The following is a 105,742-nucleotide window of genomic DNA, read 5'->3' on the forward strand; positions in this document are numbered from 1 at the left end:
TATATATATATATATATATATATATATATATATATATATATATATATATATATATATATATATATATATATAATTAATGGTGTTCCACCATTGGGTGCACTTAAATATGCAATCCATTTAACATTAAACACAGTTGACCATGTCCTTTCTGATGGATATCCATGTCAATGTGGCTGCTCTCCCCATCCTCTCAAGGTTTTTACCCTCATACTTGCGTGGGTGCGTGCGTGTTCTACTTTCTGTTTCAGTTTAACCTCACTGAGACACATTCCTTTAAAAAACATACTATAGCAATGAAAATTCTGATTGAGTTCTTTTTCGGTGCAGTGCCAGTACTTATTCAGCTGTATAGGGCAGAATGTCATTCCTATTCATTATAGAAAGCAAGGAATGAGGAGTTTAGAAAGGACAAAGAAAAACATACCTCTGTGGAATAATTGTTGTGGTTGATGGTCATCGTATTTGGGCAGTGGGGGCCGAACGGTTTGCGGAGCGGTCTTGATATCGGAAGGTCGCTAGTTCGTATCCCCGGACCGGCACGTTAAAATTACCACCGTTGAAGTGCCCTTGGACAAGGCATTGAACCCCTACCATGAAATGTTCTATGAGCAGGGCCTGGCTGTAAACAAGTTATTGAGCTTAGTCCAGTTACCCTGGGTAAACATATAGTACCTTTCCTTTCCTTATCATGGATCTCAATATGCTTACGTACTGTGAATCAGTGATTCATCACTGAGTCAAGCAGATAATGAAATATATTATTCCTTTTGAAGGTAACTTGTTTTCTATGCTCCCTCACAGCTTTACTATTTTATGATGACTGTGAAGTGACTCACGTCTCACAGCATGGATGTAATACAGTAAAAGGTTGTGTTTGCTATGAACAGAATTCCCTACCTGCATACAGCCAGAACACTGCTACTATTCATGTTATCACATTTTGTGTGGTTTATGACGTGGAAATAGGGATCGGAAAGAACTGGTAAATTAGTCCTGTCAGTGGCCTTGGCTCTCTCCGATGAAGAGCAATAAGGAAGGCTAATGAGAACTCGCTGGGGAAAGGTCAGCTGATGACCTGGCTGTGAAGCAATTAAAGACCAAATAAGACCAGAGCCATAAAGGGGGGAAATGGTGGCAAAGAACAGTGCTATTAAGTACTGAAAATAGCCACTCTACAAGTTCTTGTAGATTGTCTATAATATAGACAATCTACAAGCACTTGTAGATTGGCTATTTTCGTCTGTCTGTCTGTCTGTCTGTCTTATTTTTTATTAATAAATAAATTAATTAATAAACTAATAATTTCGAGAGTAATAGCTAAACTGACAATGTGTAGGCCTATACTATCTAAACTTCTTCACAACAAATGATGCTCCATTTCTTGTAGAAATCATGAATCATGGCTTGACCATCATCATTCTACTATTCTCCTTTTCCATTCAGTTCCTCCACCTCCTCACTTCACCTTGATAATGTGACATTGTACTTGTGTTATGAATTTTCTTACCACCCCCACACTCCCCACCCCTATAACCTTCACTTCTCTCCATCTAACATCAGCACTCTTACAAACTTTTCTTCTGATTTATCTTGGTTTCTTAGCAACTCGCGCCTATTAGTTCAAGCTTCAATTTCCACTGCAACTTCCACCATCCAGCCATGTATTCGTCTTGCATACTTGCATATACAGTCATACATGACATTATGTCCACTCCACACAGTTTCACACCATTGACTATTAATTTCTATGAATCAGGACTCTTTGAAACTGGTTATTGTTCTCAACAGACCTCAAGGATGCTTCTTGAGGCTACATTAGTGACATTAATACTATATTTATTTGCATCTGTGACGTTGTACTATGGTTCAAATGTTTGTTATTGTTTTGTCTGTAGCACTTTAAACTAAGGTCCTATTAATAAACACTTATTAACTAAGACATTAATAAGACATGAATTAACTGTTAATAAGATAAGACACTACTTATTAACCTTATTATTTGTTTATATACACTTTTTTTTCAATTCAATGTATTGTGTTTTATATGCTGTGATCAGGGCAGGAAGCACAGCTGCTGGCGTGTAGGAGCGAATTTTCTAGTTTTACATATTTATTTTACTCTGACTATCTCTTTGTCTTGACTTGTCACATGGGAGGACAGAAATGAATTCAGGAGCCATCCTTGTGGTTGGTGTCCATGACCCCAAGGTGCACACTACAGTACACAGTAAGCCGCTTTCGCTTTGCTCTCCCATCTTCCCCTTGTTTGCTTAATATGTGCTCTATACTCTCCAAATCTGAGAATCTCTTGATACAGACAGTGCTTGATTTTATTCGTTTTTGGTTAATTAGTCTGCAAGAAGAATTTGTTGCATGAAACATGGCATGAAATTATTTAATCCAAACGACTGAATAACAATGGTATGCAGAACATTTTGGTTTATCAACTTCATATATTAAACCAATTTTAATTTAAAGCTTGAATACTATACCCGAATACTTATGACAGACATCCAATCATCAAAACATTATCATAATCTCTATAATTCTCTAATTTGCTTTAATGATATTCAGCATCTTTCTCAATAATTTCTGCACAGTAATGTAGCAGAATTGTCTCTGCCAGGCCGAAGCCGTGGCCGAGACTATGTTTTTTCCCCCGTCCGTCCATGTGTAATTGTATGTGTCCGCGTGTGTCTGTGAGCAGCTAATCACCGGCAGGACGATCACTCCAATGGTGCCGGAGATTAGCTGCCCACAGACACATGAAACTGTGCACCATGGTGTGCACACATGTGTCACATACTCCTTGGAGGCCAAGTAAAAACCTCTGCCCCAATTATCCCCTCTATGGTCATGTGAAGAATCTCCACCCAATTATTTTTCAAACTAACATTTTAGTTTTTTGTGTTTGTTTCTCTGTCTGTTTTGTCTGTGCATTTGTGTGTGTTTGTGAAAAGCGAATGTTATCTATACCGTTGGATTCATCATAGCCTGCCCCAGCCTGTGTGACTTCTGGTCTAGAGCGGGGCGGGTGCTGGCGAAAACAGCCGGTCGATCCTATTGGTTCACCAATCAGAGCGCCCGCCCCGGCCGGCCCTCCCCGGTACAAAACAGTGGAGAACACTGACATCACCAAATCTAGAGCGACGCCCCTCTGCAGTCTGAAGTTACTGGTTAGCGAAATACAAGTTGGCTCCCACTTCCTATATACTATGCCAGATTTTCCTATGGGTTTCCCCAGGCTTTTAACGAATATAAAACCCTGGGTACCTGGTAGCCTGGGTATCTGGTAGATTCATCATAATGAAACTTTCCCCCAGTCTGCCAAGGAAGACATTCTGGGCTGTATTTTGCGTGTCTTAAGTACCAGGTCTTATTCCCTAACTTGAGTAAACTAAAGACCTGGAGGCGTGCCATTTGGCTATTCTGAGTGGCCAAAGAGCATTGATCACGCCTCCAGGTCTTTAGTTTACTCAAGTTAGGGAATAAGACCTGGTACTTAAGACACGCAAAATACAGCCCTCTGGCTCTTTGTTTAATTGAGCTCATGGTACAGCCAGTTTCACATGAAACATATAGGACATACTATACAAAAACCAATGCACCCTGGATTCCTGGCATGACACAACTCTGCCAGCATTTTTTGTCTACCGAAGTTCCTGCCTCGATGGTGCAGTTTCTTTAAAACATTTCTTTTGCTATACTTCTCCTAAAACCTTTGCCAAAAAGTCACGCAAATTGGGAAGAATTTTCTCTGATCAGTACTTACTATTTTTTACAAACACAGAAAACAGAAAATACAAACACAAGCAACAACAACAACATAATACGTATTCATGGACATTATGTATGAACATAGAAACATAATATAAAACAAGGATAGACAAGATAAACAAATAAAAATAAAAATAAATCAAGTTAAAAGTTTAAATTAGTTTACACGACCAAACACGCAGCATCATCAACCGTATCATATGTATATAATAAACAATCAAAAGGGCATTGCCTGACCATGGATCACATCAAAGGACCTGCAACATGACTGAGGAACACGTCCCACTTCGAATCATATTTATCCAACTGAGTATTCATCTTAAAGGATAACCGCTCCAAAGCAGCCATGCACAATACCAATACGAGTGAACCATACATGTGCTGGAGGTAAATCCTCAGACTTCCATTCCTTAACAATGATTTTCCTGCCCACCATTAATGCTGTATGAATCCAGTCAGCTAGAGGTGCGGGGAGGTGTTTTAATGGATCACCCAGAATAAAGAGAGCCGGTGTATAAGGAATATCCTGGTTTGTGATTTGCATTATATTCTCATGAATAGCACACCATAGTGTCTGTACATTTAGATACATTCTGAATACATAGCTACGTAATTGCTACTGCTTTGCCTACATGAGAAAACAAATCTTTCTTCCAGAAAACATACAAACACGCCTTTTGCACATTAGAAAAACCATACCCGACAACATCCACCTTTTCTAAAACAAAAGAAAGACAGAAACAGGCTTGTTGTAATGGTCTGGATGAATGTGTTGGCAGGAGCAGGAGCAAAGTTCAAGGCTGTTTGTTGTATGTCCTTGAATAGATGAATAGATGTAGAAAACATGCATTTTATGTGTCCTCTTTCCCTTTGTGCTCATATTCTCTATCTTGTTCTCACTGCGATGATGGGACTGCAGTAAACAGTCAAGAATGTCTCACCCGTATTACTGTACCTGTAATTTAATGTTGATTGATTGATTGATTGATTGATTGATTGATTGATTGAAAACATGGGTAGGCCTATACTGTACGTTTTATTGAAGAAATGCGCTGGTCATTAAAACAATTACTCAATAAATATGCGTACAGTACCTGCTTTTTCCACACTGTCATTCTGTGTAGATTAGAACATACATTGTGCACCTCAAGTGTGGTCCTAATAGAGACATTGGACAGAATCCAGTAGTTGGCGATGAAATAATATGTGACAGCTGTTTCTGATTAGCCGCCTAGCAGGGCCTTTTAAGTGTTTCTCTGCATGCACCATGGCTTGGATTCAACTGAAGTACTCTTCTCTTTATAGTGCCTCTCCTGTATTCCAGGCAGAGTTTAAGTTTTGAAATCAATTTTAGTATTGCAAGATGACTTGCTTTTCACTCCCTTTGCTTAACTAAATTAACAAAATAAATTGGATTTAATGTCGCTGATGAATTGTCTCTCTCCTTCTGTGGCCCTTCTCTTATAACCACTTGAGCACGAGGTCTTCCTTGCCCCTTTCAGAGTACTCATTTATAAAGGAGAGAAGAAGCAAGCAAATTAGAATTAAACTCAATAAGGTTTTGTTGTGAAATTTGTTGCTGTTCTGATCTGTCTGTGTCAGTCTATCTCTGTTTCTCTGAAATGCAATTAATATGATCCTCAAGTGTTTTGTTTTTGATCAGGACAAATAAATTGCATATTCCATTTCCTCTTTCATGAGAAACCTGATCGAATTTGACGAGTAGATATAGTACTGTGGTGTTTTAAAATGTACAGTGGTAATCAGATTGTCTGTCTGTCTGTCTGTCTGTCTGTCTGTCTGTGGGGGGGGGGGGGGGGGGGGTTCCACTGTGACGTTTACAAAGGAAAGGAACTTGAAAGTATTGTCCTGAAATGTATTGAACCCTCCCCAAAGTGCACCTTCTCAGTTTGACATAATTTGGGACCCACTCACCCACACAGCGCTTCTTCATCTATTATCTGAACAGTTTGTTTATGATTTATTTGGTGGTCTATAATAAATACCACCCAACCAAATGGGGCATTTTGAGTGCACAGATCTGATCGAGATATTCAATCCAAAGCCAATAGTGTGAAGAAAGTTGGAAAATTAAGGCACCTTTGGTGTAGTGTGAAGGCCTTGTTGTCTTCACAGCTACTGACAGTGTTTGAACAGGGTTTCCATAGTAGCCCCATGCAGCCAAAAAAGAGTGTTTGCCTCTTTGTGTGTCCATACTGTACGTGGGTGTGAGCCTGTGGGCTGAGAATGCCGCAGATGTCTTGCAAACACATACACTGTAAAAGTGGGTCCATTTGGTTCTATTTGTACACCCTACAGTATAATTAAATGAACACTGAGGATTGTATAGGCAACTGTGTACACTCTTTAACTGCAGCCATAGCCTATAGGCCTCAAACAATATTAAAATCCTGCAAAAAAAAACCAAAACATTCACCACACTCTTGTCCATGCATATGATATGTACAGTAGTATACATCTCCCGAATTCTATATTCCATGTTGTTAACCATGGGTCCACCCTTACCTAAATGTGTTTTTGTTGTTGCAAAAAACTAAAAGAGTGAATCGCAGAGACCAGACCCATTAGATGACTATCATCTCTCTATGTACTGTATAGAAGAACACTGGCAGGAAGGAAGGAATCACAGCAGAAACTGCAGGAAACCATATTTATAGCCGAAACAGCTCAGGCACAAACACCAGTAAACCAGCAGTTACACCTGGAGAGCGAGGCAAACACGCCACTGCACACAGCATCCCCCCAAAACACAGTACATCTCTGAAAGCCTGAGGGGCAAAGCAGATAAGGTATCAGGGTGGCAAATCCCTTTTTAATGCATCTTTAATGATGTTTTTATACCTCTTAATGGATTTGTGTGGAAGTGCACGGCACTGCACGCGTGGGAGTGTGGGCTAGACCCTAGACGCAGAATCAGGGAGAACACCGAGCATGTTATCGTAGAGTCAATAGAATCGCTCCAGTGTATTTGGATCCATCTACAATATTTACTGTGATGTGTGTTATTTTTGGTAAAATGAATATAGGCCTTAAATAATGTAGGTATATCTATATTCCAATAGCAAACATTGCTGTTTTTATCTGTAAAAGGAGTCTCTCCAACTCTTAAGTAAACAGAAAATGTCCAGGTCAGGACACCACTTGTATCCAATCAATAAGGAGATTGAATTCATGCAGGAAACAGAATATTTAAATTAGAAGGGATGAAAGTAAAAACTAGCAGACAAAATTGGAACTGGAAGATTGAAGCTGATATTTTTCAACAGCTAAAGTATAACGTAATGCTTAAAACACCAAAAGGGATTACCGTACTGAATGGGTTAAAGAGCTGCATGGTCTAACGCTACACTATAGCAGAGGTTTTCAACCCTTTTCATATCAAGGTCCATTAATTTTTGGGCAATTTGAGCCACGGAGGGACCACCATTTGATGAGATTTTGCCTCTCACACCCACTTTTGTTGTCGCTGGATAAGATTTTGTCCACAATTCCATGCTGAATTGATGTGATACCATGGGAGAGAACAGGCAAACGTTGATCAAAAGAACCAATATTCTATATTCTCTAATTGCATATGCTACATGCCTGCTTGTCATGTAGCCTGTTATATATTTTAATGTATTGTACTACCTTTTAAAGTTTTTGATTCATGGGTTTTTTATTATCGTTTGGACCCAATGTTTTAAACATTTGTGTCAATAAAGCAACTAACTGTATAGACTTGTGTAAATTAAGTAATGCTTTAACAATAATTTAGCTCCTGAGAGCGTAAAAACTATAAGCTCTAATAATAAGGCTCCATTTGGTTACCAACTCTCCATCATTTATCTGGGGACCACCTGGAACCCCCTCAAGGACCACTGGTTGAAAACCACTGCTCTATAGCAATAGTTACCATCAGAATATAGAGCTTTAACTTTTTAACAAAATCATTTAACCTTTAAGCTTATTTTATTCTCTGACATATAGGACAAATAGCTGATCGAAAAGCTCACGGCTAATCACATGTTGACGTATTGTGAGCTTGTATATCAGCTATTCTTGCCACGAGACACCTTCATACGACTAAGTATAAATCAGGCTTCATGAAGGAAGAATGGTGACCTCATGATGAAACATGAAGCTGTTAACCACATTGTAATGCACACATTGGAGTATAGTTATGGAGTGATGCAACAATTTCCATCTGCGTCTTTGTTCCTGTGGAAGTATTTCTCTGAGTGCACCCTCTGCACACTTGTTTTTCTCCGCTGTTTGCAAACAGACACAGTCGTATTCCCTGAAGAAGGCCGAAAAGGCGAAACGTTGGAAACTAATAAATATAATATACAGCATCGTGGCTACGAGTGTGCAGCCTTTTTCTCTCTTTTTTACTCATTCACTGCCTTAGGCCATCACCTCACCAACACTGGTGTGTGCCCTTTCCTGTTTTATCTGCAAACAGACACAGGCCTTGAGACAAAAATGTTATTGGTATTATATTTATATACGTATATAAAAAAAAAAAAGCAGAAACAAAAGTTTGGTATTCAACATATTTCTTTATAAACCAAAAATAACACTGTTATTAGGACATAGGTTTAGGTAACCATTTGGGCACATGATCACTTCAAGGCTGGCGTGGCACTGGTGGTTTTCGGAAAACCACCATTGCTTTTTCGTCTTATAGGCTTCTAATAATTAGAAAAATAAAAGCACAGTATACGTCCATAATTTAACAATTAAACATAACAAAGCATGAGTCAATAATTTAATAATAATAATGGTTGTTTTTGATCAACTTAGTTGATAACCTAAATATAGGCTAAACCAGTGGTTCCCAAACTTTTCAGGTTGAGACCCAAAAGACGGATTAGATGTTCGCCCAGGACCCAAAACTGCACAGATGTGGGGAAATAGCCCAGTCCCCCCTCCCCTCTCTAAAATGTTATTTTCACTATATAAATGTCAGGAAAATCTTTAACTTTTTTGAGAAAAATGTCTACATTTCAACAAAGCATTGATATCAAAAACAAAATATACTTGTAATTTGTACTATTAAATACATATCTTTGAAAGAAAGTACTCCTGTACAAATTTGACAGAGTGACTTTCACTTTGTATAGTAGAGCAATGTTTGACCAAGAGCATCTACACTTACATTATAGTACAGTACTGGGGTTAAGTACTTTATCCACGCGTATATCTTTTCTACGTCCGAGCATAGGCATGGTAACGCCCCGCCTGCCTCTGATTGGCCTACAGACACTGCCGGCCTTACCAGAGTTTGTATACATGTGTAAACTAGAAACTTTTTTGTACTGTATAAAAGGGTCTCTTTTCCCTTCATCTTAATCGTTTTTAGTGTAACAGTATTAGTTTACTATAATTAGACTAATACCATGATCTTTATCTTTTTTAGTATAAATAGTATTAGTTTAATTAAATTAATACACGATAATCAACACTAACACTTTAATTTAGAACAAAGCCAAATCAAATCATAGTACATACGTGTTCAATCAATTATTCAATCAAAGCAAACGGCACAAACAATATTAGTTTGCCAGTTGCCTCTTCTACAAAAATGTAAGTTACACTTACAATACAATTAAGTTACTGTCGTGTGTTGTCATTCTCTTGTATTATTTCCCACCACGGAGTACCTTCCATCTCGGAGGACACGCAAGACGGGCAGTGTCGGTAGGCCAATCAGAGGCAGGCGGGGCGTTACCATGTCTATGCTCGGACGTAGAATAGATATACGCTTTATGCACCACTGCTTTATCCACATCAATGAACAAACTCCCTCCATCTCCTCCTTCCCTAGAAGTATTCAGGTTTTCACTCTGTCAATATGTCATCCAATGCTAAATGTATTACATGTTCTTTTAATTTATTTTAATCATGCCCCGTTTCCGTCCATCCGACGTGTTCACACGTCATAGGGAATCCAATCGTGGTTTTGATCTGATGGATATACTAGCGCTTCATTTCTGATCCTCATCCGCCTCTCGTTCAAAATATGAATGCTTTTTGGATCATTTATCGTATAAATGAAATCGAGAGCAAGGTAAGCTAGCAAATTATTTCTTCCGGATTGTTTCCAGAGGGGGGGGGGGGGTTCAGAGTAAAAGCGGCCATGTCTTTCCGGCACCCCAGAGCTTCTATTTTGAAGGAATCCCGGTGCTGATTGTGTTTTAGAGTGGTTTAAATAATAGGCTCTGCTGTTGGGTGGTTTGTGATCATAATGTCTGTGTCATGCTTGCACAGAGTTCTGAAGCTTCACAGGAGCAGAAACACATACAATGCAATAACAACGCAATAAATGTTTTTCATACCGTATGTCTGAATGACACACAATCACTTCTTGATTTTCCTATAAATTAAGCCACGAAAGCTGCCTGTGTACACATAGACTCTACTAAATTTGTACTCTACTACAACATGATAGGTAGCTCACTACATAAGCTACCGTTTACACTTTACAGTATATAAAATATGTAATATGAAAAAGTGAGGCAACCAGTTAAAAAATAAAGTCCTGGACAGTTCATCTAGTCCACCAGTGACGACAGACTGCAGTAGTTGCCTTGAATGCTCACGCAATATACATTCCTTTAAAGAGCAATTGATTGTCACATTATGAAGTAAAAGGGTAGGGACATCTTCAAGAACAGCACAAATGTGTACAAACATCAATGTAATCTTTAGGCATTAGAAATATGGTGGCACATAATGCATGATACAGACTATAGCAACTCCATTCAAGCTTTGTTTGAATAAATCTACCACAGTTCACCAGTAAGATAGCAAACACAATATTCAATATTAATGTCGCTTAGTCTATTGATCAAAATGAAATAATATTCAGGGAAAGGTAGGATGGTTGACTCAATGATGAGTTCTATTATGCTGTGTTCACTTAACACAAACTTGTAACACAAACTGACACCAAGAGACATAGCTCTGGTCAATAGCCCTAATGCCCTTGCTGCCATTGGATTAAGGCTATGGGACTCTCATCTTCCTGCACTCGCATAAAATGCAGACCAGCCTCTCGACTGTAGCGGAAATAAAAAATATCGTTTAAAATGCACTTTTTGCCCAGAAAAGGGGTTTCTCTTGCCAATATTGGTAGAGGGCGCAGTGCAGCAACTAAAAGTATTTTTCTTCCGGTGAAAAAAAAAAAGTTTTCTGGCCGAAAAGTGCATTTTATACGTGTGTTGGGGGGCTCAGTGTGCGTCCACTGCAGAAAGAAGGCTTTGTAAAGACACATATACCGTCTTTGTATTGATGAGTAGCGACAACGTTCTTTTTAGTTTCGCTACAGTCGAGAGGCTGGTCTGCATTTCATGCGAGTGCAGGAAGACGAGAGTAGTATAGCTCTAATGCACATTAGAGCTATGGACCAGAGCTAAGACATATAGTATTATCTATTTTTTTTACACTAGAGGTAACTTATGTCCAATGAGTTTCTCTTTTGCCCTGGCTCCTCTGGAAGGGTTCTGACACTCCCATTTTTCGTTCCATTAACAAGTGAGGGCTGGACCAGTGGGGGCCCATCGCCTGGATCTTTCCCATTGGTCTCCCCAGTTGCGGCCTTAATTTCTGGAGTAGACATATCCGCAGTTCCAGGAGGTGGTCCCGTGTCCGAGAACAGGGTTGTGGAGTTCTCGGGCTGCACGCTGCCATTGCCATTCTGGCTAATTCTGTAAATCTCTGTTGTCATTTCCGTCATCTCATCATCTTGCTCATCCCGAATTACCCTTCGCAGGCTCTCCCTCGGCATCAGCACCCTCCTCCGCTCCTCCTGCAGCTCTGTGGGCTCTTGGTTCTCCACCTTTCGAGACGAGCGGCAGAGGGCTTTACGGAAACCCCTCTTGAAGTTGTCTGACACAAAGCCATAGATGACTGGGTTGGCGCAGCTGTTGGCATACCCAAGAACAATGACAAGGAGGTAAATGCCCTGGTACTCTAGGCGCGGATTCACCAGTAGGTTGATGATATTGACGATGTAGAAGGGCATCCAGCAGAAGACAAAAACAGCCACGACGATCACCACCATGCGTGTGACTTTCCGCTCGGACTTCCTGCGCTTACTGGAGGTGGCGTGGACCTTCTTCCCCGAACTGCGGATCTTCAAGACAATGAGCAGGTAGCAAAGGCAAATGATGAGCAGCGGGCAAATGAATCCCACCGCAGAGGTGTAGATGATGAAGGTGACACTCCAGACGGTGGCCGGCTCCGGCCAGGTGATGTTGCACTCGCCGCATTGGACGATGTCGGCGAAGATCACCACGGGCAGGATGACCAAGAACGAGAGCAACCACACCATGCCATTCACCACCTTGGCCACCCGAGGGCGCCGCCACTTGGAAGAGCTCATGGGATGGACCACAGCCAAGTAGCGGTCGATGCTCATCACGGTGAGGCAGAAGATGCTGGTGAATTGGTTGATGGAGTCGACGGTCATGACCAGGCGGCACATGAACAAGCCGAAGGGCCAAGACTGCAGGGTGTTCTGCACGGCCAGGAAGGGCAGGCCCAGCATGAACAACTCGTCCGCTATGGCCAGGTTCAGGATGTAGATATTGGTCACGGACTCCATCTTGGTGTAGTGCAGCACGATGTGGATGACCAAGGTGTTGCCCGTGAGGCCGATGATGCAGACGATGATGTATATGACCGTGATCAGCACACCGGGACCCGGGGAGGGCTTGCAGGGTACGTTGGTGCAGTTGGTGCAGTTGTATAGGGAGTCATTGAAGAAGCTGTCGTTGATGTTTAGGAGGAGCAGAGACGGCTCGGAGGAAGGGCTCGGAAATAACCCCTCGCTCGGAAATAACCCCTCGTTCATCTCCTGGATGGAGTTGAATGCGTCAGCCATGGCTGCTTTCTCTCTTCTCTGTCTCTTGTTGTTATTATAATTTTCTTTTTATCTGTCTGTCTCACTCTCAGCTCGCTCCCATCCGTCCTGTGAGAACACAGAAATTGTTTGAAATAATAAGCCACAGATTAATTTTGCCATAACAACATTCGGTCAGTCTTTTGGCCCATTGAAACCTCAGACACATTAAACAGTGTGTGTTCCCGTAGACAGGAACTACAGAGGCTAATAATTGACATTTCATTAGCAACCAGGCACTCTCTCTAACCGGACTGTGAACACGTACGGCACACAGTGTGTGTGTGTGTGTGTGTGTGTGTGTGTGTGCGTGCGTGCGTGCGTGCGTGCGTGTGCACGTGTTTGTTTATACATAAAAGTGCATCTGCTTTTCACACCATTGTGTGCACACACGTTTATGCATGAGTGTGTGTGTGCGTGCGTGCGTGTGTGCGTGTAAGCTTGAAGAAGCTCAAATGCTTTAGACACGAGTCTCCATATGTGGCTATGGAGTCTCATGCTTGGTAAACATCCATTGGCACTGACGTCCCTTCGGGCCACGTTCTGGAACAAAGTAACAGCTGGCAACCTCCACTTCCCAATCACAGCTGCTTTCATTTGAAAATGAAAAAACGAAACAAAGGAATGACCCGTTATTCAGGCTATACGTTCATGTAAACTTCAAAGGCCTGAGGCATTTCTAATTGTAACAATTAGACCATTCTCCTGACTTTATTACGGCAAGATCAAGTTAATCAACTTTTTGGATTCTTTGGGGTCATTCAGTCATTTGTTGGGTCTCTGGTTAGATTCCCAGTCAATGCATGTCACTCCCAGACCGGCTCTCTCTCCCTGTATCCTGTTTCTCTACACAGTGGCTATCATTTAATAAGGCTTACTTTACATTACAGGAAAGGATGGAGTCATTTCCCAGAACATTACTTGAGATTAATTATAATCTCCGATGCAGAGAAATATCCATCAGTCTATTTCCTCTCCTCAAATAGGTCTCTCATTCATCATGTCGGGAATGTTGCTATCAGGTAGATCAGCTGTGAGAACAGCACAGCTGTAGTGCCGTAAGCTTACCGATAGCTATTTGATTACCGGTAATCAAACCACTTAATTGTTGAATGGCTATATTGTCATCTCAATGGAAACAGCTGCACAGTCAGAGAAAACGTTGAAGTTGCTGAAGCTAATTATAAAGAAACCCATCTAAAGGAACACCTAACTCTGAAACTGCATGTGAAAGGAAACTGAGATTACTACAGGAGTTCCAAGAGCAATTTTTGCATGTGTGCATTTTAGCACCCCCCCCCCCAATATCGTCACATATTACAACATTTCACATAAGCCTACACGTGACAACTCCAACCACCAAAGAAACCAAGGAGAGAGAATACTCTGATAGAAGTCCCATAAATCAAACAGAACTAAATAACGTGCACAAATAGCAGGACGGCTATGCATCGATTTTTCTTGTGAAAAGACAATAAGAAAGCTGTCTCACTTGAGCCGAGCTTATATTATAAGGACTGTGAAATGTAGCAGAACATTCCACAATGAAATTGTGAAAGTGATAATGTGGCTGTTTAGCACAATCTATGTTGCTCAGAATTGCAATGTTTCCCCAAAGGGCAATGACTCAACCTTGTGCCTTGTCAATTTATCCCGAACACTCTGAGGACCTTTTGTTATTATCATAATATTTGTCCCTCATTGATGTTCCTCTCCACACTAGACCAGAACCTCAAGCGAGGTGATATTGAAGAGGCTTTATATGTATAGTGGTTAATTGGAGTAGTCAGCTGTGGGGTGGGGGTAGGGAACTGTGATGGACATTGTGCATTTGTTTGTTTAACTGTATGTGTAATGTGTTTTTTTGTTTTTGTTCTGTATTTATGGACATTTCCGGATGTTTCTCCGAAGACTTTTTTTTGCATTTGTGCTGCCATGGTGTGGGGGGGAAAATATATTTGAATAATTGCTTTGAAATTACTATGTTGTAAAGAAAAATCAATAAACATGTGTTTTAAAAAAAAAGAAAACACCAGAGCCTTTCCAACTAATCTCCCAGGGCGGAAATATATTTAGTTTGCAAATTGGGGTTCTGAAGATAGACTGTTAAAACATAGGCAATTGTAGGGGAGGGAAAGGGGGGCAATTGGCCCCCTGGTGGTCAGACGATTTTAATAATATATATTTTTTATATTTTTGGGTTTATATTCTATAACTCAACCATTGAGTTCTCACAGATGTACACACGTTATTGTAGGCTATTATTACACAGACTGTAATCCTTGTTATGTCCCCCCACCTTCCCAAAATGTGTTTGGTACCCGGTCTACCCCCCCAAAAAAACAAGGAGGAGACGCCTGGACTAGCCGACACCTCTTGACGCGACTGTCTGGCCATACCCTCGGAGAACTCAGTGCAGTTGCTACTGCCCGACCATTGGTCGGTCTCAGCTCCATGCTTCAATTCTCAGCCAATCACATACTCACTTTATAATAGAGAAACCTATGTACTGTAAATGAGGGAAGTTGCATTGCTCATCCCTTGCTTGCCATTTGCTGCTGCCTATAGTCTCGCGTTGCCAGACTGTTGCCTTTCGCAATTTCCAAATGCTTCCGTCATACAGCAATAGAAAAGCTATCATGATCGAGTAAAATATAAAGCGGAAGTGGAGCCTCCTCCCCACTTCCGTTTCGTCTTTACAGTAGCGCAAATGTATCCTAATATAAATAGAAAAGATCTAAGCATATATAGCTGTTGCTTAGCATAAAAGGAAATAAGATATTTTAAAATGTATTATTCTCGTGAACGGAAATAGCAGCTTCCTTACTCGGATTTCGGGAGGCGTAGTTCCAGACTCTATATAGCATTCGGAGATTGTGGAATAGTTGTCTGGCTACGCAAGATTAGTTGCTGCCTAACCTCCCAACCTTGAGGCTTTCCACCTCGGAGGACAGCCTGGTCTGTGTTCCAAAATCACAGTGTGAACCGGTCTGGAGCGGATGGTAATTTACATCATGTTGTAGTCACTGATTTGTAGTCATCAGGCAGGAAACCACAACCGGAATAATTAAGAACTACCCAAAATAGTTCCCCGTGACCATCATTTTAGGGCCTACCCAATAAAATGGAATTTCCCCGTGGGACAATGAAGGTATACAGACGCTAAATGTATGTACCTATTGGTAGGGAGATGTGCTTTCCCAGAGTACCTAAAAACAAGATCTAATTCATGGCCAAACAAAAATAAATGTATTGCTCATTTTATATTCAATAAAAATATTGTATCAAAGAACAAAGGCGAGCCAAGTGCTGTGATGACTCCAGTCCAGGTGGTGATGAGGTGCTCACGAAGTTAAAACGGGTTTAAAAAGAAGAGAGGTCCCATTGAGACAGGCTTCACACTCTGAGCAAGGATACATTTAAAAAGCCTTTATTGAGGCATTGAGTGGCATTTTTTTTTAAACATGTAATAGCCTTGTACAAGCGCAATAAAGGCTATTTAAATGTATCCTTGCTCAGAGTGTGCTTGAAGCCTGTGTCAAAGGGACCTGTCTTATTTAAAAATATATTTTTATCATTCATGAGTTGTCCTATAACTGAACTAATGGCAGTGTACACTACCTTATGTCAACAGTAACCAAAAATGGTTTGGATGCTGTTCACGTTTTGCTTTGATGCTCTTTGACGGGTTGGGGCTCTACAGTCTACACTAGGTTTTAAGGGTAGCCTACTAGTCTCTCAAGACAACATCAAGGCATCCTTCCCAAACCGCCAATTGATGAATGTTTAATTTCTGCTTGTATATTATGCATTTTACTCGACTCATATAAGGAATATTTGAATATCTGAATATTTGTTTTTCTCGTTTTTCTCTATTCTTCTTCCCTTTTCTGAAAACTACAAAATTATTTCGGAGAATTCTTTACGAAAAAGAATTTCACCCACTTCTTTACGCCTGTAAACCTGTGTTGTGACAATAAAGCCTGAGTTGAGTTTGTTTCCCCAAATAAATGCATGCATCGTATTGTGTCAACAATGCGATATATCACAACGTGTACTATGTAAGGGATAATATTCATTGAATATCATTAGGCTACAAGAACATACTAGCGTCATGTCCAGGGGGTGTACTTGTACATCAAGCTGCCTCACGCTACAGAAACAGGAGATAGGCTCCTGCCCTATGGGCCTCATGGCTCGGCAAGGCTACTTACAACAACAATAACCGTATGAATCACGTTGGGCCATTTCATTTTACTGAAACAATCCCACCTACACAAACCATTAAAACTAAGAAGAATGGAGGTGATAATGGTTATTTTGCTCTCTTTCTGACTCTCTCTGTATCTTGCATGCATGCACGCACAAAGTAACATGGCTTTGGATGATACCCATGGTAACAATGTACATGGTAATGTGTGCTGAATGCTTTGTTTTAATTATTATTAAAACAAAAAAAATCATAAATAAATCCACAATCAAAGAGAAATGAATGAATGAGAAAAGAAAAACGCTTTTAAGAAATTTGTGAAAATAGCACATCTACAAGCTCACAATGCGTCACATCGTGACACCGTGTAGATCGGCTATTTCCACTAGTTTGGGTCCCGTGGAGACATCAACGTTATTTTTTGGGTCTCGAGCTGAAAGGTTTGGGAACCTCTGTACTAGAGTGTTTGTGGGCATGTCCTCAGAATGGACCAGAACCATGTTCCTAAAGTAGCCCTCAGATCATGGACCACAGAGCTGAAAACAGCTAGACCTAACTGGGCCATGCAGGAACAGAATGCTGCACAGGATAGGGTGAGTAGATGGTCCAAGCAGATATAGTCACTGCAGCCTTACATTTCACAGGGATCAAAGAGGATTATGGTAAGGTAAGGTAAGGTGTAACACATACATAAATCTGAGAATGTAGCCTACAGTACATACTGTAACCAAATGGACCTGTAAGGGTGTGTAACCCAGGGAGTGTATACATGTATCATTTGTACACTCTCTCAGAGTTAAATTAAGACTGATGAGGATTTTACTGTGTAGGGTAGCTGAAGGTGAAAGCATGCTTATCTGAAACTTGAGGGCGTGACTACATTGTGCTGCTGTCCGGCACAAAGACATAATCACTACTGAGATTAGCCTAGTGGCACAATTCTCCGCTGTTACTGCAAGTTACATTACTGAATTACCACTACCGTACATGTGAACAAATATAAAGCAGATATGTGACACGACAACATAATAATGTAGCCGTCTCTCTGTATACACACATGCACGTGCATGCGCACACCACGTACGCACACCACGTTCGCACGCACGCACACACAGTCTGGTATATGCTATAGACAGCTAGAGCAATGAAATGCCAATTATTAGCCTCTGCTATTTTGTTTTGAAATGTCAGTTTATTTGCAGGCTTTTAAACAAAAGTGTGCGCACGTGCGTGCGCGTGTGTGTGTGTGTGTGTGTGCGCATATTCAGAATAATTGCTATAGAGTGTTCATCTCTCTAGCTTTTTGGAGGAATTTTTGGAAATGGAAAACTTTCAAATTGAAGCTAATAAATGGGTAGGCTACTCTCTCTCTTTATTGGATGAAATGTATTTTCGATTTATTGAAGTGCTGGAGAGACTGGAAGACCCTTGTTTACAGAACAAACCTTCTATGGCAATGATTTCATCAGAATACAGAGCAGAAGAACCTTAAGTCATATATAATGATGATAAGAGTTTTCGGAAGCCGTTTCCATTCTGTTGCTGATAAAAGTGTGAAATCACCTTCTGTGGCTATCAAGATGTTATCTAAGCACAAACGCACACATAACAAGTAGGCGATACGTGTAATGAAAGTTCTCCGATAGGTTGCCAATGCACTCATGCACTCGTTGTTCTTCCATCATAGGAAGGGAGGGAGAACAGCAGGAATCTCATTTTAAATTACAGTCAATCGTCTTTTGCAGCAATTTTTTTATTTTACCCTTGAAGCAAAAAGACTTCAATAATTTGATCCCTGGGCTCTCGCATGAGGGACCACATTTTGACTCCTCAGCCAAGAGGCAATATCCCTGCATGGCCAGGCAGGTGACAACTAAGTACCTCATTAATGTTTTCTCCTTCTTTTTCTCTCTAGTCCACTCACTCAGTCACACAGTAGAGCTTTTAACAATCAATATTATTTCTCGACCAAAAGTTCTCGATTGGATTTAAAGATTTAGTTTGACCTCCAGTTTCATGTGAGCTGATAGTGTCTCACCAACCTCCAACTAGCGTTTATTCTTCACACATTTGCAATGACAATATACTCGCATATATATTGGTGCCATGTCATTTTCTTTTTTAACTTCATTATAGGCTACTGTACTTTTTTACAAGACATCCCAGACTATTACTTTCACATAAAGCCTTAATCTGCTGTTTATGTTGTTGCAAATGGTGTTTCAGAGTGACAAAAATGTGTGAACAAACAAAACACTTTGGACAATTGGATTTATCTCAATAGAGCCCAAGGTGAGGAGATTTTCTGCAACAAGACTGTGGTTAAAGGCAGCTTATTGCTGGAGCATGGGAATTGCAAGATAGCTGTCAAATGCACTGTGCTGTGCAGCTGAGCATCCATCACAAAGGTCAGGAGAGCTTGACAGCCTCACAATGTTCACCTTAAGCAGTAAAGGCTATTATAGGCCATTTTAGCGAGACCTGATACAAAGAAATCCTACCGGTCATTTTCACAGCTTTGGGTGCTGGCATACATTTCTTACTAATCAAAAAGGGCCAGAATCTGGTGCTGTTGCCATTGCAACAAGAGGTCAATGGTTAATGGCATATTTCAGCCATATGTAGAGTCTTTCAATGCTAGTTACAGAAATTAGTCAATAGTATAAGCCAAGGTCAGAGTAATGGCTAATGACATTGCTCAAGTCAAATGTAGTTGTTTCTTTGTTTGAATAACATATCTGCTTGAATTTTACTTCATGAGAGTAAACATTAATTTGGTTGCCCAGGATTTAATATAGGGGAACTTCCCATAAATAATTTGGGGAAATCTTGTTAAATTGTGAAACCTACATCTAAAAATATAGGCCTACAATAATCTTTCAGTACAGGTTGACCCATTAATAAAAGCTTGCTTTATGGAAAATAGTCTATTCTGAGAAGTAGATGAAAAACAGACTACTGGTAAATGAGTAATTCTCTGTTTATTTCTGCAAGTTGAGATGTAATCTCATATTTATACTGTACATAAACATGAATGTGCTTGGTGTTATAAGCTATTCCTTCTCAGAATCCTGGGGATTTGCGGTAAGGGTCCATTTGTAAACTTTCAGAGTTCAATTGACTTTAAATCAAATTCAGTCAGCAATGCAATATCACTGTTTTTACAGTCTTTTCTTTTCAAGTCTGCAATTCACATTTTGACAAGCAGTACTACTTGGAGGAAGGATACATTTTGTCTATATGGTTTTACCTGTATCACCAAAGAGCACCCATCTAAGAGCCACTAACAGATCCCTGCAGCGCTTCCATTCCTCTATTTCTTCACTGTTTTTACATTTGACAATGAACATGTGAGAGCTCACATGTTAAACCAGCACATTGCAAGAAGCACTGGTTTAAACTGGTTTAAAAGTTAGGATTTTCAGACATATTGTAAGTATAGTATTGTGCGTGGGCACTAGGGAACAACACAGATTCTCTTGTTGCACGGTGGTGCCATTATTCAAGCCTGCCAGCACTGCAGTCCTGCAATAAATTACCAGTAGATGACCTTACCTAGCCTGTTGATAAATGAATATTTAATGGCATAATGCTATTATTGTATTTTAACTTCCTCTCAGTCTCTGAACCCACTGTGTGGGTCTGTGGGCTGTGTGGAGCAGACGGCTCAGTGAGTCAGAATGTACAGCCCCAGAGACAGATGGACATCATCATTTTGAGAGTCTATACTTTCCAATATTGATATCCCTTGCTTATTTGGGAGACATTGTTTTATCATCCTTTCTGTATGAGTGAGAGTCACACAACAACACACTCATTATTTAGGCCTGAGCAAAGATTCGAGTTAAAAACGTTCGCTCTGAATTCTGAAAGAATATATTCAAACATTTGCGCCACATTTTCATGATTTTTCAAAAATAGCAGACCTACAAGCTCGTAGCGCGCCACTCTGTGACGCGCTATGAGCTTGTAGATAGCTATTTTTCAATAGCTAAATTATAACATAATGTTTAAAACACCAAAAGGGGTTCCCGCCCAAAATGGGTTAAAACTGGAAGTTTGCACTGCTCATCCTGCTTGCTGCTGCATGCTGATACTGCTGCGCTGCTGTCTGCTTAAACTTTTGTTGCTCACCCTCCTTCTGGGAGTGAAGAGCAGAGTGGCCCCAGGGCCGTAGCTGACCATTTGGTTACCCTACTCGTAGGATATTTGTGTTGCCCCCCCTCCCGACGAGAGCACTGCTATTCCCCATGCAGATGGGCTATTTTCACTGTTTGTGAGGACGCACACACAGCCGCTCCTCATTACGCGTTGGAGCCGCAGAGAAAATTGTTATTTTGAGGGTCGGCTTGGCACATTTTGTTGCCCCCCCTCGGCGTGTTGCCCTACTCACAGCGCGTACTGCGCGTATGGGTAGCGACGGCACTGAGTGGCCCCTTCACAGAGCATCTGCTAAGACTGCCATTACTTGCTACTAGCTGCATGGGTGGGTGAAGGGGAATGCTCACCAGGAAAAGCTTCTGGCCAAAGGTACCGGTAAAATCCTCAGTGTTAGTTTATCCATCTGTAACTCGCTCATAGCGCGGCACCGAGTGCCACGCTACGAGCTTGTAGCGTGGCACTCGGTCAAAAAATGTGGCGCAAATCTTTGAATATATATTCTTTCAGAGCGAACCTTTTTAGCTCAAATCTTTGCTTCTGGGGGGGGGGGGGGTTCCTGGAACAACATATTTTCAGATGAGGGTCCACGGCCAAATACAGGTAATTCTGGGGTCCTTGACATGAAAAAGTTTGAGCACCACTGACATAGAAACATAGGTCTTTCGGAAAACTGTAATGATTTACAAGACATTTGTAGAATCAGCTCTCAGGTCTAAATGGGTTAAGCTCTGGTCCAGAGCGATGGCGAGTTTACTGAGTTCTCACTAATCGGTCACTAATGAGGACCGAGCAATAAGATGCAGCAATGAACTCTCTAGCATGAGCATCCTTTCTGTCTACACACAGCACAGGGATTAACTGCTACTCTGCCATTCTGCTCTTTGAAAAAACAAATCCACATTTAATAAATAAATAAATAATAATAGGCTGACCGATGAACTTTCCACATCGAGACGTCACGTGTGTGTGTGTGTGTGTGTGTGTGTGTGTGTGTGTGTGCACCCCCCCTATAGGGTAGATTTAGTGATGACTTATATGAGTGTAAATGTTTTCATTATTGTCCTCATCTGAAGGAGATGTATTTTTCCAGGTAAATCGAAGACAGATATAGCCTAGCAATTAAAGTTGATCCTCATCTTTAGCCATTAAATATAAATGACATTTCATTTTGGACAGAAAGAAGATGATCAGGTATTGACTGACAGAAATTAACCCAAATTAACCCAAATGTGCACGCACGTACGTACGCATGCACGCACACACACGCACACAATTCAGCGTCGCATGGAGGAAACTAAACGGGTCATGAATGATCACACAGGTCTCTCATTAGTGTTTTCTTTAGTCACAAGTTGTCTAATTATAGCCTACTGCCGTGCGCCTACTGAATTACTGCGGTGTTAAAATAAAATGTAACGTAGTATATAAATATGCCTGCCTGGCATCATCTTATGACCACGTTATTTTACGTTCGCTCAATGCATTGCATGCACGTGTTGGGAAGCATCTCGCATCATTATCTGTCTCATCTCATCTGTAGCAAGCTATAGTGATCCGAGCCGAGATCTTTAATGCTGCGAATGCCGCTGCGCGATATACCACGAAATAAACTGGTATAAAAAGGTAGAAAACTGACCTGCTTCAATAGGCTCATTTCAACAGCCGGTAGGAAATCGAATGTCAGGCTATTGAAAGATATTGCTGTATGGAAATAAATTAAATCCTGTTACAATGTGAAAAACAGATTTTCCTTTTTTAACTTACCCAGGTTACTTTCTCAGAGTCGAAGTCTAGTCCAGGAATGCCTATTTATGAAACTCAGGGTTTAAAAAAATAAATAAACTGAGATAGGTTACTTTTAATAACTAATAAATTATCTCTCATAGCAAAACAATCTGTCTGTCCACTTCAATGCGTTATCTGACTTTTTCCACCTGACTCTGTCCTCTGAGTGGTGTACCGACATTACATTACTGATCCACACTCTTCCCAGTAACTAGGTAACCGCTCACTGCTTGCCGACGCCCCAGAGTCAAGTAGGAGGTGTTAAAATAAACCCGCGCGTGTGTGTGTGTGTGTGTGTGCGTGTGTGCGTGCGTGCGTACACGTGTGTTTACGCGTGCGCGCAAGTTGTTATCCGGATTGTATATAGGCCTACTGATTAAAAAAAAGCCTGCCTATACTGAGTTAGGTAAACAGATTAGCAAATTATTTATGAAGTAAATACATTATTTTTTCCTATAACTCGTTAGTTTAGTTTCTCGATTTCTGTTCTGGTAGTTTATGAGAGTATGTACATTTAATAGCCACAAGTAGGCCTATAGCCTCAGAAAGCACATAGGGCGGGGGCCTAAGTGCTTCCCAACTTTTAACAGCCCATCGTTTACAAATTTTAAAGCAATGAATAGCAGAAATAGCCGATCTACAAGCGCATAACTCACGCTTGTCCCGGTCGGGTGATCGGAAATCGGGGGCCGATCACGTCATTTTCAAATGATCGGAATCGGATCGGGAGCCAAATAACGTGATCGGGACATCCCTAGTAGGCCTATCTTATTATCGGTATATCCATCATGATATTAGACTGGATATTGTAGGCTACTATTATGATATGGCATAAACGTGTTCTATAAAATATATATATCGGTATCGGCAGATGCTCAAATGATCGGAATCGGATTGGGAGCAAAAAAGACGTGATCCAACCCATGTTTGGTCTGTTGTGAAGCAGAACAAACAAGCCGATCGAGGAGATCGCAGGTGTATTTATACTGTGGTGATTGCAACAAGGATTGGCTGTGGAGGCAGGTGTAGTGGATAAGGGTCATTGTGAATGGGGACTAGTGTGGCTAATGAGTGAAGGCAAGTGTGGTAGAGTAGCAATAGAGAGTATGCACAGGCATGATTTTCCCATCAGGACACGCCCCCCTAATCTAGACTGAGTGGCAAAACATTGAGCAGCATGAGTGTCGAGTTTGGAAGCACTCGTTGGAAATCACTCAACCGTCCTGCGTACCACCTAAATGTCACATAATGCAGGAGGCAGCAAAAATGTAATGTGTTATTGAAAATAAGCACTTATGTACAAACTCTGACACTTAGAAAAATAATCAAATGCAGGGCATTACTTGACAGAAAGTAACTCATAACGTTTCTATGGGGGATTTTTATGAAACTTTGCAGCTAGAAAGAGGATAATTCAAGCTTTTCATACAGCTGCAATGTTTGTGAATTTAACATTGTTTAATGCAATCAGACAGGACTTTTCTGTTTAGGTGAATGGGCTATCAAGGTCAGAAAGTAGTTTTTTGCCACTCAGTGGGCGTTCCGCATAACTTCCAGGTACGATGATGTTACGCACATACCCTCTATTGAGAATGGGAGTGGCTGTGGTCTCCACTCCTGATTCCTGAACCTACATTGAACACAACTACATGTAAAGTGTTAGCTGAATTCTGAATTTTAAATAAAACTGAGCAAGTGAAACCTGTCTCTGTCATCATTATGCTATTGCCACTGGTGTTCAAGATACTAGCTAGCAGCTTGAGGAATTAATGCGGTACCAGCGTGTGAGCAATAACCATTCTGCCTGGGAAATGTTCTTTGTCATCATGCGATGAACTAGAAATCAGGATGCTGTTGCAAAGCCATTGATGATTCATACAGAGGATATTTGTGCTACTGTTGCGTGACACTCTAGTGTCTAGTGTGAAGAAAAAAAATCAGTGTCTAGTGTGAAAAAAAAAATCACACCTGTGTGAACTGAGCGGTGTACTAACTGTACTGTACTCCTCGTACTGTACTGTATACTGTACTGTACAAGCCATCCTCCCTGGCCTCTGTGTGTGTGTGTGTGTGTGTGTGTGTGTGTGTGTGTGTGTGTGTGTGCAATCCAGTGGTATTGCTAAGGTTGAAACACCTTCCGTCCTCGGACGGACAGACAGACACAGCCAGTCAGGGACACACATAGCTACGTAATGGAGTGGAGGCACCGCTCAAAAACACAAGTTGAAATGTATACAAGGTTTCTGCCCAGCAGCAAAGATATGTGCTCCTAGTTGCATGATTTCAACCATCCTCACAGATATATAAGCACTCCAAGCTGCTCAACCTGCCTCCCCATCTTCAATTCTTCTCATTTTTCTTGAACCATCTGCTGCATTTAACTGCCAGGTTCTCCTGGACACCTTTTCAAACCGGTACAGAGGAAATACACTAAAGTGGTTCTCTTCTTACCTGATTCTTTAGACCGGAGTCCCCCAGAGTTGAGTTCCTGGTCCTCTCCTCTTATAACTCTACACCCGATCCCTCGCCTTGGTAATCTCTGTTTACTCATTTTCCTAAAATAGGAAACAAATACACCTGCTGGCTAAACTTTAAGAAAACAACCGATCTTCAGAGACTGTTACAGGATATTATCCTTCGATGAGGTCCTGGCTTGGAGCTATCTTCTTGTTGTCTCTCCTAGCCTCAGGTAATACTGAACTGCCTCCACCTGCAGCAATCCTGCTTTTATACAGGTGGGGCAAACCATCCCCTAATCAGCAAGTGGCAATCAATTGATTCAACCACACGGCCAACTAAGCCCTACGAGTAATCTTCCACATTACTATACTTTAGAGGAATATACAGTGCACTAAAAACATATTTCAAAGGCTCAATTCATTCACAGGGCCTAACATAAAGACCAAACATAATACACACAGGAACAATCACCCCCCCTCCTCTACAGTACTTGGCACCCTCCAATCTAGAGAGGAGTGCCAGCACTGCAGAGGAGAGGCAGGTGACCAATGCAACTTCAGTATCAATAAATACAAATAAACATTTTAAACTCTTTCAACCATTGTGTCTATAGGGCATGGGCTGGCCTGGCCTGTGACACTATATGCAGGTAATAAAATCTGCCGGTAACACTAGTTGCCCTAAACATACAGTGGTGTTGTTAGGAATAAACACAGAAGTGGACTAAGAACCAGATTGCTACACAGGTGAGTTGCAACTGCATGGCTGACATCTGTAAATGTCTTTCCCCACCACTGTTTCTGGCAGTTGTAGAATCGTCCTCACTGGTCTTAATGGGTTAACAACACCGGGGATTGTGTCAGATATGGCTGACCTGAACAAACCCTCTGAACTGTGGGTGCTGATGCACTGGAACAGCAGTGTTTGCACTTTAGTTTGATGCCTTTCATGTCCCTGACAGGGTGGGTCGTGATTGAAGTATGCTCACGCCATACTAAGGAGATAGATGGCTGTTTGATCATTTGTTCATGCAACAACAAATGACCCCGGAGGCTAACATCAGTGAGATCTTAAGAGAATTATGTAACACAAACTCAGCCTGCAGCACTTTGACGGTGGTGACAAAATAAATACATCGATAATACATTTGTTTGATGATGCTTATGGCATTCAGCGGAGAGAGAGAGAGAGAGAGCAAAACTGTTTGATGGCCTTGAATGTTCGCCTCTGCTGTCGGTGAATGAAATAGTTCCACATTATGCTTATGCATACCGTAGGCCTATCTGCGTGTGTGAATGGGTGAACGTGAAGTACATTGTAAAGGGATTTGCATGGTCAGAATTCAAGACAAAAAAGTGCAATCCATTAGTCCAACCAATGCTGCAGATTCATTTAAACTCAGTGTCAGTGACATGTGTCAGTGACACATCCTCTCATGAGAGAATTAAAGACAGAAACCTGCAGTGCATGGATGAAAACACCTCCTGCAGGTATGAATATGGAGACTTAATGGATTGAATGATTGTCATGGCAGACAGTTACATCGAGGCCACAAGGCATGAACGCTTTCATTTTCTTCAAGCTATCATTTCTGTCCACTGAAATCAACACATCACACTTAAAGGGCATTTAAGAGTGTGAGTTTATTGTGTAATATTTGCGTGAAATCTGTGAAATACAATTAAACCAGTTTAACCATACATATCTCAGCTGCAGTCCTGAAACAATAGATTTATATGCTAATTTGTATTCTACAATAAAAGAAAATACAGCAAATTACAATATAGCATAAGTTGTTTTCTCTCCAAATAGGCATTTACTGGGCATGCAATCTAACATTATAAAATAAAAGCCTTTTAACGCATACACTCATACACTAACTAATACAAACGTTTGAGGAATGGTGTAATTACAATACATTATTTAATATATACGCTGGTGAACTCTGTAAGTGTAAGGGCTTGTTTGAAAACAATTTAACAGTCTAAGCCCCACATACACTGTAAACCCTGTGTTAATTTATTATGTATAAATTGTAACCAAATTGGACCCGTAATTACTGTGAATATATCCTACAGAATGGAATGTACTGCATTCCTATACACATAATACCTGCTGTTGATGCTGTCTCTTACTTGCACAAGTGAGGTACTCTGCCTTATTTCTGTGATTTAATTAAACCATACCTTATTGTTGTTATTTGAGTTTCCTTGATTGTCTTTTAAAACCGCAATTCGTGATAGCTTGCACAGAAGATAATTGCACCTACTCTTTTACACATGACAATAAACTTTGAAGTTGAAGTTCACTATGGTCTGTTTCTTTGTTTTTTCTTTACACTCAGTGTTAAATTAACACAAATTCTGTGTGATCCCTGATCCCCTTTCCCTGTGTGACAGTAGCCATGGTGGACAATAACATCTCAAAGAAGCAGGCATTTGGGTTTCTTGGGTTTGGTGGGTTGTGGACACAGCACAGCTCTAATTGCCTCGTCAAACACGGTCTTCAGTCCTCTCTGGGTTAAGGCGGAACACTCCAGGTACTTCACTGAGTCTAAACAGAAGACATATATACATTCGTCATAATGTGTAACGTAACAAATGTTACAAAAGTGTATCACAGTAGCCTGAAGATCAGAAGCCCAATAATGTCTCCCTTGATAAGCCTTTGGCTGAGTGGTATAGTTACATATGCATACGCATTACGCGTATGCATTACGCGTATGCATGATGTGGTACCTTGATAGTGCCTGGACTAGTACCGTACTGTACTGTATACTGTACTGTACAAGCCATCCTCCCTGGCCTCTGTGTGTGTGTGTGTGTGTGTGTGTGTGTGTGTGTGTGTGTGTGTGTGTGTGTGTGTGTGTGCGTGCGTGTCGCTGTGCAATAGTGCTATCCAGTGCTATTGCTAAGGTTGAAACACATGTGGTAACACCTATTTTTGTGGTAACACTTTTTTCTATGCCGCAACAGGGCTTTATAATCAGGGGAGCACATAACCGGAGAGATGGTGCGCAAGTAGCCATGGTTCATGTGACGCTTGTACTTCACATGGCTTAACTTCCGCCTGTTTTACGCGATCGCTACATTTACATTGTAAACGTGTACATAAACATTCAGATTCTAAATATAAAGTACTCGCCACATGTGCCACGGGTGTTACAAATTTGCTGGTACAGCGATTAGCATTGCTGCATTGCGCGTTGTTTAATAAAAAACTTTTTTATCCGAGTCGTTTTTTTGCCATTGGCTTTCAACTACGCGCCCCTATCGTTCGGGAGGAGTGTGGCACTCGGTGTGTTCGATATAGGCATGCTGACCGCACTGCCAATGCAGACTAATGCGAGTGTGTAACTGTGAATTTCCCAAACGAACCCTGTTTGAGAAAAGTAGCCGGGGCGATTTTATTAAACAACGCGGGATGCAGCAATGCTAGTCGCAATAAACTCAATAAAAGCAGTTACCACTGAGAATTAAATGTAGTTCACCCAAAAAATTACTTATTTTCTATATCTACCCAGCCTTGGTCCCAGGCTTACTTATCTGCGAAAAGAAAAGACATCTACCCCATGAAGCCTTGAATTAAGTCATTTTTGTTTTTGTCACATTCCTGAGCGAATAATTTGACGACCTTCTGACGTCTTCAGTAGGTCTCTTATTTTAAATTATTTAAAAAATAGAATCTTCATGAATTCAAGGCTTCATGGGGTCTGTAATTGATAGAAAATAGTCATTTTTGGTTGAACTACTCCTTTAAAGACAAAAGCCAGTGCATGGATAAAAACAACTCTATTAATGTGCAGAATGAATTGATTGAATGATTGTCAGGCCACATAGCATGAAGGCTTTCATTTTCATTGTTAAAGCTACTAATTCTTTCCACTGAAATCAACACATCACACTTAAAAGGTATGTAAGAGTGTGCGTTTATTGTCTAATATTTGCACGAAATCTGTGAAATACAAACAAGTTTTAAACCTACATATCAGTCACCTCACCACAACTGCAGACCTGAAACAATAGATTCATATTCTAATTTGTATTCTGCAATTAAAAAATACAACAAATTAAAATATACCATACAAATTGCTCTCTCTCCAAGTAGGCAGTAAGTGGGCATGTAATCTTATTATATAATAGAATCGTTTTTAACTCATACACTAACTAATACAAAGGTTTGAGTAATGGTGTAATTACAATAATTAGTTCAGTTAGACACACTCAGTATTATCTATTGTACTACTATACGATTGATACATACATACACACACACACATACTGTACATACTGTTGATGTCTCTTATTTGCATACTGTTGATATTTGCAGAAGTATTTAAGTAAACCATACCTTATTATTGTATTATTTTGAGCTTTCTTGATTTTCTTTTACACATAAAACATAAACTTGAAGATAATAAAGTTGTCATAATGGTCCATTTGGTTACATTTCTCAGAGTTAAATTAACACTGATTTTAAAGGACCTATAACATAAAATTCAACATTTTCAAAAAATGTGGTGTTTTTTGGGCTCCCCTGTGTATTTTCTATCCCCACAAATACGCAATTTTCATCATATAGGGGCTTTTATGGAAATTGCTCTCAGGAACAGCTCAACTGATTTGGTCATATGCGTGATGTCATCAGTATCACCCTACTTTGTATAATTACTCCCCCTCTTCAGTCAAATTTGCAGTTCCACTTTGTTTACACAATGTCCGCCATTGTTGATTTTCCATGCTGGCATGAAATGGAAACAAGCCTGGGTTTACTTAGCATCAGTATTATAATGACTCAAATATTAAATAAGTTGCATATCAGCGCCCCCACCACCTCAGGACATTGTGGTACTGCAGCTAAAACTGCTTCAGAAGGTAAAAAGAAATGCCATGGACTGGTTATATCAGAGTGGTGATTTAGGCTCAAACCATTAGAAATAAGTTTGAGGGACAATATGATATTACATCTGTTTAAAATACTACGTTATAGTTGCTTTAAAGTACTGCAAAGCGCAACTGAACATAAGGCAAGTTTTCCGGGTTATTCCTGAGCCCCTTTCCCTGTGTGACAGTACAGTAGCTATAGAGCCATGGTGGACATCTCAAAGAAGTAGGCAGATGCCCCCACCAATCTTCCGCCTTGGTGGGGGTGGACACAGCACGGCTCTAATTGCCTCATCAAACACTGTCTTCAGTCCTCTCTGGGTTAAGGCGGAGCACTCCAGGTACTTCACAGAGTCTAAAAAGAGCAGTTGTGGCGGAAAAGTGCTCAAACGTTTTATTTAAGCAAATGTATATCAATACTGTAATATAGAAATCTGTTACAAGTAAATGTCCGGAATTCAACGTTTGCGTGAGTAAAAGTACAAAAGTATTGGCATTAAAATGTACATAAAGTACCAAAAGTAGATCGGCTATTTTCAAATGGTCTAAAATGTACACACAAAGGGCTTAAGTGGTTAATGTACAAAGTAACTAAGAACTACATTTTTCAAATAAATGTAGTGGAGTAAAAGTACAATATTCGCATAGAAGTAAAAGTATTGGAAACACTCAAAGAAAGTACAAATACTTCAAAATTACAATACTTAAATAAATGCACTTAGTTACTTTCCACCACTGCTAAACAGATATACAGTCCAGTCGTCATAATGTGTAATGTCATATGTCAATGTTGCAATTAAGTGTAGCACAGTGGCCCTGCCAGAAGACCAGAAGCATAATAATGTCTCCCTTGATCATATCTCGCTTTTGGCTGAGTGGTAGTTACATAAGCATACACACGCATGCCGCACGCACGCACGCACACACACACACATGCACGCACGCGCGCGCGCACGAGGGGAAATATGAAAACAAGAGCCTGCAGCAAAATTATCTTTTCATGGCCATGAGGTACGTATATAATACAGCAGGGTACTTATTGTGCAGGTGCAATAGGCTATTTAGAAAGCCAGTAAGCCATGTACTAGTACTGTGTAGTCAGGCATCTCTCCCGCCCCAAAAAATTTAACTTTGAACATTCAGTGGATTTTCTGTGGTCTCTATAGGCTCAGAAAAGTGCTGTGATGCACAGGAGATGATTGACAGGCAAAATCCCTCTACAGCAGAGGTGCCCACACTTTTTTGACTTGCGAGTTACTTTGAAAATTACGAGCTCAACAAGATCTACCCACCAAAAAACAGTATTATCCCATTGCTGATTATTTTTTAATGTACCTAGTGACGCACTTGAGGAATAGAGGGGAGAATGGGAGGAAATGTTAACTGGTAGGGTTTTATAAAATATATATAACTATATAATGCTACCGACATCTGCGCACAACACACTTGAAAACAAAGACTTGCATTGTGGGTTTGAGCTGACGCCTGACAGGCACTTTTTGATGTCAATCAATCAAGTCACCTTAATTCAAGTGGCAGGTGGAAAGAAATGCATTTTTATATTTAAATGATATATATTTTTAGAGGCATGTCATGTGATCTACCTGCACAGCCTTTGTGATCTACTGGTAGATCACATCTACCTTTTGGGCACCCCTGCTCTACAGTGACACTCGCAGGCAATTTGGTATTTTTTCATTGCACCTGAAAAGGCCTCTGAACACTGTGAAACTGAACACATGCCAGCCATGGCTCACTAGAGTGGATCATTCAGTTAAAACCTTTTAATGGGCGCCCGCTGGTCTAGTGGTCCAGGCGCATGCCACATATAGGCTTCGGCCTGACAGCGCGTCACATGTTCGAGTCCCGTTCATGATGACCTTTTGCTGCATGTCTCTCTCCCTCTTATTAACTGTCTATCTTCTCTTGAAACTATCAATACAGGCAGAAAAGAACCATGATAAAAACTTTTAATGTTTGAGACCCTTAAACCTTTCAATGGCCAATGACCTTCCCCGGATCACCACCACAATGGAATGTTTCAGCCCAATTCGACCTCGGGTGTATTGTGCATAAAAGACCTTCGCCAGACAGACAGACTGACTGACAACTCGATCGATAGTAAATTAGACAGAAATGAAAACAGCACAAGGTATTCCACTTAATATCTCTTCTTCCAGTATAACCCTGACAATACTGTCTCCTTCCTCCAAGTGTTGAAGGACTAGCCATCTGCAACCTTTTTCTCACTGCAGCACTGGCAATTATGAGACGAGTAGCATTCATTTAATTTCTGCATTGGTCGCTGTGGGGTTTCTCGGTGTGCTGTTCAGGGTAATCAGGTCAATTACAAATTAGAGTTCAGTACAGTACAGTACAGTATCAAGCTCTTCACTTACCCACTGTTTGCAGCAGAACGTGGAAATTTCCGTGCTTCATTACTTAGCGACGCGAGTCGTGATATTGTTCCCGTAATGTTTGCGTCATGTACATCACAAGGAAACTATTATTAACCACAATATCATCTTATAATGACTTGATGTTGATAACGACTTCGACCGCGTCTTCTTTGTGTGTTTTCGATAGGGGACCAGTTCCGTTACATTTCCGCTCAGGTCTGAGATTGACTATGGCTGATGACATAAATAGCAGATCTGCAAGCTCTGCAAGATCTGTGAGCTTGCAGATCGGCTATTTTGGTCTGACTATGAAGTAATTTCGATATTTAGGACTTAGACCGTTTGGTATATTTATAACTTTCACTCCACTAATACAGGCAAATATTGTACTTTTCACTCCACAGTGCATTATGAATTAACCACTTTAAGCACACATTTTACGTGGTCACAAATTATTAATTGATTAATCTCCTAAAAGCTAAAATGAGAATTATTAGCAGCATATTTGATCATTCTCATTTTTCTCATTATGCCCTCTACTAACCTAGGCCTGCACACCGGGTAGGCTACAATATCGGCTATGAATCGTCAAAGGACAAACCCCTCAGGTATGTACAAAAAGAGTCTGGCCCGGAATTCAGCCAATCCACCCGCTTCGAATGTTATCAACCGACAACCGATAATCACTAGGATGTTCTTATCTGGACCATGCAATGCAGGCAATATGGACATTTCCACTGGGGACCGCATGTAATTCCGACGGAGCATTAGTCCGACATGCGGACATGCGCTGCTCCCGTGCTTGTGGTTATGGTTAGGTTAGGGTTTGAGGTTGTCGTTTGTCGGACCAATGACTAGTCTGAACTACGTACTGCACCCATTTCCACTTACTGACTACCGCTATTGGCCAACGACAAATCCTACAGCCAATCATGGCGCAGCATGACACGCTTTCCAACTAATCACAGCGCAAGATGACAATTGTATTGACAACTTCTGGTTGAGGCTGTGGGCATTTTCATGTTTGTCATGGAATATAACCTAGTCAGTCTTGTGTGTTTCGAGAATTAATTACCATATAGGCGGGCACATGAATGTTAACAATAGGGCTCCCCCGATAGCCACTGCAAATTGATAAGATACAGTATGCTGCAATATTGGACAACATAATGAAAGTTGTAAGTACTTTTCCACATGAGGGATGACATCACATGTCATGACATGTGATGTGTGTGGCAATGGCAATAACAAAAACAGAATGACAGAAATTACATTTCTTCCGTTGACATACAGGTCACTGGTTCCCAAAACACTGGGACCCATTTGTGGGTCGCGGACACATTGCTATGGGTGCCCTAATCTTTTGTTTCCTAAATTTGTTTTTTAATTATTATTATTTCAAAACATTTTCAAAAAACGTTCCCAAAAAAGCATGAATTAAACCAAAATGTAATGATTTTTTCCAGTAACTTCAATCAAGAAATAAAAGAAAAATCTAAGAAATTCCATAAATTAAAAGAAAATAAGTAGTGAAAATAGCGTGTGCCTGCGTGCGTGAGTGCGTGCGTGAGTGAGTGCTTAATGTTGAATGCAGAGGAAAGCTGCTCTTACCTATTTCTTTGGCCAATGCCAGGCCCTGAGGGTAGGTGATGGGAGCCAACTTCTTCTCCTTCAGCTTCTCTATCGTCTCCTTCTCATCCCTCAGATCCAGCTTGGTGCCCACTAGGATGATGGGGGTGGAGGGGCAGTGGTGCCGTACCTCCGGGTACCACTAGAGGGGGGTAATGGAAAATACACAGACACAGTTATGCACACATGCATGCATGTAAAGTACAGTATACATGCACACACGCAAACGCGCACGCACACACGCACGCACGCACGCACGCATGCACGCACGCACGCACGCATGCACACAAACACAGGTCAGGGGTGGCAATCAATTTATTGTGTGCCCTGAATCAAGTCGGGAAATGGAAATTCAATATTCAGAACAGGACACTCATCTACTCTAAAATGAAATTAAAGTGAATTAGCTGTTGTTGTTTTTTATGAATTGCAGCTTCACTAATGTTGCCATAACTTGACAATGAAAAAATGGAGAAACTTTAACATTTGTAGATTTGTGTAACGTTTTCATGCTTTCATTTTATTTCCATTTGGATATTTTGTTGTGTTTTAAGTAAGTCATTTCCTTGGTGTTCCAAACCAACACATGGCCATGTTTTCCATCATTGATAATTATTTTAGATTTGAATCGATCATATTAAATATGAATGACTCAAATCTAAAATGTTAGTGACTTAAAGGAGAATTCCATACTAGAAGGCTTTCCTACCTTTATTTGTAGTTGTTACGTCCTCACCAAAGAGGTCCAGGTGTTATTTTGTGCAAAAGCGCATTATTGGCTATTTCCCCTACCATAAGCCCTCAATGAATTGCATTGAATTGAATGGGGCTATGGGGTGTTGTGCTAATTCACTTATTTCCATCGCTCAAAAATCTATTTTTTTATATATCTTCTCCTCATAATGTAAATAGTATCCCAAGCGACACACTTTACTACTTATTTCGATGGAAATAAGTGAATTAGCACAAAAACCCAACCCCCATTGAGGGCTTATATTAGGGGAAATAGCCAATAATGCACTTTTGCACAAAATAACATCTGGACCTCTTTGGTGGGGACGTAACAACTACAAATAAAGGTAAGAAAGCCTTCTAGTATGGAATTCTCCTTTAAACTGATACAAATGAAAGGTTTAAAGACATGACATAGTACTGTACTGTAACATACCGTAATCCAATCCACAGAGATAACCCATGCAGAAAATATAAAGACATTGTTCAAAATGTACAAATGACACAATATATTTTTTGGGGGAAAGTAGTTTGAGATACCAAAATATATTGTGATTTAGCTTTTTTCTTCTTTACTTTTTACTAGTGATGCACCGATGTATCGGCCACATAATCGGTATCGGCCGATATTGCTGTTATCGGTCAATATCGGTAAAGAAAAGTGACATTAACCGATGACAGTAGCAGATGTTTATCTGTTGTTGATAACCATACATTTTGCATTGGCTATGTTGGATTGTTGGTTTGCTGTAGTCTAGCAGGCTCTAGATTCTGAAATAACCAATAACCACAGGCTGCCCTGTGACACCATACACAGCTTATGTGACATGGATAGGGTACTGAAATGTTATCTACAGTACAGACATATTCATCATAGACTTTCCACTTTTCCACTTTATCTACCCTGAGATCGTGTCAAGAAACTTCAAATTGTCTTTTCTTTTCATGCATCAGAATCAGCCAGCTTTTTGAAAGACATGAGGACATTTTTGAAGGGGATGAAGTAATCTGTGACAAATCTCCAACAATTTAGAGAGAAGAGTAGGCCATCAGTACTGTCTGAGATAGTAATCATGATGGTTAGCTTCCGCAATTTCCCCCACACCTTCTGCTGCAGGATCTTTGAATAGAACTGCAATTTTCAAGATTTCTTTTCTGGTGTATTCAACACGCGCCATAATAGATGGATAGATACTTTATTTGTCCTTTCGGAAATTTGTTTTGTGCACAGCAGTCATCAGGATATACATAAAACATGCAAACAAACAGATCACACAGTACATAGACAATAAAGAAACAGTGCCAACAGAAGGCCACCAGTCATAGTTCCAAGAGGCATCACATCACACTTTATGAACAGAACTGAGATGGGGCCTATACTTATGGGAACAAACGATCTTGAGGCCCTAGCCTGCAGGGAAGGTACCATATACCGTCGCCCTGATGGTAAAAGATGGTATTGGCTGTGTAACGGGTGTGTGTTGTCCCTAGTAATAGCTTTCCCCTTCCTGAGTACCCGGGTCTCATACATTGAGGTCATACTCTCAAATCGTACCCCAGCTATTTTGCTGGACAATGGTACCTCCCAGTCCCGGCAGAGTAGTTCAGGAGGAACGGATTGTGTGGCCCTGGTTTTTCCCTAATGGGACTGATCGAGGGTAGCTACTGGGACGTAAGTCGGGACTTCATCACCCCGGCTGGGTCACCTGAGTGAGGGGTATGATGTTGGGAGACCCGAAACCCTGATGACCGTGGGATACATCACTGAGGATACGTCCCAGGTGCATCCATGTATGTGTGTATTTTGTTTTAACACGGCTACGTTTTCAGGTTAATCACTAATCAAAAGCTTTTTCATTCCGTGACGCGGTGGTATAATGCTTTTTTCTTTCTAATAGGTCATGATTTGAGATTTTATGAAAAGAAAATTCAAGTGAAACAAAATAGGAAATTATGTGGATCTTGGGAGATTCTTAGCGTGCCTAAAAAAATAGCACGTCTACAAGCTCATAATGCGTGCCATTGTAACACATATAGATGACAAATAGATGGTTCTCAAGAAATGCGAGGAACAGTGGAACACACGTACGCAGATTCTGTGCATTCATTATATACCTGCATCCGAGCAACCAACGGCCACCATGCAGCTGTCAGGAACAATGTAACATTAACCAGTATCAAATTTATTATGACTTTGGTAAGTCTATTGACTTTGAAACGCATTGATTTTCATCATTCACCTAAAATGTATAACCAAATCTACTTTTCTGTGTGTGTGTGTGTGTGTGTGTGTGTGTGTGTGTGTGTGTGTGTGTGTGTGCGTGTGTGTGTGTGTGTGTGTGTGTGTGTGTGTGTGTGTGTGTGTGTGTGTGGCACATACAACTGAGTGTGCACGTATAGGTTTCAGTTTTGCGCCGTATGTCAGGGACAATATTTGAACGCCGTAATCCTAGGATTGTCAAGGTTTGAACCAACGCAGCAGCGTTGACTCACCTTGGCTCTGTGTGTGTGTGGGTGGTTCGTTGACAGGTTGACTCACCTTGGCTCTGACGTTCTCAAAGGAGGCGGGGCTGACCAGAGAGAAGCAGATGAGGAACACATCCTGTGCATGGAACAAAACGGAACAGTGAGGAACCGAGCACGGCGGCGATCGTTCCATGAGAGAGTGAATGAAAAATGAGATCACCAATTCTCTCCGTTGATTTATTTTTGAGGGGTGCTAGCCCCCTCCTATATACAGGTGTTGTGGCCATTTTGTTGGTTCCAAAATTTCTACCATAGCCAACAAACCCACTGATGCACTCAGGGATTAAGGATGTACGCAGACATAAGAAACAGATTGTCCACAGGTTCAATGTCTTTTTGCTTTGCATTTACTTTCCAAAGTGCAGTGAATGATACATTACAAACAGGCACATCTTCTCTTCCTTGTAATGGCATGATCTCTGTTCTGTCTGTCAGCTAAAAAACATTTGTCCACCAGGTGCATGCCGCTCCCCAATCACCCAGGCCTACTTATACCCTCTGTCAAGCAATTAGGCCTGGGGAGGCGTGCCCCTGTTGTCCAAACAATAATTAAATTATAACCCATCAAACTAAAGCCCAATAATGCCAAATAGCTACAACAATTGTGATAATAATAAGTAGACATACATAAACAGTGAGGATGGCTTCTACAACAGGTTTAATGTTTTTCTTTAGCTCAATGTTTGTTTTGTAAACGCCATTGACGATGAAGGGAAAATTCACGTCATAATGTGTCTCATTACGTCATAATTGTCTCTTTATTGTTAATGGCGTTTAATGTTTGTGTTGGCACCGTTTGTTTTACATCACCATTACATCACCTAATCAACATGAGTTAGACTTTAATATATTAGCGCCCCTCACTTCACACGGGTGTGATTTTTATAGGTGTAGCATGGGTATATATGTGTTGCTTGGTCTTACCGTCTGAGGATAGGACAGTGGTCTGAGCCTGTCATAGTCCTCTTGTCCTGCTGTATCCCACAGTCCCAGGTTGACCGGCTTACTGTCCACCATTACATTGGCTGAGTAGTTATCAAACCTGCCAGGAAAGTAAACCAAAAGACAGATACAGTATGAGTCACAAAGTCACAGCAAGCACACAAAATAATTACATTTTGTGTGCTTTACATTGTGTGTGGCCAGAGCCTCCCTCGCCGGAAAGGTTTTCTCACTTTTACTGCTTTCTCAAGTATAGGCTATACAAATGTATACAGTGCAAAGTTTTCACATTCAAATCATGCCGGGCACAATCAAAGTGAGCCTCAATAGGTCAGGATGCAGGCTAAATAGACATGGAGCAGGCCAGGTAAATTAGTCAAAATGGGACTGTTCATACATTTTGGGCAAAAACACGACACATAACAGATTTTGTTGGCATACTGTAACCTAACGCTACTTGCTGCGCCGGTCACCATGTTGTTTGTTTCACTTAGTAGTAATCTTATTTGGACATTATTGATGTTGTGTGCACCTGGACCAGCCCCTGCCCCGCTATAGAACGCTTCCTGCACAAGCTGTCAGCGGCTCCAGCCCCATCTATCCGCCTTTCACTTCAACGTTCCCCAGGCTTTCTGAGAATGCAAGCCTGCAATCCAAAGTTACCCAGCTGTTCCCAATGGACATGCACTCCTAACATTGCCAGAATCTCTGTCTTTCTGTCTGTCTGTCTGTTTTGTATTGGTGAGGCCCCAAGGAAGTTCAGTGATGTGTGTGATGGGATTGCATGGAAGGGTGTGTGTTCGGAAAGGAGGGGGGCACACCAATACTCCGATTTAGACTCACCCGTGGCTACAGACACATACTGTACGTGGCCGGTTAAAACTCAGCCATGGCTCCGACATACGTGGACAGTTAAGACACATACGTGGCCGGTTAAAACTCAGCCATGGCTCCGACATACGTGACGTCGCATAGAGGACAGCTTGACAGCTTCTTGCTGTGGTGAAATCGCCTCCGGTGTCCTCTGCGAGACATGTTTAAGCTGAAGCAGCTAGCATGGAAGCTATAACGTTGGTCATATGGATTATGACCCTCCGATATTGCACACAACCATGCCGTTATCCACGCGTCCATCCGATAGCTTTTAAATGTAAATGTCCCATCCACTGAGCAAAAGCGATATAAGCGGCTTCTTCATTCATTCGATTCATTTGGGTTCGGGCTTTCTGACGGAGCTGTAGCCTGTAGTGTACTGCTGCTGCTAGCCTCGCTCTATGGAGCAGAGTGTAGAGTAGGCATGCCGCAGCCAATTCAGGACATTGAGGGGTTGGAAATCATCCCGGTCGCGTGGTTCATGTAACGCGTGTGTCATTGTGAAGGACTGGCCCCATGAAGTGAACGGAGTTGGAGTAAGTCGGCAAAGTGATGACGATTTTGACGTAGGCTGGTGATCTTGCGCAATAACAGTGTGTTTGACTAAAGTAATATTTGTACAGTAAATATGACAGTTGCGTGGATGCAATGTAGTGCAGCTGGATTCTGGGAGCGTGCAGGTTTTATTTTGCATGGAGAGATGTGTGCTAACAGTGTGGTTTGGTAGGAGAAGGAGCACGGATAAAGGCGGATAAACGGCCATGTGCTTGTGTGCCCCCTGTCTATTAGGGTAGAAGGATACCTGTATCCTAGCAACAGCCATCATGCAGCTGTAAGAAACAATGTAACATTAATACCTAAACACGAGATTTCTCGAGTTTGGTATAGATTGTGAATCAGAACCAGTATCAAATTTATTATGACTTTGGAAAATGTATTGGCTTTGAAACTGATTTTAATTAGATTTTTGAAGACAGTGAACCTAAAATGTATAACCATCTGATTCTGCACCTCAAAGAAATTATAACGCAAATTGACCATCCACTTTTCTGTGTGTGTGTGTGTGTGTGTGTGTGTGTGTGTGTGTGTGTGTGTGTGTGTGTGTGTGTGTGTGTGTGTGTGTGTGTGTGTGTGTGTGTGTGTGTGCGTGCGTGCGTGTGTGTGTGTGTGTGTGCGTGCGTGCGTGCATGAAGCAGTGGTACAACACTTACACTGTAGGGATGTACTCTCCAGGGAAGGCGTTGGTTGTGTAGCTGATCAGCAGACATGTCTTCCCCACAGCACTGTTAACAACACAGATTGAGCAATCAGCTGCATGTGTGCCAACACACACACACATTGCAAGAGCACAGGGAGTTTCAATTCACATGTAGGACACTTCTATGGACCAACAAACATCACAATATTTTTGGCCAAATACCTAATAAAAACTTTGAACAAGTATAAAATAAGGCTTAAGTGACCAGGAAATGACAAGATACAGTATATGCCATGTGATATTCAAAATCCCAGATCTGGTCTCTCATACATTATTGATTGATACACTGCCATTCCCTAGGCACAAAGCATGTTGTACATGCGTCAAATGGCCTCCTCTAGCATATATACAACGGTTAATGTGGTGCATTGGCTAGGCCAGTTGATATATAGACTCTATAATTGCATTCATGGACATGAAATGGTTCTTTGTCATTGTCACTTAGTTGAAAAGCACTCCAATCCCTCATGGTCATTGGCAAGTGTCGCAATAAGTGTTCATATTATCACATATTTTCATATATTCACTGTCACCATACAGCTATGTGCACTCCTAAGCTGCCGCAACTGTCAAGAAAGAGAATGTGTATTGTTTAGAAATAGAAGACAAGTATATAAAAAGCATATACTGTGTTAGCAAGGATCATTCATTTGTTCCACAATTATATATACAAAAAAAAAACATCTTTGAGGGTGTTGAATAGAATTGCAGCTGAGAGTGAAATTCCACAGGAAAAATAGCCCTGCAAGTACAGGCATGAGAGAAGGAATGTTAGGGTTGAGGAGTCCTGTTCTCGCGAAGGGATTGTTGTGAGCAGTTAGAAAGTGCCACCCAAGGCTAGACGCATTATAACAGACATATGAAAAAAGAAAAAGAAAATAAAAAATGAGGGGAGAAAATCTGCACAGTAAAATCCTTAGTATTCTTCCGAGAGTGTACAAATAGATAAATTAACCATGAGGATTGAGGAAGATGGGGTGTTGATGTCTGAGTTATGATATGCACCATACTAACTGTATATCTATTCTTGCCACTCTGACTCATATACACATGCTGTTGACTTTGTTAGTCTAGTTATACAGTACAGTCCTACACTGTAAAATCCCCTGTTTATTCATTTTCCCTCTCATTAAATGAACACTCTGGATTTTGCAGCGTACGCTGCTTCTCAGTCTCGACCTGCTTCTCTGTCCTGGTTCTGTCCGTTTGTCTTTGTCTTGGTGTGTGTGTGTCTATGTCATGATCTCTCTTGGTGTGTGTGTCTATGTCATGATCTCTCATGTACATCTGGGTACGTGCCCTGAAATCCCAGTGAACTCAACTTTGATGTAGAATTCTGGCGATGACAGTACTAGAGACAGATTACAGGTGAAGTCAAAAGGAAAGCCCCTATAAGTTCAGTAGGGAGTGGGTGTGCTAGCATTGCACCCATCAAAATGTTAAGGAATAAAGTGACAAACGGTATCACAACAGTCACCGTGAAACTGTGGCACAACTAGGCGCCACTGTCATTATCGTTCTGCCTTTGCCATAAATCAGGAATTACCACACACACACACACACACACACACACACACACACACACACAGAGAGCAGTGATTTCTATTTAGCTCTGTTTGATAAATGCAAGAAGACGTGTCTGGCAGAAGCAGACATGGCTGGCAGTACAACATTAATAATGCTTATGCGAATTCATACCACATTTACAGTACCATACATATTCATCGTGGGTGCTGTGTGGACATGCATGGTCAATCTCTCTCTCTCTCTCTCTGTCTCTTTTCGACATCTGTGACTGTCTCCCAGCCTGCCCACAGTCAGCAGTACAGTACAGGCTGCAGTACAGCAGACTGTGTGTGTGTGCTTGAGTTGCACACAGAATGTCAAACCACGCACCTCCTCCACCCATCCAGCATGCCGTATATTGCAGGCCTATTTCTGACAGTAAAACTTCTCTGAAACTACAAAATGTGCCACACAACACAAGAGAGACTGGGGAGAGAAGGTGGTTCTGTGCAGACATACGCAAAAGTGGTGAGGGAAAGCTATATATCTATACTATAGTCAACTCAAGTGTCAACGGCAATGACAGCTGCCTCGCCTCCTCTGTACTGTGTTGGAACATCTTACTACTAGAGCAGTGGTTTTCAAACAGTGGGCCGGTTACCACCAGTTGTCCTTGAGAGGGTTCCAGGTGGTCCCCAGCTATAAGATGAAGAGTTGGTAACCAAATGGACCCTTATAGATCTTTAACTCTTGAGAGTGTATAAAATGAAACCAAATCAAATGGTGGTCTGTGGATCAAATGCCGAATAAATAATGGACCTTGATATATTAAAAAAACACTACTATAGAGCACTCTATTTAGTTTGAAAAGCATGTTGTTATTATTTGAAGGCACAGGCCTAGCTATGCGGAAGCCAGAGCCAGGGGGTGTGATGAAATTAAGCCACTTACACAATTTAGACAACTCAAGTAGCTAGCTATCAGTCAAAGTATTCAAATAATATCCTGCACAAATATAAATATTAAAATAGGTAGAAACTTAAGAGATCTTCAAACCATATAGTCTTGATGAATCGTGATAACTTCAATTTGATCAAGTCAACTAATTTGTGTGACACTGATAGACTTTGAGCTCCAGTGAACTTCACAGACCAAAGAGGAACTGAAGAGTAGAAAAATAAGCCCAAAAGAGGAACTTATCATCTGTTTCAAAAGCGGAAGGGTGAAACAGAGGAGAACAGCTAAACCACCTACAGTTCCTCAAAGCTAAAGCAAAGATAATAAATAAATGGTTATTAATCAGCATATAAATTGTCAATTCGTCAATATCAAAAGCGACTCTCCTCTCTATTGAAACGCGATTTAATAAAAAAATTAAAACATTAAAAAAACTCCTTATCGGTTATCGGCATCCATCCGCTAGACTAGGCATTTTGTCACCGCAATCTCACCAAACTGTTTCCATTTTTGTCTTCCCTTCATTTTATATGAAAGCTGCATGGCTTTAGAAACTGCATAGAATGCATAGCAGGCCTATACAGGCCTGGCTTAAACGCATCATTGACTTCAAAAATGTTCCTACATTTAAAAAAAATCATTATTAGGCTACAGAATGTCAGTCAGTCAAAGGGATAGATAGCCTCTATCAATTGAAGTTATAAAGGCAATGAGAGCAAAAATGCAGACTGCATTAAAGTATTAAAGATTTGATTAATTGTACAGAACTTACCCATCTCCCACCACCACACATTTGATGGCTTGCATTGTCCAAACTTTTCAAAACGAAAAAACTATTATTAAAGTATTAAAGAGTATTTTAAAGAGAGAACTTTTCATAAACTCAGTTAACGACGCTGTGTCAAATCTCTCTCTCTCTCTCTCTCTCTCTCTCTCAAATGTCCGTCGTGCTCTGGAGCGTCTATCCGCCGTGCTGTATGTAGTGTAGTCGCAAGTTCTCGCCCGCTCAACTCCTGCTGTCTTGACAGACAGTAGGAAGTAGTTAATGTGGGTGACACAGGCCTACTATAGCCTACAGCTAGCTACTGCATTGAGCATTCCTTCAGTCTACAAACTGTAGTGAATTAAAATAATATATGTTTCATTATGCTATAGGCTAATTTCTCAAAATGTTTATTTTATTCTTCTTTCTTTCTTTCTTTTTTTATTATAGAATATTATAGCTCAGTCAGTAGCCTACAGGTCCTATGCCGTATTATAGCATGTAATGTTATTGGTAGCCTCAGCCTGTGTTTTACCCACAGTACACTAGATGGGGCCATATGTTTAGATTTAGAAATGAAAGAAGATCCACTGAGGATCAGATTATATCAATGGCCAAATGTAGAGAAGTCTTACTTCTAAGTGTTACTGTTCTTATTTGCATATTGGGTTATTCTCATTTCCCCTTTCTCTCTCACTCTCACACACACACACACACACACACACACACACACACACACACACACACACACACACACACATAAAGACAGAAAGAGAGACACCACATTTCAACATTTTGTACTGTACTGTATACTGTACTGTACTGTACAATAGCCTTGTCAGCAAGAATGGTGTCTCTAGGTGACTGCATGTGTAACAGGCACATGGATAACATGGAATCGTAAACAGTAACCAGCATCTTGAACCCACTGTGACGTACCAAGTAGTGGACATCGGAGTGTGGAAGGATACAGTTGTGGTGGCATGTAGCAGCACCTGCCCCCCCTTTTCTCTCTGACACATCATTATCTTGTATTCTTATTCTGTAACATCAGTCATTCTCTGACTGACACCAACAACAACAACATGAATGTACAGAGAAAAGACAGCTTCCTCTGGGGAAAAGGTAGGCTCTTCTTAATCTCAAAGTTATAATCTACTCTAGTGGTTTTCAACCAGTGGGTCGGGGACCACCAGTGGTCCTTGAGGAGGGTCTTAGTTGTCCCCTAAGTGATGGAGAGTTGGTAGCCAAATGGACGCTTATCGACCTTTAAGTCTTGAGAGTGTAAAATGAAACCAAATGGACCCTTGCAGGTCGATTTGGTTTCATTTTACACTCTCAAGACTTAAAGGTCGATTATTTTTAAACTTCTGCATAACTTAATTTACAAGAAGTCTACACAGGAATTGTTATTTTGATCAATGTTTGCCTGTTATCTCTCCTATATGGTACCAGTCCCACATCTATAAACCATGGAATTGTGGACAAAATTGTATCCAACGATATCAAACAATTCTTTCGTTTGGGTTTGAGACTGAGGCTAAATCTCATCAAATGGTGGTGAAAACCACTGATCTACTCTACCATATGTTGTTTTCCATTCTAGCCTGACACAGACACTAAACTTTCTTTTCAAGGGGTGCAGTCGTACGGTTTGCTGGTGTAGCCTACTGTATGAGAGGAACTAGTATATATCTGAGACAAACTTGAGATGAATTGAGGACCACAATGAAATAAACGGGGGATAAAAGGCATAGGCTTTCTTGGGTTTTAAATCCTCTTAGCAGACCAGACCTTAATTGAACTGTACTTTCTAATTCCCCCCCCCCTGAAAACTGTTAAAGTATACAGTCAATCAAGTATTGTTATTCACAGTGTAATTTAGTCACTATAGAGCTATAGCTTCTGTAAAAAAGGAAAAGTCCTATATACAAACCGAATTTATATCAATTATTAGATGTTACTCAGCAAATATGTTCACAGTTTTGTGTCAAAGTATAAGCCAGGTAGTGTAGTGGTGTTTTATTTGATTACAATTTTCATTAGCTATTTGGCCATTTTGCTGTCCTGCAGAAATGCATCTGGATTCTGGACAAACCCAATCCACTTGAAAACAGTTGTACCTTAATTTTCATTGAAAATTTGACACAGTGCAGTACCTTAATTTTCATTGACAATTTGACACAGTGCAGTAACAGTAATTTGTAACTCCGATAGTGTGAAAATATAACCATAATGGACTGCATGTCCATTTGGTTACATGTGTTTACAGTACACACCACGTTAACGCTGGGGATTTTACTTTGTATGGCCTTGCCAGAGGCTGACCAAGTCCATTCTCCATTCTGAAGAAAGAGGCATTCTGAAGAAACAGGAGATATTTTTAACTGATAGTTAAACAGCCATGCAGTACGTGTGACCAGTGATACAGTACGTAGGTGTGGAGGTTGTTGTCATGACAGTTTACTGTACCGTCAACTAAGCATAATTATCTCCCACACTGAAGGCTGTAAGGAATATTGAAATCAGTGACTGGGAGTCAATATGAATGCTGTTCAAATTATTCTTATCTCAGTAACACTCATATGTCATCCCACAGGTCCCACAAGACTCGTTCCCGTGGGAAGGAAGCAGGTTGAACCAATCAACTTACATAAGAGTGATCTGTTGGATGACATTAAGGTACTGTGGTGATATAGCCTATAACCTATATAATAGTGTATATAGCCTATAATGTACAGCCTATACAGTGTGTCATAACTAACAGCTAGCTAGCATAAGATATGGCCTTCATGATAGTCCATGTCGACGTCACTTCACACTTTGTCAATTCGCTCTCTTAGAAGCTGAGGTTGGTGATTGATAACGGCAATCATGATGAAATTGAACACGCTGAAATGGAGGAGCAGAAGTGAGTTACAGCACAGCTCGCATATTCATTGCCCATTTTCAGTCAATGGGGCCTCTTCCTCTTCTGTACTGGCTCTTTCACACACACTGAAACCCCCCTCGAAACAGAAGTGATGCTTAACCACTTGAACCTGCATGTAGAGTCCCTATTCTGGGGCAATTTGGCAAAAAATAGCAGATCTATAAGCTCAGAACAGCTTGTACTACATGTAGAGGTGGAAAAGGAGGTGGCCTACTCCTGTCAATGAAGTATATATCGCTTAAGTAATGACTTAAATGATGTATTCCCAGTATTTCATCAATACCCATTAGTCCAATCTAGTTTATATGGTTCACTGGCGTGTTTCCTGTGTCTTTTGTCATATCACAAAGTGGTTAAGCCACCATGTATTACTCATGTGACACCAACATGTCATAATCTCATGGTGCGTGTCTTACATACATACTGTAGGCCTACGTATACTGACCCACTTTCTACAATGCTAAAACCTAACCAATAATAGGACAGGTTTTATGATGAGTTAATCTGTCTTATACTTGTCCAACAGGAAACTTGCACTGAAGAACAAGAGATTCTTGAGTGGGAAAAAGAAATTCAACATGGACCCCAAAAAGGTGAGCTTATAGGCTTGACTAAGTGTAGCCTATATCCTATGGGCAGAGCTTTTGTATGTACAGTATGTGTGTGTCTGGGATTTTTGGGATTTGTAGTATGTGGTACGCGTACGCTCCCAATCTCCATGTACAGTCTGAAGAAAGAGAAAGGCATAGCAAAATACAAAAAAGGCTATACTAGGACAACAAAAACACTATATGTCTGTCTGTCTGTCAGTCACAGGAGGGAGTAGAAAAGCTACACATACACACAACCCACCAAAACACAAAACAAGTGAACTCAGGAGTCCTCTACAGTGAAAAGGTGGCTACTACACCAATGCAAGGTGTTGCAAGGTGTTGCATTGGTGCTTTGCTTGCCATAGTGTATTTCAGAAAAAATATATAATTAAAAACGCTCCATTAAGTATTGAAAAGCATTGGCAGAATCCGCTGTATGGCAGAATTAAAGTTCACTGATAAGCATGTTTTTAAAGGTCTCTAGAGTGGGGGCAGCTTTGACCCGGTCTCAGAAAGTCTAGAGAAAGGGCTATCAGGTATATTGCCATTAAACCTATAGGCTGCAATCGATGTTTTTGTGTTAAAATGTTGACATACTGTATGATGTGAATAGGGAAATAATTCAACGCCTACTGGCATACTGTAGGTTTGCAGTTTGCACTGTGCAATTTCATGAAATGCACAGCACAGTACCGACAACAGCAAACACGTGAATTTCTGCCTTATCACTCATACAGAGTAGAAATAAGTAGTAAGTAGCAGTTCTTCTCAATTTGCAATAGGCAACCACACACGGCTAGAAAAGATTATTTGACTCATGAACGGATGTTGGTGCAGAGGAAGAGCGAGGTGTGCGGAGAAGATGCGCAGCAGGGAGAAAGCCACATCCTGTTCCTTGAAGTAGAGCATGCACAGAATGCCACTAAGCGTTAGTGACGACCACGACTTATATCTTCTAAATCTACCCTGTTAAGCAAAAAGAAAATCACCCTACGATTGTACGAATGACCTCTGCATTAAAGCCATACTGTGTATGAGAAGTGTCAACATATCAAATGGTTTATCTGATCTCAGGTGACTGTCTGAAGTCCATGTTAGAATTAGAAATGGTGCTGAAGAAATCCTTTAGATTAACCTTCTTCGTTCTTCTGTTTTGTTTTGTATCAATGAATTAGTTCTCTGGCAATTCTGTTCCCTCTCATGGCTGAGAGCCTTCTAGGGAAATGTAATGTAAGTCAAATTAGTTTATGAACAGTGCAGTGGGATTGTAATTGAAAATTCGATAACTAATTAACCTAAATGCTCCAAATCTTGGTGTACAACCACATGTACATAAACATTTCTAACGTGTATTAAAAATGCCATTCATATTCATCCCTTTGACTTTCCATGTGCTATGTGCTCCAGGGAATTAATTATCTGGTTGAAAATGTCCTACTGGAATGGAAAGCAGAGGCAGTGGCAGAGTTTCTGTACAAAGAGGAGGGACTCAATAAAACTGCCATTGGGGACTTCCTGGGAGAGAGGTACAGTACACATAACTGTGTTAATTAACCTGATGTGGATATCAGCAAACATGAGGAAAATGTGGCAATTAATGTCCATAATGATTACATTCATCATCCTCTTGGTGACTATGATAATTAAGAGGGTTATTTCAAAGGGTTGCTGATATGATGTCAACTTTTAAATGCATACAGGGAGGAAATGCACCTTGATGTACTGAAAGCCTTCGTAGACCTGCACGAGTTCTCAGGTCTGAATCTGGTGCAGGCATTAAGGTTTGTTTTGAACCCATATTGTGTCATAGCATTTTCTGTAAGCATGCACATAAATGCAGATTTGCTTGATGATGTGTTTCTCCATCTCTGTCATTTTCTTTAGACAGTTTCTGTGGAGCTTTCGTCTCCCAGGAGAAGCCCAGAAGATTGATAGAATGATGGAGGCATTTGCAATGCGCTATTGTTTCTGTAATGTTGGGGTCTTCCAATCAACAGGTAGGAGGAATAGACACCTAATTGAAAAAGGGGAAAGGAATGGGAATGTTCTGGAACGGTCATAGAATAGGAGAAGGGTCGCACACACAAATAACTCATTTTCAACGGATTTATTTTCTACATATCAGATGTTTCGGCTATCCAGCCTTCATCAGTGTGGGGAATCTGTGAATGACAAGTCTCTTTTAAGGAGTGGTAAGCAGTGCAGGTGCAACTGATCATGTTCTGGAAGGGGAAATTACTTTACAGCTTCACCCAGCAGATGGCTGCTCAGATGGCTGAGATGAGCACACAGGCAAAGCTGTTAAGTGTCTTTCTCAATTCGACAAAAAGGGAAAAAGATAATAATGAGCAGAAGTATAGACCCTTTGGGGGACCCTAGCTGGTCAACTAAATCATTTGTGGAACTCTAATGCAAGGAAATTACAAGGGTTCTTCCCGGGGCACAACATGTAGACAGCTTAAATTACAAATGGATAAAGTACCACTGAGGATCTTTGTTCACTTATGTCAATGTGTGTGTGACTGTGTGTGTGTGTGTGTGTGTGTGTGTGTGTGTGTGTGTGTGTGTGTAGACACTTGCTATATCCTGTCTTTTGCCGTCATCATGTTGAACACCAGTCTCCACAACCCCAATGTAAAAGACAAGCCTAAATTGGAGCAGTTTATTTCCATGAACAGAGGCATCAACAATGGTGGTGATCTGCCCAGTGAACTCCTCATGGTAAGGGGTGCCTTTCTTCTCTATCTGCACCCATCCATGAGCTCTTGATACAGTATGCTGAGGGAAAATTTACTCGACTTTATCAATTACTTTTAGACATTTCAAGACACATTTCTACCATGTCACGCTTCCATTTCAACAGGTTTCAAACGTTTTAATACTGAAAGAAGTAGCGACATTTCTTTCAGGTGAACATCCTGAATACTAAGTTATTAATTTAGGCCCATATCCATTTTTGAGAGGCTAGCACCCCTATCAGGAATGCGTACGGGATGTCATGTATGACGATAAGAGCGCCCCTCACTTCACATGAGTGTGATTTTTTTCTATTAAAGTCTGAGACAAAATTATTCCTTCCTTATTGTAGTAGTTATACTGTACATTTGTAAACCGATATAACCAAGTTTAGATGATTTTAACGCACTTAAACAAAGTGTCAAATAATTTTCTACAGAAACTATACGAGAGTATTCGCAGCGAGCCCTTCAAAATCCCTGAGGATGATGGGAATGACCTTACACACACCTTTTTCAACCCAGACAGAGAAGGCTGGCTCCTCAAACTGGGTAAGAGGATCCTTCTGTATTTATTGTTTCACGCACGCACGCACGCGCACACGCACATGCGCACGCACATGCGCGCGCACACACACACACACACACACACACACACACACACACACACACACACACACACACACACACACACACACACACAGAAGTGACAAAAAGAAAGGTTTCAGAAGACTATAATATTTCATGTTTAGAGGGTTGATTTTGATTGTTTGATGGATCATATTCATTCCTTTTGTGCAGGCGGTAGGGTGAAGACTTGGAAGAGGAGGTGGTTTATTTTGACCGACAGCTGCCTGTATTATTTTGAATACACGACAGTAAGTCATTTGGGGAGATATTGATAATTTATGGCACAGAAAACACCACTAATGTCCGTCAAGCAGGCCAAAATGTTTTCTAATATGTCTATGTCCCTAAGGATAAAAACCCAATTGGAATAATTCCACTGGAAAACATATGTGTCCGGGAGACCAATGACACAAGTAAACAGGTACAATATAAGCTAAAACAGTTCCTTCTATACGTATCAGATGTCACTAACACGTTAGTCTGACAGCATGGCCCAGCTTCCTCCATTAAGAGCTTCTGCAACCCTACATTATGAAATCCAAAGTGTTCATTTAACTACAAACGTGGTTAACTTTGTGGAGTAACAAATGGATAAACTAACACAAATTATTTGATTGTGTATGATTCATAGAGCCTTTGCTTTGACCTACATCGCCCCAGCGAAGTACTCAAACAATTGCTTGATAACGATGTAAATTAATAGCAAGCATTATGTTATGTCATGACTCATGTTCATGTGTGTGTGTGTGTGTGTGTGTGTGTGTGTGTGTGTGTGTGTGTGTGTGTGTGTGTGACTGTGTGTGTGTGTGTGTGTGTGTGTGTGTGACTGTGTGTGTGTGTGTGTGTGTATGTTTGTGAATAGCACTGTCTGGAGATATTCAACCCTAAAGGGCAGAAGATCAAGGCGTGTAAGACGGAGAACAAAGGCAGAGTGGTGGAGGGGAAGCACCAGTCCTATATACTCCGAGCAGCCAGCACAGACGAACGTAACGACTGGATCAAGTCCATCAGGTGAGAGCCAGACACTGGGAAGCAGTGTTAATTTAAGTTGTAAGAGTGTAAAAATGGAAGAAAATGGACCTGTAATTGTAACACTTGAGGGATTTATATTTTGGAATAGTTCTATATTCTGATACTATATTCTGAGTGTTTGTTTGGTAAAAGGAGCCTCCATGTCTCTCCAGCTTATTAAACAGAAAATGCATTTTCTTAATCTCTTGGTTCAGAGCAAGCATCACAAGGGACCCTTTTTATGACCTCGTGACCGTCCGCAAGAGAAAGGTCGTCAACAACAGCAATGCCTCATGATATGACTATGAGGCACAAGTCATTCAATGGAAAAACCTGAGCATCCTTCTGTACATCGGTGGGTTTATTGTGTGCTTTGGTAAGACAGTCCAATTAGACTGAAACAAAAAAAGGTTTTAGACTGATGTCCAATTGAGAACTGATACTGAGTGTGGCTGTTTTTGAGAAGTGTGTATTGTGCTGTATATGGTTTACGTTTACGGTAAAGACACACCCCATTTATATTTTGTTGTAGGACAAAGTATAAACTAACCATTAGCCAGAGTGGAAGTTGCACATCTTTTTGCATATTGCTGCATTGGTTGAAGAGGTTATTGTGGCACCTGCAGTACTAAAGTAAGATTAGCTGAAGAACTGTAGACTCTGCCAAAATACTCTGTAAAGAACACTTACAATATTTCTGAAATGAAAAACTGTGTTGTGTTGAATGGATCAGCAGAATATTATGTGGCACTTTAAGTGTTTTGTGAATGGTGACAAAGGACTCGGAGAGGACATGTAGTGTAATATAGTTACTGTATATAGTTTTATATGAACTAATTTAATGGCAAAGATGGGGAATCTTTGGCTTGAGCAATTCTATTTAAATAACAGTTTTCTTTATTAAACATATTTCTTCCTTGTACAGTACTTTTGGTGCATTACATTGTTGTAATGCACATCTATTTAATGTCCGTTTACATCCATTGTAATCCTTTTGGGGGGAAAGGACTTTTATAATTTAATAAGTTAACATGAATAAACTAGTAGTCTTTACGTTTAATCTATTATTTTAGAAATGCATATTGTAAATAGGTTAATTTAATTTTAGGTTTCAATAATGTTATTCACTGATGACACGCTTAAGTCAATAAACTGGTTATTTCCTAGGCTTGTGTGGTTACTTCTCCAGCAGATGGTGGTAGACAACCATCTTTTTAGTTTCAACTAAGTATTTATTGTATGTTGTAAGTAACAGGGAAAGTATATGTAGTATATATCAGGGGTTTTCAACATTTTTGGCTGGGGACCCCCGGAAATGCTTTGGATATGCATACAAACTGAAACCCCAATACAAACTGACTGCAAAAATATCCTTAAAGGGACACTTCACCCTTTTTGCAAAAAAATATATGTTAATGACGTTTAGGAGCTTTAGATCACTTTCCTGGGGGTATTTATGTGTGTAATATGTGGTTTTAGATATTTTAGATTGTAGCAGTGAGCCTGTTGTCTCTGATGTCATGGACACTGGTCTCACTACCTTCCTGGACTACAATTCCCATAATTCTTTGGTGCACTGCTCCTCCTTGTGGATAGGGGGAGAGCTGTCTTACTGAGACAACATGTAGTCCAGGAAGGAAGTGAGCCCAGTGTCCATGACATCAGAGACAACAGGCTCACTGCTACAATCTAAAATATCTAAAACCACATATTACACACATAAAGACCCCCAGGAAAGTGTTCTAAAGCTCCTAAACATCATTAACATATATCTTTTTGCAAAAAGGGTGAAGTGTCCCTTTAATAATAGAGAAAATATATCATAAATGAATACTGAAACTTAAGGAAATATATGCATGTACTGTGCGTACTATGTAAACTCTTCATTTCCATTTTCCAGCCATTCAGTTGCATTAATAATTTGGGGACACCCCCCCGAGGCGTCACGACCCAAGGGTTGAGAACCCCTGGTATATAACAGAATATGTTCGTGTATAAGTGTTTTAAATTAGAGATCACACCTGCAGCGTGTATAAAGAAGCGCCAGCAGCATTATTATCTTTGCTTTCTGCAAAACTGAATTCTCAGGGCGGTGGATTTAAGCATATTGACTCAGTTACTAAACAAACTTTAGATTGTATGAACTTTACAATTTATATACATGCTAGGAGCTAGGGTGTAATTGAACTGAAAACCCCAAGCCATTATTTTGTTTTCATAAGAGAGTGGCTTAGTGGTAAATTCAATACTTTGAACTTTATTTACTTAGCAACTAAATGAATTGCACATGTGCCATTTTCCTGTTTTATTACCAAGACAACATTGTCGACTGCAGGGCTTCACATTGTTCCATCGCAACATACATTACTCTTGTCTCTTTTCAAAGTCAACTGGATGTAAACATCCATGTGCAAAATACATGTCAGTGTTCTTGGTTATACAAAGTATGCCCTTTTCTCTACAGTCTAGAGACCATGACAATAACATACTGTAATAAGGATGCATACTATTATGCATCAACATTGCAAATGACTGATTTCTCAACACAGGGGACATTATCAACACACTTGCAAGTTGCAACACACTTTAATGAACACTCAGTCTATTATTAAGGGTCCTTGGTAAGGGGATACTCTTCTGGCGATAGCACAACCATAGCAACTTGAATAACGTACTCCAGACTACATGATACAAGCCAACTTTCACTGGGTATTCTATGTGGTATCTGTGTCCAAAGATGTCAAACAGCACAACGTTAAACCACTCTATAAAAAAAACATATATACCTAAACGTATAGCTGCAGTGTCTTTCAGTTTACTGTGAGAGATATAAAATGTATTTGCCTTCAATTAACTGAAGCTTTCTGTGATGGCACTAAATAGCCTCCAAATATACAGTACGTAGTGATTGACTGTTGCTTATCGGCATTGGCTACAACAATGACGGGCGGGGGGGGGATATATCTTCTCTACTGAGGGCACCATATCAGTTCAAGTAAACAACATTGCAGCTTCGTCAGTCTGCACCCCCCAAGCCATAATGTGCTCCAAACCGAGAGGGATATAGGATGAACTACAGCGTAACAAGTGGACCCACATACGGGCCACTCACTGCACTCAATTCCCTCTGAAGGCGCGATGCATAGATGCAGTAGTGAGTAATGTGAGACGGTGACCCAGTCCTTGCAGCAGCGTGTGTCACACATGAGATCGTCAGGCCATCACTTTCAAAACCTGCTTTCAATGCTCTCCTGCTTTCACTCTGGGTAAGCAGAAGCAATGCCGCCCCTTCCTTTCATGTACTGCATCTCAGGACTGAATGCAATTCTTCTTCGAAAGCCGCTTACGTCCTTTTGGTCCTGTTGGCATAAAAAGAAAGTGAGACAGATGATCAAAAACATCAGTAGTGTGGAGATATTAACAGCACGGCACTAAGGCACCGTTTTTCTCATTTTGAACACGTACCGTCCTCGTCCCCTATGTTGAGTGACTGAAGAGACATGCTTCTTTGAGGGAGCTTTGAGGGTTTCTTGTTCAAGAATTTCATTATGGCGGGTTTCTCTATTATCTCAAATGAGTCCTCCTTCTCACTAGGTTCAACACCATTGGTGTTTGAGACTTTGCAGGTAGGGGGGGTTTGCACCTGCGGTGTGACCGTGTCTTCCTCTATTGTGTCTGCGCCTGATCTGCTTTTCAGGAAGAGTCTGAACGAACTGCGTTGTTTTCTTGCACCGAAAGCTGGGACCTTCTTTGGGCCTCCCTTTCCCTCATCATCTTCCTCTACAGGCGCAGCTGAACTGGGCGACTGTAGGCAGACCCGGTCCAGTTTCTCACTACTGCCTACATTGGCGGGGAGCATCTTTTTCTGCAAGCCATTACTTAGGCTCAGTCCACCAATCAATGAGTCTCTTGTAGTGGAGAGGTCCTGTAATGAACCTGCACGAACCATGCTGTTCCCCACTACCAAAGAGTACTTGGGGTTGTGGTACTTATGTGCAGGCACCTTCATGTCCACTTGTCTGGATTCTTGGAGAGATACTTGAAATCGTGAGGTGGTGACTGGCAGTGGCTGGAGAGATACTTGAAATCGTGAGGTGGTGACTGGCAGTGGCTGGAGAGATACTTGAAATCGTGAGGTGGCGACCGGCAGTGGCTGGGCTTGCACTACAGGCTTTTTGACCGGCGCGGAAATCGGTGGCTTAGTGATGTTGAACTCCTTGTAGAGGTCCACTTCCTCCGACACGGCGTACATCTCCCTAAAGTCATTGTCAAAGAAATCCACCACTTGTCCTGACATCACAGTGATCGTGTTCCTGTCCACCCGAGACGAGCTCCACGTAAAGCTAGAGAGGGAAAACACAGGAACTCAGCTTACACAAGATAATAAATACAGTAACTGTCTCAAGCCTGTTTATGTTTTGTCACATGACGGCGTTGCTCACCTGTAGGACCCAAACATGACTTTCTCTCCATCTACCAGCATGTATTTGGAACACAGGGAGCCTGGTAGCTTGCCAAAGGACAGGGCCAGCCCTGAGCCTTTCACTGTCCGCACGCGGAGGTTCTGTAAGGATACACCCACTTAGTTACACAACCGGCCTGGCTTAACATGACACACATGAGCCTGAGGCAATGTCATATATCAACACTCTATATGCACCGTCATGAAAGCCTGCTGATCATGTGAAATGCCAAGTCAAACTGTGGCGTTCCCGCTTAGAACAAAGTCAACTTTAGGGATAAGCAAAGCGTGAGCACAAATCCTGTTCAGCATACTGTACAAGCCGGCCATATCTATTTACCAAGGGGGGTGGGAAGAGAGAGAGAGAGAGAGAGAGAGTTTATATCCAATATTTATTTGGAAATACATTGTTTTATTTTTATTGTCTTGTTCCACTTCTGCTTTGGCAATATAAACGTACGTTTTCTAATGCCAATAAAGCTCCTTTGAATTGAAGAGAGAGAGAGAGAGAGAGAGAGAGAGAGAGAGAGAGAGAGCTTGTTGAGAGATACACATAAAGAGACACACCAGTGACGCTATCCCGGGTGGTTAACCCTTTGTGATGCAGAGCATTGAGTTACAGTCGTTGGAATTGTTCTCAGAATCTACAAATGTTTATTTGTCAGGAATAAGAGTAGCAAAGCCAAGAGCTGTGAAAAGGCCATTCACAGCCTTATCAACTGACACCACAATGGCTTGCTATTCCAGTGTTCCACTTAAAATGGGCCCGATCAGGCTACAAACTTTGGATGCCACAGAGTAGGTAGAGTGTCTCTGCGGAGCTAGAATAATAGGTCACTGGAATGTTTCACACATGGCCCAAATAATACATGGGTAGGTACTTTACTTCTTAGGTATATCTCAAATAATACATGGATAGGTACTTTACTTCTTAGGTATATCTCAGGTGGCAAAATTGTTTATGCAATGAAAAAGAAGACAATATCAATATCAAGTCAATATACACCTGACTCAACACTGTAACACCGGGGCTCCACCAGGCGCGTCAGCGTCGCATCTCCGTCACCGTCAGGGAATGTTCCCTTTTTAATCAATGAAGGGTGGCTCCACTGCCCGCGTTGCGTTGCGTGACTGCATTAAAATTGCCCCGGTTCGTTTTTTGACGCACGCGACGGAGACGCAACTCGCCCGGTGGAGCCCCGCCGTAACTCTGTCATTTATCGGACGCGGGAAGGCTCGCCGGAACCGGGCTGCCCCCAACGGGCGCGTTCCTGGGGGTCTGGATGTTCCGAGGACCCCCACACAGTAACGTCATTTCTCGATGGTTTTGGAAGCGGGCGGCTCGCAGGAAACGGGCCGTTCCCCTGAGCGAGTTCATGGGGGTCTGGATGTTGCGGGGACCCCCCCCCCCCCCCCACGCGGTACAGTTGCACCGCTCACTTCACACAGGTGTAATTGTTTTACATAACATAACATCAAATGTTAACTACTGACCATGACATATGATACCTTTCTATGATATCTTTATCACAGATAATCATCAGTGACATTGTCTACCGTGCTACTTTAATCTTTTCCTTTTCCAGTTTCTCTTTGCATCTATTTACCTCACCGACTCACCATACCGTGTCACACACAGCGAGAAATTGACGAGCCCAAGATGCTCAAATTGTGACGTGTTGTGTGAGCTTGTAGATCGACTATAGTCGGTGCACGACACCATGTGTGTGTGTGTGTGTGTGTCTGTGTGTGTTGTTCGTGTTCTCACCCGTAGATGCATTGCGTTGATCTGAAGCCGACTGCACATATCCAGGAAGTGGGGCACCCCCATGGCCTCTAACACAGCATAGACGGCCACCCCTCGCCTGGAAGACGCGTCCAGCAGGTCCTGGAGGATCTGCATGTCGGTCAGGAGGTCCATGACAATGGCCACCACCTGGAATAAAGCCAGTGGTGGAACGTAAACTTAAGTACATTTACTCAAGTACTGTACTTAAAGTACAATTTTGAGGCCTTTTTACTTTAACTGGAGTATTTCCTATCGTGTAAATAGGTATGCACTATTCTTACAAACCATACATTAACCACATCAGCCCTATATACATTTAAGTATTACTACATTGCAGTATTGATACTTTTACTTAAGTAAAACATTTGAGTACTTTTTCCACCACTGGGAAAAGCACACAGGGCAAGTTCAATATGAATATAAATTGGCTAAGATGCACGAGTTGTGAAGCAGAATTGATATACTCGATGTACAGTATGTGCATTTTCACATACAGCATTTTGGTTGTCACATGTATATGAGTGATATGAATGAATTGGGTAACACTTGCTATGCTATGATAAACTAATAATAATAATCACACTATAAGTCACTATAAGTACTCATTGTACTGTACTTGTTGTCAGAGTATCCAGTGCTGTACCCAGTACCACTACACTACCATAGTACCGATAGACCAAATATGGATACGGATCTCCTCTTATAGCGCAAACCGATTTATCCCACACACGCACGTCGCACACACACGCCAAGTTGGATGGTGCCCGAGTTATGCCCAGGAGATTCATACACACACAGACACAGGTTTTGTGAATTTATAGACAGATTAATATAGGATACATAGTTTAGCAAGAGTTGCTGGCCCTCCCATTTTCATGCGAGTTCTGGGAACTGCACATTATGTAAAAACAAAAAACGAATTATATACACTATATACACTACAGCATCAGTGAATATGAACTATTGTCGGTGAATAGAAACACAAAAAACATGCAGTAATCCTGGTCTTTAAACTGCCTCCCCCTGGCCAGCCTGATGGAGGGGAAAAGGAACTGTTTGGAATAATGTGTTCCCTTCCACGCACTACGTCCAACCGGGGAAACTCCCCCATGTCAGGTGGGAAGCAGCTTGGACTGCATAGAAGGAAGCATGATGTCAGTCCGTTACTCTCCCCGCGTTGGCAGAGTTCGTGTAGCGCCCAGGATTACATTCGATAATTGACACTATAGGTGAAAATATCGTGTTTTTTTAGAAACACAATAAGACAGTGTTACACTTCAGTTGAAGTGGTTTTTCAAGTTTAATTACCCCAGCAGGGTTGCTCACAAAAGCGTGAAATTATTCAAACAAGCATAGGCAATAATCTCCTAATTATTTCACATTGTCTCCACAGTCCACACTGACAGTTATAAGACATGTGGGTTGCACAAAGAATAAGTCCTAAACCAGGTTAAATCACAGTTTATCTGTTAAGCATGTTGCACAACACAGTATTTCAAAGGCAGCCAACCTTCAAGCTCACACTGTGAATCATTGGGAGTATGAGATCTGCTATTTAAAAATAAATCCGTGAACATTTTAGAATTCTATATTTTCATTTTTGCCTACAATGACATTCCCAAAATGTAAGTGGGTACATTATTAAGATGCCCATTGATTATTTCAGAATAGAGACGTAGAGTGCCCAGCAGATTTTGCAGTTTTCTTTAAATCAAAAGCAAAAGAAAAGAAAAAAAGAAACAATTTCACTACAAATTCCCAAAGACGTCCCCAGACGTCTTGGGCACCACAGTGGGTGATTAAAGACGTCTGGAGATGTCCTGGGCACAAAATGTGTTACGTTTGGATAAGATGACAGCATACTTGCGGCGGACAGAACACCAGAGGCAAATTCCTGCCATGAATAGAAATGATAGGCTTAACCCATTTGAGTAGGAAGTATATTTATTTCTTCCAACAATATTGTTTTACCAAGAATTTGTTGCAATGATACAGCCATTAGTAGTGTGGTAGCACCATCTGTTTGTCCTTGATTATCACTTTGTATTGGTCAACCAACTCAAGCAATAAATGCTAGTAGTCTGAGCTTCCTAGCAAATGGATGAAAATCCAACAAACCTTTTCACAACCTTATGCCCAAAACTATCTGGTTTTGCTCATGCTTTTGGATAAAATCTTATAAATCACACTCATGTGAAGTGAGGGGCGCTCTTATCATCATACATCAATCACTTTTGGCGTCCTCACTTTTTTCCCCTCACTTTTTAAGCCCTCAGTCAATCAAATCATCGCTGTGGGGTACACACAGACACACACAGCTGGACATAGGAGGAGCTAGCGCCCCAAAAAAATAAAGTAAAATTTGATAATTATCCTCAATCAAGTGTCCTCATATTGTTACTTACAGCCTATATATAATTCAATATGGCAGCCAAGAATATCAATAAAACATGAATTAATCATATGTAAAAGTATTAACCTAAGGTTTGCTAATCCCGGTTTAAAATCCTGAACAGGATCAAATTGAACTTGGATTAACACATTTTAGATTAGACCCGATTCTGAACTCTGTTAAATTTGTGTTGATGCCCCTGGATGTGTACTGTTCACTGTGACTGTAGCATTGCAATGATCCGTTTCCAAACTTTCCATCTGAGGAAACCTCTACTTGCAAAGTAGGGCAATATCTTGAACAGGTTTTATGATTTAAGTGTGATGACTGTTTTGCAAAGTATCCCATTATCACCAGACAGACAGTGGCTTTTTTGTTCTTGGGTGTATTTCATTACATCACGTCATGTGATCATACCCTATTTGCCTATTGTCACCATTACTGTAGGTTGATTCTTGGACCCGACTCAACACTAGTACCAACTAGGAAGTGTATACAGTTTCATGTTTTCTAACGTAAGTTTGCTAACGTAATAATAATCATACATCTTAAAAGATTATGAATTAAACAATGGGTTCTGAAACTTTGCCAGTAATTAAAATATAATAGTTCTCTTTTCAGACTTTAACCGACCTACCACAGGCTTGAAAACAACAGAGTCGATACAAATAAAATATGTAATGTACAATTTGGTGCCTTCTCTCAGTCTGTGTAAAAGAACGTTTGACTGTATTACACGGCCTATTACGGAAGAGTTCGGCAAGTACGTGTTCGTCATGTATGCCAAGTGCATGCTGTGATTTCAATTTCAAGGTGTTGGAACTATGCAGCGTGCCACGTTTCGCAGCACAATGAAATACATAGCCTAACAGGTTTTCTGTAGTAGATGATTTACGTCACCTTGAGGCTTGAGGGAAACAAACTCACAATGAGATGACATTAAATTGAGATGACATTACCCGGTGAGTACTACTATAAGCAAACGTGTTGGACCCATACCAGAAGTCAAAAGAAAGACAGAATGATGTGCCGTTTATATAAACACAAGCCTGGCAGCAATAACCTTGCTGCTTTCAAAATACCATTTTGTCAGGCCTATAAGCCAACCAGCTCAACAGAGTCAATGAATCTTCATCTGGACTGGTCTCATCTGGATTCGCCAGATCTGCCACAGAAAAGAAAATCCTATGCGCCAAACCAATCACTAAAACAAACTGACACTGACACTTTTGTGCTTAAGATTGTACACCTGCCACAGTCAATCAGGTGACAGATGAAGCAGAAAACAACATTATGGATGGTCTCCAGCAGCAATGCATCGGGGTAGCAAGGCATGGCCAGAGTAATATCACTGCGTAGATATAGTCTGGAACTTCTGTGTGGATTTATTTCCATTTCCAAGGGGCGGTTACAAACAGCAACACAGCAAAAAAAGTCTCACTTTGAATAGTGGGCTCTGATTGGTCACCCACAACGCTGGGGTGAGAGAAATGCAATTCCAACAGAGCCAATTTCCCCATGGATTAATTTTTTTAATTTTTTTCCTGTGGCAGATTCGTCTGGTTTCCGGGCTATAGCAGTGGGGGGGAGGTATTGCAATAATTAGGGCTAAATATGGATTCCATCTGTCTTTACAAGTCCTGATCTGAAATTGCTACTATGAGGATGAAACCGAAAAGCATTGTTTACATCAGGGTCCTCCATTTTCAATTCATCAGAACATTTAAAGACCTACAGATATACACTAAAAACAGGAAATAATCATGTAAAGAAAGAAAAAAGGGAAAAAGTACAGTATGGGAAAAGGTGACTATGACTTTTTTACGGGGGACAGTTTCGAATTGCAGCCGTCCGTAGGTGCTCTTTGAGAGTGGTTTTGAAGGAGTCAAGGGATTCACATTTCTTAAGGGCTGTTGGTAGGGCGTTCCACATTTTAGTGGCATAGGAGCAAAATTAATTTAATCCCTTGTTTGAGGTACTGTAGTACTACATTATTTATATAATACATGGGTACATAATATTAAAGTGTAAAGTGTAGAAAATTAAACAACCTAATAGGTGTGCAAAAAAATCTAATCTAATCTGCTGTTAGTGTATAATTGTATATGTCATGCATGTCTCACAATGCCAGATGAGAACGGCGAACAGAGCCCTGTTGTGCTATCAAACCTGTGACAATCGCTTCTTTGGAAACCAATCATATCACTGCCCCAAAATGTGAAAGACCACCCTAAAGACGTTTGATTGGCTCTGCAAAGCAGTCGTTGTTCTTTAACTCTTCAATTGTTTCCACCCAGTATTAGCAATGAAAGTTGTGAGACTGTCCTGACTGTCATGTGAGCATAGCATTTAGTTACCCCCGCATGTGCGCACGCACGCACACGCACACACTCACAGCCACACATGTGTGTGTGTGTGTGTGTGTGTGTGTGTGTGTGTGTGTGCAGAAGTAAGTGCAGATGAGAGGAAAAGGGGCCCATAGAGGAAGAGGGGCCCGGATGTGCAGTGGTAGAGCAGCTCAAAGGGGAAGACGTTTCAGATTAAATCTGTGTCACAGTTATTAATCATGTCATCACTCGTCATCAATAACAACCTTTCAATGGGAGAGTGGGTCAGCACAATCTCAGGAGATCAACGATAGTAAGAATGCTCAGGAATGAAAATCAAAGTAACTGCTATACTATATCCGGTACCATGTGTAAATATGTAGATAATTTGATCGTTTTTTTTATTGATCTCTCTTCTCTCTTCCCCCTTGCTCCCCTACCCTCTTCTTCTTCTTCTTCTTCACTTTCTCTCATGGAAATAACAAAAAACGATGGAGCTTGCACAATAACACCTGTAAAGTTTAACCTGTGAAGCTGTGATGTGATAATAAAGTTGATTCTGATTCTGCATGTCTTATTATATGTCAGAACTACTGTAAGCAAGTTTTTCTGTTTTTCCATGTCCTTTGTGTAATCATCAAAACACTTCTTTCTTTTCCAATACACATTTCACACAATTCAAAGACCAGTTCCGTGCTGCTGTGGTGGCACCGTGGCAGGGGAAAAATCTTCACAGTAGAACAGGAAGCTGCCGCCTGCCATAGTGGATAGGTTGTTGCCAACAATGCGTAGGCCTACAAGAAACCCAGACAGGACCACAATGTGTTTGCAGGTCAGGGGTGTCCAGAGTGCGGCCACCAAATGCAGCCCTCGGACGAATTGTATACGGCCCTCTCAGCTTCATACCTGAATTGTATTATAAGCCCACCCAAAAGTATGGGACTTTTTTTTCCCTGGGTATTTCCCAGAGTAAAGTCAGTGTTCCTTGTTCCTTGTATTCTTTTTTTAACCTTGCTCGTCTGGTTACATTTGGTAAAGGCTGAGTTACACTTTTTGTTCACAGCACACACCTGACAAAAGACCAATATTGCTGATGATGGCTAAATAGATTAATTTAAATTAGATGCATACAGTCACCTATCCATTCGTGGCTTGTGGGAAGTTGTGCCACATAGGCCTAAGGCCTTTTACAAGCTATAATTATAGTAGGTCCTGTATAAAATATATATGTATGATCATATACAGTTTCATGTATGAGTCACATCTGTATAGGGAAATATTGTGACGCAGTGGTTACATAGCCCCAGGTTTAATGTAGACGCTTTCCCACAAGCATCACATGATAAATGGTGAACCAATCAAGTAGAATAATGCCTGGCCAAGTAGGTCAGTGACTGGTGACTTCTTTGAGCGTTACTACATTTCCTCCTGAGGACCACCATACAGCTGTAGGCTACTACTAGCTAATTGTATCAATCGTGGGAACCCATTCAGTAAAAGAAAAGTTTAGCCTATTAATAAACGTCTTTCCAAGATAACCACACGTACAATTTATGTTCAAATGTGTGACTGTTGACTACAACAAAACAACATGGAATGCAACAGACTACGTGTACCTAGCCATGATTCATGGCAGTCATGTTTCAGGGCTAACGTGTACCAAGCAATTACGTACCTTGTTTGATTCTTGTATGAGTTTCCTCACCACCTCTTTAATATGTGGGCCATTCGCTTTTGGTGGATGGGTGTAAACGGACACCCGAGTCGCTCCTTTGTAGAAAGCATTACTGGCCGACCAGCCGAGGTCCAGCGGGGGGACCTCGGTGTCTGACATTTGGGGCCAGTAAGTCGAGTGAACCCCAGAGTCCGCACTGGACTCCTTGGACTTTTCATTTCCTACAGATTCTGCGACAGAGTCACTACTACAATCCGAGTCATATTCGTGGAACGTTTTCCGAATCGATTTAATTTCTCTCGCGGACAGAAAGTCTTTGACGTTGTCCTCTTTCAGGCGCATCTTGAAAGCGCCATCGCCGTTTTTCAGCAGCTGCTCCAGCGCGGCTCGCTGTTCTTCACTGTAGTAAAACTCTGGCCTGGACTCCGGTATCTTTTCATTAACGTGCTCATCGTCCATACACAGTAGTTGAGACTCGGCCATAGTAGTGGCGAGTTTCCAAAGTATTCCCACTGCGTTTGAGGACACCCTTTACCTGCGTACAGGTAACCTAAAGGTAGGTAGGCACACAGACAGTAACGCACAACAGCAGGTGAGCTGACGTTCAACCTGTTCAAAGTTTGGGGAGGAGCTAAACTCTGTTTGACTTCATAATGGCAAAATATTATTAATTTCTCCAAAGAAAGGCCCGACTCACAATGTTATTGCCATAATAAATAATTCAGATCATTGTTGATTCTTTTTAATTTCCAATCTGATAAAATGTGACAAATTACATAGGCCATATATATATATATATATATATATATATATATATATATATATATATATATATATATATATATAGCCTAGTTAAAATACAAATAGTTAATTCAATCAACAGTTGAATATATATACTTCTATTCTATATGGGACAGGTGCACGTGCCAGTTCTATTAAAAGGGCTGCATGCACCATATCATTGGATATGTGTGGGTGTTGGTGTCTCAGACAATTCAATTCAAAGGGCTTTATTGGCATGAGAAAACATACGTTTACATTGCCAAAGCAGAAATAACAATACAATACAGCAATACAATCAAAACAAAAATTATGTACATTTGAAGGTCAGAATCTTCAATAGAGACAAGAAGGATCTTATATGTTCATTAAAGTGATTATTTCCACTGTGTTGACAGTGTTGTGTTCTATTATAATGATGATAGCAATCATTGCTCTAGACTAGAGTAGACCAGGAGTGGGCAACTTGATGATGGAGATCGGGCCACTATATTTCCACACTCACTCCAGAGGGTCACTAGTCCTATAATTAAATCAATAATATACCAGTATGTGGACCCCGGGCCACCAGTTGTCCATGTATGCTCTAGTCTAGGAGACTATGAGTGTGTGTTTGTAACAAGTGAAATTGGAGGTTAGCAGACAAAATTGTAACTACAAAACTATACATTTTAAGAAAAGAATGGGTTGTCAACCCACCTGAAAATGTACCCCTGACCTGACTCCAAACACTATAGCAATTGTTACTTTCAAAAACAACATTTACACTACCTTGAAGAACCAGAACCACTATGAATTGCAATATCAATCTGAACTTTAGCTTAGGCTATCACACAGTCCTGGCACCTAGAAGTATGAAGTTGTTGTCAAGATATAGCCAAGCATTGGATGAGTCACTGATGGCTGTTCATTGTACTGTGCATATATCCATGGACCCCATAGCTGATGAGTAAGTCAAAGATACACAACCGACTTATGTCGTGTGCGTTCGCCCCTGGGGTGATTTTCACAGTGGCGACGTGTAATTAGCAGGAAACAGCCCACTTTTCCCGCGCAGTCTCCCTTTCCACCATGTTGCATCTGAACGATCCAACACTTCAATGATATCACCAGAACCGAAGCCAAGTTCATCATCTTCTTCTGCTATGAAACTGTATATGGCCTTCGCCTTTATCGAGGTGGCTGCCCTCTGTGGACACATAATGCATGCACACGCATGACACAAACACATGCAGTACAGACACAAGCATACAATAGCTACTATATAAGCTGATATTCATTTCCCAAATCCATTTAATCCAAAATGTGAAAACTCCCCAATCCACTACAGTGAGGTGGAATTGAAGAGGCAGCAGGCCTACCTGAGGATTAGGCATGGTCTCTGATGTTCGACGGGATACAGAGGCCGACGTGCTAACCGGGCTGCTTCTTCCTGTATGGCCGATGGTGTGGGCCCTCTCTTCTAGACCAGCTCTCTTACTCTATATAGGGAGGAAGGAATAGTCTATTAACTATAGACTTGGTTGTTGCAAACATTATAGACTCTATCATTGACGCTGCAAGCACCTAAACCAGAGCAACTCAACAGGCATACTGATTATTAGATCAGATTAAAATAAACTATAGAAAGCTGCAGTGAATGAACCAAGCTGCACCCAGATAGAAACAGATAGCTTGCTAGTGTAAATCATGATGAAATAATGGGGAGTATATATGTACCAGCTGGTTGTGAGGTTGGTCTGAGGCTCTGCGCTGTGTAGCTGTTGTGGCAGAAGGCGTGTTGACATAGTTTCGCTGCTCTGGCAGACTCCCCCTTTTCAACTGAGAAAGATAAAATGTGGAAATTAATGTTTTAGTACACTATGGTGTAACAAGTCAAACACCCCCACAGGAATTCTATTCCCTCTTGATGTCTGTAACCTTTATGAATTGACAAATTAACTGCATGAATGTAAACTTTAGAATGTGAAACAACAAACCGGTTATACGTCAACTTGCTCATTAAATGATAAATCATGCATTTACATCAAAAAGCCCTTATGGTAGTGTAGTCACTGTAGTGTATAGATATGTATATATACCATACACACGATACACACTACAAGTTGCCCAACACATTTCTGCATTGCAAAATATTTGATAATCATTGTCGGGTTTGATTTACAGGATAAATCCTTAATTGTTGAGGGCATTTTACACACCTATAGTTAACTAGACTAAAACATGTTAAAAAGTTACAAGTTTAACCAATCAAGCTTGTTTCACAGAAACTCATCCAACAATCTCAGAATTAAAGAAATATTAAATCAAACCTTGTATTATTCAAACCCATTTTAAAGCTTGGTGATCATTTACCGTATCCTTCTTAAATACATTACTGTAATTACTGTGTAATTATCCATTTAACTGTTTTGAGGAAGCTTCTCCTCCACCATCTCCTAATTAGGTTTTGAGATTAGAAATGACTGTAGCTAATAAGCAATTAGGCCATATTACAGCCTTGTTCATGAAATTTTGACCCCCACCCATGTATTTTAATCGAGGTATACCCATACAAATGAAATACCGTTTGGAGTGTAGAGGGACACAGCATGCTGTCAGGGCCTCCATCAATGAGGTAGATCTCCCTCAGTTTAGAGATGGAGGTGGACTTGTAGAATTCCACCAGTTTGTTCAGGGAGGTAAACCTCTCAGACCATAGGAAGTAGTGGCCTTTGCTGTCCTTCATCACTTTGAAATGCTGCACGTCGCACTCATGTCTGTGGGGGAGACGGCATGTTTGAGACGGCTCATTGTTTAAAACACTGTGTGACTGGAAACTTAAAGTGTCCCATGTCTCCATGTTCCTCCAAAATGTTAGCTGTATCCTCGGTTGGATTGTCCCCTACTGGTCAATCTAAATATCTGCAAGTTTAAAGTTATACTACTACTAACATAAATCAAACAAATGTTATAGATTCTCTCTCTCTCTCTCTCTCACACACACATGTACACACACACACACACACACACACACACACACACGCACACGCACACGCACACGCACACGCACACGCACAGTCGCACACATACTTAACAGAAATGGAGAAATCTCCGGGAGAGCTCTGGCATCCTCGGATCACAAAACATCCCACCTCCTTGTTCATCAGAAGCTCCTCTGCAGCGCCACGACTGGCATTTTCCTGGAACCAGCTAGAGAGAAACATATCACGAGTTCATGACACATCTGCCGTTAAGCTTCATTTAATTCATTTATTTTCCGTTTAATCGCATATTCGAGAAGTGCAGGTTTTTATATTTTAAACGTTTATTAACCACTAGCGTTATACTTCTTCCTTCCTCACACAACCGTGCAAAATATTTGTACAATTAACTGTTGCAGCCCTAGTCATGTGGCAAATCAGTCTATAAATGAGACTTGAGTTTCTCCTTACAGATGCATAAACATCACACACTCTATAGTATTTAACTGTACGTGTGAGAAAACATGCAGCAAGCACACATGAACCATGCAAGGACAGACCACAGGTGTGTGCGTACTGCGTATACGTGCACACACACAGACACATGCACACAGTATATGCACACTCGCACATGCACACGCACACACACACACACACACACACACACACACACGGCTGTCACAATGAATTGCTACATAATTGCCTAATAGCAATTATTGGAGATAATAATCATCTTAATTGTCATAATTGTTTCCAGATTGAAAGATTTTAACTAAAAAAATTAAAGCATAAAGTTATTACATCTGTTGTCAGTTCTTTGTATAATTATTTAACCCATTTTGGGCGGGAACCCCTTTTGGTGTTTTAAACATTGTTATAATTTAGCTATTGAAAAATAGCAGATCTATAAGCTCATAGCGCGCCACCGAGTAGTGCGCTATACGAGCTTGTAGGTCTGCTATTTTTGAAAAATCGTGAAAATATTTATTTAAAAAAACTGGAGGATTTAGAAGCCTAACCAAACAGAAAAGAAACAAACCCAGGAGTTTGCATATCTACGTAGTTCTGTGGTATGAATCCTTCCTGTCCGTGGAGCTCCGCCTTGTACCATTCCTCTTGTGAGCCCATGATCTGATAAGATAAACCACAGCGGTGACACCTTCTACCAAGCCCCATGTCTAAGCATTAAAATAAACATACTTCTACATAGAACGTGTTACCAAAACATCCGTAACATTGGGGAAGGATATATACAGAGGTAATAAACTGATATAAACTGATCCACTGATAAATCAGCATAAAATAAGCAGCATCATATTTTAACTGTTTCAAGTTAAACTGCCACAAGTACAATTTTCGGAAGTGACGTTCAACCATTCTCACCTTAAGAATATCACCCTTCTTGAAGTTGAGCTCATCCTCCGCTGTTGCATTAAAATCATACATTCCTCTGGCCTCCATGGGTACAGAGTTTGGAAAACGAAGAGTAGGAATGAAGGTCCAAGACTGTGCAAGAAGAGAGTAAAATAATTGAATGCGTATAAGAGTTGCAGTCTAGTAGTACAACCCAAACTGTCTAAAGTCTCAAAACATGTGCGGTGCGTTTCAACACATGGAAATAATTTTGTTATTAAAAAACATAACAGACATTCAGAAATGTGTTTATATTTGACTATTATTAATACAATATATAGACATGGATAAAGTCTCCCTTTCCATATGTCTCTGTCTATGTGTAAAGCTTTGTTACTACAGTAGATACTTGCAATACTGTATTCTCCAAACATAACTAAAGCATAATCCTAAAGTATGGACAATGTATTGCATTTGGCTTTGCTTTCTTGGGACATGGTTCTTAGCTGTGCATTATTTCTAATCATGGTAAGAGTTGTGGTCTGACAACGCTCATTTATAGGAACTAGCTGAGAGTTGAGCTGAAGTGACACAATACAGTCAGTGATAGGACGACAGGGTTCAAGGACTTTAGAAAAAGGTTATGTGACACAGAGGTGCCCTATATATATACTGGATGAATGAAAGATACGGAGATGTGAAAAATAAAGAGGAAAGAATGAATAAAGGAAGTGGAAAACTATTTTTGAATAATTTTAAAATAAAGTGGGGTCACACAAGTTAACTTCCTCTCTGTTGCTACAATTTTTTTTTTTCATGTCATATGAAAGCAAGGAATCATAGCTTCAATTTGACATATTGGTTGTTCAGTTTGACCCAACAGTTTTGGAGATATGTCAGTAATATGTCTTGCAGAGTGAGTTGAGAAAACAGGCTTGAAAGGATCACTTCTGTGGTTTTTCAGCTCTGACACTTATTTCAGACATGCTCTAGTTATGTGAAGACTGAAGATTCTGCCTGCATGTGCTATTAACTCATTTTGGATAAAAGGCAGGAGAACGGTTGGAGATGGAGAGAGGCGGGGCGGGCTTGGTTGGGCGGTGGTGGTCAGTACGGGACTGGAAAATATACAAATTTAATTCTGTACTGTATTCAAAAATGTGTCAAGCCACTGACAAACCCATTACACGTATAAATGCAAGTTAGATATCTTTGCTGAAATCAAATCCCATGCAGGCAATTATCTTTAATGTTACATTTGGCTATCTTCCCACAAATGTGTATGTTATGAGTTATGAGATGTTGAGTATTACAAAAACCTCTCTCCCATAAGCTCATACTCATATCCTTTCAGTACGTCCCATCCTTGATCATTGTTAGTACAAATAACCCCCTTTTAATAGTTTACTTTTACTTTTACTTTAATAGTACTTTGGCATTTAGCATTCAGGACAGCTATGGATGAGGAAAATTACTAGACTTCTATTTACAGGTGTGGATGTGCAAATTCAATTACACATACAAGTCATCCTCACATCACCAAAAATCTGTTCATCCAGCTGTGCGTCAATATTTTTTGCTTTGTATTTCCCTGAGGAAAGAAACTATAGGCAATGCCTATTCATCCAGAATAGAAAACATATCCACTCTATCTCTCCTTCACAAATCAACATAATATATACACTTATTGTCCGTAATAGGTCATGTATTAGCTTCCTGAATTAACACATGATAAAAACAACAAGAGAACTCTTTGATAAGACAGAGAGGAGTGGACCAGGATTCTGAAGGTCATCAGCGGGATTGTACATTCCACTAGCATGAATAAGCCAAATTGAATCGTTAAGCACATTCACCCTGGGGTCCCTATAGGCAATGATTTTCCAAAATTGTTCCAATTTTCCAAAGTATTTAAATACTTAAAATGACATACCGTAATATATAGAACAAAACGATGAGTATAAGCATAATAGACAGTCTGATATTACATTACTTAATTACATTGTACATACATACTGTACAGTGTACATGCGTGAAGCATGAAAGTCAATACAATAGTGTGATAACCCCCTGCTACCGTATAGATTTATTACACTATTTTGTGTGAAAATAGGAATGGTGATGTGATAAGATTTGATATGCTGTAGAGATGTTTGCAAATGTATGGTTCCGCAGCTTTCGCTACCATTCATATTCTTGAAAGTTACTATGTTAACCTTTGGGCTACTTTAATAGACATATTCTGTCAGCCTAAACATATTACAAAAAAAGGACAAAGACAAACCGACAATGCTGATTAGCTTTGCTAGCTCTCCTCCTGCAAGTCATCTGGGCAGTCAACAAAGAAAGCATGGATGCCACATCATGATGTGACACTTTGAAGTGGTGCTTACTGGCAAAGCTGATCATTTTGTATTTTATAGGGGCCAAGGCTTTGGATTGAAGATTGAACATAGATAAGACGTGTATGCTACACTACACTGAAGTAATTGTGTATCAAGAAATGTGCAGTTAGCCTTTACTGCATGTCTTCCCCCCATCTCTCTCCCCATTTCCTGTCAGCCTACTGTCTGTCCCTCCATAAAAGATATAAAATAAAGGCGAAAGCCACAAAAAAACATAGAAAAAGTACAATTAGTAGTCCACTCCAGTGGAGTAAAAGAATGAAGGTAAATCATGTAAACAGAGATGCAAATAAGAATACAGTATTACCATTAGAGATAGATTGGCCCCTTAGATCTCTTCCTTGACAGAAAGTCAAAAGTTCATTTCCCAATTCAGAACAAAGACTGAAGGTGGTTGTAACAAATATTAGAATAGATTATGACATAACTAATTATTGCTGGGGACTATACGACTGGTTCTCAATAATATTAAATGTTAGGCAGATTCCATACTTTCTATGAAACAATGGTTCATATTAGATCCAATAGGTCTTATACCTCTTGGATCAATCAACTGACTTATCATTCTGCACCTTTTGACTTCTCATTCTGCACCTTTTGGTTTTACTATCAACAACAAGCACACAATTGTTGTTTAAAATAGCTCAATTCTGAGCAGTTTGACAAGCTTTTTCTTTTTTTTATTCCTCTCCCATCCTAACAATAACTTTCTAAATTGTAACTGACAGCAAAGAGGAACAACCCAGATAATCAAACAATAAGGCGTAAAAATGTTTAATGACGTGGAAAGCAGTCGTAAACAGTTAATTAGTTTGGGAACAGCACATACTTTTGCCAGTAGCTAGCTTATTTAATTATCCACGCAAATTACTGTCAGTCTACAAATCATTGCCATTATGCAACTTTGTTTTTCACTTTTGGAAAAAGCAGTACACATTGGGCTACTAATACTATGCAAACAAATTAACTACACATTTACAGTAGCATGAGTGTGGAGAGAGAGAGAGAGAGGGAGGGAGGGAGAGAGGGAGAGAGAGAGAGGTTTAAAGACAGACATTATTAACAACATTATTTTCAACGTACCTGAAATTCCCAAATTGTGGGACTGAGAGTGCAGCAGCCCCATGCACGCTTGGCAGGTCAGATGGGTGACTGACTGGCACTACGGTCGTCTTCAGTGTCTGCAGTGGTTGAATGCAGATACAGAGAACTTGCTCTGCTGCTGTGAAGAGACCGCCTCTTTTCAAACTAAACACTAGGTTTCCTCATGTCTTCTCACGAACCTTCTCACGTGAAAATGAGATTAGCCTAAGTACTTGATTAGCCTAAATACTTGTGCTAAGATAATCCATTCAATACGTTTGATTTTAAAATTGTTAACAGTTTAAACTCATTCAGACACTCATTATATTTTCCTTGTTTTTGTATCCTTCAAAGCTATACACATTAAGTCTATAGCCTATAGTATTTCTGAAAGTATCGCATATACGGTAATACTTTCTAATATTTGTTGTTACTGTTGCCAACATCACCAAATGTCCTTATATACATGAGTATCAATAGCCAACACAATTCTAAAACAGAAAACAAAAGTGGAAAACTGGACAAACCTCAGTGTCTTAAAAGCGACATGTGCAGGTGTTTGATATAGTGTCTGACATGGAATCAATCAAGACAAGTAATGCTTAAAAAGAACAAAATAAATATTCCACTATAAAGAATTATTCTTATCTCCTCCTTATGCTTATATGATGGTGTAGCTCTGCAGGATACTAGCCGTCTATATGGAGGTCTGTTGGCAATGTATTCTCCCACAAGTCAGTCAGTCAGTGTCTGGAGTGAATCTCTAGTTGTCCTGCATAATTGCATGAGGACACTGCCCAACAAGGGACAGGTGGCCACTTTGTAATATAGTATCACCATGTAATATCTATATTACATGGTGATACTATATTACAAAGTGGCCACCTGTCCCTTGTGTGTATGCTGTAGCATACACACAAAAGGTACCACATGACAGATTCACCACCTTTAATGTCAGTTTATGTGTTGCTGCTATCCCGAGATAAGATACATTCAAATTACTTTTGAGTTTTGACCATTAGACTATATAGCGGTAATTAACGTATTATTTAGATTTATGATGTTAACACCTTTTCTGTGAAATTGCTGATGAAACGGCCTGTGGCATTTTAATAAACATAGAAACAGGAGAAAATGTAGCTCTTCACATCACATGTCAAACAGTGAACTGGATGATGACAGTCTAAGCCAGGGGTGTCGAACTCAACTTGGGGCGAGACTCTAAGCCTTAGACTTCCTTAGACTCTAAGGAAACAAGGTACTGTCTAGTAGGATATAGGCTATATGATTATCTATTGATGCATTTTCAAACATGATGGATACATAATGAAATAAGTATTTTGCCGTGTTAAGCGCAAAAGGAATTGTAAATATTGCATTGATATTTGTTGTTATTGTTGTTGTTAAAGCGTAAGCTATTGTTATAAATAAGATTTATAATAATAATTATTATTATTAATAATAATGATGTTAGATGATGTTGTTATTGAAAATTAACAATGTTTGGGTTCTGTGTTAAAATTCTACGTTTATGTTTTACTGAAATGTGCACAAATGTTGTTTGGCAACAGGCAGCTTTGGCAACCCCATGAGAATATCAGAGAACCATTACATGTGGCTATTCATGCAGTCTACAAGAAACAGCCTTTAGTGCTTGATAATAAATGAATAATCACTTTAATTAAGATTTAAAATAATAATTATTATTATTAGAAGTAGGCCTAAGTTATTTACTCCAAGAAAACAACGTAGGCCTAGGCTATGTATGCCATAATAAGTCTATAGTACAGAAATTATTTCATTGTTTTATTAAAATAGCTGATCCTGTGATCAACTAGCACTAGCCTACTAGGCCTACAAGATCACACAGCGCGCACAAAGCTCACTGAAAGCTTATAGTTCTGCTATTTTACGCGCTCGACACCGTCGCACGTTAGATCATAAATCATGTGAGATGTCAGGATACAGTTTAAGCAGTAGATAAGATAGACTACGACCTGAATATACTGAATGTTCTCCCAACCACATGCAAGCCGCGTCTCCAAACCGCGTCTCTACAGCTGCAGCCTGCAGGTGTTGTTTCACATCCGCCTGTAGTGTTACTTAATACCGCAACACTTCAGTAGACAGGCAGGCCTTGGATTTTGTGTTTGTGTGCTTTTATTAATTTAATTTAATTAGAGTTCTATTATATTTTGATACTTGCTTTGCAATATATTAAACATAGGCTATGTTTTCTCATGCAAATAAATAATTGAAATTGAAATGTAATTGAATTTGTGCGTGCGTGCGCTTTCATATTTCAGAAAAAGAGAAAGCATGATGGATGACTGTCATTAGTGTCATAAGATTGTCATTTAAGTTTATAACCACTAGATGGGGCTCTTGCAGCACCGGTGAACAAAATTGTTATTTCTGTTTACAGCAGGTCAGCAGGGGCAGGGGAGGGCTTGATTTTATATGAAATGCAACCTTGGTATGACATCCCACTGCCATTATTTAAATGACATAGAAACAGATTCTGTGAAATAAAAGGGTTTGTCGAGGTTTTTTTTAAGCCAGTGAGTAGCCAGGATAGCCAAGGCTAGCCTATAAAGTCTGGTGAAGCGAGGTTACTAGCCTATAGTATAGTAATTATGAACACAGTTTAAAATAAATAAATAAATGATAATACAGATTTTTTTTTAAAAGTCAAACCCCAACACTGCATTTTACCAAAGCGGTGCAAAGCACTGAGGGCACAGGTGCTCAAAGCCCACAAAAGGGCACATCTCTGCCATTTTTGGGGTGGGCTTTTTGTGATGGTCCTTCGTGCCATTTCACACCAGAAATGTAGTAGGCCTAGGCCTACATTGGATGTCTTATGCTAATGGGGAAATATATGTTCCACAATAACTTGACCCATGTCATTGGACAGTAAAATAAGCAATACACTCTGAATATCAACATGAAAAGGGCCATGGATGTTGGGCAAGAAAATGGCACTTTGTGCCAAGGGGGCAGGTGCCCAAGGCCCTCCCGCGTGCATGCAGTTTATTAACCCATTACGTATATAATACATAATCTTCTTACCTGCCTCCTTGGTCCTCCGCGGTTAGATTTTTTTCTGAATCAAAAGTTTCATGGCATCAACAAACATCAATCAATCAACCGAACCGAACCGATCCCCCTCGGCCCCTCCCACCACCGGACCACCATGCGCTCAGTGACGTCAGCGCAGTAGTAGCAGAGTAGCAGCAGCTTTTCGAACAGGTTGCGATCTATGGTTGCAACAAGGCATTCTCGGTCGTGGTGTGTGTGGTGGGAGGCGGACAACTGATCAAGCGCTCACAGTTAACGGGTCAAGTGTTTATTATGGAAAGGGCTGTTCGGCATGGAGTTTTAGCAGTGCACACAGAAACGGGAGGAAAAGTACACTTTCAGATGGATATTTACGACCAGTTCTTGCTGCGTGCTGCTGTGGATTTCATTCGGAAGAAAATATATTTGAAAGTTTAAAACGCGTCCCCTCGCCGCAACTTTTGGCTGTGCCTGTATGCATCCCTATTAAAGCGGGATACAATGTAGCCAATTTCACTAACTTTGCAACACATGTCCAAATGGTAGATGAAATGACAGTAAAATGCTCGGACCAGTGTGAATGTGATTGGAAATGGACAGCTGAATCCGGATAGACCTACTTCTGGAATACCGGGTGAACTAAAGGGTTTTAACTTCGACAACCGAGTTTCCCCTTTAAACTGGAATATCATGGAATGATGGAATATTGTAATAAGTAATTTATTTTTGCGGGGAAAACACTGCTTTTGGTGTACATTATAACTACACCCCCCTTAACCGGGTGGAGTAAACGAACGAACAAACAAAAAATGATTTCAGAGGAGAGAAGCAGTCATGTATCTAAACAAGCCCTGAACTTTCCTGTGGGCTTGTTGATCCGCTCTCCAAAGAAACGTCTGGCTAAGCTCGGGAGGAAACCAAGCAATGGGTCTTTACAGTAAGTAACCAATATGACAATCACTCTGAAGTCTGAATTCAACGTTTGTAATGAAATTATGCAATTGATCTCACCTCTCCCATGCTTTGTTTATGACTTTTACGCACCTGTTAAAATGTTCTATAGCTAGCCTGTATGCTTTTTGATTGCCCAACAACAGCACCACCAATGCCCCAATCATTTATGGTCTCTTCTACCCAATGCCCCTTGCCCTCTCTTTGAGGTCCAACAACTCAGACACCACCACACGGTCAGCAGAGAGTGTGGGTGTTCGGCAGCCAGCCAAGAACAAAATCCGCCGACACAACAACAGGCTGTCCACCGTTTTCAACCGCAGCCCAAACCTTCGGGACAATGGCCACCAGCGGCATGCCTCGGGCGGCAGCCAGAGCCTGGCAGGAGACCTCCGGGCTAGAGATGACCCAGCTGAGCTGTCCAGTCAAATGTCTGCCCCGGGCATCCTCAAGATCTTCGGCAGCGACATCTGCCAGGGGACCAACTACAAGAGCGTGCTGGCCACGCCTCGGTCCAATGCCAAGGAACTGGTCAAGGAGGCCCTAGAGCGGTGAGGATGCTGGCCCGGGGCCTTGTTGTGGGATTGACCCACAAGGGTGTAATTCAAATGTAATATTTTGCACAGCTATGAACTATACTTCTGTACTAAATAGATCATAACACCTCTCCCTCCTAAGTGAAGCTCTATACTGTTGCTGTGCAGGTACTGCCTGGAGAAGGAAGACGCCACTGACTATGTGCTCTGTGACGTGATTGGCCAGACGGCAGCCGATTTCCAGTGGAAGAGAGAGTGTTTCCGGGTCGTGGGGGACAACGAGAAGCCCCTTGTGCTCCAGTCACTTTGGAAACCTAAAGAAGGCTTCTCCAGGCGCTTTGAAATCCAGAAGAGGGCAAGCATAGAAGAGCAAAGCGCAAAGGACACAGACACAGTCACAGCAGGTATGCAGGTGTACACTACTCAGTTTTTTGTTTACAGTCCCAGAGACACTCGGATGGGATTAAATAGTGTGGTGCGTTAGCCCAGCCAGAAAATCTGCCTTTTTCTTATGGGCTACAATAGCCTGAGAGTCTTTTTATATTATGCACAGGGGACACACTTAGTGGTCATTAAGTGATCAAAGTAAAACAGGCAGAACTCAGTGACTGTAACATCTTTATAGCGGGACAATCAATGACTCACTCATGGTGTCATTGAGGGACATTTAATTCCTCATCTCTTATGGCAGGTTAAACAACCTTCATTGTCCCATCTTATCACCACTCAGAGAGTAGGGGAGATGAGATGGCATGTGAGAGGTCGACAGGAAACAAAAGCAGCAGGGGAGGGATAGAGGAGGTCATGGCGGCCCCTCTCTTATCTTTGTTTTATTGCGGCAGGGTCCCATCAGGGCCCTCTGAAGCCTGCAGTCACTGGTCAGCTCTGACCGGCTGAGGCCTGGACCTGCCAGAGTGTGTCCAACTCTCTGCTTTGTTATTCTTTTCCATCAGAGCTTACTTCCTGCATACTGGGGGGGACTGTGTGGTTCAATGTTGACTTTGGCACTTTGTTTGTTGTGGCTCTCATGCCTCTTTTCGGCCTTATCCTACCCCTCGCGCTACTCTGGCTACTGTCGGAGCTGCCCCGTGCTTCCACGGCTTTAGGCATAGCCCCCCCGCCCCCCCCCTGCGCCCCAACTGTCGCTGCGTAGCTGAACAATGTGGGAAAAACGCCCACTTCCACAGCTGATAAGGGCTTTGGAGAGCTGGGTGTGAAGCAAGGTTCTCTGAACATTCCATGGTGCTTAATGGCTACAAATGAGCTGGATAGTGTTTATGTTACGTCAGGCCGTTCAAGCGCCTGTTGATATCAGATAGAGGTGACCGCCCGCTCACTTTCCCTCCACGTTTCCTCTCCTTCCGTTGGCTGTTTGATTTGAACAGGTGCCAGACAGTGCATGCAGTGAACCATCATTGTTACAGAGCGGAATAGTTTTAGGGGAACTGTTAATTTTTTTATTTTAATGTTTTAATGCATTTTGGGGGAAAAGGTTTTGTTATTAAACAGAACCGCTAAGAGCTGTGGCGCCCGCAGGCCAAATGGTCCAGGCGCATGCCACATAGGTTTTGGCCTGACAGCGCGTCACATGTTCGAGTCCCGCTCATGACGACCTTTGCTGCATGTCTCTCCCCTTCTCTCTCTCCCTCTTTCCTGTCAGTCTTCACTTGATACTATCAATAAAGGCAGAAAAGCCAAAAACTTTGGCTAAGAGCTTTCAGTAGGAAACAATGCATTGTTTTTAGTTTTCATTAATGACAAATGTATTCAGCACTGTACAGTAGTGTATGTACAGTAGGCTTTCCGCCTATTGAACACAACCATGACTTTTCAGTAAAGCCTTATTCACGCTTTACCGATATACATTGTTGCTGAAGCACACATCGGAATTTGTGAATCTCATGACCGCGCGTACCTTTCTATATGCAGGCATCAATGCCCAGGCACGCAAGCTCCAGAAGAGCCGCTCGAGGGTGACCTCGTTGTTTGTGGAAAGCAGCGGGGAGGACATGGAGGGACAGTGCATCTGGAGGAGTCTGAGTGAGATGGACCTACCCACCATGGGGAAGGAGGCCGGCCGAGTCCGACAGGGCCCGCTCAGGGAAGACCCCGAGGCAGAGGCCGACAAGGAGATCCTGCGTCTGGGCATGGAGAAGGAGGAGACGGAGAGCAGCGACGACAACACCACCCAGTACTCCATCCATCCGCCTTTCGACTTCCCGTATTTCCTTTTGCTCCAAGGTTACAGCCACAGACAGGTGAGCTACAGGGAAGAAGGAAGGAACACGTAATGGTGACTGTCACTTACTGAGATGTATTGAACTGCAGGCAATTGTTTGGTTGGGTTGGAGTTATACATCTTATGCTCCGATGCAGGATCTGTAAATCTGTTTGTTTAACAGGATTTACAAAAAGGTCAGGTCAGTTTTTGTTTTTTTTGCGCGCCTGAATAGAAGCTCTAATTCAGGGCCTTATTGTGCACATGATCACTTAGCCATTTTCTAATGCTGGTGTGATGTAGTGGATTTATTAACTTTTTCAAACTGATTTGTTCAAATAGACCATGCAATTCTTACAAAGAAATCCTCCCGTATTCTTCTGCATCTTTTGTTTATTTATTTTTGTCACTGATGTGAGCCTACTGGCTCACCTTCCAGTGAGGAACCCCCACTGGGAGGTCCGCAAATCCACTATGATATGTTGGGTTTCACAAACCACAATCACTTTCCAGTCTTTACTGGATAGTGTTCACAGAAACTATGACCTCGATAGCCCAATCTGACCGGGCATTTAAAAAGAGATGGTCAAATTGGTTGAGCTCCCACATCCATTGAGGATCTTGACTGTCTCATCTTGGCTTCACAGACAGACAAGTACACTTTGCCCCCAGCGGAGAGCATCTTACTGAACCTCTTAGGCTAAGAGCCTCAGAAGTGGAAATCCCGGTGTCAGAGAGCAGGACTATAACAGGCCAAAGGAGAAGGAAGGAGAGAGGCTTCCCCTGGGGATTACTGTCAGTGGGCTTAGCGCCAGACAGGGCTGCTCAGTAGAGTGCAGCCATATAGTGGCGTGAAAAGACAGGTGATCTTCCTGTCCTCCAAAATGCTTAGGGGCCACCCTGTGGCATTTATGGGGTCAGAGAAGCACGCAGAATGGAGCTTGAGTTCCCACGCAGTAATGAGCTGTCTGTCAGCATGTCCCCATGCAAAGGATAAGGAACAATCTGTTCACTATTCAAGTCAGAGGGTGAACTGACAACAGCAGGGCTTGTAGTGAAAGGGGAGATAGCCCTGATTAAAGACGCACAGTAGAGCAGGATAAACTGCGGAGGCGGATAAACTATACTAGAACTATTCTTAGAGCATAAACAAACTGGCTAACGTACACATGGTGCAGAAGTATACTGTCATCTAGGTACATTTCAGGGTGTTCAGTCTTGGAAAAGGAATGCCTCATTCTGTAAACAGCTAGCAGCCCTTCAAAAATAACATCCTGAACACTGAAATATTATGGCACTCCGGGTCACTTGTTTACGGAGCTGTTTTTTCCACACAAAACCAGAGATTCAGACAGTGGGCTGAGTCCACAGTCTGAATCCGAGTCCATTCCCAGGAACAGGAAACTGCTCGCTCTCTCCCTCTCGCTCTCTCCCTCTATCCCTCTCGCTCTGTTGTTTGTCCCCACATGGTTTTGGAGATTGCTGAGTATGCAGGATGCTGGGTGTTGCCACAGCATTCTGAGTACTGTGGTCAGTTTAATCTTGGCCCCTTCACACTTCCATCAATTCCATTAGTCAACCCAGAGCCAAAGAGAAACCAAACGGCCATATGAAACAAGAGCAGTTTAATGTTTTTTTTTGTTTGTTTTGCTCAGACTTAATAAGTTAATCTGGGACATCTTTATAGTGGAGATTTCCGTGATGAAAAGCTGACCAAAAATTGTTTTGTTACAATTATCTTTGTTTATGGTTCAAGTATAATTCAGTGAAACAATGTGAGCATGATTCAACCTTTTAACAATCTCAGTCTCGCTGGGCACAGGGTGTTAATAATCTATAAAGATAATAGTTTACAACTTCCTTAGCAGTGGGATCAATTCTTATATACAGTATATTTATTTGACATGGTTTAAATTCCACTAAATAAAGGCTTTGGTTGTGTTGTTTCACTGCATTTAGCTCATTAGACACATTCAGTCGGTGCAATATGATGATTACCTGGAATGTCACCTGATGCTATATGACCAGTTGACCACTCATACATTTTGTTTGGATTGTATTGTTCCACTTTTTTTGCTTTGGCAATGTAAACATACGTTTTAAAGCACATTGAATTGGATTTTAATGCAGGATTTAAAATGTCCAAGCTGTGCATTTATTCCTTACATACCTCACAGGCCTACCAGCTTGCTTGGATGACTTGCCTGCAGAGATGATACAGTAACAGTATCATTCCTGACCAATAGCCTTAGGGTGGTGTTTATAAGGTCATGGACACACAGGGCTGTGCTGTTTCTTGAGGATGGACCTGACTGTTCTCACCCAAAAATACAATTTAACAGCAGACACTCTTGAATGATTTCCAAATAAGTAAGACCCTAGTAGTAACAGCCTAATCCGATCTCAACCATTCATTGCAATTGGTGTCCAGGAACACACACACAGGAAGGGACGAACCAAAACGGAATGTTTAAAAATGCTGAATCACTTCCCGTTCTGCATAGCATTACAAAATTAACACATTCTCTTTCACTTTGTTTCACTCCTCTGTGTCTCCTGGCTGTGGTCCCCCTTTCCTCGCGACAGGACTTTGTCATTTACCTGATGAGCGGCACCACCACCATCTTCGGCTGCTGCAGCGAGCACTGCAACGGAGAGGACGAGGAGAGGCTGAAGGTGGACATCCTCCTCTTCGCCCCGGACGTGTTGCCTCAGCACTGCTGCGTCAGACGCCTGGACTCCAACAGCTCCGCCCCGGCCGCCGCCGACGGCAGACAGACGCTGACGATGCTGAAGCCGCTCCACGGCGCCCCCGTCACCAGGAATGGCTTCCTCCTGAAAGACGAGGTGGAGCTCAGTCCAGGGGACCTGGTCGGCTTGGGGAAACACTACCTGTTCATGTTCAAGGATCCCACCTGCACGCCGGGAACCCCCCAGACACCCCCGTGGATGTCCAAGCTCTGCCCGACTGACCACGAAAAGGCATCGTCCTCTTGTGCGTCCTGCGGCTCTACCCTCCCGCTGAGGAGAGTCCACAGGAAGCCCGCACCTCCCCGGTGGAAAGACCTGGACGGCTCTGAAGCCTCCGTTTGCTACGAGCTGGAGCAGGAGGATGGGGTGCTGCAGCGGATCCTCGTCATGTCGGACCCCAATGGAAACGAACCCAGGCTGACGCCTGCCTTTCTGCTGGCACTGTGCATTCAGCACTCAGCCGCCACATTTGAACTGACACACTTCAGGAAGCTGCTGCTCCGAATAGCCAGCCAGATCCAGCTGGTCATGTGGGTGAGTGATGAACAGTGCCCCCCTTTTTGTTTCCTTGCCCAGTCTTATCCTTTTGTTCCTGGAACACCTCAAACAAGCCAAATGTTAGTCCATATGTATTCAAAGGTAAAAGTCCCCAGAGTTGGGTAAAGAAAGCCAGTAATCAAAGATGCCATCAAGGTCGAATATCATTTACATAGATAGGCTAGTGTAGGCCAGTGTTTGCTATATCGGTTTGAAATGGATATTTTCTTTCTTCTTTTTCTGTGGCCTTCCTTCTTAGGAGAAGACAAAGGAGCTTGCAGCAATCCAACCAGAAACGTGAGTAGGCATTCCGACCACAACCGTTTTTCAGTGTTTGCCCCAGAAATGGATGACAATGACCCGTTTACAAAGAAAGGAAAAGTAGCACCACTTGTTGACATTGAGACATTTGGCACCCATACCCTTGGTGTCTGCATGTAAGGGAACTTCAAAATCTGATTTGACTGTCACATATAACCAAACGACCTGAGATGGGGAGGGGGAACAAGGAGATTGGAGAACAGAAACACATTTAATGAGAATGAGTCATGGTCATGTCAGCTGTTGGAGGAAAACAGCTTTAACAAGAGGAATTCCTAACTAGCCAAATATGTGTTATTCATGTTTTAATTAACTCTTTTAAGGAGAAGTAAAAATGTGGATTATAACTCAAGGGTACATCACAGACATCATGTGACATTGACACAAAGACAATACTAGGAGTGACTGTCGAATGAATCATGAATTCCATGAAGAATCCTCATTCAAAATACCTGTACGGGGGTACATAGACTTGGCTCAGGCTGCTACATAACGAGGTTTATCCATCCTGGCTTGTTTCTTGCATGAAATAATATTAGTTAAAATATGTATTTATATCTGGCACATAACGTCAGTTATTGCCATAAACAACCATTAAAGTCAAACGATTGACGTCATAAGTGCTCTAAACAAACTCTTACAGTAAGGACATGTTTTGTCTTCACCTCAGGAGTTCGGCAGACGGGCAGCCTCAGGAGACTGAACAGATGCAGCTGCTGAGCATGGAAGAGCTGATCCCAGGTCTGCAGCCTCTGTTGCTTTGGATGGCCAACTCCATCGAGCTGCTGCACTTTGTGCAGCATGAGGTCCCTCAGATGCTGCCCTGGAGGCAAGACCAGGAGGATGAAGGTAAGACGCACATGGGAACCTGGCTGGCTGCCGCCATTTTGAACAAAGTGCAAAGGGGATTCTTCTATGCCTTTGAACGAAGTGCAAAGGGGGATTCTCATGTGTCTTTGAACATATACCTGTAAAGAGTTCTATCCTTGTGTACTACATGGCATCAGGTGACTTTTCAATGGCGCTTAAACATATTTCTGGGTGTCACTTCATGACTGCTGTACATCTGTAGTTGTATTATGAGACATAGCTGAATGTCTTTATCTGTCGCTAGGCCTACAGGACTCTGAGATGATGACGACGCGGACAGCCTGCGAGGAAGCCATGACAGTTCTGGAGGAAGTCATCATGTTCACCTTCCAGCAGTCTGTCTACTACTTGACCAAGGTTAGCTGAAATGAATTGTGCAGTACAACTGTTAAAGTGTATGTTCAGTTTCAATTCAGTTTATTTTATTTATAGTACAAAACTGTGAGTGACTGTGAGTTTTCCGGCATCCTGAGAGCATAGTGGTCTTGGAGGAATGTATATATTTACTAAACTGGACTGCACACACACACACACACACACACACACGCTATATAGAAACTTTTTCACAATTGTAATTTCACAATTTCCTCACTATTCCTGTTTGGACTCCATGTGAAACAGGACATGGAGTGTTGTAAAGTAAACACAGTGATAATTTCAGGATAAAAACCACAATAAGCCAATGGAAACTGACCTTTTCTGGCACTCTTGGTCAGGAAAGACATGTCAGATAGTGTGCAAGGCAGACTGTCCTTATTTCCATTCAGAATATAAACAAAGCCAATCTCGTCTCCCAAGGTTAGAAGTTTGCATAACAAACCTACAACCTGTACTTTCGTGGGAACTCTTTTTTAGAATACCAATACCGCAAGGGATCTTTCACAACTACCCTTGAATTGCATTGTAACACGGTTGTAGCGTTGTCGAACACAAGACCAGTCCAGACGATCCTGTTTAACAATAAGCCACAGGAAGGCACTCCTTGCTTGTATTTATGGGAGTCTATGTTAAGCGCTCATTAAATAAAGGCTATATCACTTAAACAGAGCTCCATCACTGTCGTACCTCAGACCACACCTCAGACAAGCCACGACTGGGGCACTGGAGACACCCGGCCGTAACCATGCCAACCCTGACTAGTGACTGTTGAAGGAAGGGAGGGAAGGAAGTAGGAACAGTCTGCTGTTATTTTGGATGACCAGAGAGAGAGAGACAGATTTATGTCTCATAACAGAACAGATGCCAGTGACATATTCCTTTCCAACTAGGAAATGATAGTTCAGTTTTCACAGGCCATGAAATAGAAGGGTAAACACTGGTGTTATCAATGATACTAATTCACGTTGTAATCATTCAGGTCAAACAGAGTCAGGGTGCTGCTATTGTAAATGTTGGCTCACTGGAAAGACTTTGCTACACTAAATGGAACATAATAGTGTTTTTGGTAACGTATAGCATTATCCTATTATTTTATGTCAATATTGCTGCTGTGAAAAAGCTATATTGTTTACGTCTCACTTTCAAGGTTATTCAACTCCCAACTAGCCAAGCACGGTTGGAGAAATTTGCCAATATCATTCTGAACCCTCGCCAACTCCACTAACCATTATTCACCCCGACAAGTCTTTATAAGAAGAGCAAAATGGCCACCGTGTGAATATGGTCCATTCTCTGCAGTAACATCTTCCACAAAACATTTCAACTTGTTTTTTGCCCTCAACTGTTCCAGTGTAGGCAATAGGCTTTGTGCTACTGTATGCACACAGTATACCTATACCTATTATGTAGGTATACTGTAATTTGGTTCTTCTGAGACCGAAGAGAATAGTGAGGGAAGGATTTACCAGAAAAGAATGGCAACCTAGCCCCAGAGTCTGTTTCCTGCTGTTCCTATTATATTATGGCGCCTTTATTCTTATTATCAAGACGTATTTATTTTTTCTCAAGGCTGGCGTGCTTAAGTTCAATAACAAATGTTTACTCTGCATTCTCTCACACATTACTCCTATCTTTAAAATACCTCTATTCTGTTCACACCTAGACTTCATCATTAACTGGCCAGCACCTGTAGCTCTGCTGAGCCTGCTAGTAATCTATTAAGTGACCTGTGATGTTAGGAATGCGGTGTGATTGTGATTCTAGCACCCAGGTTTTTAATGGTCTTCCTCTCGTAGCATCTGAGGTCATTGTGTGTGTGTGTGTGTGTGTGTGTGTGTGTGTGTGTGTGTGTGTGTGTGTGTGTGTGTGTGTGTGTGTGTGTGTGTGTGTGTGTGTGTGTGTGTGTGTGTGTGTGTGTAATGCGTTTGTTGAGTGTATGTTCGTATGCGTGCATAAGTTTGCTGACTGTGTGTGTTTATGTTTAATGGCTAATGTAATGGATGTGAAACAATGGCACTGTATCAGGACTGGTGATAAGAGCAGGATGTCAGTGAGAACTAATAACAGTAAGGTCGTGTTCAGGGAAAGTGCTGAGGTCTTGAAGAATTAAGACGTCTTGAGCCTCTATGTTCCGTTATGGTTGAGAGACATCCGTACTCTGTGTGTTAAGCAAGTGTCTATTAAACAGGATTAAAACAGGATCATGTACTGGGATTATAGATTCAAATCTCTAATCTCTAAGCAATGTTTGCACCATTTTCACGATTTGTTATGCCACCATTGTACAATGAAGTATAATACAGTGTTACGTGGTTAATCAGGCTAATTGATTTAGTCGATTAAAAAAAAGAAGCTTGCTTCTCAATTACTCAATTATTACTGTGCAAGTTATTGGTTCGAAATATCGGCCCTAGCGCACTGACTGACTGATTGAATGAATGTACCTAATATTCTTCACCCTCCTTGTCTCCAGTCTTGCTTCCCCTATTCTATATCTGCTTTGTGCACTGCATGGGAAACACGTTTTCCTGCCAAATATCCTGTATGTTCTGTAAAAGCCTTCCTCTCACTGGGCCATTATGTTCTGTGAGTTCCCTCCTGACTCAGACTCTCACTGTTGTATGTTCTTGCTGATAATCACATTCTCTGGACCTCTCTGGCTTTGACCATAAACGGCAAGGGGGAAAAAAGAAAGCATAATCACCACGAGTATAGTCAGGAGGAGGCCTTTGAGGGCAAACAAGGGTTTAACTTATGGAGAAGAGAACATATTGTACTCTGTGTTTCTAATTGGAATAAACCCCCCACCCCCTCTCCTGTACCAGCTTTATCACAATTTGATTTCCATCAGCAACCGACGACCGCTTGGTTTGAAAATTGGCAATGTCAGAACTTGGAGTGGACATTTTCCGGGTCTTTAGCACTACAAAGGCCATATCTGTAAAGGGGAAATCTGCCTCTGGTTGATCGCCCCACAAAAATATGGATGTGAGTGTGATGTCCATTATTTGCCACTCATTTGATAAGAGACATTTTTGGCAGGATGTTTTGCTGTCTTGCTGAAGACGTCAACAGCAAAGACAGTCGGATAGAGTTAGCCTATGCACCATTTCAAATGAACAACTGCTACTGTGTACGTGTATGTACTGTAATTGCACAAAAAATTCTAATTCTCTTTTCAACTACAAGACAAAACAAATGGTTTCTAGATTTCTTTCCATACAGGGCTCGGTTTCAGACAAGGTTCTGAGAAGACAATGTGGGTCCTACTCAGCTGTGCTGTTGTTCTGGACTGGTCTGACCCGATGGCGCTGGAACCAAACATTAGAGCAACACATCGCTGACATTTTTAACCACCGTATCTCCATTTTATACTTTCAAACGTAAAAAAGGAGCAACACATCACAACACGGCTACGCGCTAGCCCCTCCTACCTGTATGCCCAGCTTTGTGTGTCTGTGTGTACCACATTTGTGATGATTTGATTGGCTGAGAACGGAATGTGAAAAAAAAAAAATCCCCTACCTGCCATTACTGGGGTGGTTCTGGTTATAATGGAAAACTAACCAGGAAAACTACTGTATCACAGAACTTTCACAGGTGCTGGAAATTGTAATCAAAAAGAGCCATAAAAGTAAGAGTGTGTCAAGGAATGTAAATGTGATGTCTTTCTCTCCCCAGAGCATGTATGCAGCTCTGCCAGGTGTACTGGACGGAAACCCCTTCTCAGAGAGTGGGCAGCTGCGAGTGCCTGACGGAGTCAGTGGCATCCAGGATGTTCTCAAAGAGGCTCTAAAGCTGCTCAACGCATTCCAGGTCCACCCCGACATCTCCTTACAGCTCTGTGCCTACCTGTTCTTCTTTACCAACGCGTCGCTTTTCAATGCCCTCATGGAGAGAGGTGAGACCTGCCTAGACCTAGTTCCTCCTGTTCCTCACTAGCATTGTTTGAAGCACTGTCTGTGATTCTCAACCTTTTTAACTTCAAGGACCTCCATAACTCAGAGTGTACAAATGGAACCAAATTTGTACACCCCCCATTTAGAACCCACTCAAGGAACTCTGAAGGTACCTTGACAATTTGCGTCTACTCATTCTGTGGACTGTATGGACAGTTTAGAAACCTGCCTACCAATGGACATCATCGATGGGGAATGCAAGCTAATAAAAACGGCAGCCTTTCCCTTCATGGAAATAGAAGCCACTGTTTTCACTCATATATTTTTCTCTTTCAAATCACCAAACCTGCCTACTAATGATGTCACTGGTAGGCAGCCTTCCGAACTGTTCACAGCCTACCTCTGAGACACGGTGTGAGTAGACAGAAATGGTGCCTTATAGTGAGCATTATTAAATAGAAATGGGTGAAGTCTCTGTAAGGAAACAATTTATAATAATAACAATTATAATCTGCATTTGTATACCACTTTTTTAATACCACAGAGTTACAAAAAGTTACTTAAGCAACGGAATAATGTGCATTGGAAGTTGATGAAGTAAAATTAACAAAAGAATAGCAGAAACAATGTATACACGCTCTAAATGTTTTTTTATACATTTGTATAATTCTTTGTTGGGTATAGGTTCTGGAGGTGGATTCTACCAGTGGTCCAGAGGGGTGCAGATCCGGGCCAACCTTGACCTGCTGATGGACTGGTTTCAGAGCATCGGCCTGGGTGACCTGGCCACGGAGTTCTTCCAGAAGCTCTCCGCTGCCGTCAATCTTCTCGCCACACCCAAAGAAACGCTCCTGCAGGTCAGAGGACATCCTCTTCTCCTTTTCCTGTTTGTCTTTCCACAGATGGAGTATTCCAAGTCATGGCGTGTGCGTCAGTCTGAACGTTTCATTGTATTAAGATAGTCAGTACAACATCAGTTATGTTATGTTTATGTGGTTGATGTAAGGCCTACAACGCCTTGCGTCCTCGGGGTGAGGTCGGTGAACTTTAAGCTGCCCTTCCAAGAGCAATTATTGATATCCTTGTTGTTGTAAACTCTACTGAATCATTTCAGAGTGTTTCCTATAAATTATAGAATTGTTGTTTGCAGATGGACCAGCTTTGAAAATGCGCCAACTCGCGTCATCGGGTGCGTTGCAACGGCCGTACACAAAAATAAGTGGGCGAAGTTAGGGTACATACATACCACATGGGCTCTAATGCCTGACAAAAAGTCCCTGGTTCGATTGCCGGTTGGATGGACGATTTACTGCATGTCACTTCCCTACTATCACTGTGTTCCCTGTCTCTCTCCACTGTACCTAAACATTGACGCTCAGAAAAGCCCTAAAAATAAATAAAAATAAACATCCCTGAGGTGCCAGACTGAAGCCGTGATGAGTCACTGCTCTGCGATTTAAACACACCTCTGGGTGCACAGAATTAACTGCTTGAACATTCACCAACGTGATGCGGTGAGATCTTGTAGAACTCGGGTTAATTTTGACTAAGAATAGAAGGTTCAAGTATTTAACATGCCAACATCATACTGTATAAACCGCATAATCATGTTGAGCTGCATACAGTGTATCTCTTCTAATCTAAACCAATACAGAAGATATTACAAGTGATAGAGCTGATCTCCTATTTACACTTGACGTCAGCCAAGTGACTCATGTGCCCAACAGCTCACATGACATGACATCACTAAAGTTTGTTGAGACGGCAAACAATGGAAGTTTATGACTGTTTTATTACCATTCAGTTGCCCTCAATTCAAGAGCATACAGATAAGCAAAGATGGTAGTACTCAATTGCTACTGTAATGTTTTTATGCATTTGTTTACATTCACTATTGCTTTGGTTTCAAGTGGTAGCCTGCCCCATTCAAAAATAGTACATACTGTATGTATACAAGCTCACGTTTCATCATAAGTCACGACATGTGAGCTTGTAGTTCGGTTAATTTCTGCTATTGTGCCTGCAACGAGGTACATACTGTAAGGGTGGTTAATCTTCCCTTAAGTATAACACTATTCACTTCTTTCTTAACCATTCAACGGGGATGTTGTTCACTCTTTAAGTGCCAGAGAAGGAAGTTGAGCTCTTCCTCGGCTGGTTGTAAACACTGTGAGGTATTCAGAGCCATAAAGAGGGACCACCGTATAAACAGTGACCAGGTACACCAGGGGAGATACCAAAGGTCACACTATATCCCAAAAGCACATCCGCTCCTGGGTTTGATTAACACAGACAAATGATAAGTATGATAATGAACCTGTTAAAGGACTGTTGACAGTATGCTCATGCAGGGGATTTTAATACTACTGTATATATTATGCTTGAAACAAAGCAGTTTTGCTTTCTACAAGCTCATGACAAGCTCATCGACAAGTTCATATCCCAAGTCCCCCTCATTTCACAACACGGATGTCACAGAAATGGTGCTGGGTGGTTTACTAATCACATGAGAATGCCAGTTCCCTGTCTCATCCCATGGAAACAGTACACAGGAAGGGCTTAGAAACGCCATGTTCTTCCACTGTCCTTTCAGTGTTCTCATAGAGCTGTATGTTTGAGTCACCCTTTAAGATAAGAATCAATCTGTATTAATCCCTGAGGGCCTATTCGGATGTCATAGCAGCAGTAGCAGCAGTAAGAGTGAAACACAGGAGATAACAGGTTAAGAGTAAGAGTGTACTGTAGATCAAAAACAACATACCCGGTAAATAGAAAATAAATATATAAAATATGATTTAAACTTACACAATATCATGACTAAGAAGTTGTCATGCTTCATTACATAAAGAAATGGAAAACATTAAGCATAACATAATGTACAAAGTACAAAATAAAATGAAAAGCATATACCTTCCTATGGCAGCTGACTTCAATAAAGGTTAACTTGTACTTCATTGCATGATAGTGTTGCTCGAGGATAATATGATTTCAGTGTAAAGAATTTGCATTTTCCCAAAGCAACCTCATCGTACGCCAAAACATGCAGCTGGAGCACTGAACCTCGTTATGACCCCATTCTCAGAATCCACCTACTGCTGTATATCTGGAGCTGGACTCTTTTCCCGGTTGTTTCGCCAGGTTAAATGGTTTCAGGTTAGGTTTAGGAATAGTTTCTGTGAGGTTAAGGGTAGGGTTTTGCATAGTGTTAGTGGGGTTATGTTTAGGAATAGTTTCTGTGAGGTTAAGGTTAGGGCGGCATAATGTTAGTGGAGGTAGAGTTAAGGTTAGGTTTAGGCATAGTTTTTGTGAAGTTAACCCATTAAAACTGGGAAAACCTTTGTGTCTTTTTAGATTTTTGTGTTGTCTATTCAAAAATTGCAGATACACAAGCTCACAGCATGTCACTTTGTGTCACGCTGCAAGCTGTACATCTGTTATTTTTGGAACATTTTAGAAAAATCTTTTAAGTGTGAGAATTACTGATTTTGAAGGCATTTGTAGACTCTGCCTCGGGTCTTAAATGGTTTAAGAGTCAGAGTTTAGGCGCCAAGTGGGCGACACATCAAAGAAAGTGGAAGTCCCATATCTGGAGGAAACAGGTTAGCCATGGGGCTAGAATTCCAGTCTTAAGCCCCATTCAGACCGAAGAAGCAGAAGCTAGCTTCTGCTTTTTAAAGCAGCTTCTTCGGTCTGAACGGAGCTTCAGGCTAACACCTGTTTATAGTGTGTGACTAGTGGTCATGGTGCCAGCCTGAAATGTCTCTTCGGTAAAGAACCACTCCACCCCACTGGAGACGTCTCTTCTATTCGTGGGACTGGGTGGTTGCTAGGAGGCGGGTGCTTTTTTGCATCACTCACGGCATGAGGTCACTTTGTGGTCTGTATAAAAACAGAGCACACACCCTCGTCATGTTTTAACTTTTCCATCTGGAGAACTGGGGCTGCAAGAGCTGAAGTGGCTTTTCTGACACTATTATTGTCGGTTGTACTCGTGACGTGGCACACGAATTGTTTTGACATCTAACTACAGCCATTCTGCATAATGCAATATATCACATACAAACGTGGCTGTCACACATTTAACCTCAGACATGGCACCAAAAGTAAAATAAATTCTTTAAACGGCTAAACTCTGTGTGCAAGCCTTGCCATGTTGGAGTGGAGCTGGGACTCTTAAAGTAGGTTTCCATTACTGCACTGACACGCTCGGTGCACTGTTATGTCCTCCAGTTCAGCTGTGAGCGGACAGAATGATTAGCCTGACATTTCTCACATTATTGTTAGTACAGGTGTATCAGTAATCACCTGCTTGTCAAGTGATCTCATTGTCAGATGAGTCACCTGTATCCCTGTCCTTGCAAACGTTTCAGGTCGTTTCAGGAGGAGAATGGCTTCAGATAAGGGATTTTTTTCACAAGAGGCCAAGTAGAGAGATGATGAAAAGTCAAATAAAGTTCACTTACTCATAACTGGAAATACTTGAATGAAACTTGACTCTAACATACACACGTATGGGGACAATGGAGCATACTGTAGCAAAAGTATGATTTACTTAAGGCTTTAACTGATGTGAGGAAACCTGAAGTGCAACTGTAGTCTGTGGAGTTGGTTGGTAATAAGTGTCACATACCAGACCTAGGAGTGTTTTCCTCAGGAGATGTTCTTATCAGAACTGCCACTGGTTTGACAAACGCAATTTCTAGATCTAATCATTGGTTTGAAACATTTGGCATACAAATAGTATGCAATAATAGTAGAAATCAATTGGTTTCCTTTTGTGGAAATAAACATGGTGGGATAATACTCTTTTATTGCCAGTCGACTTAAGTCAATGGATGATGGCAGCTTTTTACGACAGTTATTGTGTATTTCTGACAAAATGTGCTGTGTATTCTACCAATAGAGGTTATGCGTGTGACATCATCATCAAACCCGGAAGTTATGCAGGAACGCCTACTGTACTGAGTGGCAAAAAACTACTTTCTGGCCTTGACAGCCTCATACATCCAAACAGAAAAGTCCTATCTGATTGCATTAAACAACGTTAAACAATGTCAAACTCACTTTGCATGTTGCTTTGCCACTCGACGTGCCATTCACTTTAAGCATGCGCATACCCTCTATATGTCCCCACCAGGCATCATGGAGCTCTCTGAGGACAGAGTTTGCTGCCCTCAACGCTGCCCAGCTGCATCACATGCTGCGAGAGTACAACTCCAGCAAGGCCTGCCCCTCTGGATGGACGCCATCCGTAGAGGATGCAGAGGATGCTGTCAGGACCGGTAGGTGTACGAACACATACACACCCATGCAATTCAGCACTATTCGTCAGCCTGTGCACATACCACACTCGTACATATGTATATAAATAATATATCGTTTATATTATTCACCAATTTTGCACTCATGCACCAACAATACCTACGTGCATTTGTCAATAGTAAGCCTTCTGCACCCCTGTAATCCTGTCCTGAAACCTGTCTCTACCAATCGGTTTCAATCTAAGGGGTTGCCTGTTAAATCCACTTCTTCTGGCACCTGTGCCCCCCTCCTCCTCCCCAATACCCTGCTGTGGAAAAGCCCCAGCACTTGACCCAGCAACCACCAGCTTGAGTCCTATGTACCCAGTGTGGCTGCCATTAATCAAGTGTTAACCTATAATTAAAAACAAAACCGGTTTACTTAAGTCACAGGGTTGAGTTTCATGAGAACGCTTGTGTCATGTCTGTGATGGATGAGGTCATGTCTTTCTCTCATCCTGTAGCCGACATCCTAGAGAGTTTCGACAGCCACCCGCCACTCATCCTGCCGAGCAACACATTTCACCTTGAGCTGGGTAAACCCATCGTGGAGCCTGGTCTGTTTGAACAGCTCGGCCAGCTACAAGAGTTCATACGGCGTCTCCCTTGCAGGGAAACGCAAGCTAAACTTGATCCTGCACAACAGGTAAACGACTCTCTGACCCAACATTACTCCTATAATGAGAAGCCGTTGGGAGTCTGGGTTATGCTTAGCAAACGAGACATTTCACTTTGAGGTTTCCCCATCTGTTATTTATTGACTTTATGCCCCCCTGCAGACTCTCAACGGGACGACCGCAGACAGCCAGTCTACAACCTCACCCTCCGTTGCCGTCTTTCAGGATCCTGCTCATCAGGCGGTCTCCGACCCCGTTACCTGCCCCAGCCTGAGGGCAGATGTGGACCTCAACTCCCCTGGGACAGCCCCTCAACCCCGTGGATCTCATGGTGACCTGAGCTGCTGTGAGGCGGTACTGACCCAGAAGCTGAAGAGCCTGGAGCTTCAGAACACCCTCCCAGGTCAAGCCGACCTGGGCTGTCACAAGAGTATGGCCCTGGACCCGTCCTGCCTGCTTACGCCACCTAATACCCCCCAGGGTATGGAGCTGTCTGAACTGGAGGCAGACCTGCAGGAAGGGGCTCGCCAACAAAACAAAGGTAATTCCGAAGGCAGACACACACTGAGCCTTTACTGTAGAACTCCGAATGCGAGGAGCAGATCAGACAGCTGACATAAATAACAGAGGAGGAGGCATTATAAAAACCTCAGTAACAGCTGAAACACATTTACTGAAAGCCATTTTCAAAAAGATGATTGATGAGCACATGAGGGCATGTACATGAACAAAGAAACCAGGAAGAGAGGAGCAACCCAAATTGTCACCGCGGATCATTAACTCAGTGACAGCGTCACAAAGCAGCCATTCACGACTTGCCTTTACACAGCAGCTTTTGATTAAACTGATCTGTCCACTGCATATATGGCTACCGCGACTCAAACTTTGTTGGCCATATCTCATCTCTGAAGCGAGGTCACTGGTGCCACCTCCACCCAATTAACCAGCTATGATTGATGGACTCCAATAGGGAAAGAATTTAGAGATCTGACCCGGTAGACCTTTTGCATATTTTGTCCCTTGTGGCTTCAAGCCCACATAAGGGTTCCCCGGTGCCCCACATAAAAGAGGTGGAGTGCCGGTCTCCACCAGCGTCCCGCGCCCTTCAACGTTACTGACTTTGGATGGAGAACGGGGCTGCAGGTTAGGCCTTTCAAATGAAAGGCTGTGGCCTCTGCGTTCCTCCCCACAGGGTGGATTCGCTGCAGAGGAAACACCGTTTCCTCCTCAGCCCCTATTGTTTTTAGAAGGCTCAGTAATGAGGTCATTTCTAGAAGTGACAGGAAGGGACTCGACGTGTCGGATCTGAGGTCTCTGTACTCCAACACACTCTGGGGGAAGAAAGTGAGGGAACTCCTCCTCAGTCCAGACAAAAGAAATAACAGTGAATGTTGGACAATCTCCAAATTCCATGCTGCATCTATCTATCTATAAATGCACCAAGTCTCTGTGTGTGTGTGTGTGTGTGTGTGTGTGTGTGTGTGTGTGTGTAATCCACGTAACTCGAGAACCGTTCGCCCCACAGACTTCAAATTCCACACACGCGTTGCACACCACCGCAGGGGGTGCAATGGCCGGTGTCGAGTTGGTCGGACCCACGGTTGTCCAGAACCGCCCCCAAAAAGGCCCCTTGCCCGGGCTCTGGACAGGGCCCCTGACCAGGGTCCATACAGTATATGGAGCTGGCCTGTTCTGACATCATTCTGACGTCTGTATAGACTCCATATTTGGGCATGCCTGACAAAGAACTCCATAATATCTGGGTGGGGCATGCACTTCCAACTTGCATCGTTCCAAGTAGACCAGTGCCCAACGGGCACCGCTGTAGAGGCCCCACGGGCACTGCTCTATAGTTACTATAATGAGGGAAATAAAAACAATTGTGTTCGATGATCTTTATTTAGACCTTATTTGTACCTTCACTAGGACTACACTAAACAGAACAACAATTACAGTGAGTCTATATATAATGAGTTTTTACCAGCTCCCACTACGTGGCAGCATGGTAAATCAAACCAACTCAAACCAACTGAGTGAGTGCTGTCAAGTGGAAACCTCATACTCATAGTAGCCAATTTGAATTCAATCTGGTCAAACTGACTGATTGCTGTCAGGTGAAAACCTTGTATGACCAAAACCATTCCTTTACAAAATATATAATAATCAAAAATACATAAAATTGTTAAAATAGCCTATCTACAAGCTCACACGGCATCATATTCATATCTTCACACGTTGGGAGCTTGTATATCTGCGATTTTCTTATTCTGTGGACCACCACCACCACACATATAAAATTAATTACCAGCTGCTGCATTATATCTCCAGAATTGTGCTATTATATGACATATCGTGTGTGTGTGTGTGTGTGTGTGTGTGTGTGTGTGTGTGTGTGTGTGTGTGTGTGTACAACAACAGGATCTGTCAAGGTGACTATGTGAGTGTAGCCTAGTACAAAATGGAACCAATGGACCCTAGAACAAACTCTGAGACTGTCCGTATTGGCTTCTAGGAGAAAAACAAGACACTTCACTAATGTGATGTCCTTTCGAAAACTACACAATTACTGAGGTTTTTTTTGCCACTGAGTGGGCGTTCCCTCATAACTTCCAGGTATGATGATGATGTCACACACATACCCTCTATAGTCACAGTTCACCCCGCTGAGATTGGTACTGCATATTAAATCACCAATGCCGCAAATTGGCCACAAGCTCAGTTCACTCTGCTTCAGGAAAGCTTTTGCAATCTGTTCATAACATGTGTCAGGATCTCTCTGATTTGCTGTAGCATCAAAGAAGCGGCTATCGTCTCCCGTCAGAGGCAAACAAAAGCTTGCTTAATGGAAATTCTTCATGCAGGGAACATCAGATAGGCTCTGCCTGGCCTTTCCTGTTGATAAACACATGGTCTGCCGCTCTGCCCAAGCCCCCAATTGGTCTAAGACAGTGTTTCCCAAACTTTTTAGCCCCGTGACCCAAAACAGAAATTAGACATTCTCCTGGGACCCAAACTATGAAAATAGCAGATCTACAAGCTCATAACGCGCCGCTTCGAGTCATGATGTGTTATGACCCAGACCTAGGGGTTGCCAAGGGACTAATGAACAAATGAGGTGTGGAAATCAGTTGTCAGTGGTGTAGTGTGTGTATGTGTGAAGTGTGGGTGGGTGCGTGACTTCGTGTTGCATGAACCAAAATGTTGAAAGAACTGGGGAAGCAGGCATTTATAGGGCGTCAACACCCGGGCCCAGGTGTGAGCCGCTTGATCATTATTAGCAGCTCAATCCTATTTGACAAAAAAAAGAACAGGAAATACGATAGGGCAAAACACAACATTACATAAACCATAACCAGACAACTTATTATCAAAATACCCAGGGAACCGTCACACGTTGTGAGCTTGTAGATCGGCTATTTTCACTACTTCTTTTCTTCAAATGTATGGAATTTCTTAGATTTTAATTTTATTTCTTCATGAAGTTTCTGAAAAAAATCATTGAATTTTGGTATTCATGAAAGATTTTTCTTTTTTGGGAACTTAAAAACCAAAGTTAGGAAAAATAAGGGGACCTATAAAGTGAACTGAACAAATTCAGTCTATGGGTTTGCTGACCAGCTGGTGAGGGTATGTGCACTTACAGAAAGATTTGAACCACTTTAACCCAATTTGAATGGTTTAAACCCTCTAGTCTTAGTTAACTGGACTTGAATTACAAGTTACAATCTCTTCACCAAACATAGCCGATCTACAAGGTCAAATATCTGCTGAATTATTCATTATATTTTTGCTGAATATTCCTCCCGGAATAAGGGAGTTCAAGTGGCTGCATATACATAGTAAAAGCCATGGGTCCAAAGTCTTGAGTTAAATTAATTGGGGATTTTAATGTGTAATCTATATTTCTTTAACTGCACACAAGCTTACCTGGGGTTAATTTAACTGCTTTACAATTTTTACATTCTCATTATTAAATGTAGCTGTGTCCATCCAATATCACATAGCTGTGTCCATCTATCACATTCCCCACTGTCGTAAGTCATTTAGCGTAATGACATGTCACTCTATTTGCGAGGTGATTGATCATTATTTTGAGGGCAGCCTGTGTTCCGATATGCAACCTCCCGTGGCTGTTGCATACGACACAGCTCACCTCATCTCGCCACACAGAGCCTAACTTTGGCCTCTCACATCCAGAGTTCCTGTTCTACCTCTGCGTTTTTCTGCTTCTAACGGGTAACATTATTTTGGAAGCTTTGCTAATCCTTTAATCTAGCCCCAAGAATTCCAGAGAGGTGGTGATGTCAGGAGAGAAAAGAGCAGTGGCTGACCCGTCATGGGAATTTACAGTTGGGTTGGTGCGTGGAATCTTAATCGGAGCAGGCATTGTTCTGGGCAGGTCCTGCATGGGGGGCAGACCAGACAGGCTGCATGTCAGTAGTCCAGGGAGGAGGGGCAGAGCTGAGGGGTGGGAACATTGCATTTGGGAATACAACTGCTGCTGCATGGTTGTTGTAACAAGCTGTGGAAATGTGAGCCTGAGATTTCTTATTGCGTGAGCAGCACAGCAGCAGTTTCGTAATTTCATAATAATCTTAATTTATCTTTAGTTATCCCGTCATTGCCGCAACCCCCACTGTTGTCCTTGGGGGGAGGGTGTAGACAACCACCTGACAGTGAGGAGTTTCACCATGAGTGCATCACACACACGGAGGTTCACATTATCTTCCCCAGATCCCACACCAGTTGGAGTCACCACTGAAGTGACATAAATGTGGTCCTGGGTTTCCAGGGGGGGCACACGTTAGTCCGACGTCCCGTTAGTCCGACACCCGTGGCTTCCGCATGCGGTTAGGGTCAGGTTTAGGGTAGGGTTAGTAATGTCGGATTATTGGGACTAATATTGGGACGTGGGACTAACGATATGCACCCGGTTTCATACCCATGCATGTCCTGTTCCAGTTAATTTGATGCGTTTCCTTTTCAATGTACTTTTCAATGCCCGTCGGCTACCGGCCTACTTGAGAATGATGCAACTTGGGAACCTAATAATACCTGTTATCAAGTGGACTGGTTAAGTAGGCTAATCAATTGTCAGGTGTGGCCCGTGTGGGGTTGCCATGGCAATCAATTGGCTGAGGCAGAGGCTGGAAATTGCACAGGTGAGGGGATTCCCAGCGGGAACGCTAACGCGCCGGTTCGGTCTCTATCCTTTTATTACTCTATGATGGCAACCCAGAGCCACCCTTACTGTCTATATGCACAGAGCCTACAGGATAGGGTCGGTCTCCCACCCGCCAACAACTGGCGAATCGTTAAGCAAACCTGGGCCTCTGTGGACAGCCTGCATTTCATAATACTTTAATTTAATGTATGCCAGCCAGATCTTTTGAAGAAGTATTTTATTAAACGAAAATCTCTTAGGATTTACTGCCAGCAACTGTGCACTAATAAGAACCAGATATTTGAGCATGTTTTAACAAGTGTGTGTGTGTGTGTGTGTGTGTGTGTGTGTGTGTGTGTGTGTGTGTGTGTGCGTGCGTGTGTGTGTGTGGAGGTTGTTGGGGTTCACCATGAAGTCCTTGCCTCTTGGTGAACCTTTACATTTGTATTCACTAAAGTTTCTACTCTCTGATGATGCTAAGAGACAGGGGAATTAGCCAGAAACAAGACCAGGGCTGTAGAAGATGATCCAGGGCTGCAGAATAGTGTTCACTGAATCCAGTTATGGCCTCCAGTTCTTCGTTCAAGGTTACTGAACACTGGAAGCATTTTGGTCCGGTGTGGCTTCGTAGGAGGCAAGCTGTCTAGAAATGGGTCTGAAGTCTGTGTGTCCAGGGCTATAATGTCGCAAATTGCTTGTGCACGCACGCTGCCGAGTCGACCAATTAAATAACGTGTGTGTGTACGCTCTGTTGCAGCTGGTGAAAGTGCAGAGATGAGGAATGGAAATGTGGAGGATGAAGATGGAGAGGAAGTGTTCACAGTGGAACTCCAGAGGGGTCCTCATGGGCTTGGCCTGGCACTCGTAGATGGATCGGTAAGAATACAAGCACTTACTCTAATAATTAACAAGTATCAGCTGGGCAACAATGAGGGAGTCATGTCCCCTTTATAACTTACAGTGACACAGGTGATTGTAAAGCGTTCATTGATTGTAACTGATCTCCTGTACGTTTCACTCGATGCAGAAAACCCCTCTTAAGATGAGTGGCATTTATATCAAGTCAGTGGTGCCCAACAGCCCCGCTGCTCAGTGTCAGAAGCTGAGACTTGGCGACCGAATCCTGGCCGTTAATGGCATCAGCCTCGTTGGCATGGAATACCACGTGTAAGTAGTGGGTTGAGACAGCTCTGGGGCCAGAGAAATTGCCATTGCACGCAGACACTAATTTGATGTTCTCTCCTTGTTATTAAGTTGTCATCTCTTTTCTTCTCTCTCTCTCTCTCTCTGTCCCTCTCTTCCGTCCTCCACAGTGGGAGAGAGCTCATTCGATCTTCTGGCGACTCGCTCAGATTTCTGGTTGCCAAGATTGACCAAAGAGCGATGAGCAAGGACTCGGTTACAACAAAGTGCTGAAACAAGAAGCTCTCGTCAACAACAAGTGCAATTGGACACAGAAGGAGATGTGATTCTGGATGAATTCTTCCTGCTCTTATCTGAGGGTGTTGAATGTATATCAGTGTTTCTCACAGGATGCGTTCCCCAACCAAAGAAAAGCAGACGTGTTTGGTGGCTTCCTGCTTCTCATCTCATCTCAGTCTTACATTGTGAGAAAGGTTTATTACATACAGTAAAGCTGTACGGTGTATAAAACATAGGAGACAAATACGTTAACCAAAACAGAAAGAATGATTCTGAATCAATCTCATTTGATCAACAACTGTGAATCTCTTACCAAACAAAACAAAAACTTGTGGGCATTTGCTGGAAGATGGATGGTAAAGACAGGCTTGCACGCTCGCAAAACCCAGGCCCTTGTTGTCCTGGCTTCTTGCTAGCCTTATTGGGAAAAGACACACACACACAGGTTTGCGCCATACTCATAATACATGGGTTTGGTAGTGAAGAAAAAGACTGTCTGTGGTAATGGGCAGTTGTTATTTGCAAGCGATGACAGAACTATTTCAGTGTCCTTTAAGTCCACTTGCTGCAAAGTACACATTGTTCTGTCTGGAGAGCAGAACCAAGCTGAACCAAAATCTACATGTACTACAGGAACAATATATGCAATAATGAACAATTCAGGTCTACTCTGAACTTGTTTTGACTGATTCAAAATGCATCACGCATATACTTACAGTATATATCGTAACAGGTGGTAACTTTCATTGTGGCCTTCAGAACATACAGCCTTAGCTACCATAGAATATCTATGCAATTGCTCCACCCCCAAGGGAAATTCTAATGTATTTTTCGTCTTAGCTGTCACAATGCAAAAGGAAATATCTGGCAGTCTATACAGCAAGAGACATGCTTGGTAATATGCCAACCAATCTCTACTCAAGAGAACAAGCTAATTATTTTTGATAACACAGCAATTGAGTAAGTGTACTGGTTGGTCATCTTGACCAAGAACAAGAATTTTCAGGACGCAAGTATCCAGATACTTGATCTCTATATGGGAAACACTCACTTCCGCCTATCCGTGTGCCATTAGCATGGAGCGTCACACAAGTGTGTGGAAATATGTGCATACACTGAAATGGGAAATTCTGATGATCAGATTTGATCTTGTATCAGAAATGTACGTTTTCATATACAAATGAACATGTTTGCATAGAAGGAACAGACTGCAGTAACCTTTGCCGTATGAATGCATTGCTGGGTACAGTATATGTGCATGCATCATGTCCAAATGTAATCGCTACAGTATTTACATATGCAAGCATCAAGGGTACCTCCATGATGGCTATGGCGGTAATGAAATACACACCAAATCTGAAGTGTACAGATTTTCTGTAGGCCTACTATTGTAATCTGCACAGTTATAGAAATGAACCGTTAAATGTTGTGAAAGCCTTACTGCAAGTATTCTGGGCCCATATTCATGAAAAAGAATCTAAAATATTCATCGTATCAGTATGACATATTTCCATTTTTTTGCCCTCCCCAACCCCAGATGGTTCCTCCTTTTCTTAATATGTTTATGATTTCATATTTGCATGTATTTAACACTACAACTGTAGAATGACATACTGTAACAGCTCTACCATCTCAAATCTGTCAATTTCCATGTTATAATCTCCTTACTGCCAGGGTAACAGTGTTAAGTCTTCAATTATATTGACAAAAAAAACAAGAGTATTCCATTTTGTAATATTTATATTGCCTAGTATTTTTTCAAATGTATTGAATAAATATTTTGACTGAAAAAAACCAACGTGTACTTTGCTGCATATATTGCGTGGTAGGCTGTGCAACACTCCGTGCAGGGTGGGGTAACTGGGACAAATAAATGGCACACTTGGCTGAACGAGGCACCCAGCTGTAGTTTTCAAACTGGGGAGAGCAGCAGGGGAAGCATGGGTGTGTCTCGTAGTGCAATTACCACAGATGCCGTTTATAGCTTCTGTGTGGTTTCCACTAGGCTAGCACTTTCCACTACACTAGCCCATTATATATGTGGACTGAAAACAGCTGATCTCCAAGCTTGCAATGTGTCACAGCGTGACGTGGTGTGAGCTTGTAGATCGGCTGTTTTCCGATGTGTCAATTACCCTTATTGCCTCACAGTCCTATTAATGTAGGCCTGTGCCCCAGGCCTGCATTAAAAAAAACACTTGTTTTACAGTACATGCTGTATAGTATACTGTAAAAGGGGGCAGTTTAAACACATTGCATACTCATCACTTGCATGCATAGCTTATACGGGATAAGTGTGCAGTAAATGCTTTAAAGTGCCAGGAGCTGCTGAGTGTGAGAGTTGTCCTCTGCAGGTTTCAGACATAAATGCTCTTTTAAGATCAGGCTGCCGCCGTATGTTCACTGTTAATGCTAATTTATACTGTTGTACAACCAAAAACTGATTGTAAACAGATTTGATTTTAAATTAGATTATTTTTTATAACTGATTATCAAATATATATCCATCCATCCATCTTCAACCGCTTATCCGTAGTTGGTTTGAAGGGGAAACAGCTTCACTAGAGAGCTCCAGACTTCCCTCTCCAAGAGCAACATTAGTAACTTCCTCTTGGGGGATCTCGAGGCGTTCCAAGGCCAGTGAGTCCACGTAATCCCTCCATCTGCGCCTTGGTCTACCCCGGGATCTCCTCGCAGTGGGACGTGCCTCGAGGACCTCCCTATAGGGAGACGCTTGAGAGGCATCCTAACCAGATGCCCGAACCAGAAGTGTATATTTGTGCTCGAAATGTACTGTAATTCTGCAAACTGTTAATACATACTTCATGACCATAGGTGAGAGTAGGACCGAAGATTGCTCGGTAGACAGAGAGCTTTGCCTTCTGGCTCAGCTCTCAGAGGTCAGCTCAGCTCAGAGGGTGTGTGCCAATTACAGAGGTATCACATTACTCATAGCCTCCCTGGGAAAGTTTACGCCAAGGTACTGGAAAGGAGGGTCCGGGCCGATAGTCAATAGGAGCAATGTGGATTCCGTCCTGGCCGTGGAACAACTGACCAGATCTATACTCTCGCAGGGATCTTGCACGGAGAAGGCCTGGGAGTATGCATATCCGGTCTACATGTGTTTTGTTTATTTGCCCCCGTGGAGGTTCTGTGGGAGGTGCTGCGGGAGTATATGGGGTGAACCTTGTTGAGGGCCATCCAATCTCTGTACACCCAAAGCAAGAGCATGTGTCCGTGTGCTCGGGAGTATGTCAGATTTGTTTCCGGTGGGGGTTTTGATGTGGGGGCTGTGCATCGTCACCTATCCTGTTTGTCATTTTCATGGACAGGATCTCGAGGCGAAGTTGTGGTGGAGAGGGTATATAGCTCGGTGAGCTAAGGGTTGCATCACTGCTTTTTGCAGATGTGGACCGGTTCTCGGTCGAGTGTACGGCGGCTGAGATGAGGATCAGCATCTCCATATATATATATATATATGAACAAGACCACGATATACTTAAACTCCTTATTCGTTAATCTTCTATTGGCACACCCAATAAGCAGCATCTCACGTGGGCTCTAGTGCCTTACAGCGAGTCCCCAGTTCCATTCCCAGTCAGCCTGACCATTTGCTGCCTGTCACGTACCCTGCATACATCACAAGTATAGTTTCAGCCACAACGTTATTGGCGCAAAACAAAATTACAGTAACTAGCCAGAGTGCTTCCCAAAGGATGGCGACCATGGTCTGAAGAAGATGTGCTCACTGTTCACTGAACAGCTCCAGCTGGGAACTCTGGATCCAAGCTCTCTCCTGATTCATTTTGAGTCAGGTCAGGTCAGACACCTTGCTGCTGCTTGGCAGAAGCACCCCAAATGGTATGATCTTGACATCCATTGCTGTATGCGAGATTTTTGAGGGGCGCTAGTGGCTAGCCCCTCTTACATCCATGCTTTTAGTTACCATCCACAAATGTATTTGTCAAATTCCCATTGATAATGAATGGAGAATCAGTGTCAGAGCAAATAAGCAGTGTCTATTTTATGTCATTATGATGTACGATGATAAGAGCGCCCCTCACTTCACACAGGTGTGATTTCTTTCTCCACATTTGACCCATCTCTTGGGAGCGGTGAGCCGCAGCCGTGCCACGCTTTCAGGAATTTATTTTAGTTGATTTAACCCTCAATCCAACTCTTGATAATGAGTGCCAAGCAGGGAGGCATTATTTGGTTCCCATTTTTACAGTCTTTGGTATGACCCAGCCGGGGATCAAACCCAGACCTCCCAGTTTCAGGCAGACACTCAAAACAGAAGTTACACAAAGGACACAAAAACCGAAGAGACAAAAAAAATGTATACTTAGACAATACTTGTCTGTGTCTGTGGCATATCTTTTTTTCTTTCATTATACTGTTCGTATTTTGTACAAGTAAGCAACTGACTTCCATCGCCAAATTATCGAATTCCCAAACACGCGATAGCCAGTATGAGTATACATACAGTGACATTAAGAAAGGACACCAATTTAATTAAAATGCAGCTCATTGAATAGACATTATGGCACGTTAGGGTGGTCAGTTGTTAGTATCAAGTCAGAATCACATCAGCATCATGGTCAGTATCAAGTAAGTAACAACACATACACTGCATGTTGTTTGTGATGACCCCTGGTCCATGTGCACCGGAGTCTATAAGAACAGGCCCGGGCCGCCAGTGTGGTGGTCCGGCCACCCTAGGCTGCAATGTCAGCCTGACAGCCTGTCGCGGGTTCGAATCCAGATCTCGACAACCTTTGCTCCATGTCACATAAAAGCCCAAAAATCTAAAGAAAAT

General features: G+C 41.8%; 6 protein-coding genes across 7 annotated transcripts; 2 read left to right on the forward strand and 4 right to left on the reverse strand.

Annotated features, from left to right (window-relative positions):
• Positions 1-11,227: 11,227 nt before the first annotated feature.
• sstr3 (somatostatin receptor 3) lies at positions 11,228-22,897 on the reverse strand (the record flags this gene model as incomplete). Its single annotated transcript, XM_080774857.1, has 2 exons — positions 22,821-22,897; positions 11,228-12,754 (listed from the first exon to the last, which is right to left on the reverse strand). The coding sequence occupies exon 2, from the start codon at positions 12,665-12,667 to the stop codon at positions 11,228-11,230; it is 1,440 nt and encodes a 479-aa protein (XP_080630983.1). The 5' UTR covers positions 12,668-12,754; positions 22,821-22,897.
• A 4,028-nt stretch (positions 22,898-26,925) lies between these two features.
• Positions 26,926-43,997, reverse strand: rac2 (Rac family small GTPase 2). 2 transcript variants are annotated; one of them, XM_080776327.1, is made up of 6 exons: positions 43,779-43,996; positions 40,497-40,568; positions 38,395-38,512; positions 37,484-37,546; positions 34,195-34,354; positions 26,926-27,854 (listed from the first exon to the last, which is right to left on the reverse strand). In XM_080776327.1, exons 1-6 carry the CDS (start codon positions 43,811-43,813, stop codon positions 27,724-27,726), a joined length of 579 nt encoding a protein of 192 aa, XP_080632453.1. In that variant the 5' UTR covers positions 43,814-43,996; the 3' UTR covers positions 26,926-27,723. The 2 variants fall into 2 exon arrangements, with proteins under 2 accessions (XP_080632453.1, XP_080632452.1); XM_080776326.1 differs by lacking the exon at positions 26,926-27,854 and adding an exon at positions 29,213-30,539 and having other exon boundaries at positions 43,779-43,997.
• Positions 43,998-44,810: 813 nt separating this feature from the next.
• LOC308323881 (cytohesin-2-like) lies at positions 44,811-52,797 on the forward strand. Its single transcript, XM_080775737.1, has 13 exons — positions 44,811-44,894; positions 46,369-46,451; positions 46,613-46,680; positions 47,228-47,294; positions 48,702-48,820; positions 48,995-49,075; positions 49,179-49,291; positions 49,867-50,015; positions 50,470-50,581; positions 50,831-50,907; positions 51,009-51,080; positions 51,522-51,670; positions 51,886-52,797. Exons 1-13 carry the CDS (start codon positions 44,855-44,857, stop codon positions 51,965-51,967), a joined length of 1,212 nt encoding a protein of 403 aa, XP_080631863.1. The 5' UTR covers positions 44,811-44,854; the 3' UTR covers positions 51,968-52,797.
• A 1,200-nt stretch (positions 52,798-53,997) lies between these two features.
• fam83fa (family with sequence similarity 83 member Fa) lies at positions 53,998-64,870 on the reverse strand. The gene is made up of 5 exons (XM_080774993.1): positions 64,316-64,870; positions 57,901-58,068; positions 56,113-56,234; positions 55,136-56,013; positions 53,998-55,029 (listed from the first exon to the last, which is right to left on the reverse strand). Exons 1-5 carry the CDS (start codon positions 64,796-64,798, stop codon positions 54,980-54,982), a joined length of 1,701 nt encoding a protein of 566 aa, XP_080631119.1. The 5' UTR covers positions 64,799-64,870; the 3' UTR covers positions 53,998-54,979.
• Positions 64,871-65,462: 592 nt separating this feature from the next.
• Positions 65,463-76,036, reverse strand: grap2a (GRB2 related adaptor protein 2a). The gene is made up of 9 exons (XM_080775685.1): positions 75,972-76,036; positions 72,900-73,038; positions 69,442-69,564; positions 69,098-69,189; positions 68,168-68,287; positions 67,662-67,854; positions 66,815-66,916; positions 66,457-66,576; positions 65,463-66,284 (listed from the first exon to the last, which is right to left on the reverse strand). Exons 3-9 carry the CDS (start codon positions 69,517-69,519, stop codon positions 66,102-66,104), a joined length of 888 nt encoding a protein of 295 aa, XP_080631811.1. The 5' UTR covers positions 69,520-69,564; positions 72,900-73,038; positions 75,972-76,036; the 3' UTR covers positions 65,463-66,101.
• A 103-nt stretch (positions 76,037-76,139) lies between these two features.
• radil2a (Ras association and DIL domains 2a) lies at positions 76,140-102,717 on the forward strand. Its single transcript, XM_080776056.1, has 16 exons — positions 76,140-76,896; positions 77,120-77,461; positions 77,615-77,850; positions 79,376-79,704; positions 82,251-82,949; positions 83,212-83,249; positions 83,944-84,122; positions 84,388-84,500; positions 88,203-88,422; positions 89,105-89,277; positions 93,558-93,702; positions 94,185-94,366; positions 94,500-94,878; positions 100,259-100,377; positions 100,529-100,668; positions 100,815-102,717. The coding sequence occupies exons 1-16, from the start codon at positions 76,769-76,771 to the stop codon at positions 100,915-100,917; spliced, it is 3,525 nt and encodes a 1,174-aa protein (XP_080632182.1). The 5' UTR covers positions 76,140-76,768; the 3' UTR covers positions 100,918-102,717.
• Positions 102,718-105,742: the final 3,025 nt, after the last annotated feature.

This window comes from Protomyctophum bolini, assembly GCF_963924005.1.
Source record: "Protomyctophum bolini genome assembly, chromosome: 11".
In the NCBI taxonomy this organism is placed as follows: domain Eukaryota; kingdom Metazoa; phylum Chordata; class Actinopteri; order Myctophiformes; family Myctophidae; genus Protomyctophum; species Protomyctophum bolini.

Coding starts and splice junctions, on each gene's coding strand:
- radil2a (XM_080776056.1), top strand. CDS start 76,769: ATGATTTCAGAGGAGAGAAGCAGTCATGTATCTAAACAAGCCCTGAAC. Junction 88,423..89,104: donor CAATGCCCTCATGGAGAGAG/GTGAGACCTGCC, acceptor TGTTGGGTATAG/GTTCTGGAGGTGGATTCTAC. Junction 100,669..100,814: donor GTTGGCATGGAATACCACGT/GTAAGTAGTGGG, acceptor CGTCCTCCACAG/TGGGAGAGAGCTCATTCGAT.
- grap2a (XM_080775685.1), bottom strand. CDS start 69,519: ATGGAGGCCAGAGGAATGTATGATTTTAATGCAACAGCGGAGGATGAG. Junction 67,855..68,167: donor GATTTCTCCATTTCTGTTAA/GTATGTGTGCGA, acceptor TCTCCCCCACAG/ACATGAGTGCGACGTGCAGC. Junction 66,917..67,661: donor GTCCCTCTACACTCCAAACG/GTATTTCATTTG, acceptor TATCTTTCTCAG/TTGAAAAGGGGGAGTCTGCC.
- rac2 (XM_080776326.1), bottom strand. CDS start 43,813: ATGCAAGCCATCAAATGTGTGGTGGTGGGAGATGG. Junction 38,513..40,496: donor GGAGAGTACATCCCTACAGT/GTAAGTGTTGTA, acceptor CTTTCCTGGCAG/GTTTGATAACTACTCAGCCA. Junction 37,547..38,394: donor CACTGTCCTATCCTCAGACG/GTAAGACCAAGC, acceptor TTCCATGCACAG/GATGTGTTCCTCATCTGCTT.
- LOC308323881 (XM_080775737.1), top strand. CDS start 44,855: ATGAATGTACAGAGAAAAGACAGCTTCCTCTGGGGAAAAG. Junction 46,681..47,227: donor GCTGAAATGGAGGAGCAGAA/GTGAGTTACAGC, acceptor CTTGTCCAACAG/GAAACTTGCACTGAAGAACA. Junction 47,295..48,701: donor TCAACATGGACCCCAAAAAG/GTGAGCTTATAG, acceptor TATGTGCTCCAG/GGAATTAATTATCTGGTTGA.
- fam83fa (XM_080774993.1), bottom strand. CDS start 64,798: ATGGCCGAGTCTCAACTACTGTGTATGGACGATGAGCACGTTAATGAA. Junction 56,014..56,112: donor GTCATGTTTGGGTCCTACAG/GTGAGCAACGCC, acceptor TTCCCTCTCTAG/CTTTACGTGGAGCTCGTCTC. Junction 55,030..55,135: donor CAACATAGGGGACGAGGACG/GTACGTGTTCAA, acceptor TTATGCCAACAG/GACCAAAAGGACGTAAGCGG.